Here is a 123,558-nt window from a genome sequence, read left to right as displayed (position 1 = left end):
GCCGAGTCCAGTGAATCCTTTGAGCCCAGAAGTTTGAGACCAGCCTGGGCAACATGACACAACCCCATCTCTACGCAAAATATGAAAATTAGCCCAGCATGGTGTCATGACCCTGTAGTCCCAGGTACAGGTGGGACTGAGGTGGGAAGATCACCTGAGCCTGGGAAGTTGGGGCTGCAGTTGCCACTGCACTCCAGCTGGGGCAACAGAGTGAAACCCTGTCTCACAGCAACAACAAAAAAAAGTCAATCAATGCAATTCCTGATACGAACAACCGAAAGAAAAGGAAAATCACATGAATATATCAATCAATGTAGAATAAGCCCTTGACAAAATTGAGCACCATAAAAAGGCTCAGAAAAAGAAGAATAGAAGGGAATTTCCACACTTGGTAAAGAACACCTACCAAAGTACCTACAGCTGGCCTTATACTGAGTGTGAAAGACTGGATGCTTTCCATACATACTTTGTAATTCTATTTATGCAACATCCTTCAAGTTACAAAATTATACAAATGAAGAACAGATAAGTGGTTGCCAGGTATTAAGGAGATGGTAGAGTAGGAGGGACGTAGGCTTGGCTATGAAAGAACAACATGAGGGATCTTTGTGGTGATGGAAATGTTTATTAATAGCTTGGCTGTATCCATGAGATATTGTTGAGATATTGAGATATTGTTGAGATATTGAGATATTGTAATTCTGCAGAATGTTACCACTGGGGGAAACTGGATAATGAGTACACAGGCTTTCTCTGTATTATTTCTTACAACTGGCATGTGCATCTACAATTAACTCAAAACAAAAAGTTTAATTAAAAAAACATTTCTGACTCTATCTGCCTCACCTCCTCCTGACCCCCACAATTTAGTAATGCAGTTTGGTCACTGGATGCAGCTCTCTCCAGAAAGGAATCATCTTGCTCAGCTGCTTCCTGGGTCATGTTCTAGATCAAAAGAGCAGAGGGTTAGGAAAATTTGGGATCCTGACCTGACCATTCTTGGGCATGATGTTTCATTCTTTCTCTTAATGGTAACACTAGGCCAGCTGGGTTGGTGTACCCTTCAGAGTTAGGCTGGATAAAAGGCTAGGGGATTCAAACTTAATTCTGGTTCAGCCACCTGCAATCTCTTGTTGGACTGACCTTGTCCTAGATCATAAAGGTAATGAACACTTAAGAGTTGAGTTGAGTACACTGTTCACTGAGTCCTCCTATAGTATCCTGTGTGGGCCCAAGCAGTGAACATAAGGGATCTCCATAAACTTTATCAAAATGTACTATCATTCCTGTGCCTGACCCTCTGGACAGAAGGGCTTGGTATGAGTAGAGGATGACCGGGGTGAAAGGAAAGCAACAAGCCTGGCACGTGAGGAAGATACACCTTAGACCCTGTGATATACAGAGGAGAGAGGGAAATTAATGATACTTTGTCTTTCAGAACTGCCTTACAGCCTTCCTCCCCAGAGAAAATGCCTTAATGACACTCTCCCAAACTGTTGCAAGCACCTTAAATTTATGCCACCCTCTGTCAGATAATTCTCACCACAATTTGATAACCATTCCCTTAACCTTACCAAAAAGACTGTTGGCAACATCAAAGGATGACCCCAACTCCTACACTTCCCACACCAAGCACCTGTCAACACCTCTGAATGTCTTCATCACTCCCATTCTCAGTCACTCTGGGGGGTAAACAAACGCCACTCAGCCAGTGGCATGGACAGACAGGACAGATAGGATGGGTTCCCCTCACACAGTCTTTCCAAAAACAACTAGCTTCAATATTTCTAACTTAACTAAGAACCCCAAGACTTACCAACTAGCCAGGAAGCCGCATTGAAAGAACTGCCATTTGTACTCCTTCCCCCAACCCCACTGATGTGGGTTCCCCTGAGGGTCCCAGCAATTGTTGACAGTCCTGGTCTTTCTATGGGAACCATGTGCATCCCCAATACCATCCTTCTTGAGAAGCCTGGCATTAACTTGCCTCCCTCCCGGAAACATAGTGGGCCAGGCCTGGTGGCTCATGCCTATAATCCCTGCACTCTGGGGGGCTGAGGAGGGAGAATTGCTTGAAGCTAGGAGTTCAAAACCAGCCTGGGCAACATAACAAGATCCCATCCCTACAAAAAATTAAAAATTAGCCTGGCATGGTGGCATTCACCTATAGTCCCAACTCTTCCAGAGGCTGAGGCAGAAGGGTTGCTTGAGCCCAGGAGGTTAAGGCTACAGTGAGCTATGACAGCACCACTGCACTCCAGCTTGGGCAACAGAGTGAGACCCTGTCTGTTAAAACAACAACAACAAAAACCATAGTGAGTTGCATCTTAGGAGTTGTCAGAAGAGACCTACTAGCATTTAAACAAACACTAACATCAGATTACACAACTTTCAGATCACCAAGGAGATCTCTTTAAAAAGTGAGACTACCCCGAGGCAGGAGAATCGCTTGAACCTGGGAGGCGAAGGTTGCAGTGAGCCGAGATCGCGCCACTGCACTCCAGCCTAGGCAACAGAGTAAGACACCATCTCAATAATAATAATAATAATAATAATAATAATAATAATAATAATAATAAAGTGAGACTACCTTGGTTACTTGGAGAAGCTTCCCAGAGGGCAAATAATGCATTACTTATGCACACCCTCCTGGGTGTTGTATACAATGGAAGTTGTATAATTAGAAATGATGGGCCAGGTACAGTGGCTCTGGTCTGCAATTCCAGCACTTTGGGAGGCTGCGGCAGGCAGATGGCTTGAGCTCAGGAGTTTCAGACCAGCCTGGGCAACATGGCAAAACCCCATCTCTACAAAAAAAATACAAAAAGTTATCCAAGCATGGTGGCACACACCTGTAGTCTCAGCTACTTGGGAGGCTGAAGTGAGAGCCCAGGAAGCAGAAGTTGCAGTGAGCTGAGATCACCCGACTCTGCACTCCAGCCTGGGCAACAGAATAAGACACTGTTTCAAAAAAAAAGATGTAAGACTTACTCCTTACTTTAAATGATGTCATCAATGACACCACTTTGGTCCTTAACGGCATTCAGCTCAGTCTCAACTCACTAGTCAGGATTGTTATAGATGATAGACTTTCTCTTTACACACCAAGTCAGAGTCTGTAACATCACTCATACATCCTGCTGAATCTAGATTAATGCTTTTGTGGGCCAGGTGGAAAGGTCAACACAGAAACCTAAAGAAAACGCCATTTGGCTTTCAAAGATAGATTCTGATGGTTTGTGGCATTTGGTCAGCTGGTTTAATCCAGGAGCCTGGGCAGTAAGGGAGGTAGATTTGAAGTCAATGTTCCGGGACTCCTGATATTTAGAGTCCTGTTGATGGTAGCCTTAATTAAATGCTGTATGGGATAAATTAAAGAGATTTGGTCCCAGCCCCTATTGGTCAGGTAAATCAGATTGGCTGATGGAGTGGCATATTCATAGGAAAATTTGCCCCAAGTGAAGATAGTATTATAAAAACAAGGGTCAATATGGTTAGGAGACAATTCACTGATACTTCAGGTTTCTACATATCTTATGAACAGAGACACAGAGAGCCTTTCTTTTAGACTATCAGCTCAAGAAGGTAGAGCAAACAGCCTTGGAAAATAAAGATAATGCCTCCTTCCAGAGGAGAGGGCATTTTTTTAAAAAATAAAGACAACTTCTTATTTCAGGGCAGAAGTTGGAAAGGTTTGCTTGCAAGCATTATAAAATATTGAAAGTTTCTAAGCTCAGAAATCTGCTGCATGTTTAGGCATCAACTGGCCCTCACCATGTCATCCTGTAGGATTTGGTGTTCTGGGAACCAGCGCAAATGCTGATAATCTGGCTACTGCTATGACTATGAATAATAAACCTCCTTTTGTCCCTGATGCAAGAGTCTCATGTCCTTTGTCATCATCCACAACACTGTGGTAGACTAGTCTGTTAGCTTCCATGTAGGGGAAAATCTCAGAACCTTCACAGTTCTTAACAGAAACACCATGGTCTATTAGCCATCACCACAGATCCCGGACAGCCAAGGCACTAAGGCTGGTACTCTGACCCTGCATCCCATTAAATAATTAAGTCCAGCTTATCCCCACCTGCACTCTCATATTCTGAAATCTTATCATTGCTTTTAGGGAGCCCAGCACTATGGCAGTATCTCCTGCCATACCTTGGCCTATAGTGGATGGTCCCCAGTGCTCAAAAACACCAAGTGCGTTACCCCTTTACTAATGAATTCCTTATTATTACAATGGATTCAGTTTACTCTGGGTTCTCTTGGGCAACATAATCAAGGGATGAGGTCTCTAGTCTCATATAATAAATCTACATCCCCCAAGCCCTCTGATCCTCCCTCCCTCAATAATCTGCCAAGGCAGATCTGGCATTTCCACCTTTTTTTCGTTTGTATTTTTTTAGAGACAGTGTATTGCTCTGCCACCCAGGCTACAGCACAGTGACACAATAACAGTGGCTCACAGCAGCATCGAACTCCTGGGCTCAAGTGATCCTCCCACCTCAGCCTCCCGAGTAGCTGGGACTACAAGTGCATACCACCTTGCCCAACTAAATTTTTTAAATTTTCTTGTAGATATGGAGTCTCATTATACTTTTCAGGCTGGTCTCAAACTCTTGACCTCAAGTAATCCTCCCAAAGTACTTGGATTGCAGGCATAAGCCACCACACCACCTCTTTTATTGTAAATCCTTATCATGCCCAAGCTTCAAGAAGTCATTCCAGCAGGCTTCTAGTACAGACCCCAAATGTCCTTTCCAGGTTACTTAATTCGGAGTCAGAAGAGAGTGCTACCATGTTGATAGATTCTTCCTTGTCTGGTCTTATATTTCACCACAAATACTCCAATATTCATATATGTTCTCCTGGTTCCTGCTGATTCATATTCGCTGGGTCCTCAAATTCTTTTGGAAAGCAAGATTTTTGATCTTGGTGAAGACTGTATTTCTCCTCTTAAGCTGTTGGTCTGTAGGCAGTGAGATATAGCATGAGCTAATCTCAAGAAGGAGGAACATCGCCCTGTAAAGCAGCCACCTGAGGGAGTTTTTCATGGTTACCAGGAAAATGAGACTAGTCTCCTCCAGAAGAGGGAAAGCAACTGCTTCTGCCAACCTTGAAGGGTTAGGGCACTTGCTCCCTTTTGCCATCAGAGAAGTCCCTGGGGCTGAAAGTGAAAAATACATATAGAGTGTTGGAAATGAGATGCTCTTCACCTAAGGTAAAGCTGCCCTCAGAAGGAGCTGTCTACTACAGTCGCAGCAGAAATCTGAAGTAGAATAAGAGGATATGACGCAAGGTATCAGCTACAGCCACCAAGCTAATATAAGGGGGAAATGGAGTAGGCAAAAATACTAAATTTAAAAGAAATTAATAAAGGAGAGAAAAGGGAACATATAACAAGTGAAGCAAATAGAAAGTACATAGTAATACGGTAAACTTAAACAACAATGTAGTAGTAATTACATTAAATGTAAATAAACCAAACACTTCAAATAAAAGACAGATTGTCAGAGTAGATAAAACACACACACATGCACACAAATGCATATACAGCTCTATGCTGTTTACCATAAAGGCACCTAAAATATGAAGATAAAGAAAGATTGTGTGTAAGTGGATGGAAAAATAAACACCATATGAACAGTAATCAGCAGAAGGCTAATATGGTTATATTTTAATACTAAACAAGATAGACTTTAATGCCAAAAACATTAATAGAAATAGAAATATTTCATAATGATTAAAAAGTTCAATGCACTAGGAAGATATGACAGCTCTAAGTTATATACACCTAATAAGTTATATACGCCTCAAACTATATGAAGCAAAAGTAGGCAGAAATACAAGAATAGCCAGGGGTGGTGGCTCAGGCCTGTAATCCCAGCACTTTGGGCGGCTGAGGTGGGCAGATCCCTTGAAGCCATGAATTTGAGACCAGCCTGGGCAACATGCGGGAAACCTTGTCTCTACAAAAAAAATACACAATTAGCCAGGCTGAGGTGAGCTGATCGCTTGAACCGGGGAGGTACAGGTTGCCATGAGCCAAGACCGTGCCTCTGCACTTCAGCCTCAGGAACAGAGTGAGACCCTGCCTCAAAAAAGAAAGAGAAGAAAGAAAAAGAAAGAAGAAAGAGAGAAAGAAAAAGAGAGAAAAAAGAAAGAGGAAAGAAAGAAAGAAGGAAGGAAGAAAGGAAGGAAAGAAAGAGAAAGAAAGAAAGAAAGAAAGAAAGAAAGAAAGAAAGAAAGAAAGAAAGAAAGAAAGAAAGAAAGAAAGAAAGAAAGAAAGAAAGAGAAAAGAGAGAGAGAAAGAAAATAAATTAATACAGTGACAGAAAGTAGATCAGTGGTTGTCTAGAGCAGGATGGGAGGAAGGAGCAAAAGGGAATGTTTCCAAAGGGTACATATGTCAAAATTTATCAAGTTGGTAAATTTTATGTTCTGTGTATTTAGCCACAATAAAAAAGAAAATTATCAAATTGTCACTTTAAATATGTGCAGTTTATTGTATACCAGTTATATCTTAATAAAGCAGTTCAGAATGATGTATTTAAGTAAAATAATGTAAATGACACCATTACACAAAAATCTTTGATCCCACAATTATTATTTCTTAAGAATGGATTCCTATAAGGAAATGTACTGGGTGAAATAGTAATAATATTTGTAATATTCTTGAGATACAACTTACATTCAAGAAAGATTGAACAAATCTCATCTCACTCTCCCAAGTACTGAGAATTATAGGTTAAAAACATTTACCAATTTATCATTTTTAAGGACCTCTTGTTTTCATTTACATTTTTATTAGTATGGACACCATATTTTAAAGAGAACATTTATGAGCTAGAGGGGTTAAAAGGAAGCCATTTAGGGCAATGTGGCTGTGGAACTTAGGTTTTCTAAGGAATGATGGATGATGCAGGGATGTTCACCTGAGGAGACCCCATGGGACCAGAGAGGTAGAGAAAGGCATGAGAGCTCTTAAAGGAATTGTAGTGACATTATTCAGGAGAGGATTAAGACTTTGCTTTGGGGTACCAGAGGGAAATAAAAAGACCAAGTTCCATGTGGATGGAATCCTTCAAAGAAGATTTCAGCACAGGGTGAAAAAGGATGTTTGGGGGTCAAAGAGTGGAGAGGATTATAAAAATATCCACTACTGGAGCTTTAATGCAGTTAAATAATTAATAATAGCTATATTATTATTATACTATGAAGGTTAATATGCTTTCCTAGCCCTTAAACTAATCAAGAAAAGCTGGGACAACTTGGCAGACACGTTGCAGAGGGAGTGCCTGCCTCAAGTGGGAGTTTGAGCTAGATAGTCTTGAATTATGATCTTTAAAAGACCTCTGATTTGTTGTTCTCATTACCCCTCTTTCACTTTTTTTTCTATTTGCTCCTGTACTTCTCTGGGAATAGTGACTTATCCATCTCACTATGTTTGCAAATTGAAGGGTGAGAAATATAGCCACTTGTTTGTAAGAGCATACTGAGCAGACTTTAAACACAAATTCACTAATCACAGATGATGGAATTATTTCAGATATGACAAGGGAGATTCCTGGCAGAGTACCTGGTTGGCTCCTTAATCCTATTAAAGTGGTTTATGACAAGTACAACAATATTATTACCCTGTTAATGAATGACTAGCCAGTGCCCATCCCAGCTGATGAGTCTAAACAGACACAATAGTCATTATGAAGATTTAATTCGTTTGCACCTATCACTCCACCAAAACACTTGAAGGCAGTTTACACAATAGCAATGAAAACATGTGCTATGAAGAAAGATACTGTATACAGTACACAGAACAATGAGAAGGGAGGAGAGCTGGAAGAAAGTAAGAGTTTGAAACAATGTCTTCCTTAATGGTTGAAAACCTGCTAGAAGGGGTATTTGATGCCTTGCCCAAGGCTTTTTTGTTTATTTTTGTGAACAATGAGTAGCCAGTCAAGGTCTTCAAACTAGCAAGTGACACAATCTTTTTTTTTTTTTAATGAGTTATCTTGGTGGAAATGATGTGTAGGGTGAAAGGAGGTAGGAAAAAAAAACTAATGGTGGGAAGACAAGCTAGGAGACTGTTGAAATAATTAAGATAAGAAACAATGTTAACTAATCTGGTGGTTGTAACAATTGCCGAAATGCTTTGAAACTGCAAATTTAAATCATTTCACATTTGTTAGCGCAGGTCCCCAAGGTCCCTAATCTTCCCTTAAAACCTTTCCCTCCCACATTATCCTGGCCCACACTCCTCTTTTCTTATTTAAGGTTATGTAGAAAGATGAGGAAATTGCATTTGCCAGAACTTCTCTTGGGGGATAAGATATCATATGAATTTAAAAGAAATGCTTTAATAACTCACTTGATAGAGGGAGTGAAATCCCAAAGATTGTAACAATAGAAACTCACCAATTCCTTCCATTCCCTCATTATTTCCACAACTAAAGATTGACTGACTGCTGGGGGCCAGACACTGGAAATACAAAGATGGATAAGAAACACAAAGCTCCTAATTTACATTAACTTAAATTAGAATATCTATTATGGAAAACAGTACGGAAGTGCCTCCAAAAATTAAAAATACAATACCATATGATCCAGCAATCTCATTGCTGGCTATGTAGCCAAAGGAAATGAAATTGGTATGTCAAAAAGCACACCCATGTTCACTGCAGCTTTATTCACAACAGCCGAAATTTGGAATCAATCTAAGTGTCCATCAACGAATGAATGAGGAAAATGTGGTATATACACACAAAATGGAATACTATTTATCCATAAAAAAGAAGGAAATCCTGTCATTTGGGAAGACATAGATGAACCTGGAGGACGTTGTGCTATGTGAAATAAGCCAGGAACAGAAAGACAAATACCACATGATCTCACTTATTTGTGGAACATGAAAGATTTGAATTCATAGAAGTAGAAGTTACATGGTGACTATCAGGAGCTTGGTGAGGTGGTGGGTGGGGCACAGGGTCAGAAGGTTGGGGAGATGTTGGTCCAAGGATATGAGATTTCAGTTAGATAGATGGAATAAATTAAAGGGATATATTGTATGGTGATTATGGTTAATTAGAATGTATTGTATTCAAAATTGCTAAGAGAGTAGATTTTAAGTGTTCTCACCACAGAAAATAATGATAAATATGTGAAGTAATGCATACATTAATTCACTCAATTTAACCATTCCACATGTATGTATATTTCATAAGATAATGTACACAATTATACATAATTTTAATTTATCAATTAAAAATAATGCTTTAAAAGAAGAAATACAGATTGAGAGTTGCTTCCAAGATGGCCAAATAGGAACAGCTCCAGTCTGCAGCTTCCAGCATGATCAATGCAGAAGATGGGTGATTTTTGCCTTTCCAACTGAGGTACCTGGTTCATCCCACTGGGACTGGTTGGACAGTGGCTGCAGCCCACAGAGGGTGAGCCAAAGCAGGGCAGGGCATTGCCTCACCCAGAAAGTGCAAGAGGTTGGGGTATTTCCCTTTCCTAGCCAAGGGAAGTTGTGACAGACTGTACCTGGAGGAACAGTACACTGCGCTTTTCCCATGGTCTTAGCAACCAGCAGACCAGGAGATTCCCCCCAGTGTCTGGCTCAGCGGGTCCCATATCCACAGAGCCTTGCTCACTGCAAGCGAAGCAGTCTGAGATCAATTTGTGATGCTCCAGCCTGGCGGGGGAGGGGCGTCTGCCATTGCTGAGGCTTGAGTAGGTAAACAAAGTGGCCGGTAAGTGCGAACTGGGCAGAGCCCACCACAGCTTGGCAAGACCTACTGCCTCGTCTCTAGATTCCAACTCTGTGGGCAGGGCATAGCTGAACAAAACACAGCAGATAACTCCTGCAGACTTAAACATCCCTATCTGACAGCTCTGAAGAGAGCAGTGGTTCTCCCACCATGGCGTTTGACCTCTGAGAACTGACAGACTGCCTCCTCAAGTGGGTCCCTGAACCCTGTGTAGCCTGACTGGGAGACACCTCCCAGTAGGGGCCAAGAGACACCTCATACAGGCAGGTGCCTCTCTGGGAGGAAGCTTCTAGAGGAAGGATCACGCAGTTATATTTGCTCTTCTACAATATTTGCTCTTCTGCAGTCTCTGCTGGTGATACCCAGGCAAACAGGGTCTGGAGTGGACCTCCAGCAAACTCCAACAGATCTGCAGCTGAGGGACCTGACTATTAGAAGGGAAAACTAGCAAACAGAAAGGAATAGCATCAACATCAACAAAAAGGTCATCTACACCAAAACCCCATCTGTAGGTCACCAACAGCAAAGACCAAAGGTAGATTAAAACCACAAAGATGGGGGGAAACCGAAGCAGAAAAGCTGAAAATTCTAAAAACCAGAGCATCTCTTCTTCTCCAAAGGATTGCAGCTCTTCACCAGCAATGGAACAAAGCTGGATGGAGAATGACTTTGAAGAGTTGACAGAAGTAGGCTTCAGAAGATCAGTAATAACAAACTTCTCCAAGCTAAAGGAGCATGTTCTAACCCATCACAAGGAAGTTAAAAACCTTGAAAAAAGGTTAGATGAATGACTAACTAGAATAAACACTGTAGAGAAGATCTTAAATGACCTGATGGAGCTGAAAACTATGGCATGAGAACTTCCTAATGCATGCACAAGCTTCAATAGCCAATTCGATCAAGTAGAAGAAAACATATCAGTGACTGAAGATGAAATTAATGCAATAAAGTGAGAAGACAAGATTAGAGAAAAAAGAGTAAAAAGAAATGAACAAAGCCTCCAAGAAATATGGGACTATATGAAAAGACCAAATCTATGTTTCATTGGTGTACCTGAAAGTGATGGGGAGAATGGAACCAACTTGGAAAAGACTCTTCAGCATATTATCCAGGAGAACTTCCCCAACCTAGCAAGGCAGGCCAACATTCAAATTCAGGAAATACAGAGAACACCACAAAGATACTCCTCAAGAAGAGTAACCCCAAGACACATAATTGTCAGATTCACCAAGGTTGAAATGAAGGAAAAAAATATTAAGAACAGCCAGAGAGAAAGGTCGGGCTACCCACAAAGGGAAGCCCATCGTACTAACAGCGAATCTCTTGGCAGAAACCCTACAAGCCAGAAGAGAGCAAGGGCCAATATTCAACATTCTTAAAGAAAAGAATTTTCAACCCAGAATTTCATATCCAGCCAAACTAAGCTTCATAAGTGAAGGAGAAATAAAATCCTTTACAAACAAGCAAATGCTAAGAGATATTGTCACCGCCAGGCCTGCCTTACAAGAGCTCCTGAAGGAAGCACTAAACATGGAAAGGAACAACCAATACCAGCCACTGAAAATACATGCCAAATTGTAAAGACCACTGATGCTATGAAGAAACTACATCAATTAATGGGGAAAATAACCAGCTAACATCATAATGGCAGGATCCAATTCACATATAACAATGTTAACCTTAAATGTAAATAGACTAAATGCCCCAATTAAAAGACACAGACTGGCAAATTGGATAAAGAGTGAAGACCCATCAGTGTGCTCTATTCAAGAGACCCATGTCACGTGCAGAGACACACATAGGCTCAAAATAAAGGGATGGATGAAGATCTACCAAGAAAATGGAAAGAAAAGAAAAAAAAAGCAGGGGTTGCAATCCTAGTCTCTGATAAAACAGACTTTAAACCAACGAAGATCAAAAGAAACAAAGAAGGTGATTACATAATGGTAAAGGGATCAATTCAACAAGAAGAGCTAACTATCCTAAATATATATGCACCCAATACAGGAACACCCAGATTAATAAAGCAAGCCCTTCAAGACCTACAAAGAGACTTAGACTCCCACACAATAATAATGGGAGACTTTAACACCCTACTGTCAATATTAGATCAATGAGAGAGAAGGTTAACAAGGATATTCAGGACTAGAACTCAGCTTGGCACCAAGCAGACTTAATAGACATCTACAGAACTCTCCACCCCAAATCAACAGAATATACATTCTTCTCAGCACCATATCACACTTATTCTAAAATTCACCACATAATTGGAGGTAAAGCACTCCTCGGCTAATGTAAAAGAACAGAAATCACAACAAACTGTCTCTCAGACCACAGTGCAATCAAATTAGAACTCAGGATTAAGAAACTCACTCAAAAATCACACACCTACATGCAAACTGAGCAACCTGCTCTTGAATGACTACTGGGTAAATAAGGAAATGAAGGCAGAGATAAAGATGTTCTTTGAAACCAATGAGAACAAAGACACAATGTGCCAGAATCTCTGGGACACATTTAAAGTAGTGTATAGAGGGAACTATATAGCACCAAATGCCCACAACAGAAAGCAGGAAAGACCTAAAATTGACACTCTAACATCACAATTAAGAGAACTAGAGAAGCAAGAGCAAACACATTCAAAAGCTAGCAAAAGGCAAGAAATCACTAAGACCAGAGCAGAGCTGAAGGAAACAGAGACACAAAAAAACCTTCAAAAAAATCAATGAATCCAGGAGCTGGTTTCTTTGAAAACATCAACAAAATAGATAGACCGCTAGCAAGATGAATAAAGAAGAAAAGAGAGAATAATCAAACAGACACGATAAAAAAATCATAAAGGAGATATCACCACCAATCCCACAGAAATACAAACTACCATCAAATAATACTATAAACACCTCTACGCAAATAAACTAGAAAATATAGAAGAAATGGATAAATTCCTGGACATATACACCCTCCCAAGACTAAACCAGGAAGAAGATGAATCTCTGAATAGACCAAAAACAGGTTCTGAAATTGAGGCAATAATTAATAGCCTACCCCCCCCAAAAAAGTCCAGGATCATATGGATTCACAGCCGAATTCTACTGGAGGTACAAAGAGGAGCTGGTACCATTCCTTCTGAAACTATTCCAATCAATAGAAAAAGAGAGAATCCTCCATAACTCATTTTATGAGGCCAGCATCATCCTGATACCAAAGCCTGGCACAGACACAACAGAAAAAGGGAATTCTAGACCAATATCCCTGATGAACATCAATGCAAAAATCCTCAATAAAACACTGGCAAACCGAATCCAGCACCACATCAAAAAGCTTATCCACCACGATCAAGTCGGCTTCATCCCTGGGATGCAAGGCTGGTTCAACATATGCAAATCAATAAACGTAATCCATCACATAAACAGAAGCAATGACAAAAACCACATGATTATCTCAATAGATGCAGAAACGGCCTTCAACAAAATTCAACAGTCCTTCATGCTAAAAACTGTCAATAAACTAGGTATTGATGGAACGTATCTCCAAACAATAAGAGCAATTTATGACAAACCCACAGGCAATATCATACTGAATGGGCAAAAACTGGAAGCATTCTCTTTGCAAACTGGCACAAGACAAGGATGCCCTCTCTCACCACTCCTATTCAACACTGTATTAGTTGGCCAGGGCAATCAGGCAAGAGAAAAAAATAAAGGGTATTCCAATATGAAGAGAGGAAGTCAAATTGTCCCTGTTTGCAGACAACAGGATTGTATATTTAGAAAATTCCATCGTCTCAGCCCAAAATCTCCTTTAGCTGATAAGTAACTTCAGCAAAGTCTCAGGATACAAAATCAATGTGCAAAAATCACAGGCATTCCTTATTCCAATAACAGACAAATGGAGAGCCAAATCATGAGTGAACTCCCATTCACAATTACTACAAAAAGAATAAAATACCTAGGAATACAACTTAAAAGGGATGTGAAGGACCTCTTCAAGGAAAACTACAAAGCACTGCTCAAGAAAATAAAAGAGGACACAAACAAATGGAAGAACATTCCATGCTCATGGATAGGAAGAATCAATATCGTGAAAATGGCCATACTGCCCAAAGTAACTTGTAGATTCAATGCCATCCCCATCAAGCTACCAATGAGTTTCTCCACAGAATTGGAAAAAACTACTTTAATGTTCATATGGAACCAAAAAAGAGCCTGCATAGCCAAGACAAACCTAAGCCAAAAGAACAAAGCTGGAGGCATCACGCTACCTGACTTCAAACTATACTACAAGGCTACAGTAACCAAATCACCATGGTACTGGTACAAAAACAGATATAAAGACAATGGAACAGAACAGAGGCCTCAGAAATAACACCACACATCTACAACCATCTGATCTTTGACAAACCTGACAAAAACAAGAAATAGGGAAAGGATTCCCTATTTAATAAATGGTCCTTGGAAAACTGGCTAGCCATATGTAGAAAGCTGAAACTGGATCCCTTCCTGACACTTTATACAAAAATTAATTGAAGGTGGATTAAAGACATAAATGTCAGACCTAAAACCATAAAAACCCTAGAAGAAAACCTAGGCAATACCATTCAGGACACAGGCATGGGCAAGGACTTCATGACTAAAACACCGAAAGCAATGGCAACAAAAGCCAAATTAGACAAATGGGATCTAATTAAACTAAAGAGCTTCTGCACAGCAAAAGGAACTATCATCAGAGTGAACAGGCAATGTAGAGATTGGGAGAAAATTTTTGCAACCTACCCATTTGACAAAGGGCTAATATCCAGAATCTACAAATAACTTAAACTGATTTACAAGAAAAAATCAAACAACCCCGTCAAAAAGTGGGCAAAGGATATGAACAGACATTTCTCAAAAGAAGACATTTATGCAGCCAACAGACACATGAGAAAATGCTCGTCATCACTGGTCATCAGAGAAATGCGAATCAAAACCACAATGAGATACCATCTCACTCCAGTTAAAATGGCAATCATTAAAAAGTCAGGAAACAACACATGCTGGAGAGGATGTGGAGAAATAGGAACGCTTTTACACTGTTGGTGGGAATGTAAGTTAGTTCAAACCTTGTGGAAGACAGCGTGGCGATTCCTCAAGGATCTAGAACTAGAAATACCAGTTGACCCAGCATTCCCATTACTAGGTATATACCCAAAGGATTATAAATCATGCTACTATAAAGACACATGCACATGTATGTTTATTGTAGCACTATTTACAATAGCAAAGACTTGGAACCAACCCAAATGCCCATCAATGGTAGACTGGATTAAGAAAATGTGGCACATATACAGCATGGAATACTATGCAGCCATAAAAAAGGATGAGTTCATGGCCTTTGCAGGGACATGGATGAAGCTGGAAACCATCATTCTCAGCAAACTATCGCAAGGATAGAAAACCATACAGCACATATTCTCACTCATAGGTGGGAGTTGAACAATGAGAACACATGGACACAGGGCAGGGAATATCACACACCGGGGCCTGTCAGGGGGTGGAGGCTGGGGGTAGGGATAGCATTAAGAGAAATACCTAATGTAAATGTCGAATTGATGGGTACAGCAAACCAACATGGCACATGTATACCTATGTAACAAACCTGCATGTTGTGCACATGTATGCTAGAACTGAAAGTATAAAAAAAAGAGAGAAAGAAAGAAATACAAAGTTTCTGTTGACATGGATTATGCATTACAACCTTGTTTGTTTCAGGATCTTTTATTTTGCTGAGCGCTAAGATTAATAGAGTAAGCACATATGAGGAGACAGAGAAATTGCCTTAAATAATACAAGAAAAGGAAATCAAGGTGGTAGATTGCTGTACAGAGAAAGACTAAAAAAGGTATGTACATGAGCAGAATATATATGGAAAATAAAAACAAACTAAAAATGGTTTGGAGGTGAAGTGGGAACTTAGTAACCTATATGGGAAAAAGGATTGGGAGGGAAGTCATGTCAAATGGGATTTTCTTTAAAGTATAGTTCACTTAAAGGGAAGTGATTAAAACTATCTTTTCTCTTGTCTCCATAAATTATTCAGTAATAGCTTTTCATTCACTAGTGCTTTGGTGCATGATTGAAATAGAAGAGATGCCAATTTTGCTCCTAGGTTAGCCCTGAAGAAAGCAAGATACAGACACAGAGGATGTTGGTAGAGGATGACGTGACATCTGACCTCAAGGTTTTGTCCATAATAATGGTGATCTGCAACTTTAGCCATTTGTTAACACTGTCTTTATCCATTTGTCAACAGACAATTTTGTGCTTCCATTTGAAGAATGCTGCAATTAACACAGGAATTCAAATGTCTTTCCAAGGTAGTGATTTCATTTTCTTTCAGTAGATACCCCCTGAAGAGAGATTGCTGGGTCATATGATAATTCTATTTTAAATTTCTTTAGGAACCTCCATACTGTTTTCCACCATGGCTGCATCCATCTGCATTCCCACCAACAGTGTAAAGAGTTCCCTTTTCTCCAACCACTAATGTCTTTTGACTTTTGAATAATAGCTGTCCTAACAGGTGTGAGGTAATATCTCATAATAGTTTTGGTTTGCATTTTCCTAGAGATTAATGATGTTGAGTGTCTTTTCATATAATTGTTGGTCATTTTTATGTCTTCTTTGGAGAAATGTCTATTCAGGTCCTTTGCCCATTTTTTAGTTGGCTTCTTCATTTGTTTTTCTACTGTTGAGTTGTATGAGAGCTTTATAAACTTTGAATATTAATCTCTTTTTTCAGTTTTTAAAATTATTTTATTTTCTTTTGTTTTGAGACAGAGTTTCCCTCTGTCACACAGGCTGGAGTGCAATGGCACAAGGATGGTTAACTGCAGCCTCAACCTCCGGGGTTCAAGTAATCCTCCCACCTCAGTCTCCTCAGTAGCTGGAACTACAGGTGCACACAACCACGACTGGCTGTTTTTTAAAAAAATTTTGTACAGTGGGGGGGTCTCACTATGTTGCCAGACTGGTCTCAAATTCCTCAAGTGATCCTCCCACCTCAGCCTCCCAAAGTTCTGGAATTACAAGTATGAGTCACTGAATCCAGTCTTTTCTTTCAGTTTTAAACCACACACGTGTATTAGCTCACAAGTTCTGTGGTTCACAAATCCTGGCTTGCCTTAACTGGGTCCTCTGCTTCAATGTCTCTCACAATTATGCCAGATTTTTTGCTCCTTAGCTCAACTAGGTCTGAGTTCTTGTCTCACAACCAGGAAGAAGTGGAGACACTTGAAAAGTGAACAAGGGGGAAGTTTTATTGAGTGATGAAACAGCTTTTAGTGGGGAGGGGACATGGGGATGGTCCCCCTACCCAAAGGCAGGAGAGTTCTCAATATGGCTAAGCCTGTTACTTTTTATGGGCTCAGAATAGGGACTGTCTGCTGATTGGTTTGTGAATATGCAAAAAAGGTTAAAACAAAGACACCACTCAAAGCTGGGCATGATAGTGTGGAAAAAAAATTAGGAAAGGATAGGTATACGTAAAATAGGTGATGGCTGGGATTCAATCAGAGGAAAGCACACCAAATGGAAAGGCGGGTTCTCAGTCCAATTCAAGGATTTACCCAGGAATGTTTCTGACTCGAATGTTGGATTTCACCAGGTATCACCTCTATCTGCTTAAACATTTGTCTGCCTCCTGCCTCTATCATTCCCCTCTCTGAAGAGGTGCCTCTAAATGCAGTTAGAATGGGCAGGAAGAGCAATCTTAACTGCTTCCTGTTGACAGGGTATGCTGTTTTGGGAAGATAGCAGTCAGATCTCCCTCAGAGGCCTATCTAAGGGTCCAAAGTAAAAGGGAACCATCATTCAAGACTCTGTTTCCATGACCATTTGGAGTTTGAAGGCCTAAAGGAGAGAAGAGACAAACTGGGTTGTTAGAAGATATATATCAAAATAAAACAAGGGATAAGGACAGCTAAAAAAATCTTGAGGCTGCTGACACACCCAGATAACTGGTGGCTATAGTTATGCCTACTAAGATTTGGGTGCATGGGGCTTGGCTTTGGTTAGCTTCCTTGGTCTTATTTTCTCAAACAAAGAAACTTCTGGGTTATGGGCACCCTATGCCTTTGGCAGAATTTACAGGATAATTGCCCAGAACTATAATATTGTTCCAGATTTTTATATTACCCATCCCTTCTTGTTTCTTCTGAGCTGCAGCAGCCAGAAACCAGTAGTTGGTTCACAGAAATAAACAGGGTTAGTCTAAAATATATGCCAAAAAACCTTAAAAACAACTAATAAGACTAGAATTTAATGACAAATGTATAAGTTTTGAAACATAATTTATCTCTCTCCAGTCCTCAATTTTGTTAAAAACAAATTATGATAGGACTGAGTTGTTTGCAAAATAAACTCAGTCTTATACTTGGCTTGATTATTTGCATAAAGTGCAGCAAGAATAATTATTTTTCACATAAGCTTTTAAATTGGCTTTGATGAAATACTCTTCCACAAGGAATCTCAGACAAGACTTTTCAAAGCTGAATGCAACCATGGGTTTGTACCCTCAAATACCTATGAGTTGGGTGAATTCCTCTCTTCTTGTGGTCCCAAGAATATGAGGTTTCTGGGCCTGTTAGAAAGTGGCATTCTTTACTCACCACAGGTTGGGAACCCTTAACTACACAGGGACTGACAGGGACTGTGTAGACAAGGTATGAGGCCAGTTTTCCCAAGGGGCTTCTATTGGCTCTGCAAGTCAAGCTTGATTCCTTAAAGAGAAGCATACCCTTCCAATCAAAGCCTTGGTAAAACACTCAGTTTCTCCAATTATGTCCTGTTGCAAAAGAAAATGGATTCTTACTGTGCTGATGAAAATAACTATGTTGCCATAAGTGAGGAATACTCACAAATAGTTTCCAAATTCTGGAGAAGCCAGACAGAGAAAAACAAATATGCTCCAAATTTTGTTCACAGGAGTATACCTTCCAGAATTACTAAGAATGTAAATAGCTCAAAATAAAAGTTTCCTTGACTCTGAAAAACAAAACAAAGATCGGCAAAGTTTTAAGCAAAAAGGTTAAAAAGATTAGTTCAGTTTTATCTTAGTTCAGTCCATTTTGTTAACTCTTGTTCTGCTTGATATTCATGAACGTTTTAGCTCTTTGTTTACGTTTTTCCTTTATTCCCATGTCACAGTCTCCAACGTTATCAGAAACCTGCACTTTATGCACCTGTCAAAGTCCTATAGCTGATTATAAACCATCTTTTGAAAAGGATCAAAGCAAGACAATTGTCAGTAAATGACAAAATATCCAAATATTACAGTCAGACCCAATTAATAAAGAAATTTGGTTATCACTGTGGTTTACAAAAACTTAACATAAGAATCTTAATTATGATTGATAGCATACACTCAGACATTAGAGTTTTAGAAATCCTCTACAATTTTGGAACATATGTTATTATTCACTAAAACATGACCTAAAGATTGAACATCACTTTGGCAATCCCAAGTAACTAAACATGTTAAATAATCCTGTTTCCAAATAATCCAGGGGGCCTCTGTAGCATCCAAAAGCTAGAGGTCAGGAAAGATGATTTTTGAAGCTGAAGTTTGATTTTGGGAAGCCTGTTTAATATGTTAGAGGTTCAAAGCACTTGATATGATGAAATAGAATTCCAGATTACCATAAGGTATTTATTTACCCAAAATGAGGACTCAAAAATATTTTTTAAAGGCAAACAAACTTTCATTATCCTTTGCTATTACATGAAAATCTTACTCAAGAGAGAAAGCCAAATTTTACCCTTACATCAGTCTACTGTTAATGTCAACCCCATTTTCTAATGAAACCTTATAGACAATTCTATCCAATTTTACCAGTTTGACCATGAGGTAAGATTCTTATAAACCTCTAATAATTTTTTACAAACTTTACTAGAGAGCAGATTTGTGCCTTAAGAGAACTTTGTTGTGCTTTTATTTCAATGCACAATTTATGGAAAAACCATAAAATACCCTTTTAAATTTATTTCATGCACAAAATTTATATTCATGCACAAAATTTGTTTTGCAAGATTAATTTTCTAAAATCCTTCCACAACTTGTTTAAACCTTCAGCTCTATCTCATCTAATTCCAAACAATTCTTCAACCCTAGGCAAAAACTTACTTTCCAAGCCTTCTTATAATATTTTACTAAAAACACATTTTTTACTGTTCTTACACACCTGGTTTGTAAATCCATTTTCAGTTGTCTCAATTACATGTTATAATGGTAACTCTTAGCAATTTTTAACTTTAATGTAAAAGCTGATAAGTTTCTTTAATTATGCACTAGATACCAATTAAACTCTGACTCCTTCCAGCATAATTAAGAGCACGGTTAACTTCATATGTCCCTAGGCCTTACCAAGTTGTAAAGCAGGCTAGTCAAACAGTTCTCAAAGGCCAAAGAAGCAGTTTACAACCTTAAAACATTTAGTAAACCTAGCTAAAACCTGAACTGATCTACATGATTCAGTCCACATATTTACATTTTTATGACATTTGCTTTTTACTAATTACCTTCAAATTGCCTCTATTTCTCAAAGATTAAAGTCACATGAACTAAAAGGCATTACAGCTTTTAGTTTTCCTCAAAAAAATATTTGATCTAAACATTTATTTTTCTTTAAACAAATTAATTAGAGCTCTTTTTTATATAAACATCACACATACAACACATATATGATTACACAGACAGACCGAAGAAGATCCAGTAGTTGTAACATTTTTCATCTGCCAATCTCCTAATCTGATTATTGGCTTCAGGGTGGAGCCCTTCAAGAAACAGAGTAATCAGAATAATATGGTTTGGCTCTATGTCCCCACTCAAATCTCATCTAGTAGCTCCCATAAGTCTCATGTGTTGTGGGAGGGACCTAGTGGGAGATGATTGAATCATGGGGGTGGGTCTTTCCTACACTGTTCTCAGACAGTAAATTAGTCTCACAAGATCTGACGGTTTTAAAAACAGGAGTTTCCCTGTACAAGCTCTCCTCTTGCCACCACCATGTAAGAAATGCCACTCGCCTTCTGCCATGATTGTGAGGCCTCCCCAGCGAGGTGGAACTGTAAGTTCTTAAACTTCTTTTTCTTTATAATTTACCCAGTCTCAGGTATGTTTTTATCAGCAGTGTGGAACATGACTAATACAGTAAATTGGTTCCAGTAGAGTGGGGCACTGCTGAAAAGATTCCCAAAAATGTGGAAGCAACTTCAGAACTGGGTAACAGGCAGAGATTGGAACAGTTTGGAGGGCTCAGAAGAAGACAGGAAAATATGGGAAAGTTTGAAACTCTCTAGAGACTTGTTGAACGGCTTTGGTCAAAGTGCTAATAGTGATATGGACAATGAAATCCAGGCTGAGGTGGTCTCAGATAGAGATGGGGAATTTGCTGGGAACTGGAGCAAAGGTGACTTTTGCTATATTTTAGCAAAGATACGAGGAGCATTTTGCCCCTGCACTAGAGATGTGTGGAACATTGAACTTAAGGGAGATGATTTAGGGTATCTGGCGGAAGAAATTTCTAAGCAGCAAAGCATTCAAGATGTGACTTGGGTGTTGTTAATGGATTCAGTTTTAAAAGGAAAACAGAGCATAGAAGTTCAGAAAATTTGCAGCCCAATGATGTGATACAAAATAAAAACCCATTTTCTCAGGAGAAATTCAAACCAGGTACAGAAATTTGTGTAAGTAACAAGGAGCCAAATGTTAATCACCAAAACAATGGGGAAAATGTCTCCAGGGCATGTGAGAGATGTTTGCGGCAACTCCTCCCATCATAGGCCCAGAGGTGGAGGCATATGAGGAAAATATGGTTTCATAGGCCAGGCCCAGGGTCCCCATGCTGTGTGCAGGATTGGACGTAGTCTCTGCATCCCAGCTGCTCCAATCACAGCTGAAAGGGGCTGACATAGAGCTCAGGCCATGGCTTCAGAGGATGGAAGCCTCAAGCCTTGGCAGCTTCCACATGGTGTTGAGCCTGCAAGTGCATAGAAGTCAAGAATTAAGATTTGGGAACCTCTGCCTAGATTTCAAAAGATATATGGAAATGCCTGGATGCCCAGGCAGAAGCTTGCTGCTGGAGCGGTGCTCTCATAGAGAACCTCTACTAGGGCAGTGAGGATGGGAAATGTGGGGTTGGAGTCCCTACACAGGGTCCCTATTGGGGCACCACCTAGTGGAGCTGTGAGAAGATGGCCACCAGTCCAGATCCCTGAGTAGTAGATTCACTGACAGCTTGCACTGTGTGCCTGGAAAAGCTGCAGACACTCAACACCAGCCTGTGAAAGCAGTTGGGAGGGAAGCTGTACCCTGAAAAGCCACAGGGGCAGAGCTGCCCAAAACCATGGAAACCCACCTCTTGCATCAGCATGACCTGGACATGAGACATGGAGTCAAAGGAGATCGTTTTGGAGCTTTAAGATTTGACTGCCCTGCTGGATTTTGGACTTGCATGGGCCCTGTAGCCCTTTGTATTGGCCAACTTCTCCCATTTGGAATGGCTGAATTTACCCAATGCCTGTACCCATGTTGTATCTAAAATGCAACTAACTTGCTTCTGATTTTATAGGCTCATTGTTGGAAGGGACTTGCCTTGTCTCAGAGGAGATGTTGGACTGTGGACTTTCGAGTTAATGCTGAAATGAGTTGAGATTTTGGGGGACTGTTGGGAAGGCATGATTGGTTTTGAAATGTGAAAACATGAGATTTGGAAGGGACCAGAATAACATAGTTTGGCCCTTTGTCCCTGCCCAAATCTCATCTTGTAGCTCCCATAATTCTCAAGTGTTGTGTGAGGGACCTGGTGGGAGATAACTGAATCATGGGGGTGGGTCTTTCCTGTTCTGTTCTCATGACAGTGAATTAGTCTCATGAGATCTGATGGCTTTTTAAATGGGAGTTTCTCTGTGCAAGCTCTCTCTCTTGCCACCACCATGTAAGAAATGCCTTTTGCCTTCCACCATGATTATGAGGCCTCCCCAGTCATGTGGAACTGTAAGTCCTTAAACGTCTTTTTCTTTATAATTTTCCCAGTATTAGGTATGTCTTTAGCAGCAGTGTAAAAACTGACTAATACACAGGGCTAGGAAAGCATGCAGTTTCTAGGGCCCAATAAACAGGCATAGCTGGAAGACAAAAACAGATTTTTAGAGGGATCTATCCACTTTCAATTCCTGGGGTTCCATGAGGAAAATAGAGGTTTCTTCCCAAAATGGAGTCAGTGGCACACTCTCTGTTTTTCCCAAGGAGTCTCATGTGCCCAGAAGTTATCTTAGGGCCTCTCATGTGTGCATTAAAAGTGGCAAGACAAAATGGAGAAAAGTAATTCAGTCAACTGAGAAAAAACCTTTTCCAGAAAACCAAGATCCAAGAAGAGAAAAACATAAAGGTCTCTTAAATATACCTATAGCTTCGATATCCACTTTTAATTAAGCTGAGCATTCTTTAAGAAAATCCTTTTAAATCCCTTGTTACCCAACCTTAGCCATGTGAAGCCACCAACATTTCTGGCTTTTGAACTTTACCAAAGGTAACCTCACAGGTGAAACCAACAAGCTTCAATTAAGGTTATGACTTAACTGAATGTGCAAGGTATATTTTCAAAAAGGTGGGAAGCAGTTTTTACAAAATCTAGAACCTCTAAAAGTAACTCAGAGAATGGAAGCTAGAAGTTGTTCATGGGCGGGAAGAGAATCAGCAAATGGTAGAAGTCACAGAGCTGTTTACTTGAAAGTACTCATTCCCCAAGCCAGGATTGAACCCAGGTCACCATTGTAAAATGTCAGAGACTAAAATTAAGTACTGCCACGTGATTACATTTCAAGCTCCCAAGGACATAAAACAATATGGTGGCCTGCAGTAAAGTTTGTTACTGACCAGTTTGTTGGGCTAACTTGAACAGTGCACTTATGGGGTCCTAGGCCAAATTTCTATCCTAAGGCACCCCTCTTTCTGACAGAACTGTACAGAAAAACACACAAAGTACACCAGATTGACTACAGCTTAAGACAAACTTCATAAATCATTTTTAATTAATCAAAACTTACAGAGAATATAAGCAGTAATCCTTACCATTTTTTGTTATCGGTTTGCACAGGGAGAGAGGCCAAAAGACTTGGCCTAACATGGCCAAAAGTCTGATCAGTTAAAAAAAACTTTTACCCTTTTGCTGGCAGGTCAGGCTTCTGGGTTCCCTTCTGCTGAGCTCAATTCTAAGCCAAGCAGTTTAAGGTTTGGTAAATTAGCTTTTCCTAGTTTAGAGGATGCATCTGAGAGGAGTGTCCTATGGTATGGGAATGCAATTATCCATCCATAAAGAGAGGACAGAGGAGGAAAAAGGAAAAAGAAGCCTTTTTTACCAAGGTACCCCCCTAGGACTCAGGATGCATTCAAGGGAGGTACGAACTAAAGATGAATGGTTCCCCATTCATGAATGGTTCTTTAGACAAAAGAACTGCCTCAGCAAGTGCATGGACTAAAACAGAGAGAGTGCCACTGACCCCATTTTGGGAAGATGAATGGTTACCCAACTGGGAAGAGGGGATAAGCCATCCCCAATTCCTTTTACTTCCCAGTGAATACCTAGGGTACATGAGGGAGAGAAAGAGTAGGCATCCCTTTTCTTTCTTATGTCCTTATATCCCTGAGTCCCAGCAACCTTGACAGGGTGCCACCCATGGGTGCCAATGTGGCTTTCATTCATATTAACCAAGCAGCCAAGGGGGTAGGAATATTTGCACACACCCACAGATGCCCTGCCCCTGCTTGTTGTCATAACCTTTGTGTTCCCTAGACCTCATTTATGCCATAGATACAGGCATGACCTCTATCCATGAAACAGGAGACTTGGTTTAATTGGCAAGAATTAGCCATGGTCACCAATGCTGTGCATTTTAACTTCCACTGTTGTCTGCCTCTGGACCCCTCATATTCAATTTTCTATCCTAAGTCTTCAACCCTAAGCTTGGAATTGAGTTTGAGACAAAAGAACTGCCTCAGCAGGTACATGGAATCATCAAGTCCCAGGTGTCTCTCGCCAGATTGCAGCCAGCAGCCAGGGGGACTGCTCTTCTGCGGCCTCCTTTCCATAACCCAAATGCTAAGGTAAAGCTGAGGAGCTGGGTCCTCCTCAAACAAGGGTGCAAAAAAGGGTGTCCTGTGGCCTAACAAGATGCCTTCCAAAAGGAGAAAAAAACTCTTGCATAGAAAAGCTCCCTATATCGGCCAGGCACGGTGGCTCATGCCTGTAATCCCAGCACTTCGGGAGGCCGAGGCAGGCGGATCACGAGGTCAGGAGATCGAGACCATCCTGGCTAACACGGTGAAACCCTGTCTCTACTAAAAATACACACACACACACAAAATTAACTGGGTGTGGTGACAGGCACCTGTAGTCCCAGCCACTCGGGAGGCTGAGGCGGGAGAATGGTGTGAACTCAGGAGGCAGAGCTTGCAGTGAGCCGAAATCGTGCCACTGCACTTCAGCCTGGGCAACAGAGCGAGACTCCGTCTCAAAAAAAAAAAAAAGAAAGAAAAGAAAAGAAAAGGAAAGAAAAGAAAAGCTCCCTATATCTACAGGGCTGTGCTAACTGTTGACGGGGTGGAGAAAAGGAAGAAAAAAAAAAGCTTAAGTTCAGGGCTGGGAAGATGCCAGGGGTAGAAACCTCCTATTTATTCTTATGCAAGTGGGTTTCTTCAACAGGGAAAGAAACTTTTAATTGCTATCTCCTCCCTCTTGGTTCAGCAAGGGGAGGCAAGACTCCTTGGGCACCTAGCAGGAGGGGAGGGCAAGTGAGAACCGCTGGCCAGCCAGCCATGTGGGACCCTTGTGCTCTGTGCCCCAGCCAGGAGGGGAGCAGGGCAGGGAGCTTGACCATCTGTATGCCTGTGGCCATTGGGGTAGGGGTGGAACACCCCCACTATTGTAAAAGAAAAGATAGATGCCGTTACAGTCCTGAAAAAAGAAGGAAAATGCCATAGAAAAGACTGGGTTGGACCAAGTCCAATATTCCTGATCCCTGAGAGCAACGCGGGGGTGAGGGGTGTGGGTTGCAGTATCCCCTGTCTTCAGGAAAATGTCTGAGGATGAGAAAGCTCAGAAACAAAAGTGAAAGAGATTGTTGGGTCCACATTTTACTCAATCTTCTGACAAATGCCAGACAAGCCTCCAAAATGATGCAGAATTTTTTGCTCCTTAGTTCAGCTTGGTCTGGGTTCTTGTCTCACAGCCAGGAAGAAGTAGATACGTGGACACTGGAAGAGTGAGCAAGGCAGGAAGTTTTATTGAGTGATGAAACAGCTTTTAGTAAGGAGGTTACACAGGGGTGGTTGCCCTGCCTGAGGGTAGGAGAGTTTCCAATATGGCTGAACCTAGGGCTTTTTATGGACTCAGAATAGGGAGTGTATGCTGATTGCTTGTGAGCATGCAAAAAAGCTTAAAGCAAAGACATCACTTAAAAATGGACACGATAGTGTAGGAAACCAATTAGGAAAGGGTAGGTGTATGTAAAATAGGTGAAGGCTGAGGATCAATCAGAGGAAAGCACACCAAATGGGAGGGTGGGTTCTCAATCCAGTTCAAGGATTTACTCGAGACTATTTCTGGCTTGAAGGTTGAATTTAACCAGGGACCTGGCCGTATCTGCCTAGGTATTTATCAACAAGGCTGCAATCAAGTTGTCAGTCATGTGAAGCTCGATTAAAGAAGGATCCATTTCCAAGTTCATATGGCTGTTAGCAGGATTCAGTTCTTTGCAGGTTTTTGGAATGAGGGCCTCATTTCCTTGACAACTACTGGCAAGAGGTCACCCTCAATTCCTTCCCCATGGGCCTCTTCATATGGCAGCTTAAACCCCCTTATACATACATAGTTTGCAAATATTTCTTCCCAATCTGTAGGCTGCCATTCCTTTGCTATGCAGAAGCTTTTTAGTTTGATATAGTCCCATCTATTTATTTTTGCTTTTATAGCCTGAGCTTTTGGTATGATATCCAAAAAATTATTGCCACTGCCAGTGTTGAGAAACTTTTTCCCTTTGTTCTCTTTTAGGGAATTTATAGTTTCAGGTTTACATTTAGGTCTTTTATCCATTTTGCAAAACTCCTAGTTTTGGTACATAGCATCTATTACACTCAGTCCTCTATCTGTGGGTTCCACATCCATGGATTCAACCAACCATGAAAAAAATATTTGAGAAAAGATAAAATGGTTATGTCTGTCCTGAACATTCACAAACTTTTTTTCCTTTTTATTTTCTCCTAAATGATACAGTATAACAACTAGTTATATAGCATTTACATTGTATAAGGTATTATAAGCAACCTAGAAATGATTAAAAGTACGGTTATTCCTTGTTATATGTGGGGAATGTGTTCCAGGATGCCCAAGTACACCAAACGCCACACATACTCCGGGTCTTGAAGTCAGCCCTTTGGAACCCACATATAAGAAGAGTTGGTGCTCCATATACACTGGTTTGACATTCCTCAATAATGTATTTTCCATCTGTGTTTGGTTGAAACAATCTGCTTATAAGTGGACCTGCACGTTCAAGCTCTCATTGTTCAAAAGTCAACTGTATACAGAAGGATATGCATAGGTTATATGTCAGTGCTGCACCATTTTATGTAAGAAACTTAATCATACACAGATTTTGGTATCCACAGGGGGTCCTGCAATCAATCCCCTGTGGATATTGAAGGACAACTATGTATCTTGATGCCTCAGTCAAAATCTCAACATAAGCATTCTGTTTTGTATACATGTCTATTTTTCCAACTAAAATTGAAGTTCCTTGAAGGCAAGAACTGTGTCTCACTCACCTTGGTGTGCCCCACCTATTACACTGCAGTACATGCAGCCCTTAGTAAATATCGATGAATTAGCAAAGCAGAGAGGAAACTGTTTCAAGATGTTTATAATACTTAAGAAATGGCTTTGCTGGCTGGGCACAGTGGCTCATACATGTAATCCCAGCATTTTGGGAGGACAAGGTGGGCTGATCACTTGAGGCCAGGAGTTCGAGACCAGCCTGGACAACATGGCAAAACCCCATCTCTACCAAAAATAGAAAAATTAGCCAGGCATGGTGGGGCGTGCCTGTAATCCCAGCTACGAGGGTGGCTGAGGCAGGAGAATCACTTGAACCCGGAAGCAGAAGTTGTAGTGAGGAGTTTGTACCACTGCACTTCAGCCTAGATGACAGAGTAAGACTGTCTCAAAAAAAAAAATGCCTTCACTGTTGTTTCATTCATTATTTCTTTCACTCATTCAACAAACCTATTCATGCACCGTGCTGTTTGCCAAGAGGATATTCTCAACTTAGAAGGAGAGTACCATAATTTTTTTCCCACTTCAAGAAACTCTTCCTTGTCTTCTAGCCACAGAGCTAACAATGACTAATGATGGAACTTTGGGGAAGCAGCATGGTAATGTATCTGAAGTGGCATAGCAATGTTGCCTCTGAGATGTATCCCTCCATGAAATTGTCACACCATGTGATTCACTGAAAACCTTCCAGTAGCTTCCCACGGCACTTAGAATAACAACCAGCTAGGTAACAGATTATCCACCCTTTGCATTTTCCAGCTTTGTTTTCCATTACGTACCTGTCATGCACTCCTTTCCAGGAATATCTTGCTATTTTTTTAAAAAGCTAAGCAAGCTCTTACCTTAGTGCCTTTACACTGATTTGCTGCTGCCTGAGACCCTTTTCCCTCATTTCGTTCATACCTGAGCTCAAATACCACCTCATCAGACAGGCTTTTTCGGAAATACACTTAAAAAGCATTTCCATTGTCTCTATTTCCTAACTGTTTTTGATTCTTCATGACATTATGCTATATTTTTCTTTGATTTTTGTTTACCATTTGACATGGTTTGGCTCTGAATCCCCACTCAAATCTCATCTCAAATTGTAATCCCCACGTGTTGAGGGAGGGAACTGGTGGGAGGTGATTGGATCATGGGGGCAGTTTCCCCCATGTTTTCTTGTGATAGTGAAGAAGTTCTCAAGAGATTTGATGCTTACACCTGTAATTCCAGCCCCTCAGGAGGCTGAGTGGGGGGATCCTTTGAGCCCAGGAGCTTGAGGCTGCAGTGAGCTATGATCACACCACTGTACTCCAGGCTGAGTGACAGAATCTAAAAAAAAAAAGAAAAAGTAACGATAGTGATTTTCTCATTAGCCAAACACTGAGGCTTGGGTCCAGCACTACCTGTCCAAATGCTGGTTCAAGTCTGCCCCCTAGAGTGGAGTAACCAGAATGTCTTGACAGTAATAATGAGCTGTGTTAAGGTCGTAATGACACTTGGCTTTTCCGGGAGGCTGTCATATTGTTTTCTGTGTTATTAGAAAATGTGTCAGCTATTACTTTTATAAGCAAAAAAAGTTTCCATTTTAGGAGGGAAAATATTAACTACAAATACAATTTTTCATTGTGAGAGAGTAATCTGTGACAGTGTTTTGCCTACAATAGGCAGAATTAATTCAAGTTTTAGGGTTCTGCTTGTTTAGAATCACACCCTCAAACTGCATATGGTTGTCCCTCAGGATACACAGGAGGCTGGTCCCAGGATCCTCACAGATACCAAAATCCGATGATGCTCAGGTCTCTTATATAAAATGACATAGTATTTGCATATAACCTATTCACATACTCCTACATACTTTAAATCATCTCTAGATTACTTATAATACCTAACACAATGTAAATGCTATGCAAAAAGTTGCTATACTGTATTGTTTTTATTTGGATAGTTTTTTATTGTATTATTATTATTATTATTGGTTTTATTTTTGAATATTTTTGATCTGTGACTGGTCGAATCTGTTGATGTAGAACCTGTGCATATGGAAGGCCAGCTATATATTGAGATGCTACTATGTGATAGGTGCCTACTGAGTTTTGGGAATGGAAAGATGATTAAGATACGGTTTCTCTCACTAAGAGTTCACAGGCTAGAGAGGAAGACAGACATGTAAGGAAATCAGTCCATTAAATAGTGAAACCTACATGAGGTATACTATAGCACAAGAAAGAATATGAATAGACAGGGCACTTTTATTTGGAGAGGAAAGATGGAAAGAAGGAAGAATGGAAGAAAGACAGTTTAGGTATAACGAAATTTACTTAAACTGTTGTAACTAGTATTAGGCCAATTAACCCAAAATAGCACCTTGGATTAATTAAATTTCAACACACTTTAAGCTCAGTTAAACTTAAAAATTAAAATTTTAGTAATATAAAAAGAGGCTTGAAAGTTAGCCAAGGTATAGATCAGTGTTATCTAATAGAAGTATAATATGAGACATATATGTAATTTTTAATTTTTTAGTAACCACATTTATATAAGGGAAAAAAGATAAAAATTAATGTTTGCAATATATCTGATTTAACCAAATATATCTAAAATATTATTATTTCAATTGTAAGAAACAAAGCAAGATAAAAAGGGCCTGAAATCAGGTAGTAGCAATGACAATGGAGGGAATTGGGTAGATCCAAGTGATATTCAGAGGCAAAATAGGCACAAGTTGATGATTAATTAGATGGAGAATGGGAGAAGTGGAGGAGTACAAGTGGCTTCAAACCCAGGCAAGTTCTTCTACGAGCAACTGTTAAATGATGCTAACAGTCACTGAGATAGGGAACACAGAAAGAGGGGCAGGAGAACACACAGGGCAAGAAAGAACAGTTTACTTTCAAAAGATGAGTTGAGATGTCTGTGAAACCTGTAACTAATATGTCCAAGGGATGCTTTTATGTATAAGTGTGCTGCTCAGGAGAGAGTCTGCACCACAGGGACAGATTTGGGAGCCATCAGCACATAGGTGGCAGATACCCTGGACATGTTTGAGATTGCCCAGGGAAGATAAGGTGACTGAGACAAGTGCTTAGGCAGAGCTCTGAAGAAAATCTCTCACCAAAGCACCAAAGACAACCAGGAGTGATGGGAGAGGTACAAGGAAAACCACAAGAATATAAGTCTCAACAGCCAGCCAGAGAGGGGGCTTCAAGAGGGAGGGAGTAATCAGCAATGTCTGATGCTGCTAGAAAGTCAAGCAAAGTCGAGAGACGTTTTCACGGAATTTGACAGTAAAGGGCTCAAGGGTGACTTTGAAGAGAATGGTTTCCATAAAGGGTAAGGATAGAAGTCACATTGCAGCAGACTGAAAACTGAGGGAAAATGTAGATAACTCTTCAAGAAATTTTTTGTGAAAAGGAAGATAGCTAAGTTGGTTACTATTGGCTATCAAGAATGGTATCTCTTGGTATGTTATGAGGGAAAGTTTTTATGATAGACGTGACAGCTGGGCGCGGTGGCTTACGCCTGTAATCCCAGCTCTTAGAGAGGCTGAGGTGGGCTTATGACGAGGTCAGGAGATCGAGAACATCCTGGCTAACACAGTGAAACCCCGTCTCTACTAAAAAAGTATAAAGAAATTAGCCGGGCGTGGTGGCGGCGCCTATAGTCCCAGCTACTCCAGAGGCTGAGGCAGGCGAATGGCGTGAACCCAGGAGGCGGAGCTTGCAGTGAGCTGAGATGGCACCACTGCACTCCAGCCTGGGTGACAGAATGAAACTCCGTCTCAAAAAAAAAAAAAAAAGTGACTTGACTCCACTTAAAGACTATTTAAAATTATGTAATAAACAATTTTATTGATTAAAGAGATGTTAACAATATATTCTTAACTGAAGATTATGACTGAAAAAGTGTTTAATGTGCACTTCTGTTCATGTACACATGTACATGTAAATAGCATTCTGGAAGTATATACACCAAGATATTAACCATATTTATCTCCAAGAAGGTAAACAAACATGTTTAAAATTTTTATTCTGTCAGGCATGGGGGCTCACACCTGTAATCCCAGCACTTTGGAGAGGCCAAAGCAGGAAGATCTCTTGAGCCCAGGAGTTTCAGAACAACCTGGGCAACATGGGGAAACCTCTCCGCAACTCTTACAAGTAATTTTTTTTTTTTTTTTTTGAGACGGAGTCTCGCTCTGTCGCCCAGGCTGGAGTGCAGAGGCCGGATCTCAGCTCACTGCAAGCTCTGCCTCCCGGGTTCAGGCCATTCTCCGGCCTCAGCCTCCCGAGTAGCTGGGACTACAGGCGCCCGCCAACTCACCCGGCTAGTTTTTTGTATTTTTAGTAGAGACGGGGTTTCACTGTATTAGCCAGGATGTCTCGATCTCCTGACCTCGTGATCCACCCGTCTCGGCCTCCCAAAGTGCTGGGATTACAGGCTTGAGCCACCGCGCCCGGCCACAAGTAATTTTTTTTTAATTAGCTGGCTGTGGCAGTGTGTGCCTGTGGTCCCAGCTACTAGGGCAGCTAGGGTGGGAGGATCACTTGAGCCTGGGAGGTTGAGGCTGCAGTGAGCAGTATTTGCATGCAGAAGATGATTGGATCATGGGGGAAGTTTTCCCCAGTGCTGTTCTCATGATAGTGAATGAGTTCTCACAAGATTTGATGGTTTTATAGAGCAATTTTCCCTGCTCTTGCAAGCACTCTCTTTCCTGCCGCCATGTGAAGAAGGTCCTTGCTTCCCCTTGAGCTTCTGCCATGATTGTAAGTTTCTTGAACCCTCCCCAGCCATGTGGAACTGTGAGTTGATTAAACCTCTTTTCTAAGTAAATTACCAAGTCTTAGGCAGTTCTTTTTTTTTTTTTTTTTTCCAGTAGAATCTTGCTCTGTCTCCCAGGCTGGAGTGCAGTGGTGCAATCTCAGCCCACTGCAACCTCCACCTCCCAGGTATAAGCAATTATCCTGACTCAGCCTCTCGAATAGCTGGGACTACAGCACCCACCACCATGCCTGGCTAATTTTTTGTATTTTTATTAGAGATGGAGTTTCACCTTGTTGGCCAGGTTGGTCTCAAACTCCTGGCTTCAGGTGATCCACCTGCCTTGGCCTCCCAAAGTGCTGGGATTACAGGCATGAGCCACTGCATCTGGCCTCAGGCAGCTCTTTATAACAGTGTGAGAATGAATGAATACAAGAAACTGGTACTGCAGAGTGGGGTACTGCGATACAGGTACCAGAAAATGTGGAAGTGACTTTGAAACTGGGTAACTGGCAGAGGTTGGAACAGTTTGGAGGGCTCAGAAGAAGACAGGAAAATGTGGGAAAGTTTGGAACTTAATAGAAACTTGTCAGATGGTTTTGACCAAAATGCTGTTAGTAATGTAGACAATGAAGTCCAGGCTGAGACGGTCTCTGATGGAGATGCAGAACTTCTTGAAAATTGGAGCAAAGGTCACTTTTGCTATGCTTTAGCAGAGCAACTGGTGGCATTTTGCCCCTGCCCTAGAGATCTGTGAAACTTTGAACTTGAGAGAGAGTATCTGAAATTGGAACTTATGTTTAAAAGGGAAGTAGAGCATAAACGTTTGGAAAATATGTAGCCTGACGATATGATAGAAAAGAAAAATCCATTTCCTAGGGAGAAATTCAAGTTGGCTAGAGAAATTTGCAAAAGTAACAAGGAACAGAATGTTAATTACCAAGACGATGGGGAAAACGTCTCCAAGGCATGTCAGAGACTTTCACAGCAAACCCTCCCATCACAGACCCAGAGGCCTAGGAGGGAAAAATGGTTTCCTGGGCCAGGTCCAGGGCTCCCCTGATGTGTGCAGCCTTGGATTTGGTGCCCTGTGTCCCGGCCGCTCCAGTCGTGGCTAAAAGGGACCAAGGTACAGCTCAGGCTGTTGCTTCAGAAGGTGCAAGCCCCAACTCTGGGCAGCTTCCATGTGGGATTGGTACTGCGGGTGCACAGAAGACAAGAATTGAGGTTTGGGAACCTCTGCCTAGATTTCAGAAGATGTATGGAAACACCTGGATGTGCAGGCAGAGGTGTGCTGTAGGGGTGAAGCCCTCATAGAGAACCTCTGCTAGGGCAGTGCAGAAGGGAAATGTGGGGTTGGAGCTGTTCTTATGATAATGAGTTCTCATGCAATCTGATGGTTTTATAAGGCAGTTTTTCCTGTTCCTGCTAGCTCTCTCTTTCCTAATACCATGTGAAGAAAGGTCTTTGCTTCCCCTTCACCTTCTGTCATGATTGTAAGTTTTCTGAGGCCTTCCCAGCCATGCAGAACTGTGAGTCAAACCTCTTTTCTTTATAAGTTACCCAGTCTTGGGCAGTTCTTCATAGCAGTGTGAGAACGAACTAACACACCCCTTTTCCTTTTTATTTCTACTAAGTCAAAGTCAGTGCTTGCACAAGCAATCAATTACAGTATTAGTTATGAGTAGTACTTTTGGGGGATTTTCCTCTTCACAAAACGGAGTATGTAGCTGCCCTTGGGCATTTGAAGGTCTAAGACAGATGAGGAATAAACAAAGAGAGCATTAGAGAACTCCAGTATCTTTGCTTTCAGGGGAAAACAATTACTCATAGAGTATGGTTCCACAAAGTTAAAACCCAGTGCATAAATCTGACCTCAGAGAATCAGACTTCCCCCAAGTAATCAAAACTGCAACCTACCCCGCTCCTGCTGTTCTTGCTCACATCCACTCATTCACATGCACATCACACACAGACTGTCTCAGAATCTGCTACTAGAGGAAAATGAACATCCTGCCTCACGTGAGGACCATAAGCTCTGGCATCAGAATGAACTCGTCTCTGGCCCTAACTCTGCCACCTAACTCTGCCAGCAAGCTACAGAACTCTCTAAAATTTGTCTCCTCATCTAGAAAGTGAAGAAAAAAATAGGTCTGTGATGGTTAATGTTAGGTGCCAGCTTGACTTGATTAAGGGGCACCCAGACAGCTGGTAAAGCACTATTTCTTTCTGCACAGATATGTCTGTTAAAGTGATTCTGGAAAAGATCGGCATTTGAATCAGTGGACTGAATAAGGAAGATCCTCCTCACCCAATGTGGGCAGGCACTATCCAATTGGTTGAAGACCTGGATAGACAAAAAAGGCAGAGGAAAGGAGAATTGTCTCTCTCTCTCTTTCTCCCCTCTCTCCCTCAAAGCTAGGATGCCCTTTTTCCTGCCTTGGATATTAGAACTACAGGTTCTGTGTGGCCTTTGGAGTCAGGGACTTGCACCAGTGACTCTCCCCTACCCTACCTTCAACCTAGGACTGAAAGTGATATCATCAGCTTCCCTGGTTCTGAGGCTTTCAAACTTGGACTAAGCCACCCTACTGGCTTCCCCGGTTCTGAGGCTTTTGAACTTGAACTGAGCCACACTACTGGCTTCCTTGGTTCTCCAGCTTGGGGACAGTTTATGTTGGGATTTCTCTGCCTCCATAATCATGTAAGCCAATTCCCCTAATAAATCCCCTCTCATATATCTCTATCCCTATTTATCTCTACCTCTATCTCTATCATCTATCTATCTATCTATCTATATATCTATCTATCCATCTATCTATCTATCTTTATCTCTATCCTATTGGTTCTTTCTCTCTGGAGAATCCTGACTAATACAAGGTCCCACCTCAGAGTAGTGAAGCTTATTTTAGATAATGCATTAAAGTATCCAGCATAGTACTTGGCAGGTTAATTACCAGTTCTCCTTAAATGATGGCCATTAGACATACTTACATAATTACTTCTGACAAGAAAGTAAACTCAAGAGTCATACCAATGACTTTTATTTAAGATGATTTGTGAGTTGATGTGTAAGAAGGGTTGGTGAAGCTACGTGGGTGGCTCTTTAAATACCTTGTATTACGTTTTCAAATTTTTCTTTATTCTATTAAAATACCTTTTATTCTCTTTATTCCCATAAAAAGGCAACCAAGCAGAATATACTCTCAACTAAGATGCCAGCAGTAATTGGGGTATGATGCAAGTCATCTTGGAGCAGCTACATACCCTGCCCACTGCAGTCACTCAGCATCTGCAGTTGCTTTTTATAGCTGTTTTTACCCCCAACCCCGCCCCCATCCACACCCTGAAATGGTGAATTAGGGCTCAAAGAAAAAAACCAAAACTAGCATCTGATGTCATGAGGCGGAAGCAGAGTATTATTCAGGCCCTTTTTCAAACAGGGGAGCCATGTGTGCTTCTCCATGTTCTTCTTTCCTAGAGCTCCTTTCTTCCTCTACTTTCTTTCGGGATTTTATCTCCATCCTCAGGCATTCTCTTTCATTTCTCTCCTTTCTGCTTTCAGGTCCCTGAAAGGCAAAGAGCAGAAACAGGTAAAAATGCACAAACAGCTGACAACACTCCACATTTCTCTTAATAATCAGACACAGAGAAAGCCCTGATGGTTTAGCAGACTTCCACCTCTTGGTTTCCAGAAATACATTAGCATAAACCTAAGGATGTTGCTAAAGGTTTTGGTCACAAAGAAAAGAATAGAGGGGATTGGGCATCAGCAGATGGTCTGGGAAGGAAGTACAACCCGCACACACCTGTGATTCTTTGTCTCTGAACATACTGAGGGGCATGATTTCATGGCACGATGAAATTAACAGTCCCCTGGTGCTTTTTGAAAAGGAAAGTGTCAAGTGAGATCACACATGGAATGATTCTTAGCACTCTGTGTTCAGTCCCTTAAATTACATTAATAGTAGAGTTTTCACTAAATTTTAATGTGAGGACTGTGGGAAGAATGAAGTGTTAAGGAATGACACCCAACCAGATTAACAACCCCCAACATGTGTCCCCAGGATTCCACATTATTCACTGATTAATTGAACATATACTGTTGTTGTCGGATCAGGAGATATAACACTAAATAGACCTACTTCCTAGATATTACACCTAGGTGGAGGGATACAGACAGTCATCAATAAGCCTAAAAGGAAGTGAAAAAATAATCCACAGTGATAAGTGCAATGATAACTGTAAACAGAGTGATAGGGACCTACTGGAGGGTGGGGGGTTGCTTCTTTAGTTTGTATGGCCAGAGGGTGCCTTTCAAAGGAATTATCAAAACGATGGCATTAATAAATGTGGCCACGGTATCTATTTATGCTTCTATTTTAAAAAATAAACAAGCAAAACCATTACCCCTCTCCTATTCAAACTAGAAATGTTGGGAAACCCCTTAGTGTTTATCAGGTGAAGTTAAGCAGTGGTGAGTGGCGGTCACATGAGCAAGGTCATGCGTGCTCAGCTGTGCTGGCTGAGAGTTACTGAGGCATCTATCTGTTTAACACAGTGGTGTCAGCCACTCTACAATGTTAATGCAGTCATTAAGGTCTCTTATCAAAATGGTATAAGAAAGAGAAAATAGAGTGATGATTAAAGACCATCCGAGAAATGCTTGTAAATAATGCTTGGAAATACATTTTATCACATCACTTAGATGCTAAATGTGAAAATTATCAAAATAAGCCGACTGAATTTTTAAATATCAAAATGAAAGAATTTAACATTGTTGGTCATGATCAGGACACAGAAACAGTTTCTGGTTCTTTTTGATGTCAAACTATGTAAAATTTAAATCTAGGTATTAGTATATATTTGGTCCCCAAACAAAAGACGATATAAATCATTTTTAAATTTGCTGAAAAATAACACTTTTTAATGTAGTTAGCCTTAGGAAAGCATGTAGATTATCAAATAGGGAAAAGTTGAAGTGTATCTGTATATGTTCTGAATTTCTAATTTTGCATTAAGATTTTATAAAGTACTCTTTAAAAACTGATATAAAATAAAATATTTAAATTAAAATTAGTTATATAATGTGAAAATTTTAAAAATTTTATAAATTCCTAACAGGTTTCTAGTTATTATATATAACCATGAAAAAGAGTTTCGAGTTTAAAAAGTAGAAAATGCTTCCCTAAGTATCTTGGAACTCAAAAGGAAGAACGTGGAAAATGAATGCAACAAGCATATTTTATATTTTAGAGATAATACGATGAAGATCTTTTTAAGCAAAATGACTTTATACACTTCTAGGGCTTATAATAATAATATTAGCTAATGTCATGAAAGACAAGGAAAGATTGAGAAAGTGCTCCAGGGTAAAATAGACCACAGGAACATGAACATCAGTAGCAACACATGATTTCAAATTTCACTATAAAGAATATTATTGGGACAACTGGCAAAAAATATAAATAAGGTTTATGAATTAGAGATAATAGTATTATATCAGTATTAATTTCCTTAGTTTAATTATTGTATTGTGTTTATGTCAGAGAAAGTTCTTGTGCCTGTGTTTGGAGATGGGAAGAGGAGAGATAGTGCAGGCAAATATGGACGTGTTAACATTTGGAGGTAATCTAGGTGAAGGGGTATGGGAATTCTTTGTCCTATTCTTGCAACATTTCTCTAAGCCTGAGACAATATGAAAACAAACAGTATTTTTTTAAAAAAGCAAAACAGCAATTCTTTTTTTTTTTTTTTTTCCTTGAGAGTCTTGCTCTGTTGCCCAGGCTGGAGTACAATGGCTCCAATCACAGCTGACTGCAGTCTCAAACTTGGGCGCAAGGGATCCTCCCATCTCAGCCTCCCAAGCAGTCAGGAATACAGGTACAGGCCACCATGGCTGGCAGTTTTGTTTTTTTTTTTTAATTTTCATAGAGACAGGATTTCACTATGTTGCCCAGGCTGGTCTCAAATTCCTGGCCTCCACCTTCCAAAGTGCTGGGATTATAATAATTCTTAATAATAAGGTTTAGATACAGTAAAACGACAGCTGTCCACTATTCTCCCTTCCTTGTTCCTCTTCTGATCAGGTGGAGAAAGCAGCCTACAGAAGGGAAACCATATGGATACAGGGTCACTCTGAGCAAAAGTAAGGTGTCACCTGTAAGGCAAAGATGCACAGTGAGTCTCAACAGTTAATCTGCTAGATAGACAGCACCGTGCTCAGATGGACAATGAAACACAAAGCACTCAAGTATCTTCACCAGTGGACTCAGAGTCTAGCTCCAGAACCAGGAGTCATTACGCTTAGGTTCAGTTATTTGTTTTGTCTACTACACGGCAGCAACCCATTATTATTCCGGTTTTGCAAAATGAAACAAAAAACCAAAGACCTACAAAAAAGAAGCATTTTGCTCAAGGCCAGTCAGTGAGCATGCTGCAGAGTTGAAACATTAATTGATCTTTAGTTTATTACTTTATTTGATCTTTAGTTTATTACTTTATTTATCAAGTTTAGCATCATGAGTGGAGTTTCTATATTTCTATACTTCCCCCCATTTCATGTCTGTCTCTTCCTTTTACTTTACTGAGACTCCCATGACGTCACCGTGAGCACCTAGCCCACTCCTATTCCTGGATACTTACTAGACAGTGTTTGGTCATTCTTGTGTTTTTTAACTATAGGAGAACAAAACACCATCATGGACTATTTGCTAGAGGATTAAATATGAAAGGAGAGAAGCCACGGGGGCAGTTTTTTTCCCCCAAATTGTAAAAGGAGAATGAGTTACAATTATTTATAATAAGGTTGATGAAAGTAGGCTCAAGAAACTAGGGGGCTGAGTGTGGTGACTCATACCTGGAATCCTAGCACTTTGGGAGGCTGAGGCAGGAGCACTGCTTGAGCCCAAAAGTTTGAAACCAGCCTGGGCAACATAACAAGACCCTGTCTCTAGAAAAAAAAAGTTTAAAATTTAGTCAGTCATGGTGGCACATGCCTGTAGTCCCAGCTACTCAAGAGGCTGAGGTGGGAGGAACACTTGAGACCAGGAATTCGAGGCTGCAGTGAGCCATGATCAGGCCACTGCACTCCAGCCTGGGCAACAGAGTGAGACCCTATCTCGAAAAAAAAAAAAAAAGAAAAACTAGAAGACTTTGGTAAGAAAAATGTTTCGGGAACTCTTCCTATACCAGATGTCTTCAATTATAAATAATAATTTTCAAAAATTCAATCTGGGTTGTGTTAAACTGAATGTCATTTTTCAAAGATCTTATTACTAAGCTGTAAATGAAGAAGTTACATTTGTTCCCCTCAATGTTAAAGAGGACAAAACCTTTGGGTTTCCTTTTCTAAAGTGGCTTAAATATTCAGTAGCTCTGCTACATACCAAAGAGGCAGAACGTTTGTTTCTAAAGCACAGCTGTCGTTCAAAGGACTCCGAAAATTTCTCAATTTTGGAATGGGATCTGCCTTTTGATTCCAGTGGCTCCTTGAATGACCCATCCTCTGAGTATTTTCCGTAATCCCGCACGTGGCTACGGCATCGAAATTCTTGGTCCTCATGAGAATGCCTTCTAGGAAGACGATCAGATGATCGGCATCGGAATTCCTGGTCCTCATGAGAATGCCTTCTAGGATGGCGGTCAGATGATGGAATTCTGGGAAGCACAGGAAGCTGAGAATACAGAATGAAAAAATTTACAATATAAAAGGACTGTGCAATATTAGCACAGAGGCAGAATGTTTATAAACTACTAACTAAATGAATCTCACGTTGAATTGATATGTTTTCTTTGTGAAAGGAAAATAAAACTTGGGGCCCCCAAATCACTAAGCTAAAGGGAAAAGTCAAGCTGGGAACTGCTTAGGGCCAACCTGTCTCCTATTCTTTCAAAGTCACCCCTCTGCTCACTGAGATAAACGCATATCTGATTGCCTCCTTTGGAGAGGCTAATCCGAAACTCAAAAGAATGCAACCATTTGTCTCTTAACTACCCATGATGACCTGGAAGCCCCCTGCCCACTTTGGGTTTTCCCGAAACCCTTTGCTTTGAGTTGTCCTGCCTTTTCAAATCGAACCAATGTTCATCTTGCATATGTTGATTGATGTCTCATGTCTCCTTGAATGTATAAAACCAAACTGTGCTCTTACCACCTTCGGCACACGTCGTCAGGACCTCCTGAGGCTGTGTCATGGGCATGAATCCTCAGCCTTAGCAAAATAAACTTTCTAGATTAACTGAGACCTGCCTCAGATTTTGGGGGTTCACATTTTGGCAACCATGAAGGGATTCTGAGCGGAGATGCCCTTGACCTTTGACAAATCTCCTATTGGTGCTTGGTACCAGCATGAGCTAACTTTATGGCTCAAACCAATAGGACAATTTGCTGAGGTCTGAGAGCACCCCCTCCAGAGAGTCCCTGATCTCCCAAAATTTGGTCTCGATCTAAAGTTTATTTTGCTGTACAACTCCTCTCTCTCTCTCTCCTTTTTTTTTTTTTTTTTTTTTTTTTGGAGTTTAGTTTTACTTGCTTCCAACAAGGAAGGCAAGATTTCCTGTTTCCATGATGATGGAAGGCAGGTAACTTTTATGGAGTTTGAGCTTGCTTCCAACACGGAAGATGAGGTGTTTGCTTTTTTCTTTTCCTGCTTGTTAGGATGGTAGAGAGCAGTCCACAGCCTGAGACCCATCCCTAGGTAAGGAACTGAATTAGCATTTGTCTTGGCTAAAGTTAAGATTGACATCCAGGCCAGGTGTAGTGGCTCATGCCTGTAATCCCAGCACTTTGGGAGGCCAAGGCAGAGGGATCATCTGAAGTCAGGGGTTCGAGACCAGCCTGGACAACATGGTGAAACCCTGTCTCTACTAAAAAATAGCAAAAGATTAGCTGGGCGTGGTGGTGTGTGCCTGTAGTCCCAGCCGGAAGGCTGAGGCAGGAGAATAGCTTGAACCCGGGAGGCAGAGGTTGCAGTGAGCTGAGATCGCGCTATTGCACTCCAGCCTGGGCAAGAAGTGCGAAATTACATCTTAAAAAAAAAAAAAAAAAGATTAATACACAGTTCCAGCTGGCATTAATTTCTCTTTGCCATTAGAGCACTCAGTGACCATATAAGTTGTGCCATCATTTGTTTTGTTTAACTGTTTTTTTATTGTTGTTTCTGTTTTTGTTATTGTTTCAGTCTTTTTCCCATTGGGTTTGATCAACTCTATCTGACTTGATCAAATCAAAAGGAAATTTCCAAAACTATGGGGAATAAGGCCTCTGAAGTGGCTATGTTCCCACCAAAAAAGTGGTATGGTAGGGGAAGAAAAACAGCCAGCAAAAGGAAAAATAAAAAAAGGAAAGATTTTTTTACTTTGACTACTTAAGAGTCTTTATTTACATAACAAGGCCATCTTTTTGCTATCCAGGCCAAACTGAAAGCAATGGCTGTCACCCCACACTGCAGTTTGATAGCTAAGGTCCTGCCTTCTTTTTTCCACCATGACAGCCTGGGTTTTGTTTCTTAAATAGAGCCCTTTCTGGTTTGATACTTGATACTTCTGAAATAATTGTAATTTGTCCTAGCTAAAATATGGTAATAAGATTTAAAAAGTTTTTTTTAAGGAGCTCAATGATTAAAGTAAGCTTAATTAAAAGCTAACATTGAAGATGTATGTGTATATGTGTATGTGTGTGTGTTTGTATTTAAAAGGCCTTCCTGTTTTTGGTTGTTTTTTTGTTTTTCTTTTTGTATGTTTGTTTGTTTGTTTTGTCTCCTAGGACCTTGTCCTTTTTTAAGCAAAAGTTTTTTTCTTCACGGTTGACTGAATCCTGTTTTCTTCATTTACTTCTGCTGTCTCTCCTTTCTCTTGCACCCTCTGCTGCATGAGAGACCTCAAATAGTATATAATAGCCCAGGGTTCTTTAACGAAAACAGAGAAGGTGCCAGACTCCCTTTGGGGGAGAAACCTGTTTTTCCTTATGGAACCACAAGAGTGTAAACAGACAAGTTTGTCTCAGCTTTTAAACTGCTTGCTTTTGTATTCTGTCACCTGATTTATTGTCTAAAATAATTACTGCAACAGAGAATGCTCTTGGGTTTGTAAAGAAGAATGTATTTAGACACTTAGAAATGTCTTTATTGAAAAAGAAAAAATTAAGTGCACTGTAAAAACATCACATGGGCTAGCCTCAGGATAATTCTCCATTTTTGGAAAGCCAGGATTCAGTGTGGGCTCTGCCCAAAGCTCAGACATCCAGTTGAAAGATAGGTAGTCCCTATGTAAATAAAATTAGTCTCCTTATACAATCTTATAATAGATTTTTATAATTTTATGTTTTATTTGACATCCATTGTTAATCTTCCCCTAGCATACCAGACTTTTATTCTCCATACCTTACAATGTAAGTTTTGCTACTAGATTTTTCACCTGAGTTGCTTCCTTTAATATGTAAACTTAAAGCTATTTAGCTGATAACTGCCTAGGGTTGTGAAACAGGTTATCAAGAATCTGAATGTCTAAGATAGGAAAAAAAAAACAACGGTTTTTATGAATCTATAAGATGTACTTCTTTCAGCATCCCTAATACCTCTATGTATTTATGTGTTGTGGACACAGTGTTTCACTACTGAAAATATATAAAAGAGCTCTAATTAATTGGTTTAAAGAAAAATAAAAGCACTTGAATCAATACTTTATCAGGACAAAAGAAAAGACTAGTCAAATGTGTTTTCAACTTTATGTAACTTAAGTAAAACCTTTAATAAGTAAGCTAACTTTAAAATTATTGGTAAAATAATACTAGAAATGTTTTAAGAATTGCCAGCATACATATTTGTTTGCATTTATTAATCAAGTAATTTTATGCTTATCCCTACCAAATACTATAAGGTGACAAAATTTGACATAGGGGTTACAGAACTATAAACCCAGCCAAAAACAGAATGATCTTTACTTGTGTAATATTTAATAATTTGACAATGATATTGGTTTAATAAAAATAGCTACATTTTGAATTTAGTAAGATTACCATAACTTCTTATCTTGTGACTTTAGGCAGTCTAGTCCACAGGCAGTGAGGTTTGTTTTGGCAAAGGACTGTTATTGTCTTTGTTTCAAAGCTAAATTATAAACTAAGTTCCTCCCAAAGTTAGTTCAGCCTATGCCCAGGAATAAACAAGGACAAACTTAAAAGGAGGTTAAAAGCAAGATGGAGTCAGTGAAGTTCAATCTTTTTCACTGTCTCAGTTATAATCTTACAATGGTGGTTCCATAACTTTAAATGATGATTATTACAGTTTTCATAAATAATCCAGGTAAACAATTAAAATAAAATGATTAGGTAAATGTAATGGGATAAATACTTGTAGACAAACCTGTCATAATTCAGAATCTAAAGTTAAATTAAACAATAGATATTTCATTATTTGAGTATTTTCCAAATAAAATATATTTGTAGGAAAACATTCTTTCTTAAAGAAAAGGTGTGTTATTTTAAAAGAGAAGAACAATTTTTGTCTAATTCAAAGCTTATTTAAAGGTCATATATAAAACAAGGTAACAGGAAACAAGAGAGATGTAAAAAAAAAGTTATAAAAATAAAGAGGGAGTTTCTTTGTAAGAAAGCTTGAAGAGAAATAATTTCATAGGAGAAAGACTCTTCTATGGTAAATTTAGTCCTAGAGTAAAATGACTGGTTGTTTAACAAAGAAGGATGCTCAGATCAAACTAGAAAATCCAAGCATGTTATGAATGGTCTGTGTAAGACATAACAAAAGGATTTTATTTTATTTTATTTTATTTTATTTTATTTTAATTATACTTTAAGTTCTAGGGTACATGTGCACAATGTGTAGGTTTGATACATAGGTATACATGTGTCATGTTGGTTTGTTGCACCCATCAACTTATCATTTACATTAGGTATTTCTCCTAATGCTATCCCTCCCCCAGGCCCCCATGCTCCATCAGGCCTCTGTGTGTGATGTTCCCCACCCTCTGTCCAAGTGATCTCATTGTTCAATTCCCACCTATGAGTGAGAGCATGCGGTGTTTGGTTTTCTGTCCTTGTGATATTTTGCTGAGAATGACGGTTTCCAGCTTCATCTATGTCCCTGCAAAGGACACAAACTCATCCTTTTTTATGGCTGCATAGCATTCTATAGTGTATATGTGTTGCATTTTCTTAATCCAGTCTATCATTGATGGACATTTGAGTTGGTTCCAAGTCTTTTGTGAATACTGCCACGATAAATGTATGTGTCCATGTGTCTTTATAGTAGCATGATTTATAATCCTTCAAGTATATATACAATAAATATATGTGTGCATGTGTCTTATAGTAGCATGATTTCTAATCCTTCGGGTATATGCCCAGTAATGGGATTGCTGGGTCAAATGGTATTTCTAGTTCTAGATCCTTGAGGAATCACCACAGTGTCTTCCACAATGGCTGAACTAATTTACACTCCCACCAACTGTGTAAAAGTGTTCCTATTTCCCCACATCCTCTCCAGCACCTGTTGTTTCCTGACTTTTTAATGATCACCATTCCAACTGACGCAAGATGGTATCTTATTGTGGTTTTGATTTGTATTTCTCTGATGACCAGTGATGATGAGCATTTTTTCATGTGTCTGTTGGCTGCATAGATGTCTTCTTTAGCAAAGTGTCTGTTCATATCCTTTGCCCACTTTTTGATGGGGTTGTTTGTTTTTTTCTTGTAAATTTGTTTGAGTTATTTGTAGATTCTGGGTAATAGCCCTTTGTCAGATGACTAGATTGCAAAAATTTTCTCCCATTCTGTAGGTTGCCTGTTCACTCTGATGGTAGTTTCTTTTGCTGTGCGGAAGCTCTTTAGTTTAATTAGATCCCATTTGTCTACTTTGGCTTTTGTTGCCATTGCTTTTGCTGTTTTAGTCATGAAATCCTTTCCCATTCCTATGTCCTGAATGGTATTGCCTAAGTTTTCTTCTAGAGTTTTTATGGTTTTAGGTCTAACATTTATGTCTTTAATCCATCTTGAATTAATTTTTGTATAAGGTGTAAGGAAGGGATCCAGTTTCAGCTTTCTACATGCAGCTAGCCAGTTTTTCCAGCACCATTTATTAAATAGGGAATCCTTTCCCTGTTGCTTGTTTTTGTCAGGTTTGCCAAAGATCAGATGGTTGCAGATGTGTGGTGTTGTTTCTGAGGCCTCTGTTCTGTTCCATTGGTCTATATATCTGTTTTGGTACCCGTACCATGCTGATTTGGTTACTGTAGCCTTGTAGTATAGTTTGAAGTCAGGTAGCGTGATGCCTCCAGCTTTGTTCTTTTGGTTTTGGATTGTCTTGGCAATGCGGACTCTTTTTTGGTTCCATATGAGCTTTAAAGTAGTTTTTTCCAATTCTGTGAAGAAAGTTATTGGTAGCTTGATGGGGATGGCATTGAATCTATAAATCACTTTGAGCAGTATGGCCATTTTCACGATATTGATTCTTCCTAGTCATGAGCATGGAATATTCTTCCATTTGTTTGTGTCCTCTTTTATTTAATTGAGCAGTGGTTTGTAGTTCTCCTTGAAGAGGTCCTTCACATCCCTTGTAAGTTGGATTCCTAGGTATTTTATTCTCTTTGTAGCAATTGTGAATGGGAGTTCACCCATGATTTGGCTCTCTGTCTGTTAATGGCGTATAGCAATGCTCGTGATTTTTGCACACAGATTTTGTATCCTGAGACTTTGCTGAAGTTGCTTATCAGCTTAAGGAGATTTTGGGGTGAGATGATGGGGTTTTCTAAATATATTTTTTAAAATACCAAAAACTTTTATACGATCAAGTTGTCATAATATTATTAGGTTTTGGTTTGCTAAAAAAGAACTGAGATTAAAAATGTTTTTTATTTAAGGTTCTTAACATCGTGTATCTCTCTTTATGCACTTTTAAAGTACTTGTGTCACTGAGTTACAGGCTTTGACTCCTGGGTCTAAAAAGGAAACCAAGTCCTGTTAAATGTTAAACGCTGACAGCAACTAAAGCCCTATCTTCAGGCCCTGTAGAAAATGCCAATCAAAATAAACTGCATTCCTGAGACCCAGGGCCAGAAATTAAAGCTATTCAACTCCTCAAGGCCTGGGGACTATCAAGGAAGAGGTGGGTGTGTGAGATTGTAAGGGCCAATTTTGAGAGAGAAAATAAGTTCAGTTTCTCTATAATTTTTTTTAAGAGAAAGTCTCGCTCTGTCTACCAGGCTGGAGTGCAGTGGTGCAAGCTCAGCCCACTGCAACCTCCGCTGCCTGGGCTCAAGCAATTCTCCTGCCTCAGCCTCTCAAGTAGCTGAGATTACAAGTGTCCACCACCATGCCTGGCTCATTTTTGTGTTTTAGTAGAGATGGGGTTTCACCATGTTGGTGAGGCTGGTCTCAAACTCCTGACCTCAAATGATCTGCCCACCTCGGCCTCCCAAAGTGCTGGGATTACAGGCATGAGCCACTGCACCTGGCCAGTTTCTCTATAAATCAATAATCAGTGTCAAAGGCACACTGATGCAAGGCCAGCTTATGGGCCCCTATGTCAAATTAACAAGGATTTCTTGAAGCATTAGCCAACTCCTTAATGAAGGTTATAAAGGTTTTAAAAGGCTTATGGAAGTTATATCTTACAGTCAGGATTAAAATTTTATAGATTGTTTATAACATTTTGAAAAACAAATGTAATTGGCTTGATGCAGTTTTTATTAGGGCTTATTGTTTGGAAAATTAAGTCTCCTATTTCAAAGAATGAAGATTTCACTTTTTAAAAAAAATCCTTTATCACTTTAGTTAAATGAAATGACTTATTTTATAATGACCTGCGATCCTATTTTGTGATATCAAGTGTTTTAAACCTTTGATATTTGACGAACTTTCCAAATCAAATAATAAATTATGTCTTTTTCTGACCCAATCAGTCCTTTAAGATAATAGGTTCCCTAAAGTCCAAAAATGACATAATTGGCTCAGCTGGCATAACAATTATACAGGAAGCACTGTCAAATATAAAATGGTGTTTGGTTTTCTTAGGGCTGTATTTCTATAAATATGTTATTGGTATGTGTTCCAAAATTATGGGAAACTCCTATAATTCCAATATGACTTAATGGACATTATCAGTAATAATTATAATTGTTAGGTTAAATTATTGTGTGCCACAGAAGTAACAAATTTCCTTGTCAATTGTGTCTTTAACTATGGCTGCCCTAAAAGTTTTTTGTCATCCATGGACAATTGTTGTCTTGTTTTGGTCCTCTTTAGAAGGTGGTTTTATAATCAGCTATAAAACTCTAACAGGTGCTCTTGAATGCAGGTTTCTGATAACTTTGGAGATTGTGACATCAGAATAGAAGAAAGACGTCAGGACTCATGGAGAGCTGAAATGTGTATGACTATCAAGCAGACCAGGAATTAACTGCATCAACTAAACTAATAATAGAAGTCTGAAGTAATCTTTTTAACTTTTTGCTTAAAACTTTGCTGAGCCTTTGTTTTGTTTTTCAGAGTCAAGAAAACTCTTAAGCTATTTACAATAGGTTTTAATAATTGAGTTAAGTATACTCCCATGAACAAAATGTGGGGCATATTTGTTTTCTCTCTACCTGATTTCTCCAGAGTTTGGAAACTGTGAGTATTCTTAACTTACAGCAATACAATTATTTGCCTAAGTGCAATAAGAATCTGTTTTCATTTATAGCAGGACACAGTTGGAGAAACTTGTTATTTTACCAAGGCTTTGACTGGAATGGTGTGCTTTCCTTTAAGGAATCAAACTTGACTTACAAAGTCAGTAAAAGTCCCTGGGGAAAACTGCCCTCAAACTTGTCTACACAATTCCTGTACAGGGTTCCTGACCTGTGGTAAGTAAAGAATGTAACCTTCTTACAGGCCTAAGAGCCCCAGGTTTTATCTTAGAACCTCAAGAGGAGAGGATCAACCAACTCAGCTCACCTTTAAAAAAAGTCTTATCTGAGATTCCTTCTATATAACAAAGTTCCATCAAAGCCAACTTAAAAGCCTATGTAAAAAATAATTACTCTTGTTGAACTGTACACAAATGATTAGGCCAAGTATAATAAAGCAAAGCAGTCCTACCATGATTTGTCTTTGGTAAAAATGGGAAACTGGAGAGAGAAAAATTGTTTCAAAAACTATAGCATACCTGTTGTTAGATTTTAGACTTGCCTAATGTTTTCCAATTTTTGTTCTTTTCTACATCTTGGACCAAATTCTAAATTTTCTTGGCTACAAGTCTTCAAAACAATGTTTTCCATTTTTTCCTTCTTTTTTTCCCATGTTTTTCTCATTTGGAGTCACCAAAATCCAGGCCATGCTTTCATAAAGCCCTGCAAACCGAAGCTAGGCAACTTAAACTTCAGAAGAAAATAACAGCAACCTATTTACATATATAAGCCACTTTCATACCTTCCTACTGATGTATGGACTTCAGAGTAATGTGACCAATATTGATATTCCAGAATTGTTCTTTTGTTTGTTGTTTTTCTTCCTTCCTCCTCCTATTTTCTCTTCACAGGACATGAGACTTCACAACTTGCTAAGAATGAGCCTGCCTAACAACTTGGAACCTACCTGTCTAGGAATAAACCATTCTATCCATGAGACAGCAGTGGAACCTACCTGTCTAGGAATAAACAACCATTCTATCCATGAGAGAGCAGATGAAACCTGAGACCAGAGACTCATTTCCTTCTAAAATACTTATTCCAAAAAATTGTATTTAAAAAAAAGGAGGGAAATGTGAAAGAAAAATAATCTTGGGGCCCCAAATCACTAAGCTAAAGCAAAAAGTCAGGCTGGGAACTGCTGAGGGCCAATCTGCCTCCCATTCTTTCAAAGTCACCCCTCTGCTCACTGAGATAAATGTATATCTGATTGCCTCCTTTGGAAAGGCTAATCAGAAACTCAAAAGAATGCAACCATTTGTCTCTTATCTACCCATAACCTGGAAGCCCCCACAAGCTTTGAGTCTTCCTGCCTTGCTTTGAGTTGTCCTGCCTTTCCAGATAGAACCAATATTCATACTGCATATGTTGATTGATGTCTCATGCCTCCCTAGAATGTTTAAAACCAAAGTGTGCTCTGATCACCTTGGGCACTTGTTGGGACCTCCTGAGGCTGTGTCACAGGTGTGCATCCTCGAGCTTGGCAAAATAAACTTTCTAAATTAACTGAGACCTGTCTCAGATTTTCAGGGTTCACATTTTCTTGATCAGTAAGACTTTTCTCCTACAGTGAGGCAGCAGAGTCAATTGGTTAAAACGTTAAGTAGAACATCCTGAGACTAGCTTTGTTGCTTACTACTCCATCATTAGAACACTAAAACAAAAGATGCCAATCCTTAAGTTGATATGTAAAAATATATCCCCAAATTATTTTTTAAATGTTTTAATGGAGCCATAAATGTTTAGGGAATATAAAAGTAAATATTCATGTAATTTTTACATGGAGAAACAATTTCTAAGTAAAAGAGTAATGGAAGAAGTCATAAGGAAAAAAATCAACTTTACTATATAAAAATATAAAGCTAGGCCAGGCACTGTGGCTCATGCCTGTAATCCCAGCACTTTGGGAGGCCGAGGTGAGTGGATCACCTGATGTCAGGAGTTTGAGACCAGCCTGGCTAGCATAGTGAAACCCTGTCTTTACTAAAAATACAAAAAAATTAGCTGGGTGTGGTGGTAGGCACCTGTAATCCTAGCTACTTGGGAGGCTGAGGCACAAGAATCACTTGAACCCGCGAGGCGGAGGTTGCAGTGAGCTGAGATTGCACCACTGCACTCCAGCCTGGGCAACAGAGCAAGACTCTGTCTCCAAAAAGTAAAAATAAAATAAAAAAATATATATAAAACTAATATGTATTAAAAGCAACATAAACAAATTTAAACTACAGGTGAAAAAATGAACTTTAAAAAATGTGCTATATATTGCTAATGTTTAATAAATATCCTAGAGATACATCAGTACATCTCACACACATAAAAAGAGATCATATAATATAATGACATCAATCATTAACATCACAATTGGAAAATGGGCAAAGGACAGACAGTTTAGACAAGCCAAACTTTTTGAAATAATTATGACACTTGCTCTCTCAATTTCTCAGACTCACTCAACTCACTCCAGTCCAGCTTCCTCACCCACAGCTAATTTTGATCAGGATGTTGGTCTTCATGTTGCCAAATTCTGTGCACTTTTTGCTCTTCATCTTAGTCATTCAGTAGCATTCAACTCTGTTATCCACAGGAGCCTTTTGAAAACACTGTTTCCTTGCTTGCTACCACCGCACCCTCCTGCTTTCCCTTTGATCTGGCTGCCACTGTGATTTAGACACGTGCTCACTTCTTCCTTCTATCAGCTCATAGCTGTTGGGGCTCCCCAAGGTTCTAGACTAGTCTTCCTTTTCTACCTTTCCTTTCTCACTGGTCTTTGATCTTTTTCTTGAGCTCGCCTGCTCCTGTGTAGTGCAGGCACTGGCACAGGCTCCTCCCTGCCAGTGACCTCATCCACGACCCTACTCCCTCATCTTTCTAATGGCTAATCATCCTTCAGTCACAGCAAAAACTGCATTTCCTCAGAAAGTCTTTTCTACGTCTCTGATTGGTTCAGGTTCCTGCCAGATGCTCTCTTGGGTTCCAGTACTTCTCCTCTGGGAAACTTATCACAACTGTGATTAATAATTTGGGTAGTTTTGTTCAGTGCCTCTCTTCTCCACTAGATTGTGTGCTGTATCATATCAAGGGCTATGCTTTACTCTCTGCTAGTACCCAGCACCTTGCCTTGTTCATGGCATGGGTTCATTAAATATATATTGAATGTACAGTATAAAGAATAAAAGAAAAGGAAATACCAAATGGTTATGAATGTTAATATTTAATTAGCAGTCAAAGATTCTGTAAAATAAAATAACAATATTTTACCTTTCAGGTTAGCAAAAAAAAAAAAAATGTGTTTTAACAATGCCAACACTGGCAAGACTACAGGGAGACAGGAACTATCATCCCTTACTAATGGGATTATAAATGTGTGCAGCCTTCTTAGAAAGCCTTGAGAAATATGTGCTAAGAAGCTTAAACTATTGGTGTTCAAGAAGATGTAAAAAAGAAAAAATAATAAGCTTAAAATATTCCCCTCCTTAGATCCAGCCATTGTATGTTGTTGTGGGTTGAATTATATCTCTCCAAAAATCATAGGTTGAAACCCTAACCCCCAACAGCTCTGAATGTTACTGCATTTAGCTATAGGGCTTTAAAGAGGTGATTAAGTAAAATGAGGCCATTAGGGTGAGCCCTAATCCAATCTGACGGGTGTCTTACAAGAAGAGGAAATTTGAGCACATAGAGAGACAACAGAGTTGCTCACTCACAGAAGAAAGACCATGGAAAATCACAGTGAGAAGGCAGCCATCAGCAATCAAACAAGCGAGGCCCCAAAAGAAGCCTTAATCTTGGACTACCTAGCCTCCAGAACTGTAAGAAAATAAATTTCTCCCGTTTAAGCCACCCGGTATGTGGTATTTTGTTATGGCAGCACTGGCAAACATATGCATATCTTTCTAGATATGCATACCTAGAAACTTATTCTCAAATAATCAGAAATATGGTTAAAGATGTGTAAAGCTGCTAAGATACCTAAGATAAATCTGTATATATTAGTCCATTTACTAAATAGGTCAGTCATGGTAGTAGGTGCTGTGGATAGGATGGGGAGCAAAACAGTCTCTTAGAGATTGCATCTGCATAGGAGATAGATGTTTAACAAATAGGGCATGTGTCTGTGTCCTTGGACAAATGCTATAAAGGGGAGTTCAAGGTGCAATGAGAAGGTAGAATGGGGTAAACCTATATATATTGGGGTGGGTCTTAGGGGGTTAAGGAAGAAGGATCCAGAGAGAATTCTGTGAATGTGTGATGATTGAGCTACAAGCTGAAGGATGAGCAAGGGTTAGAGGACAAGGACTGCTTTCTGCCTGGAGATGAGCACCACATGGGCAGATCCACTGCCATGGAAGAAGCTTGCTGGCATAGTGGTGCTGGGGAGCACAGTGGACCAAGAGGAGCCAAGAGAGCTGGAATAAGGAGACATTGAGGGATTTCAAGTAGGGCAATATCCCTAGATTGGTAATGTGAAAACATATCAAACTCTTACCAAACGTTTTCTCTGTGATGTGCTATTGTTTTCTTCCTTTTCCTTTTTTTTTTTTTTTTTAAGTATTTTTCATAGTTATATCTGGGTAGCATGTATTATATTGTCAGGAAAAAAAAATAATACATTAAAGTTTTGCAACTGGGAGTGAAATGGAAGTTTGTACAAATGTCCTTTTCCGTTAAGGAGCCTAAAAAGAATGGCAAGAGTTTGATCACAACATAAAGTGTGTACTTAAAACTCCCTACAGCAGATAGGTTTTCCAGTTTGTCTCTTTGCTTTGGCATATGACTTTGTGGAACATGAGCCTAAAAGAGAACTGTAATTAGGACATGGAGAAGCTCTTCCTCTTTAAAAATGTTTACTTGCTATGCGAGTTCTATTTTTGGAATTTTATATGACCTCCTAAGGTAATTTTCCTCAATAAGACCTAAAACAATGTCCCAAATGGCTTAAAATAGCCTCACCTATCTATCCCCTACTTTGTGAATCATGCTGTAGAACCTGGGTTGCTATCTTCTCACACTCTGAGCTCACCCTGGGCTCCTGGGCTACCGCGTTGCAGCAGGCACTGACTGAGGGACATGACTGCCCTGTACACCGACTCTCCTAATTAGAGTGCTCCAAACAGCATGACTCTTTCCCCTGTGGTCCCAGAACAACGATCTCCATCAAAGAAAATCCCATGCACTCTCTATCCCCAAGTCATTAGTTCTCATTTAAAAAGAAATTGGTTTTTAGGACAGTGAAACTATTCCGTGTGCCACTATAATGGTAGGTGCATGCCATGATACATTTGTACAAACCCATAAAATGTACAACAGCAAGAGTGAATCCTAACGTGTAAACTATGGACTCTGGGTGACAATGATGTGTCAGTGTGGGTTCATCAGCTGGAACAAATGTATCGCTCTAGTCAGGAAGGTTAATCATGGGAGAGGTATGCATATCTGGGAGTGTGAGGGCTATGGAAAATCTCTGTACCTTCTGCTCAATATTGCTTTGAGCCTAAAACAGATCTAAAAAAAGAAAGTGTGTGTGTGTGTGTGTTTTTAAGTGCCAATAAACCTAAAAGGAAAGGTGGGGAGAGGGAGATTGGTTATGTAACATATTCACCTCAAAGCTTAACTACTTGATGTTCTTTATTTTGGCTTTAATTGCAATCACCCTTCAATTGTATCCCTCCAACCCTGTAGTCAATGGTTAATAGCATGATGAGACATAATGAGAAAGATCCAGGTGCTGGGATAATAAGATCCATATTGAGTCCCAGTGCACAGTATGTGCCTGGCACTCTGGGGCCATGTCCTTGATAGCTAACTTCAGAATAAAGTCTGCAAGGAGTGATTCTTCCCCTTTTACAGATGAGGAAAATGCATCTTAGTGAGGCTAAGTCTTGCCTAAGGCTTATGTGACTAGTGACTTTATTAGAGAGGTAAAGTGACATGCCTAAGCATGTGACATCTGGTTCCTGGCTTAGCAGTACTAAATCCTTTATCTTTAACAACAGCAACAACTTTATTCTATTTCCATGTGAAACTGCCTGTAAATGTGACTTTTAACCATGTGCCAATTTAAACAGAATTCTATTATAAAGTTAGTAATAATAATCTATAGGTCTTTAGGAATTCATCTAAAAGAATTTTATATGAGGAGTATTTTATAACGTAGTCTAATGCTATCATCAGAGCCAGAGGACTACAAATGAGTAGACTAGCTATACATGGAAACACTATCAGGGCAAACATTCAAATGTTCAACTGGTAAAATGATAGTTCTTTTAGAAATAATAAAGATAAGCTTAGTAGCCATATACTATACATCCTTCAGGGAAGTCAAACAATGTTTTAAACTAATCAGTAAAATAACTTTGTTTAATTGGGGAAATGAACAGACCCTGCTTGGTCACACTATTACACATTAAATCAATGCAAAACTGTCATCAACACCCTATCACAAGTTATACAGTGGCTAGAGGAGAGCTATAAGAAGAAACTCCTGTGAGCTTATAACACTTCACACCTCAGGCACTTGGAATCTTTTCCTAAAGCAAAATTCAAGGACTTGTCTTACTCATCCCAAAGCTGCAGTAGCCAAACTAAGCCCATCTAAACCATACGCCTCTGAGATCATAACCCCAAATGACATTAAATTAGGTCATGTATAATAATGTTTTCCCTACTAGCTCTCCACTCTCTAGTGATGATGCTTGTTATGAAAATGTATTAGTCACCTTGGGCTGCCATAACAAAATACCATAACCTGAGTAGCTTATGCAACAGAAATTTGTTTCTCACAGTTCTGGAGGGTAGGAAGTCCCAGATCTAGGCTCTGGCTAATTCAGTTCCTAGTGAGGGCTCTCTTCCTGGCTTGCAGATGGCTGCCTTCTCACTGCACCCTCACATGTCTGCTTTTTTTTTTATGCACACATTGGGAGACAGACAGGAAGAATAAGCTCTCTGATGTCTCTTCTTATAAGGGTATTAATCCCATTAGGCCAGGACCCCACCCTCATGAACTCATCTAACCCTAATTATCTCTCAAAGGATCCATTTCCAAATACCATCACATTGGAGATTAGGGCTTCAACATATGAATGGGGCAAGGGGAAGCACAAACATTCAGTCCATAACAGAACATATGCTACCTGCCAGTGTTCAATATAAAATTACCAATGATCTTCCCATTGTAATATAAAAGAGAAACATGAAAGACAATGAAGTAAACGGAAAATGAAAAACTCTAGAATTTTGTGCAGTAATTAACTGAAGGCATCTGGAAAAAAATTTCCAAGTGTCAACATCTCTGACAGAGGAGGAGGAGGAGGTGCAGAGGGAGGAGATGGAGAGAGAGAAAGCATCTTATTAGGTATGTAAACTAAAAATAAAATCCTAAGCCCCCCATCAACTGAACAGACCCCCTCTTGGCCAAGGGGATTCCATAAAAACCTTAAAAACTTAGTTCCGAGCCATGACAGGACAGGAGCTCAGATGCGCCTCGTTGTACTCCGTCATGTATGGTTTAGACACAACAATTGAACAGCATTAATGTTAAAATAGAGATCACAACACTGACAGAACAAAGTCTTTGTGGCAATAAGATACCTAATTATAAACAGAACCTAAGGCCATGCTAGGCAAGGGTTAAGTCGTGCACCCCTACACTTAAAGAATAAACCATGTTCTGACTGCCACAAGGTTTTTACTTTCCTCTAGCAGCTAAACAAGCACCGGCCCTGACATATGTAGCATTAAAACAATTTGTAGCTCCATCACATGCTGACTAGCTGATTCTCTTGTTCCACCAGCCATTACTACAGTTTTGATTGGACAAGAGACTGATTTCAATAACTTTCTCCTGACAAGACTACCAACCATGGACTGGTCCTAGCCGGTTTATGGGGGCTGCACACTCACTCACCTTCCTGCCCTGAGAAGATCTTTTCAGGAATAGGGCCTAATTGTAATATATTTAAATGTTAAGTCTTCATCCCAAAGTGAGCATGGGTCATACATGCTACATGCATGTTTGTTCAAAATTCCTGTGTCCACAGAACTGTGTCAGGATCACCTTCAAGAATATTCATAGCTCCTCCTATCAGCTGTTGCATATGGATGTTTAGCCAACCTGTTCAGCATAAAGCTCCTACCCCTTACCCCTCCTCCTCTGAAGTGTCTGTCTCCAGTCTTTCTGGAGGCTATGCTTCCCAGGCTGTGGGATGGCCACCTTGCAGGCTATAAGCTTTACAGGAAATAAAGTCCCCTCTCCTTTTCTAAATGTATACACTGTATACATTTAGCGTTAAAAAAAAAAAAACTTACTTTTTTAATAAATAAGTTAATAGGTACTAGGCACTGTCCAAAGCACTATATATATACATTACTTATTGAATATTCATAGCACCTTTATGAGGTCTGTACTATGATCACCAATCCCATTTACATGTAGGGAACTGGAGGCAAAGAGAGTTCAAGCAGCTTGCTCAGAGTTATGCTGCTAGTAAATGAAGGACACAGGAGGCCAGCTCCAGAGCACTTGCTCCTGACCACTCCTCTCCGCTGCCTTTCTAGCAAATCCTCCACCTTAGCACCTAGAAGAAGACAGAAAAGTCCACGGAACATTATGCTAAAAGCTCCCTATAGAGTTGTCACTGGTACCTGAAATTCTATCATTAGTTTCATTTCCTTGGATTAAGGAATTGCCTCCTATGAAAATTAAATTCAAATATAAGCTGAAATACAAGAAGCCACTGCCAATCATGACACTTGATAGTATGTGTCCAGGTTGGTGAGAACTCCCCTAAGAGGGCCATGCCCCACCTGCCCTGTAGAGAGATACTATAAGAATGAGAGTGTAGCCAACTGAAAGTAGATCAACGATAAAAACTAAAATTACAAATACCTTTCATCATTTTAAAGTGAGAGCATGGAGAGAGAATATACAATGGAAAAAGGTAATTTTATTTAAAAAAAAAAAAAAAGACAGCCGAGTGCAGTGGCTCACACCTGTAATCTCAGCACTTTGGGAGGCCCAGGCGGGCAGATCACCTGAGGTCAGGGGTTCAAGACCAGCCAGGCTAACATGGTGAAATTTCATCTCTACTAAAAATGCAAAAATTAGCCAGGTGTGGTGGTGCATGCCTGTAGTCTTGGCTACTCAGGAGGCTGAGGCGGGACAATTGCTTGAACCCCAGAGGCAGAGGTTGTAGTGAGCCAAGATCTCACCACTGCACTCCAGCCTGGGCAATAGAATGAGACTTCATCTCAAAAAAAAAAAAAAAAAAAAAAAAAAAGAAGAAAGAAAGAAAAAATAAAAAGAAAAAAGAAGAAAAAAAAGGAGGCATCATGCTACCTGACTTCAAACTATACTATAAGGCTGCAGTAACCAAAATAGCATGGTAACAGGTAACAGGTACCAAAACAGACACATAGAGCAGTGGAACAGAATAAAGAAGTCAGAAATAAGACCACAGTTATATAACCATCTGATCTTTGGCAAATCTGACAGAAACAAGCAATGGGGAAAGGATTCCCTATTTAATAAATGGTGCTGGGAAAATTGGCCAGCCATATGGAGAAAACTGAAACTGGACTCCTTCCTTATACCTTTTACAAAAATTAACTCAAGATGGATTAAAGACTTAAATGTAAATCCCAAAACCATAACAACCCTAGAAGAAAACCTAGGCAGTACCATTCAGGACATAGGCATGGGCAAATACTTCATGATGAAAACACCAACAGCAATTGCAATAAAAGCCAAAATTGACAAATGGGATCTAATTAAACTAAAGAGCTTCTGCACAGCAAAAGAAACTATCATCAGAGTGAACAGACAACCTACAGAATGGGGGAAAATGTTTGCAATCTACTCATCTAACAAAAGTCTAATATCCAGAATCTACAATGAACTTAAACAAATTTACAAGAAACAAACAAACAAACCCATCGAAAAGTGGGCAAAGGGCCAGGCGCGGTGGCTCAAGCCTGTAATCCCAGCACTTTGGGAGGCCGAGACGGGCGGATCACGAGGTCAGGAGATCGAGACCATCCTGGCTAACACAGTGAAACCCCGTCTCTACTAAAAATACAAAAACTTAGCCGGGCGAGGTGGCGGGCGCCTGTAGTCCCAGCTACTCGGGAGGCTGAGGCAGGAGAATGGCGTAAACCCGGGAGGCGGAGCTTGCAGTGAGCTGAGATCCGGCCACTGCACTCCAGCCTGGGTGACAGAGCGAGACTCCGTCTCAAAAAAAAAAAAAAAAAAAAAGAAAAGTGGGCAAAGGATATGAACAGACACTTCTCAAAAGAAGACACTAATGCGGCCAAACAAACATATGAAAAAAGTTCAACATCACTGATCATTAGAGAAATGCAAAATCAAAACCACAATGAGACACCATCTCACACCAGTCAGAATAGCGATTATTAAAAAGTCAAGAAACAATAGATGCTGGCAAGGCTGTGGAGAAATAGGAATGCTTTTACACCGTTGGGGGGAATGTAAATTAGTTCAATCATTGTGGAAGACAGTGTGGTGATTCCTCAAGGATCTAGAACAAGAAATACCATTTGATCCAGCAATCCCATTACTGGGCATATACTCAAAGGAATATAAATCATTCTACTATAAAGACACATGCACACGTATGTTTACTGCAGCACTATTTACAATAGCAAAGACATGGGAGCAACACAAATGCCCATCACTGATAGAGTGGATAAAGAAAATGTGGTGCATATATACCATGAAATACTATGCAACCATAAAAAGAATAAGATCATGTCCTTCGCAGGGACATAGATGAAGCTGGAAGCCATCATTCTCAGCAAACTCACACAGGAACAGAAAACCAAATACCACATGTTCTCACTCACAAGTGGGAGTCGAACAATGAGAAGACATGGATCCAGGGAGGAGAACAACTCACACACTGGGGCCTATGAGAGGGTTGAGGGCCAGGGGAGGGAGAGCATTAGGATAAATACCTAACGCATGCAGGGCTTAAAACCTAGATGACAGGTTGATAGGTGCAGCAAACCACCATGGCACATGTATACCTACGTGACAAACCTGCACGTTCTGCATATGTATTCCAGAACTTTAAAGAAAAAAAGAAAAAGTCTTGGGTGTACATCGGTAGAGACTTATTCTATATCCTTCAAACTATATCATGTGGGCAAGTACATATGGTGCCTTCCCTGGAGCATAGAAGAAGCACTGTGAAGGCCCATCTGGAGTTACAAAAGCCCTGGGCCAATAAACGCAGTTTCTTCTCCCAGAGATCTTTCATTTAGCACAATCTTCCCTTCCACGAGGCCCAGACTACATAGAACAATGTTAAGAGAACCATGTTAAGCTGAAGGAGATGATGACTAGAAAGCTAAACAGACTAAACATATTAAAAATGCACTTCCACAGAATAAATACATGACAGAGAAACTGTTTTACTTCAGTTTTGTATTCATGTGATGTTGGAGAGAGAAGGCAAGTCAGTTTAATAACAAGAGAAACTTCATATTACGTTTCTTTCACTAAGGACAACAGAACAATAACGCTGGATTTCTTTATTCACTTTAATTCAGCAAACACAGGTTCTAATGAGTCTGGAGAAAAAGTAGCATTCTATAAAAAGGCCTAAGCTTTACCCTTTGTTGTACCTCATTCTTTCTGCCAAATTTGTATTTTCTACTAGACTGACAGTTCCACAAGTGTGGGGTCTGGGCCTGTCTTGTTTCACCCTGTGATACTAGGACAATGTTCAGCTCACAGTAGGTGTTCAATAAATATGTTAAATAAATTAACGTTGATCATTGTGGTTTTGTGTGAATCATGAGACTGATGAAGATGTATTAGAAACTACATTCAAGGAGAAGTGGGGAAAAAAAGAAACCACATTCAAAGTAGGCAAGGGCGAAAGTTCTTCTCCTCCTATGCATATAATACTGAATGTAATATTGATGGTTATAGAGTATTAAAAGGTTGAGAGAGGGAAGGGCCTTAGAGCAGTCGGGAGAGAAGAAAAAAAGTAAGGATAAGAGTAAGCTTTTCTCTTTAAGGTATTTTCATTAGCTCAAAGCAGACGAAAAATTGAAAACCAAACTGTTCCTTAAAATAAGAATACATATATATAGATATTTTTTTAGACAAGGTCTCATTCTGTTACCCATGTTGGAAAGCAGTGGCACGACCACCATTCACTGCAGCCTCGACCTCTTGGGCTCAAGTGATCTTCCCACCTCAGCCTTCCAAGTAGCTGGGACTATGGGAGCACCACCACACCCTGCTATATATATATATATATATTTTTTTTTTTTTTTTTTTTGAGAGACGGAGTCTCACTATGTTGCCCAGGCTGGTCTCAAACTCCTTAGTTCAAGTGATCCTCCCGCCTTGGCACCCCAGAGTGCTGGGATTCTAGGTGTGAACCACGGCACCGCGCCAAAAGTAAGAATACTTGATTACATTTTAGAGATAGAAAGAGTTAAGTATTCAAGTATAGATTCACTTATACATATACAGCATTACGTACATAAAGAATGAAGTATTAGACTCCCCAACTACTTTCCAGGACTCTGCCCACTGACCTCTGGTTCCTCTGATTTGTGCTCTGTGCTTACTGTTTCTCCATTCTATTCAGTCATATTTTTAACTTTTTTAATCCAGCAATTTTTATTCTGCATGTTAGTCTAATAATTATGGAATTCATTGCTGACTCAGAGAATCTAAACAGATTAATTCAGGCAAATGCCCGAAGCAGGGATGAGCAGATAAAGATGTCATAAGGACACAGTTTACAAATGTTATACATAATAGATGCCGTGATTCCATAGACTAAGGCAAACAACATTGCAACCTAAAAGTGAATTATGTAAATGGGGTAACTATCTCCATTTTAAAAGCCCTATAGACGCTAAAGTTTATTAAAGGAATTAGTAAATCATATTTCTTTCTTTGTTTTCATATTTCCTGTGGCTCCAAGGGGCCATTGTAATAAATATTAAATTATGGTTTTTGTTTTTGTTTATCCCTGTTCTCACATCTGGAAACTGGAAACTAATCATACTCCTGGTTCACACAGCCTGGATGCTTCGCTTATTGTGGAACATAGATTAAAATGAGAGGCAATAAGTAGGTGTTTATTTTATAACAGAACATGGAAGGTCAGAGGTAGAAGGGTTCTTAGCAATCATTCAGTCCAACACCCCCGTCTTTTTCACTTTAGCAACCTGAAGCTGAAAGAAGGGTTGAAGATTGCCCTTTGTCCCTGAGTATGCATTTGGCAAGGGATCTATTTTGAAATATTTGTGTCTCAAAGAATTCTCATTCCTCAAACTTGCTGATCACCAGGAGTAACAGAGGTTGCCTTATACACTTTCATATGTCTTATAGACATTATGTGTCTGGGAAGCCTGAAGTTAAAAATAAAATAATATTACCCCAAACAAAACTTACTTGGTTCTGGGGTTGGCAACAGCAGGGGATTGGGAAACTATCCTCTGGTAGCTGACATTTCATGTGACTTACAAAAAAGAAAAGCTGTATTATTGCTGTGTAACTGTGAAGCGGAGGACACACATGTCTACTGTGGAGCCTTCTAGCATCACAGGAGAGCAGAGAGAATAGCCACCCGTACCTGCCACTGAGTCCACAGCTGACCAAGCCCAACCATTCCCCTCTTGGGAGCTTTTCTGCATCTTGTTCCCCAGATACCAGGTGCTCTGCCTAGCCATAACAAAACAGTGCTGAGGGCAGGAGAATTTTAGCTCCCTCTCCCATCTAGAGACCAAATGGCCTCCCAGAAAGAAAAACAAGTATGTCAAATGTCTCAAAGGTAGTGACTTGTTATGTGGGATCCCCAGTTCCTTAGAAGGTCTACCAAAGAGTGGAACAATTTTCAGTATTTCAGATGGAAATCACACATTGAGCCACAAGGCTACACAGACTAAGTATAGCATCAAGTTTCTTTCCTTTGGCTTAAGTTCTGTCACTCGGTGGGATTATCTCAGGCTTATCAGGAGCTCTGGAGAGTGGTTAAAGATCTCTCAGAAAACTGAAAATGAAGAAATCATTACCTATTAGATGAAAATCAGGTCCCTTGAAAGACAAGATGGAATAATAAGAGAGATTTCTGTGGGTATGAGAAAGATTTGGAAGTACTGGTTTTAAACCAAAGAAAACTTTAAATCCAAAGACTCCTCAAAAAATTATTTAAGAGAAACCCCCTCCCCTATTCCAGCTCTCCCCTCCGGTTCCATGACAATCACTCACTGGGCAGGGCAGGGAGGTCTTCCTGTGACTGGTGGCTTGTGGTCGGTGGCGTTCCCGGAGTCCTCTCTGATCCTCCTCTCTCCAGCTGTGGCCCCAGAAGCTGCTCATCCATTTGGCAAAAGACACATCATCATCATCATCATCTTTGTGCTCCATGTAAAGGTGATGCCAAATATTGAAGGCCTGCCCCTAAATCCGACAGAGGGAAATATCACCCAACAGGGCTGACAATGAAACCCAGATCTCCCCCAAAAGACAAAATGAAACTGGTCTTTTTAAAATGGTCTCCGATACTGGCATCCTTAAAGGAGAAAGATTTACTAAACAACCACTTCATCATCAGGCAGCCTTGGGCAATGTCTATTTATAAATTGTGCAGCCCACATTCCCCTCCCCTTGTCTTTTTAAATTGAGAGGCTTTCTAATCCTTCCATTGCTGGGGCTTGTGCCTCACAGCCTAAGGGTGGGAAGCAGAGTCCACTGCCTGGTTTTCCCTGTGCTTTGCTGCCAATGACATGTGATGGCATCTCCAGCTGTCAATGATGATGGAGCATGACCCTCACAATATGCCCGTCAGCTCCAGGCAAGCTCTGAAATGGGGCCACCTACAAGGAACACACTGACCACAGCTTGCCAGGTAGCCAGCTGTTGCCATGTCATATCTAGAGCTAGATACTCTCCTAATAAAATGATATTGATATAAAATCCAGCTCCTGGATCAAAACGAGTAGTTTTTAAAATTGATGTACAGGCCGGGCGCAGTGGCTCAAGCCTGTAATCCCAGCACTTTGAGAGGCCGAGACAGGCGGATCAGGAGGTCAGGAGATCGAGACCATCCTGGCTAAAACGGTGAAACCCCGTCTCTACTAAAAAATACAAAAAACTAGCCGGGCGAGGTGGCGGGTGCCTGTAGTCCCAGCTACACGAGAGGCTGAGGCAGGAGAATGGCGTGAACCCGGGAGGCGGAGCTTGCAGTGAGCTGAGATCCGGCCACTGCACTCCAGCCTGGGCGACTGAGCAAGACTCTGTCTCAAAAAAAAAAAAATTGATGTACAAATGTAAATAATATACAAGTACATGTAAAATGTACAAATCATAAGTGCACAGCTTGATGGATTTTTATATACGTATACCCCTGTGTTACCACCACCATGCAGGTAAAGACATAGAACACTGCCAGCACCCCAACTGGCTCCATGTATCCCCCTTCTAATCCATACTCCCTTCAAAAGTTTACCATTAATGATCTGTGTCACCATAGATTAATTTGCTTGTTTTTGAACTTACTTTCAATGCATTATACAGTATGCATTATCCTATGTTATTCAACATTATGTCAGTGAGATATATCCATGTTTTTGCAGTAATAGTAGTTGATGCTGTGTGTAGTATTGCATTGCATCAACATGCCACAATTTTTAAAAATTCAGTCTACCAGTGATAGTCATTTTAGGCTGTCATTTAGATTTTTTCTAGTTGGGGCTTTTGTAAATAAAGTTTATATAAATTTTACAGTCCCTGTCTTTTAGTGGGCATTTTTTCAAGGTAAGGAGAATATTACGTTTATGGAACTCCTACTTTGCATCAAGTATGGAGCCACAAAGTATTCCATATCTGCTCATTTTCTTTTCTTCTTTTTTTGAGATGAGTCTTGTCCTGTCACCCAGGCTGGAGTGCAATAGCTGATCTTGTGCAAGCCCCAGCCTCCCGGGCTCAAGCAATTCTCCTGCACCTCAGCCTCCAGGTAGCTGAGTTTTGAGAGCCCACCCTGCGTCCAGCTAATTTTTGTATTTTAAGTAGAGACGGGGGTTTCACCATGTTGGCCAGGCTTGTCTCAAGCTCCCAACGTCGTGATCCGCCTGTCTCGGCCTCCCAAAGTGCTGGGATTACATGCATGAGCCACCACACCAGACCCCGTATATGCTAATTTTCTTATAACAACCCTGTGACTGGGAGATTTGTATGACATTTTATTGATAAGGAAGTTGAGATGCAAATAGATCACCCCTTGCCAAAGTGAAATTAATACTAAGTGGCAAAACCAAGTTTGAAGTGGTGAATAGAAAAACAAAGTCCAGGCTCTTTCCACCATCCTGCCAGTATTTCAAGAGAACTTGGAGAAGTCTTGCATTTTCAATCAGGAATTCTTGGCCATTTGCCATATGAAAATCCTTCCTTGAGCTGCAAAAAGATAAGCTTGGTAACTATGACCAATGTTTGTAGAGCATGGTATCACAACTTTTATGTTACTAAGGAAAAGTAGCCAAAGCTTAACATATCTTGTAACATTTTTATTTTTTGCAAATGGCCAAGACTTCCTGTGTTATCACAACTCATTGCTGGAGGAATTAAGCACATCCTGTGGGACTGCACTGGAACAGGACTTTTTGGAAGAGTGTGCCTAATTTCCTCCAGACTGCACCCCATATGCCTTTTCTATTTTCTTTCTCAGTTTTACTGTGTATCCTTTCAACATAATAAATCTTATCCATGAGCACGACTATATATGCTGAGTTCTAGCAAATCCCCAAACTGGGGATGACAGCTACTATCACAAGTGGGATTTGCTAAAAAAAAAAAAACAACCCAAATCACTGCAATATGGCTAAAGCAGGGTTTGGGAAAAGGGAGGATGAAGAGGACACGATGGTGAACCTTCAATGCCCAGTGGCTACCTAGCCATCTGTGGAATGAATCAGCTGTTGAGATGATGTCTGTTGTGAGAGGTAAAAGTTACCTACAGAATTCAAAATAACGGACTCAACCCCAGGACAATTGGTTCATTAGATTCCCTGGATACTTTTGGCCATGGGTAGCTAAAATGAAGGGATTAAAAAGTGCAGCCTGGCTGATGCCTTTGGGTTTTGTTCTCTCCTCTAGACGAGAAGAGAAAGGGTCCAAACATTCCCAAAACACATTTTGCATGGGCCACAAATGTTAAAAGTTTGCATTGCTTTCTCTTCCAAGTGGGAAGGAAGAGAAAGCAATGCAAACTTCTACCATTTTTGTTAAGTCAGTTCCAAGAGCTAGAACAAGGCTTTAGATAAACCAGCAAGAAAGGGGAGTGGCGGAAATAATACCCCATCGCCTGGTACAGCAGCCCTTTACATTCCAACTAGAAATCTCTCAGCAGGTATAATATAAGTCATATACACTGAATTTACCACTTTACTACTAGGAGTTTGAGAAAACCTGCAATGAAAAAAAAAAAAGAGATTTTAAAAAATGGCTTCTATTCTGTGGCTATTGTACCTGAATGAATATGACAAAAACTGATGTAAAATATTATATGCTTATAATTTTGTAAATGCTTGAGGGATTGCCCCAGTTAGGGAAAGCGACTCCGTAAGAAATATTAGGAGAATATGCACCTCTTGATTTTTGTTGCTAGTAGATACATTACAATGTAAACTCTGAGTATTTAAATACTGAAATCTCCATAACTGATTATTTTGCTATAATTTTTGCCTGTTGGAGCCTATGGGAAAAGGTAGACAACATAGAAGGATAGCTCATCTCCACTGGAAAAAACTCACCTTTTGAGTTTTAAAAAGCGGTTTTTAGTTTGCTAATAAGTTCTTATAAAATCGGGTGTCTGTCTGACTCTCAGAGGCTAATGATTTTCCAGCCTAATGTGCTTATTTTGGAGTGGGTCGATTGGACTCTAAACCTGACAATATAAAAAAGGCTTAGAAAACATTTCTTGTCAATTGCACTTGGAACACAGTTGTTTGGCCCTGTATCTTCTTGGCTTTGCTGCTGCTAAAGAAGAAAAGTTGCTAGCTAGTTTGGAATCCTGAATTCACAGATCCTAACTGCCTGGAGCTTATGCTAAGCTGAAACTTGATACTGTCTGTGAGGGACTGTTCCAATCTCTGAAGACAGGCATAGGCTCAAGGAACAGAACTCAGTCTCTGGAACTATTGCAGGTTTGTTTACAACACTCCTCTGTGGGGCCATAAACTATGCTATCACATGGCTCACTTGCAGATGCCTACGGGAAAGCGCTTGTTCTTTGATAGGACCATTTGAAACCGAACTAGTTGCACCAGAAATGATTGATCCCAAGAACCCTGTCAAAAGCTGCAAGCTTGGGGAGAGCACATCGCAGAGAGTGGGACCCCTCCATCCACTCCTGACAGATAGGGCTCTTGACCCCTTCTGGGGATAGCTTACTGCTATTAATTTGTGTTTAGCTTGCCAGAGTATTTTGAAATTTGCAATGATGGATTGATAGTCTGACTCTTCTTTGCTCACCTCTCTTCTTAGTTAAGCAGTTTGATTGCTAAATGCAGCTGCTCCTAGACAGAAATTGATATTTTCTAGGCTGCTTCCTGAATAAATAATCAGGACAAAAGGGATAGGTAATGTGAACACAGTCTGAAAATTTTTGAAAATTCAGGATTTTGTCCTAGCCCATTCTGAAACATGATGTTGTTTTTCTGGTTGTTACATGAAACAGTGATTTTCTATGTAAATCATTTTGTCTCTCTAACACCCAACCCTTCCTACCCTTCCTCATAAAAGGTCTAGATAAGAATAAACAATGGCTGGGGAAGTTATGATTTCTGAATGAATCACACTGTTGTGTAATAGCAAAGAAGGAAAAAACCCGGCACCTGGAGCAGGAGAAAGAGGGCATTAACGATTTGTTTTTTGGAACTGCTCCTGAACACCAGTGCTGCCTTTGCAGGATGCTGTGAGGGCTTGAATTCAGACTGCTGAGCCTATGATCACACCCAACAGTACTGACTATGAGAGAGCAGCAACTGGCCCCAGCTCCTCTAGCTTCCAAGAACACCTCCAGATATTGTCCACACTTATGAGCAAAACTGACAGAAACAAACAGCCTTCAGGCAGTCCTTCTAAAACAAAGAACTTAGCTGAATTATTTAGACTGGACAGGGAAACTGTGGGCCGAAGTCCCCACGGTGGGAAGCCATACTGGGGGCTCTGCCAACCTGTGCTACCCGACTAACGCATGTTTTCACTGGGGTACTGAACTTGAATTCTTTGTTTCTGAGAATGCTCCCTGGGATTGTACTTCCTGCGTATATATCTTGACTATCATGGCCTGCCTCAGCCCAAGAAGGCATGCAGGTCAGCTTCAATTTACTACCCAGAGATGTGCTGTGCTTGAATTGATGCCTCGGGCTAGGTTAAAAAAGGTTAATACAAAAACTTAAGGAGAAAGCCACCTGGCTTCCTAAGATTAACCTTCATAGCTAATGGGATTTGTTTTAATTGGCTAAATCCAAGACCTCCGGATTTCAAGTAAAGTCAATATTCAGGTTAGTTTCATACTGTGTCGTGGGACACTACTGATAATAATTTTGCTATAAAATGCCTTGACCAAGGAGATCAGCTACACAGAAAATGGTTAACATAGCAGGGCTGAAACTGCTGATCCTTAGAAGGACCGGCTTGCAAGATTAGCCCTTAGCTGGCTTCTGGGAACTTGGCTGGTAAACAGTTCTTGCAGTAACATAACATTTTCCTTAAATTATAAGAGTGGTCTAAACTATTTGCCCGACCAATGTGGTTTGTGCTGAACAACTGACTTTCTTCTGCAAATCTGGAGTTTGTGTATGTGGTAGGCAGTGTGCCTACCTGACCAACAGCCAGGAAATATCTGGGGTACCGAGTCTCTATTGAGCCTCCATAGTAAACACTTGCCTTGCACATGTGCCACAACTCGTTGCTGGAGGAATTAGGTGTGCACTTTGTAACTCCACCGGGAGAGGACTCTTGGAAGCTTCAGCCAGATTTCCTCCAGACTTTCCCTATGCAACTTTTCTCTTTACTTGTTTCACTTTGTATCCTTGCACTATAATAAATCTTAGCCATAAGTACAAATATATGCTGAGCCTTGTCAGTCCTTTTCAGCAAGTCAAGAACCTAAGAGTGGTCCTGGGGAACCTCCTAATACTGGAATGAAAGGGAACTCTTCAAATCTTTTACCAAAAATTATCCCAAAACAACAAGATGTAAATATACCCCAGAAAGAAAAAAAGATTTGAACTACATTATAGAAAACGAGACTTCCAACTCTATTTTTTTCCCTAGTTAAGCCTATTTCTTCTTTAAAAATATGAGGAAAAGATAGCTCCCTACTCTGCCTATGCTAAGGTTCTTAAAAACAAACATGGGGCAGCAAAAAAGCAACAGCAGAAAGTGTCAAGTCTTTCAGCACTGGGAGAGATGCTCTTCTGGGCTTTCTTGGGAGCCCTGGCCTGAGGGGAGGCTCCAGCCCACCCTTGAAGCCCAGACACCTGCTTCCCTAGCAAGGGCCCTGGGCACCTGCCTTGAGGAGATGCTGCTGGGGACACGTACCAAAGGGAGCTGCCCTTTTGACCCTGCACCTTTTTGAGCCTGCAGGATGTATGCAAAAGCTGCCGACAGTTGCAGCTTCAGAGCTGAGAGTTTGAGTAGGCATTTTCTTATCATGCTGAATGTGAAAAAAATACCTTCTCTTAGAGAATAGGAAGTTTGTGGTGTGTGTATTCTCATAAAGTGACCAGACATCGTGGGTGCCCAGGTAATCAGTGAAAATGATCCTTGGGCTGTCAAGTGGCTTCTCAGTGCCCTCTCTCTTAGGAGACTATACAATGATGAGAAAACAATTTTCCCTTTATTTATTTTATTTATTAATTTATTTATTTTTATAGAGATGAGGTTTCACTATGTTGCCCAGGCTGGTCTCGAACTCCTGGGCTCAAGCAATCCTCCAACCTTGGCCTCCCAAAGTGTTGAGATTATAGGAGTGAACCACCACACCCACCCGATTTTCCTTTTATTTATTTCATTTTCCCAGTGCCATGCCTCTGTGGCAGCAGTAACTTTTTTTTTTTATTTCTTTTTTTTTTTCCTTAACAGTTAAGGGAAAGCATCATTGTTCATACTGATTTCAAGCTTGACTGAACTGGTCTCATTCTAGAAAGGAAATGCTATGTCCAGAAGAGCTAAACTGCTACATCTTCTTTTTTTTTTTTAATGGTCAAAATACATCAATGGTTTTGAGTCAGTTTTTACTTCCCAGAAAGCAGTGCTTAAATACTTGAAACTGTGTGCTATGTTCTATTCAATGACCCGATTGCCAGAATCCTGTTTAGTGGCAATGTGTCATAGTATAATCATCCATTTCCATGTATGTTATCAAGTTACACTGTGAAGTTTGCCACTCTTTTGAGGTGGTCATCAAAGACACACCTTTTTTAACCAAGTGTCCTGAAGCATGTCTCTAAGGGTATATCACCATTATTTTTTATTCTAAAAAGCCATGAAGCATGTATTATAAGAACTGTTTTTAGACTATACCACTAGTGGTGTTTAAAAAAAAAAAAAAAGGAGACAAAGAAAAGTATGTTTTCAGAGATTTGCCTACAAAATATTGGTTATATAAATATCCAGTTACCTTGGCATTAAGCATCATTAAATTCTTCAGGATTTTGGTTAATGGTGGGCTTCATAATAGTTGTTAGACATTGGAAGAGGTTTTGAAGAGCCAATAAATCATCTCTTCCACAAGAAACCTTCAAACACCGCCCTTATTCTCATCTGCCAAAGATGAAATCTGTGCAGCTTTGCCTCCAGAAATGTTATTAGTTGGTTGACCTCTCAAGGTCTCTTCAATCCCTAGGCACCAATTATCCTAAAACAGATGAGCTACTACTGTTAAAATTTACTACTATGTAAAAAACTTTTTGGGAGGCCAAGGCGGGCGGATCATGAGGTCAGGAGATCGAGACCATCCTGGCTAACATGGTGAAACCCCGTCTCTACTAAAAATACAAAAAAATTAGCCGGGCGTGGTGGCGGGCACCTGTAGTCCCAGCTACCTGGGAGGCTGAGGCAGGAGAATGGCATGAACCCGGGAGGCAGAGCTTGCAGTGAGCTGAGATCGCGTCACCGCACTCCAGACTGGATGACAGAGCAAGACTCTGTCTCAAAAAAAAAAAAAAACCACTTTATCAATCCAGTTCATCAGTGTGCTATACTTCAGAAAAGGCTTCCTTTCAGTTATTAACTGCAATGTCACAGAATCTAAAGGTAATATCTCAGCACTTCTGTTGAGTCTACAAGCCTCTCCATAAGAAGTGATCCAAACAAGAACTGGGGGAATTCAGAGTCCTGGGTACCTCATATTTGAGAGGGACAGAATGTTGCAATTTAGAATAAAGAAGAGGATCATCATACACATAAAGAAAACTGACAAAAGACAACATTTAGGAAAATAAATTGCAAAAACTAAAGTTTGAGTCAAAAAATAATGTGAAGTTTTCAGACTATTAAAACAAAAAAAATGAAGCTCCATAACAATCTTTTCTGAGGATGAAATGTCATATGTTATTAGTAGGAATAAGGTCTTTATGGAAAGGTATATGGCAACATGCATTTAAAAGCTTTAAAAAAAATTTGCATCCTTTGACCCAGAAATTTCTCTATTTTTTACAAGTAGATACTAAACATGCAAGGATGTTTGTTCATATAACATTATTTAAAATGGCAAAAACTTGTAAGATGTGGCAACATCTTAAAAGTACAACAACTGGAGATCAGGCTAATACATTATATTTTTACAATAGAATTCTATGCAATCATCAAAAATCATAGGATTTAATGACACAAGAAACTTCTCAAAATAAAATAGGTGACAAAATAAAATACAATACAGGGTGATAATTAATTTTATGTGTCAGCTTGCTGGTCTATGGTGCCCAGATATTTGGTCAAACATTAATTCTGGATGTTTCTGTGAGGATGTTTTTGATGAGATTTATATTTAAATAGGTGGAATTTGAGTAAAGCAGATTTCCCAATTAGTTGAAGGCCTGAATAGAATATAGATTAACTGCCCCAGCAAGATAATCAAGAAATAGACCCACATGTATTTCTAGCTGAATTTTGGAAAGAGTACAAAAGCAATTTAATGGAGGAAGGATAGCCTTTTCAACAAATGGTGTTGGAGCAATTGAACATCCACAGTTTAAAAAATGCTTCAGCCTGGTGCAGTGGTTCATGCCTGTAATCTCAGCACTTTGGGAGGCCAAGGCAAGAGGATCACTAGAGCTCAGAGACTGAGGTTCCAGTGAGCCATGATTATGCCACTGCACTCCAGCCTGGGCAACAGAGCAAGATTCTATCTCAAAAAATAAAAAAAGAATATTACACACAAATGAACTCAAAATGGATCACAGACTTAAATACAAATTGTAAAGACTTTTAGAAAAAAAAAAAGCATAGGAGAAAATCTTTGGGATCAAGAGCTAGGCAAGAGCTCTTACACTTGACACCAAAAGCATAATCTATAAAAGGCAAAATTGATAAATTATACATCACCAAATTAAAAACTTTTGCTCTATGAAATCTCCTGTTAAGAGGATGAAAAAGTAAGATAAAGACTGGGAGAAAATGTTTACAAGCCATGTATCTGACATAGGACTAGTAACTAGAATATATTTTTTTTTAAATTTCAAAATTAAACATTAAAAGAACAAACAATCCAATTAGAAAACAAAGGCCAAGCATGGTGGCTCACACCTGTAATCCCAGCACTTTGGGAGGCCAAGATAAGAGGATCGCTTGAGCCCAGGAGTTTCAGACAAGCCTAGTCAACACAGGGACATGCTGTCTTTATAAATTTTTTTTTTTTTTTAAACTAGCCAGGCATGGTGGCATGCATCTGTAGTCCCAGCTACTCAGGAGGCTGAGGTAGGAGGATGGCTTGAGCTCAGGAGGTTGAGGCTACAGTGAACTGTGATCATGCCACTTTATTCCAGCCTGAGTGACAGTAAAGATCCCATCTCAATAAGAAGGAAGGAAGGGAGGGAAGAAGGGAGGAAGGAAGGAAGGAAGGAGAGAAGAAGGAAAGGAGGGAAGGAGGAAAGGAGGGAAGGAGGGAGGCAGGAAGGCAGGCAGGCAGTCAGGTAAAGAAAAGAAAACAAGAAAACAAGCCAATGACATCAAAGACATTTCACCGAGAAGGATATACAAATGGTGTCTATGGCCATAACATCTTGAATGTACCCAATGTCATCTGATCTCAGAAGATATACAAATGGCAAATAAGTCCATGAAAAGATGTTCAACATCATTAGCCATTAGATAAAGACAAACTAAAATCACAATGCAGTATTACTACATACCTATCAGAATGTGTAAAATTTAAAAAGAGTATTAACACCAAATGTTGAAGAGGAAGCAGAGAAGCTAGGTCATTCATACATTGCTGATGAGAATAAAAAATGGTACAGCCACTTTGAAAAATAGTTTGCCTATCTCTTCTAAAACTAAGAATACATCTACCATGTGACCCAGTGATTGTACTCTTGGGCAATTATCCTAGAGAAATTAAAACCTATCTTCATGCAAGAGCCTGCACATGAATGTATAGGCTTAACACACACAACCTGACATATTCAAGAGAACTATGTTGAGTAAAAAAGTTCAATCTCAAAAGGAATTTTATAATTGTATAAATAAAAATATAATCCTATATAAATACAAATAATTTTTATATAGCATTCTTCAAATAACACAATCATAGATGAAGAACAGATTAGTGGTTCCCATGGGTTAGAGATTGGGGAAGTGGCTATCAGAGTTTAGTTTGAGGAAGCTTTCTGATGATAGACCAGTTCTGTACTTTGATTGTGACAATTACACAAAGCTACGGATGTGATAAAATTGCACAGAACTACATACACACACACAAATGAGTGTGTGCATAGCTAGTGAAATTTGAGTAAGTTATATGGATTACACCAATGTCAATTTCCTGGTTTTGACATTATACTATAGTTATACAAGATGTCAACATTAGAAGAGTAGGTGGAGGATGCATGCGACTTCCGTGTATATTTATTTGCAACTTCTTGTCATTATTTCATAATAAAAAGTAAAAAAGAAAAATGACATATCAAGAAAAAGAAACTTCTCTAAATGGGTAGCTACAGGATCAAAATGCCGTGGAGTTAGAGGTACTCTGGGAAAAAAGCAACAGTGACAACATAAGTTTTTAATCTCTTTGAATCCCCACATGAAAACTAATAGAGCAACTGTAGCAGAAAAAAGAAAAAACCTATGGACAGCTCTACAACAAAACTAAGTGACAGGCTGAACCCCAAGATGTCCTCTACTCCCAAGTGCAGGTTGTGAGGTCAAACCACCAATATAGCTATAGACCTGGTATGGTTGTCCATGCAGGAGGAAGAGGAAAGAAGCAACAGGGCATCCTCCAGACCTGAGAACAGGAGAACCACAAAATAGCCAATAGTTTGGAAAGCACAGGGAACCAACTGGAGAATAGTAGCTGAAACTGGGAAGGATTTGTTCTCTCCGATACTGAGTGAGTACAAAAAGCCTGTGGTAAGAAGGATTGAAAGGGCTGAACTGTCCAGCCACCATAAACTCTCAAATCTGATCTTCTAGGACAAAGCCTCACACTGAGGAGAAACTGGGAAGAGTGGAATCAAAACTGCAGTAGACAGGCACAACAGAGATAAAGAAAAGAGTGGGTCTAAAACAAAACGGGATGGGGAACACAGCCAGCACATCTTAGAAAGCAAGCTGCCATATTTGTGAACACTATACGAACACAACAGAAGAGGAAGCTCTGTGGAATTTCAAAAACTTTCCTGCACCCTATGTCATTCTAAGAGTTCCAGAATTGTACCTAAAAATGAGGGGCAGAAAATATCAAGGTAGAATCTCACACAGCATTTCTGTTTTAAAAATCAGACTATAGACCTACAGACAATGAAAGCATGCCAAAAAAAAAAAAAAAAAACCTACAAAACAGATCAATGTTGTTAGCCACTATTTCAAAATGAACTAAATGATAGTTACAAAGTGATGTGAAGTGAGGCATGGTGGCTCATGCCTGTAATCCTAGCACTTTGGGAGGCCGAGGCAGGTGGATCACTTGGGGTCAGGAGTTCAAAACCAGCCTGGCCAACATTGTGAAACCCCATCTCTACTAAAAATACAAAAAAAAAAAAAAAAAAAAAATTAGCCGGGTGTGGTGGCAGGTGCCTGTAATCCCAGCTACTCGGGAGGCTGAGGCAGTGATTTGCTTGCACCCGGGAGGCAGAGGCTGTACTGAGCCGAGATCGCACCACTGCACTCCAGCCAGGGTGACAGAGTGAGATTTCATCTACAAAAATAAATAAATAAATAAATAGTATGAGACATGAAAGAACAAAACAGAATTAGAATAACATACAAATGATATGATAAAACTCAGGAAATACTCAGAAATAAAGAGAAAAAAATCATGTCAGAAAAGGTTAAGCTAGAAGGAATGAGTAAAAAATGCAACCAATAATGTCTCCAAATAAATAGAAGATAAAAAATATTTTTTTAATAAATGAAGAAAGAAATCAGAAGAATTCAAGACTAACCATTACAAAGATACGCAAAGGAGAGTGACATTATAGATAATGAACTCCCCGAAAAAGAAAAGAAAAGCAAAGGAACAGAGCAAATACTGTAACTCAAAAAAACACTCTCCTGAAAAGAAAAAAAGATTTAAAACTACATATTGAAAAAGTATACTGGCAGGGAGAGGTGGCTTATGCCTGTAATCCCAGCACTTTGGGAGGCTGAGGTGGGTGGATCATTTGAGGTCAGGAGTTCAAGACTGGCCAGCTAAAATGGTGAAACCTCGTCTCTACTAAAAACATAAAAAAATTAGCCGGGAATGGTGGTGTGGGCCTGTAATCCCAGTTACTCAGGAGGCTGAGGCAGGAGAAGTGCTTAGCCTAGGAGGCAGAGGTTGCAGTGAGCCAAGATCATGCCAGTGCACTACAGTCTGGGTGTCAGAGTGAGATCCTCTCTCAAAAAAAGAAAGAAAGAAAAAGAAAAAGTATACTATATATTTGAAAATATCAACCCCATACAACCAACACCAGGACATATCATAGTATGTTTGCTATATTTTAAAAGAGAAAGAAAGATTCCTTAAGATAACCTGGGCAGAGATGGGGAGAGAGAGGTAATAGAGAGCATGAGTTATAAGGAAAAGACAGTTAGATTATCCGCAGACCTTTTGCCAGCAATATTTTATGGCCAAGGAAAATATACGAACTTAAGATACCAAGGAAACATTGCTTTGGAAGTATGGTTTCCAAAAGCATACTGTCAGCACAATTAGAATAAAAAATATGCACAGACGCAAAAAGATAAAGAAAGAAAGAAGGTATGAGCTAGGAATTTTATACCTAGCAAAATCAACTGCGGCAGACATGAACTTGAATGGGACATGTCAAGATGAACTCAAGGGGAACAACATACACCTGGGCCTGTTACTGGGTTAGGGGCAAGGGGACGGAGAGCATTAGGACAAATACCTAATGCATGCAGGGCTTAAAACCTAGATGATGGGTTGATAGGTGCAATAAACCACCATGGCACATGTACACCTATGTAACAAACCTGCATATTCTGCACATGTATCCTGGAACTTAATGTAAAAAAAAAAAATCTAAACAAACAAACAAACAAAAGTACTTATATATTTAGCCAAAATTTTTTTTACAATAAGGACAGACTAAAAACACCAAAAAAAAAAAAAAAAAAAAAAGATGTACTCAAGGTATTAATATCCTGACTCTGTCCATTGAAAAGGCCTAGAAGCAAGGGCCAACCCAAATGCAGTGAAAACCCAGACTGTGGTCTTGAAATGCCAATTCTCATTAAACAACAACAGCAGCAGCAGCAACAAAAGATTTAAAAATAAATGAAGACAAAGAAAACAAAACAAAACAGGGCTTCTTGAAGAAATGGCTGACTCCTGGTCTGTTGCAGGAAATAAACAAAATGACCTTGGAACCTCTTGACATAATAGAGAACAAGGAAACTATGAATGACTGCTCGGGTTTTTTTGTTTGTTTGTTTTTCTTTTTTTTTTTTTTTGAGCCGGAGTCTCGCTGTGCTCCCAGGCTGGAGTGCAGTGGCCTGATCTCAGCTCACTGCAAGCTCCGCCTCCCGGGTTCACGCCATTCTCCCGCCTCAGCCTCCTGAGTAGCTGAGACTACAGGCGCCCGCCACCACGCCCGGCTAGTTTTTTGTATTTTTAGTAGAGACGGAGTTTCACCGTGTTAGCCAGGATAGTCTCGATCTCCTGACCTCGTGATCCACCCGCCTCGGCCTCCCAAAGTGCTGGGATTACAGGCTTGAGCCACCGCGCCCGGCCTGTTTGTTTTTCAAAAAGACTCAAAGCCTCAGATGGAACAGTCTGAATTTCAATTTCCCCTTATAAAAATATCAACTAATAAATGAAAATGAGAGAAGAGAAAGAATTAGAATATTGCCATTTTGTGATCACCATTGAATTAGTGAGCAGTAAGCATAAAGGGTTGCTAATATTACAGACAGACAATCAGACATTATCTGCCTTCTGCCTTGCAAAGGAATCAAACCTTGGTCTAGTCCAGACTCTAGGTGCATCTACCAACATAGATTACAAGAAACTTAGAAAACATCAATTTTTGCTAATGGACAAGACTAAACCACAGCATCTGGGGTTGCACACTTGAGTGACAACACAACTTTTTTCTTTTTTTTTTTAAAGCAAGTAAACTATTGTTGATAGTCAAGATAATGGTTACTTATAAGTGGTAGAAGAGGATTTGTGATTTGGATAACAGTCATAGAAGAAGCTTCTAAGGCGGTGGCACAGTTCTATTTCTTGGCTTGAATGGTGAAAGATAACATCAAGGGTGTTATCTTTACGATAATCCATCCATTCTTCTACTGGTAAGCTTTTATGTAATTTCCACCTTTTGCTATTACACGCAATGGTGCCCTAAACAGGTTTTTTGTGTGTGCAGTGTGTTTTCTATCTAGAGGTGAAATCTCTGGATTGGAGGTATCTGAATCTTCCATTTTATTAAACACTAACAGTTGAGAAAAGGAACCCACAAAAAATATTCACAACGGTTGGCTCTCTAAAGTAGTTAAATCAATTTACAATTCCATTTTTTGACATTCTTGCCTCACTGGTACTGCTGGATTTAAAAACTGTTGCCAATATTGTATATGCAAAATGAAATTTCATTGTTGTCTTAATTTGTATTCCCCTATTTATTGGTGAGATTAAGGATGTTTTCATATGTATATTTTCCATTTGCACTTCTTTTACAAGTAGCTTGTTTATATCCTTTGCTCATTTTTCTTCAGAGTTGTCTTTTTCTTATTGATCTATAGGAGTTCTACATGTATTCTGTATATTAACCTTCTATAAGTTTTATACATCACAAATACCTTTTCCCAGTATGTCTTATCTTCCGACCCTTTGTAGTATATGTTTTCTGTAAGTTAAAATCTTTTAATGTACCCAAACTGATCTTTTTCTTCATAAGCTTATCCTTTACCCTATCACAAAGTCATCAAGATATTCTCTCATATTTTCTCCTAAAAGTTTAAAGTTTTAGTTTTCTGGGATTTTAATCTATTTGCCATTTTGTGTATGGTATGGGGTAGAATTCTCCTTTAATTTTTGTTATTTAGGTATCTTTATTAGTTTTCTTTGGCTGTATTTCAAATTACCACAAACTTAACAGCTTAAAACCACACAAATGTATTATCTTACAGTCTCCAAGACTTAGAAGTCTGAACACAGGTTAGCTGAGTCCTCTATTAAGGGTCTCATTAGACTGAAATCAAGGTATTTGAGACTCATGTGTCTTCCAAGTCCACCCATTATTGGAAGAATTCAGTTTCCTGGCTGTTGGCCAGGGATCACTCTAAGCTCCTAGAGTTCCTTTCTATGTGACCCCTCGATAGGCAGTTTGCTTCTTCACAGCCAGCAGGAAAAATCTCTTTCACTTCCAATCTCTTTGACCTCTTCGAAGGGCTCTCTTGATTAGATCAGGTATACTCAGGATCATCTGCCCTTTGATTAACTTTTTTTTTGTTTTAAGACTGAGTCTAGCTGTATTGCCCAGGCTGGAGTGCAGTGGTGTGATCTCGGCTCACTGCAACCTCTGCTTCCCAGGTTCAAGCGATTCTCCTGCCTCAGTCTTCCAAGTAGCTGGGATTACAGGTGTCTGCCACCATGCCTGGCTAATTTTTGTATTTTTAGTAGAGACAGGGTTTCACGATGTTGTCCAGGCTGGTCTCAACCTCCTGACCTCAAGTGATCCGCCCACCTCGGCCTTCCAAAGTGCTTGTATTACAGGTGTGAGCCACCGCACCTGGCCCCTTTCATTAACCTTGATTAAACCATCTTGAACCTTCAGACCCACCCATTCAGCAGCTGAATAACAGGGAGTAATCTCTGTTGATATTACCAGAGGAGCCATGTCCAAATTCCTGAGTAACAAAATTATGATATGTAATAAAACAATGTTTCAAGACACTGAGTTTTGGGGTAGTTTGTGAAGCAGCAACAGATAGTCAGAACATAGTTACAGAAACAATTTTTTTTTTTTTTTGCAGTTTTTAATGTTTCTCAAAATTTGACAAAATTGGGTCTTTTCTTCATTGTTGAAGTTAAGGCTATTTTCCACTGGTCGGGAAAAAATGGCAGAGAGATGGAAAAGCATGGACTAGAGGCTCTCAGGTTCAGTGCTAGAGCAATGCTAAGATCAGCACTGCATAACCATGGCTACTAGTCTGAATGCCTTTTATGAGTGAATACTGTAGGCCCATCACTTAGTAATGGACCAGCATTTTCATGCAAATCATAAAAAGAAGCACCTTTCTCCAGGCAGACAAAGTCTGACATAAGGCTGTGCTGAGCAAAGTGCAGGCTGGACCTCAACCCCCACTTGCCCCAGCATCCTTGGGTAGGGCACCATGAGCATAATCTGTATGTAATAGCTTTATAAATTAAAGCGCAGGGCAACAATTCTGCATTTACAAATGACACAAATTCTTGTGGGTGGCAATGAACTAAATTGATGAAGATGGAAAGATCTTATAAATTCATGTGAGTGGGAAGAAAGGTGGCAAATGAGCGCATAAAATATACATATGAGCCATCAGTCACAGCTAAGGAGAGGAAACTAGTGTTACTACAGATTGTTCCCTGAAGATAAATGCAGATGCTCCTTCTGACAGCAAAAAGGGCAACCACTTGATTGAATCATAAAGTGACATTCCCTCTGAGAAGTGAAGCAGTACCACCCACTCAACTGATGCTTTACTGGAAGTTGAATAATGCAGAAACCATCAGGATTGGGAAAAAAAATAACGGCATAAGGGCTCAAAAGAAACAGGCTTCCATATATCATAAATGAGCTACAAAGCACAAACCAATCAGGTCCTCCAGGAAGCAGCTTCAGTAGTGGAGGTGGTAGCAGTGACCACAGCATGCTGGGGACTGGGATCTAGCTAGAGGCTACAGAGGTGGTAGAAGCAGACTATTAGAAGTAGACTACAGAAGTAGACTATTTCTGGTGCTGGCAGCTGCAGCAGCAGGAGCATTGGTGTCCCAGCTGACACCAGTGGTACTGGACAGCAATGGTGGCGCCAGGCTGCTAATATTGACAACAATATCAGTTAGAAACTTGTTCAACAAACACTTCATCAGCTTTTTATTTGGCATTGACCATGTTTCAGGTATTGTGTTGGGTGGATAAATAAAGTTAACAGGCACCCATCATATGCCCAACCCTCTTATAGATACAGGAGTACACAGATGACTAGAACATGGTCCCTGCCCTTCAGGGACTCAGAATTGAGCACAGGCAGCAGATATGAGAATGAATAATTATGGCAATATAGTAATTGTGAGGAAGAAATAGAAACTGAGGTATGATCTAATACAAAAAGAGAAAACATATTACTTTGCTCTGACATACAGAATTAGAGAAGGCACTGTAGATTTTGTACAGGATACAAAATAAATCAGACACAGCTTCCAATGTTGAGATACTTATAATCCAGTAGATGAGTTAGGACAAACATAATACTATAAAACAAGGCAGAAAAGTAATAAGTTTTGAGAAAGTCCCAGAAAAAGTATTTTGGGAGTTTAGGTGAAGCAAGTCTATATAGAAAGAAGTAGACATAAGAGACTCCATTTTGTTCTGTATTTGAGATGCTGTTAATCTGTGACCCTACCCCCAACCCTGTCCTTGCAAGAGACATGTGATGTGGTGACTCAAGGTTTAAAGGATTTTGGGCTGTGCAGGGTGTGCTTTGTTAAACAAGTGCCTGAAGGCAGCTTGCTGGTTAAAAGTCATCACCATTCTCTTAATCTCAAGTACCCAGGGACACATACACTGCGGAAGGTTGCAGGGACCTCTGCCTAGGAAAGCTAAGTATTGTCCAAGGTTTCTCCCCATGTGATAGTCTGAAATATGGCCTCGTGGGAAGGGAAAGACCTAATCTTCCCCACCGCCTGACACCCGTGAAGGGTCTGTGCTGAGGAGGACTAGTACAAGAGGAAAGAAGGTCTCTTGGCAGTTGAGATAGAGAAAAGCATCTGTCGCCTGCCCGCCCCTGGGCAATGGAACATCTCGGTGTAAATACCCAATTGTATGTTCTATTTACTGAGATGGGAGAAAACGTCTTAGGGCTGAAGTTTTGCTGCTCTTTATGCACTGAAAAGGTTTATGGAGATGTTTACATATGCATATCAAGGCACAGCACTTTTCCTTAAACTTATTCAAGTCACAGAGATCTTTATTCATATGTCTTACTGCTGACCTTCTCCCTACTATGATCCTACTATCCTGCCACTTCCCTTTTCTAAGATGGTAAAGATAATGATCAATAAATACTGAGGGAACTCAGAGACCAGGCCAGCGCGGGTCCTCTGTATGCTGAGCGCCGGTCCCCTGGGTCCACTTTTTCTTTCTCTATACTTTCTCTCTGTGTCTCATTGCTTTTCTCAAGTCTCTCGTTCCACCTAATGAGAAACGCCCACAGTTGTGGAGGGGCAGGCCACCCCTTTATACACTAAAATTAAAAATCAGCCAGATGCAGTGGCTCATGCCTGTAATCCCAGCACTTTGGGAGGCCGAGGCAGGCGGATCACGACGTCAGGAGTTCAAGACCAGTATGGCCAACATGACGAAACCCCATCTCCACTAAAAATACAAAAATTAGCCAGGCGTGGTGGCGGGCGCCTGTAATTCCACCTACTTGGGAGGCTGAGGCAGGAGAATCGCTTGAACCCGGGATGGGGAGGTTGCAGTGAGCTGAGATCATGCCATTGCACTCCAGCCTGGGCGACAAGAGCAAGACTCCGTCTCAAAAAATAAAAAAATAAAAATAAAAATCAAGGAATCAAAAGCACCACCACAGACACATTTATAATGTTTAAACAACTATCTGGGTATCCCATGGCCCAGTCAAATTGACACATGAAATTACCCATCACACCACCTATGTTCTGGCTCTGGCTGTACAAAATGAGAGGTTTTATTTTAGACAGAGTCTTGCTCTATTGGCAGGCTGGAGTGTAGTGGGGTGGTCTCGGCTCACTGCAACCTCCGCCTCCTGGGTTCAAGCGATTCTCCTGCCTCAGTCTCCCGAGTAGCTGGGATTACAGGTGTGCGCCACCACACCTGGCTAATTTTTGTGTTTTTAGTAGAGACGGTTTCACCATGTTGGTCAGCCTGATCTTGAACTCTTGACCTCAGGTGATCTGCCCGCCTCAGCCTCCCAAAGTGTTGGGATTACAGGCACAAGCCACTGCACTCAGCCCACATAGGTAATTTCTAATAGTGCTAGGTGCTAATATCTTAGACCAAGGAAAGTGAAGAGGTGTATGAAGGGAGGCATGGGTGGGCAGAAACATCGAACCTTATAGTGAAAGTGAAGAGGATTTAAAAGTCTTTGTGCTCAAGAGTGAAATTACAGTTATGCTATAGGAAGAGCAATTTGATATCAAGGTGCAGGGTAACACATAGAAGAGAGGCACTAGAGGCAGAGAAGTTATCTGGGAAGCAAGCAAATATAGAATTTAGGGAAGATGAACGAAATGAATAAAAGAAAAAAAAGAAGGGAATGTGATAGTATTAGGTGTTGAGGCCTTTGGGAAGTGATTAGATTATGAGGGTAGAGCCCTTAAAAACGGGATGAGTGCCTGAGTGCCCCTATAAAACAGATTCCAGAGAACTTTCTTGCCCCTTTCCACTATTTGAGGACACAAACCAAATTTGCAGTCGTCAACCCAGAAGAGGGCTCTTACAGAACTTGACCATGCTGGCACACTGATCTCTAACTCCCATCCTCAGGAATTGTGAGAAATAAATTTCTATAGTTTATTAGCTAAGTAGTTGTATGGTATTTTTGTTATAGCAGCCTGAACTGAGTAAGACGAGAAGAAACTATTTATAGAGCATCTGTTATGTGTTATACGTACTCTTAGGAGTTTTCACTTATACGAACTAAGAAGTGTCTGAAGATGTGAAAAGAAAACTGTAAGAAAGATACTACAACAAAGTTGAATTTGTTGAAGACTTAACAGCTGATTTTGTGTTTACGTGTGTATATAAATACAATAGCATAATCATTTGTGCTTGGGTAGGTAAGGTTGAAAAAGAGAGAGGTCTATAAAGGTCTATGGTTTCAAATACAAGTAACTGCTCAGGAAATAGTGGTATTATTAGAAAAAATGGATAACACAGGCTGGGAACAGTGGCTCATGCCTGTAATCCCAGCACTTTGAGAGGCCAAGGTGGGCGGATCACCGGGTCAGGAGATCAAGACCACCCTGGCTAACATGGTGAAACCCCATCTCTACTAAAAATACAAAAAATTAGCCGGGCCTGGTGGCGGGCGCCAGTAGTCCCAGCTACTCAGGAGGCTGAGACAGGAGAATCACTTGAACCCAGGAGGCAGAGGTTGCAGTGAGCCGAGATCACGCCACTGCACTCCAGCCTGGGCGACACAGCAAAACTCCGTCTTGGGAAAAAAAAAAAGAAAAAGAAAAAGAAGAAAGGATAACACAGAGAAAGAATGGGTGGGGGAAGATTATGAGTTATATCTTTGACAAAAGTCAGGAATCCAAGAAAAACTGCTGAGTAATTAGTAGGAAACATAGGGCTAGAGGTAAAAAGAGAAGCTATGCCAAAAGATATATAGACTGTGATTATCTGCACAGAAATGGTAACTGAAGCAATGAGATTTACTTTGGTTACTAATGGAGAGATTGAAAATAAAGAAGAAGACATATTCTAATAAATTCCTCACTTGAGGAATATCTAGAGCTGTGCTGTCCAATATGGTAGTCTTTACCCACATGATACTACTTAAGTCAATTAAATAATGAAAACTGTAGTCCTTGTCACACTACATTTCAAGTGCTCAATAGCCACATGTGGCTAGTGGCTACCATATTGGACATCATAAATATAAAACATTTCCAACATCATAGAAAGCTGTGACGGACAGCACTGATCTAGAGTTTGGTCAGAGTGTAGAAGAACCAGAAGAATCTATTCTCCTGAAAGCCAAGGGAAAAAACATTTCAAGGAGAGAATAATCAGTGGTATGAAGTAAAAGTGGGTGACAGCCAACCTCTCCCCCACAAAAAAAAAAAATGAATTTTATGACTTCTAAAGCACTTTCAGACTAATTATAAAGTTGTAAACTAGATTACAACAGATTTTGGATGAAATGGGTGCCAAATAAGTAACAGATGTAGACAATTCTTTTCAGTAATTTTTCAGTAAGGAAAAATTGAATGAAAACATCAGACAGCTGAAAGAGAATAGAGTTGTTCTATATGTACGTGCTTAATATAAGCAGATTTGTGCACTGGCTGGAAGGCTTGGACGCCAGTCAACCAGCTATTTACCAACTCTAGCAATCTGAAAGGCTTTTCATGTAGCAATGACAATTGAAGGGACAGGATTGCATCATTTTAAGACAATAAGGAGCCTTAAAAATAATCTAATCCACCCCTCCTCACATTATAAAGAAAGCAGAGTTGCCCAGGGTCACACACACTACCCAGTGGTATTAAAATCTAGAATAAGAACTCAGGTCAGCAGGGCATGGTGGCTTATGCCTGTAATCCCAGCACTTTGGGAGGCTGAGGTGGGTAGATCACCTGAGTTCAGGAGTTCGAGACCAGCTTGGCCAGTACACAAAAAATTAGCCCAGCATGGTAGTAGCCTGTAATCCCAGCTACTCAGAGGCTGAGGCAGGAAAACTGCTTGAAGCCTGGAGGAGGAGGCTGCAGTGAGCCGAGATGGTGCCACTCACTCCAGCCTGGGCAACAAGAGAGAAACTCCATCTCAAAAAAAAATACAAAAAACAAAAAAATAACTCAGGTCTTCCACAACTTAGTCCATTAGACTATCTCATTCAACTGCCTCCTAAGATACAGATCAAAGGTAAAGAAAGCTTCTTCAGTTGAATTCCACTAATCTACCAAGAAAATGATAATGTCTATGTTCACATATACACAACTTCAAGTTTTTAGAAATGAAATGCAGTTCATTACTTCTTGACTTTAAAATTTAGAAAAACTGAGAACTAAGCATCAAATATCTATTACTTTGTAACAAACATCAAAAGAACTTTAAATATTATCTAAGTAAATCTATGGCCTGAGAGGTAGATGTTTTCACCATTTCACAGATTAGAAAAACATGCAGCAGATCAGTAAGGTCCCAAAGCCAGTAAGCGACACTCTCAATGTGGCTCTACACTACCATCAATCAGGAAATGGAGGAGAAAAGAAGAGAATAGAGCAGCATAGGCTAGGGAATGGAAATGAGATGTTTATCAAAGTATAAAAGTAACCAGAACAGATTTGTTTACTAATGCCAACCTTAAAAATAAAGCCAAACAAAATGAGGCCTTCAGATAAACATTTTTATGTTTCGAGAAAATAACACCGATTCCCTTTGGAGAGGGGAACTGTGCAGCTGGGGACAGGGATTGAAGGAAGACTTTTCACAGTAAACTCTGTAACTTTTGGAGTTTAACCATAACAGTGTATTGCTTACTCCAATGAATAAGAAAAAGGTTTTTCAAAAAAAAAAAAAAAAAAAAAAACCTTTAAATATGTTTTAGTTCCTATCAAGTTTGTAATTGTTAGCATTCTACAATCCTCCAACAGGCCACAGAAAAACTGAAATTTCAGAAAACAAAAAATCCTAACTTCTGTTTTGAAAAAGGCAAGGCAGAGCTTATATTAAGGGGAAGAAATTTTGCCTTTGGGGATTGGGGGATCAGGAGGGGAGAGAAGCCGATTGCCTGCAACGATCAACTCAATTCCATTCCTATTTTTAGCCCATTTTTTTAGTCTGTTGCTAAGAAACCCTGTTGCCCGAAGGCAATTTACTAATAGGAACTTACATGAAGCAGGAGAAACCGGTGATCCTGAAATTCTTTCAAATCAGGCCATTCTATTTTAATCAATCCATTTTGGTGCCACTTGATAAAATATCTCCTTTCAATCTTTTTGTAGCTCTACTGTGATGTTGTTGCACTTGAAAGCAAAACGATCATTTATGAAATTTTAATGTAAGGCTTCTGCAAACCAGTATACCAGAAATGGAGCGCCATAGTTCTGGACTCTGATTTTCTATTAATAGTTGTCTTTTCTTCATGAAAATACCGTGAATTCCAAACAATGCCTTGCAAGGTAATTTTATGTTTTAAGAGATCTGGGGCAGAGCATCGGAAAAAGAGTTGATAAAGCTATTACAGAAACGAAAGTTTATGAATTGAAATTACGATCTGGGAATGAGAGGAGAAGAGGGCTGAGACAGCTATTGCAAAACAACCCGGGGGTGTGCGGACCTGAGCGAGATGTGGGCTGGTGTGTCACGTAGAAATCAGCTCAAGATACAAACACGTCAAGAAAGGCTCGAAGCCGGCGGGAACCCTGACGCTTCGCATTTCTACCAACTCAGTTTAAGAAATACCTAACAACGTAGAAGTCATCGCTTTCGTAATTGGTGGCGACGATAAGCCACAGCGACCACGCTCAAACCGTTTCGACTGCAGCCAACCTAGAAATGCCATTTCCACCTAGTCTTCTGCCATCGCTAACCTCCCCTATAACCTCAAATTCGTCCAAATTAAAATCTGGCTGTGTTAGTGGTAAGAAGTTCAGTGATGCAGCAGGCTTCTTCAGCAGTGAGCTCTTTCCTCATACATCTTTAAAAGTCCTTCCAATCCGTTGGTTTCCCGGGCACGCGGGCAGAAAACCGAGCTAACGGCCACAGAGGTTCAAGAGGTGCCAACGTGGCTATAACGGGAAAACTGGATCCGAAATCAACCAGTAAACTGGGTAGCTAGCTCTACGCCCCGCCCACCACCCTTGCCAGCCAATAGCCTTCACAACTCTTCTGCCACTCCCGCCCATTCCAGTGCTACGGCACTGCTTTTTCCTCCGCTCTGATCTCTTGAGTGCCGCTAGCCAGCTGTATACGCGCCCCTCCTCGGCTTCAGTAGGCAAGAGGGCCATCTGCCCTTCTCTCCTGAAAGTAAAGGGGACAACACCAGCTACGACGGGACTCCAGAAGTCAATCTCTCGAAAAGCAGCGGGGCGAAAAGAAAGAAAAAGGGTTTCCGAGGACTTCCACTCACACCCACGCTTTCCCTTAACCCGGAAGTGATTTCCGCCCCTCCTCTCCCTCTACGGTTGAGACTGGAGGAGAAGGACGGCCAGGTCTGGCCCGGCATGCCCTGGGCTTCCGGTGACCTCTGGCCCTTTTCTGTCGTCCGCTCTCTCTGCCTAGCGTGCTCGCTCGCTCATTGCCTTCCTTCCCTCCCTCGGTCTTCCTTCGCACGCTGCTTGGTGATTGTGGCGCTCGCGACAGGCAGGGAGGCGGTGGCGGAGGACACTCGTCATGGCCGCCTCTAAGCCTGTGGAGGCGGCGGTGGTCGCAGCAGCTGCACCAAGCTCCGGTAGTGGGGTGGGCGGCGGCGGGACTGCGGGCCCGGGCACGGGGGGGCTGCCGCGATGGCAGCTGGCTCTGGCGGTCGGGGCACCCCTGCTGCTAGGCGCGGGTGCCATATACCTGTGGAGTCGGCAGCAACGGCGCCGGGAGTCCAGAGGCCGGGGCGACGCCAGCGGCCTGAAGCGCAACAGCGAACGGAAGACCCCGGAGGGCAGGGCCAGTCCGGCCCCGGGCAGCGGACACCCTGAAGGTCCCGGTGCTCACTTGGACATGGTGAGAAGTAGCCCCAGGCCGTAGAGGTGGAAACGCGTGTACACCTTTTCCTTGGCGGGCTGTGTCAGTGAGGGGGCTTCCCATTAGACGGAAGCTGCCAAGCGGCAGCGCAACACATGGGTTTAGGGAGACTCATTTCTGCCTGCCAGTGGAGGGCACAGGAGTAGCCCGATGACAGGTTACTGGCATTCTTTGACAGTTTCCTTTTGGTTTCAGAAAAATCTTTTGCTTTTCTTCTCAGTGACACAGCATTTATTCCTAGTGTTGTAGATGGGAGTGGGGCATTTGCAAATGTGATGATTGTGTTTAATAAGTGAAGGAAGCTAAATTCCATTAACAATTGGCGTATCGTGATACGAACTGTTTCTGTGATTCCCAAAGCCTACAACTTAATCGGTAAAAGCCTTTTAATAACGAGCCACTCCCCCTTTTAGAGTGTGTTTTTGCTGGGGGTAAGTGGGCAACTACAGTGACGGTTGTTGACAAAAGCAGGAAAAAAACCCCAAAAAACCGATTAGATGGCTTTGTACATAGAAAAAGAAAGACTACACAGGTTCTAAAGAGTGAAATGGTGTTCAGTGGCATTTGTTTTACAGCCTCTGAACTGTAAGCAGAACTAGCAAGCTCCCAAGGCTCGTTCTCTCTCGGCCCGGAAGCCCCCTTGACTGCAAGCGCTCAGCGACCCGGGAACCTCCTCTGCCATGCCCCAGCCCGGAGGTGTCCTTTTACACTCCGGACCCCTTGGCCTTTCTCAGAAAACGCTCTGCACTGCACTGTCCCCTCTTGTTGCACAAGAGTAGCAGCCACAGCAATGCTCACCAGGCTTGGTTGCACACAGCCCTCTGCCCCAGGTCCAGGCCCTACACACACATACCAAAAAAATGGGAGTGACTTCTTAAACTTTTTGATTGGAAGCATCTTAAATTCAGTTTTTCCATTTCACCTGGAAATGTACATGACCAAGCCTAATATGCATGACATGGTTTCTCTGATGTTAGGTCCAAGCATTGGAGTATTTAGTGAACAGCTTTGTATGGTTTTAGGTGAACTGACTGTTAAATCCTTTTGGTATCTGACAGCTGTGCAGAGAATTAGCCTGGCTGCATTTGACACTACTGGGATTGGGTGTGGTGGATTTTATCTGGGTCTGGAGTTGTTCAGTGGTAGTACCAGAGTAAGTCGAGGTCAGAGAAACGTTTGGTCAAATATCTCCCGGTTTTATAAATATGTATATACAGTTGGTCAAGTAACTTCCAGTTGTATCCAAGTGTATACACTTAAATACGTATGCAAGTCATTTCCATCTTATACTATTCATGTTGATTTTGTTTTTTTTTTTTTTGAGGCGGAGTCTCACTTTGTTGCCCAGGCTGGAGTGCAGTGGCTTGATCTCAGCTCACCACAACCTCCGCCTCCTGGGTTCAAGCAATTCTCGTACCTCAGCCTCTGGAATAGCTGGGACTACAGGTGTGCGCCACCATGCCCAGCTAATTTTTGTATGTTTAGTAGAGAGGGGGTTTCACTATGTTGGCCAGGCTGGTCTTGAACTCCTGACCTCAGGTGATCTGCCCACCTCAGCCTCCCAAAGTGCTGGGGTTACAGGTGTGAGCCACCGTGCCCGGGCGAAGATATTTTTACTAGGATGTCAAATTAGCTTTAAAGGAAGTTTTGGTATAGGAATGAACAAACTATTATCTACAGTGTGTGAGGCATTGTGCTAGGACATGAAAAAACCATATGATCTTTCCTATGGGAGGGTGAAGCATTGCCTATTTTCTAAAAGGTTTATGACTGGGTAGTAGAAGAACCTATGGACTGTGAGAACTAGGATTTCTAAGCTTTATAGTGGTCTCTCCAGCATTGCTACTTTGGGAAAGTCATTTTATCTTCTTGACCTTAGCATCATCCCTGTAGAATAAGAAGATTAAAATACTAGATCTCTTCTGTTTCTTCTAGTACTAAAAATTGATGATTCTGGTTCTGATCATTTATAATAGCTCAGTGCTGCTGTTAAAAGTAGTTATGAAGAGGCTTCTTTGAATTAATTATCACTTGTCTTACATCATTTTTGGATGTCTGAAATTCTCCAGTCATTTTCTATTTCGTTTGTTAATTTAGTTTTAATCATGGAAGAATAGTAGGTAAAATGAAAGATCTAAAAAGTTTTCAGTTCTGTAAACATTAAAAATAAAGATAGTTTGTATACATGAAACTCGATTTTTTTTTTTTTTTGAGACGGAGTCTCACTCTGTCACCCAGCCTGGAGTGCAGTGGCGCAATCTTGGCTCACCGCAACCTCTGCCTCCTGGGTTCAAGCAATTGTCCTGCCTCAGCCTCCCGAGTAGCTGAGATTACAGGCATGTGCCACCATGCCTGGCTAATTTTTGTATTTTTAGTAGAGACGAGGTTTCGCCATGTTGGCCAGGCTGGTCTGAAACCCCTGACCTCAGGTGATCCACCCACCTTGGCCTCCCAAAGTGCTAGGAATTAGAGGCACGAGCCACCTCACTGGCCGAAACTAGATTTTAACATTTCATTGTGGTTTCAGCCAACCCACCTCATCCCAGGGGTTCTGTACCATTGATGTTTAATAAAACCTAGCAAACTCCTTTTCAGATTTTAGATTTCCTTAATTCCTCTTTTCCACGTTGTCTGGATCAACACTGATGAATTTAAATTTCATGATATTTCAGAGTTTTTTAGTTTTACTTTACAAATAACTTTTTTTTTTTTTTTTTTTGAGACGGAGTCTCACTGTCACCCAGGCTGGAGTGCAATGGGGAGGTCTCGGCTCACTGAACCTGCCTCCGCAGGTTCGAGTGGTTCTCCTGCCTCAGCCTCCCGAGTAGCTGGGATTACAGGCACCCGCCACCACGCCCGGCTAATTTTTGTATTTTTAGTAGAGATGGGGTTTCACCATGTTCACCAGGCTGGTCTTGAACTCCTGACCTTGTGATTCGCCCGCCTTGGCCTCTCAAAGTGCTGGGATTACAGGCGTGAGCCACCGCCCCCAACCACAAATACCTTTTTATTCATCTGACTGCTGTTAAAAATTAGAATTTAAGATTGGACTCTTTGTGTTACTTAAACTGCTTTAAAATAATGTATTTTTGGCCCCAAATAAAACAGGGCAAAGAATTTGCATTTACCATTGTTCATCTTGTGGAATTTGTAGGCCTACACCTGGAATCTTTGAATTACTAGATTGTTCTTTGGTAAAGCAACAATAAGAAGGTCTTTGTGGTTTTTTTTTTTTTTTTTAGACGGAGTCTCGCTCTGTCGCCCAGGCTGGAGTGCAGTGGCCGGATCTCAGCTCACTGCAAGCTCCGCCTCCCGGGTTTATGCCATTCTCCTGCCTCAGCCTCCCAAGTAACTGGGACTACAGGCGCCCGCCACCTCGCCCGGCTAGTGTTTTGTACTTTTTAGTAGAGACGGGGTTTCACCGGGTTAGCCAGGATGGTCTCGATCTCCTGACCTCGTAATCCGCCCATCTTGGCCTCCCAAAGTGCTGGGATTACAGGCTTGAGCCACCACGCCTGGCCTGTGGTTTTTTTAAACGGAAATTTTTATCTTAACTGTTGGTGACCAGTAAATGTTGAAAGACTACTTTTGTCTTCTTTTAATAGTCTCGTCCTTAGAGTTATTATTAGACTATCTAAATATAATTGATCAGTAATTGTAATTGCTTATCTGTGGTTGGAGAAATTGCTATACATTTGAATAGCACCTCTAAATTGGCATCCTCTATGGGTTTCGCAACCAGAAGCATTTGCTTTCACTGATGGAAAACTGGCAGAATCCTGATGCCCTAACTGTCCTTTCTCCACCTAAGCAATAGCTACAGTTTTTAAGGGAATGAATAAATAGACAAATATTGTCTGTTTAGGGTTTGATATCAGCAAATAGAATGGAAAATCTGCATTTTTGTCTTTTGACTTATGTGTGCCTTAATGTAAAATGATCTGATAGAATTACTGGGCTTCTGTCTATTGGGTTTGAGATTTTCCTTTACAATTAGAGTGTACAATTACTTTTTTTCTGGGATAGCAAAAACTTGTACAGGAAGTGCAAAGGATATTCATAGTTGTTTTAATTAATGGGAATATTGGGGTATCACTAAAGAAAAGCGTTTAGTCACAGTTGATAGTGTCTCAGACTGAGGTGCTTAAAGTGTTAGATCATATTCCATTTTGAACCATTATGAAATCTACCGTGATGTGCCATTTTGCTTCAGTAATTTTTTTGGACTTAAAGAATTTAAAAAAATTTTTAAATTGCAAGACTTTTTAGAGGATGATATTATCCATAGTACTTCTCAATCTGTGGGCTTGAGTCATCACAAGAGACCACCGCACATATATTCCAAGCATGGTATCCTGGCTGTACCAATGTCCTAGATACTTCTTTTTCAAACATTCTGTGATTCTTTAGAAAAATGCACTTATTTAAAAGCGTTATTGACTACATAGTAACTTTTTGTCCAATTGTTATTTAATCTGATGATAAAAAATGCAGTCATTCTTGTGTTCATATTTAACATTACACAGAGTTTAACCCACATGAAATGGTTAGGAACCAATAATCTAAGCCAGCCTACTACAGTAGGAAAGGAAAGATGTACCTACACATTTTAGTAAAGGGTCAAGGACTGCATAAACTGTTGCTATTAGTCATCTTGTTTGAAATGAAATTATTGTCTCCCCCAAATGATCTGTTTTGAGTTATTTTTTTAAAATCAGGGACACCAGTGACATTCCTCTCTTAAGTTTAGTTTACACTTTTCAATCTTTATCTTAATCCTTGGCAGTATTTCACATTGTGCGCTAAATGTCGTAACTTTTCCTGTTGCTTCTGAGGTACTAAATTTTCCTAATTTAAAAAAACAAACAAACAAACAAATACCAGCCTCACGGATTGTTACTCTCCTTATCACAACACAGAAGTCATTTCACCTTTTCTGAAACTTCTCGCTACCTAGGCACACCGCTATGTGATTTTGTAACACCCTGGACTTTTCCCTTTTATAGCACTTACCACGTGGTACTAGAATTACTCATTCCTGTTTCCTGCTATGCTTTTGAATCTGTGAAGGCTGAGACTGGCTCTGTCTTGTTCACCATTGTATTCCCAGAACCTAATACAGGTGCATAGCAAGTGTTGAATGAATGAAGTTTCATTTTTTGACTGATAATTAAGGGTTCCTTTGACAACCCTAAGCTTATATTATTTATATATATGTGTGTGTGTAAATCTCACAAGTGGTTTATTTTTTCAGATTTTCCAGCTCTTCATTTTTGTTCTACCAGTTAATGCTGGATTCCGTGTAAATCTTTTTTTCTTTTTCTTTTTTTTTTTTTTTGAGTTGGAGTTTTGCTTTGTCACCCAGGCTGGAGTGCAGTGGTGCAGTCTCCGCTCACTGCAACGTCCGCCTCCTAGGTCTAAGCGATTCTCCTGCCTCAGCCTCCCAGGTAGCTTGCCACCACACCTGGTGAATTTTTGTATTTTTAATAAGAGATGGATTTCACCATGTTGGCTAGACTGGTCTTGAACTCTTAACCTCAAGCAGTCCACCCACTTCTGCCTCCCAAAGTGCTGGGGTTACAGGCATGAGCCACCGTGCCCGGCCCCATGTAAGTCTTAAACCTCATTTGGGCATACTTTTTGTAAATGAGTTGATTATGTATGACCTGCAACCATAATCCTGCAGAAGCAGTCGTTATGCAAGTATATTCTTCCTAGGCAAAGAGTTACTATGATTTAGTAGGTGAGGTTGGTTGTAGATTTTTAAAATTTTAAGACATGAGATGGGAAAGGACTTTTTTATTGTCTTAGGTTTTATTCCTTACTAGGTTTGAATCCTTATTATCTTAGGTATTATTATCCTAGGTTTGATTCATATGAAAGTAACAATTGGTTGGCCAGCTACAGTGGCTCACACCTTTAATCCCAGCACTTTGGGAAGCTGAGGCAGGTGGGTCACCTGAGGGCAGGAGTTCAAGACTGACCTGGCCAACATGGTGAAACCCCATCTCTACAAAAATACAAAAATTAGCCGGGCATGATGGCGGGTGCCTGTAATCCCAGCTACTGAGGAGGCCGAGGGGAGAGGATCGCTTGAACCCAGGAGGTTGAGGTTGCAGTGAGCTGAGATCCTGCCATTGCACTCCAGCCTGGGCTACAGAGCAAAACTCTGTCTCAGAAAAAGAAAGAAAGTAACAGTTGGTCAATAAGTATTGAAACATTGTTTCGCATACAGTAAGTGTTCCAGAGTTATTTAGGGTGCAGTGAGGGGACATTGTGCCCCCTGGGCGACAGAGCAAAATGCTGTCTCAAAAAAAAAAAAAAAAAAAAGAAAAGAAAAGGAAAGAAAAGAAAGTAACAATTGGTCAATAAGTATTGAAACATTGTTTCTCATACAGCAAGTGTTCCAGAGTTATTTCCTACTTCTATAAAGCTGTGATTCAAGTATAATACATGCTTTTTGAGTTTGAGAAATTTAAAACAATAAAACCATTTTAAGAGAAACATCAAACCACCTCAGGTATATTTTACCTGGGTGTAAGTGTGTCATAATGACCAGTTAAATACCCATTTTATTTTCTCACATGCAGATTAATGTACTTAATTCTAGCTCATTTTCTTTTACAGTGACTATGCATGATCATCAGGTTAATATTTTATAAATGCTGAGAATTTACAATAGTTTTCTTATTGCCAGATATGTATCATTGACAGCTTTTTGCAATGTAGTCATGTAATCATGTCGCAGGACTTGTTTTTAGAGGCTGGTGCTTTTCTGATCTCCGGAGGTTCAGTACGTGGGCTAATCCTTTTAGGGTTGTTTTTCCTTCCTGGAGTACTTTCCTGTCTTTTGTTAGTCATTTTTATTTCAGAGCAGATTCTCATGAGTAGCCTTCACTGACTATCCTAAGCAAAACCTGATTTTCTCACTTTGTATTCCACTAGATTTACCTAGATTGTACCTTAATATTGTAGCTTTCATTTCAAAATGTAACCTGTTTTCTAGAGTAGATTTGGTGTCATGAAGAGCTGAGGGGCATGTTCCTAGGTTCTGCCTCATTTGACAAGTCTCAGTACACTGAAGAGAGAAAATATATATTTATTATTTTTTATTTCAATATCTTTTGGGGTACAAGTGGTTTTTGGTCACATGAATTGTATAGTAGTAAAGTCTGAGATTTTAGTGCACTCATCACCCAAGTGTACATAGTACCCAATCTGTAGTTTTTTATCACTCACATGCTCTGCCACCCTCCTCCTCTGAGTGTCCATAGTCCATTATATCACTCTGTATGCCTTTGTGTACCTGTAGTTTAGCTCCCACTTATAAGTGAGAGCATATGGTATTTTGTTCCCCATTTCTGAGTTCTTTCACTTAGAATAATGGCCTTCAGCTCCATCTAAGTTGCTGCAAAACATTACTTCATTTTTGTTTTTTAATGGCTGAGTAGTATTCCATGATGTATATATACTACACTTCTATCAGTGGGCACTTAGGTTGGTTCCCTATCTTTTTTTTTTTTTTTTGAGACGGAGTTTCACTCCCGTTGCCCATGCTGGAGGGCAATGGCGCGATCTCAGCTCACTGCAACCTCCGCTGCCCAGGTGCAAGCAATTCTCCTGCCTTAGTCTCCTGAGTAGCTGAGATTACAGGCATGTGCCTCCATGCCCAGCTAATTTTGTATTTTTAATAGAGGCGGGGTGTCTCCATGTTGGCCAGGCTAGTCTCGAACTCCTGACCTCAGGTGACCCACCCACCTCTGCCTTCCAAAGTGCTGGGATTACAGGCATGGGCTACCGCGCCTGGCCAGTTCCATATCTTTGCAATGGTGAATTGTGCTACAATAAACATACACATGCAGGTGTCTTTTTGATATAATGACTTCTTTTCCTTTGGGTAGACACCCAGTAGTAGAATTGCTGAATCGAATGGTAGATCTATTCTAGTTCTTTAAGAAATCCTCAGGCTGGGCACGGTGACTCATGCCTGTAATCCCAACACTTTGGGAGGCCGAGGTGGGTGGATCACCTGAGATCTGGAGTTTGAGACAAGCCTGGCCAACATAGCAAAACCTTGTCTCTACTAAAAATACAAAAATTAGCTTGGCATGGTGGCATGCGCCTGTAATCCCAGCTACTCGGGAACCTGAGGCAGAAGAATCGCTTGAACCCAGAAGACAGGTTGCAGTGAGCCAAGATCACACCACTGCACTCCAGCCTGCGTGACAGAGCAAGACTCTGTCTCAAAAAAAAAAAAAAAGAAAGAAAGAAAATAAGTAAATTTCCGTACTGCTAGAAAAGATATGTTTCCCAGTGTTTTCTTAGGTGTATTACCTGAAGTATTTACTTTAGATCATGTGTCTCACTTGAATAATTTTGGATTTATGTGTATGTGTATATACAGTCGCTACTCTTTGAACTAATAGTTTTCTGCTTGTTGGCTCAAAAATTTACCAACCACCTAATATATAGTCAGGCATCACTTAACAGTAGAGATGCATTCCAACAAGTGCATCATTAGTGGATTTCATCAGGTATACTGACACAAACCTAGATAGTACAGTGTACTACGCACCTGTGCTATGTGGCATAACCTATTGATCCTAGGCTGCAAACCTGTACTGCATTTTATTGTGCCGAATACTGTGGGCAACTGTAACATGATGGTAAATATTTAGGTACCTAAACATAGAAAAGGTACAGTAAAAATACAGTATAAAAGATAAAAAATGATACACCTGTTTAGGGCACTTAACATGGAGCTTGTCGACTGGAAGCTGCTCTGGGTCAGTGGGTGAGTGAATGTAAAGGCCTAGGACATTACTGAATACTACTGTAGTATACTGTTTAAACACTGTACCCTTAGGCTACACTAAATTTATAAAATACTTTTCTTCAGTAATTAACTTTAGCTTACTGTAACTTTTTAACTTTATGAACTTTTAAATTTTTTTACCTTTTTTTTTTTTTTTTTGAGATGGAGTTTCACTCTTGTTGCCCGGGCTGGAGTGCAATGGTGTGATCTTGGCTCACCGCCACCTCCATCTCCTGGGTTCAAGTGATTCTCCTGCCTCAGCCTCCCTAGTAGCTGGGATTACAGGCATGTGCCACCACACCCAACTAGTTTTGTATTTTTAGTAGAGACGAGATTTCTCCATGTTTGTCAGGCTGGTCTTGAACTCCCAACCTCAGGTCATCCGCCCGCCTCAGCCTCCCAAAGTGCTGGGATTACAGGCATGAGCCACCGCACCCGGTCTTTTTAACTTTTTAAAATAACATTTAGCTTAACGTACAACTACTTGGAAGGCTAAGGTGGGAGGATTGCTTAAGCTCAGGAATTGGATACCAGCCTGGACAAATAGGGAGACTTTGTCTCTTAAAAAAATAAATAACACTTAGCTTAAAACACAAGCACATTGTACAGCTTCACAAAAATATTTTCTTTATATCCCTACTCTATAAGCTTTTTTAAAAAAAGAAACTTTTAAAAAAAATTTTTAAATGTTTTGTTAAAAACTAAGATACGTTATTGTAGGTCTACACAAGGTCAGAATCATCAGTATCCCTGCCCTCCTTCTCTACATCTTGTCCCACTGGAAGATCTTCAAGGGCATTAACACGCATGGACGCATGGAGCTGTCATCTCTTATAAGAAGCCTTCTTCTGGAGTAGCTCTTGCCTTCAAGACCTGCCTTGAGGCTATCCTATAGTTAACTTAAAAAAAAAAGTAGGAGTATACTAACATAACAAAAAGTATCGTTTATGTATAGTAAACACATAAACCAGTAACATAGTTGTTTATTATCATTCTCAAGTATATGTACTACACATTATTGTATTTGCTATACTTTTTTTTTTTTCCCGAGATGGAGTCTCGCTCTGTTACCCAGGATGGAGTGCAGTGGCGTGATCTCAGCTCACTGCAAGCTCCGCCTCCCAGGTTCACACCATTCTCCTGCCTCAGCCTCCTGAGTAGCTGGGACTACAGGCACCCGCCACCACGCCCGGCTAATTTTTTTTGTATTTTTAGTAGAGACGGGGTTCCACCGTGTTAGCCAGGATGGTCTCAATCTCCTGACCTCGTGATCTGCCCACCTTGGCCTCCCAAAGTGCTGGAATTACAAGCATGAGCCACCGCGCCCGGCCTCTTTTTGTTTTTGGGATGCAGTCTCCCGCTGTTGCCCAGGCTGGAGTACAGTGGCACGATTTTGGCTCACTACAACCTCCACCTCCCAGGTTCAAGTGATTCTCCTGACTCAGCCCCCCAGTAGCTGGCATTACAGGTGCTCACCACCACACCTGGCTAATTGTTTTGTATTTTTAGTAGAGATGGGGTTTCACTGTTGGTCAGGCTGGTTTCTGACCTCAAATGATCCACCCACCTTGGCCTTCCAGAGTGTTGGGATTACAGGCATGAGCCACTGCACCCAGCCCCACAATATATGCTATGCTTTTATACATCTAGCAGTGTAGTAGGTTTGTTTACATCAGCAGCACCACAGACACATGAGGAGTGCATTACAATGGCTGTGACATCACTAGGCAATAGGAATTTTTCAGCTCCATTATAATCTTATGGGACCACCATTGTATATTCAGTCTGTCATTGACTAAAACATTGTTATGTTGCGTATAACGGTACATTTTCATAATGGGATTTTAGTGTTTCTGTCAGTAGTAGTTCTTTTGCGAGATTGACAGTTGTTTTTTTCCTACACTGGTCTCCAGTATGGTCCTTCAGGATAAAGACTACACTGTTGGTTATTGTATAGTAGAATTACATCAACTAAAATTCAATTGTACTTGCTTGGCAAAAAGAAAAAATGTAATTATACTGATTCTGTTTGTCTTTCACTTTAATGACCTTTTGTCTTGGAGCCAGTGGTGCGTGAGACAATGATACTTGAGTCTGTTTCCTTTGTTTCTTTTTTTTTAGATAGAGTCACATTCTGTCTCCCAGGCTGGAGTGCAGTGGTGTGATCTCGGCTCACTGCAACCTCTGCCTCCCGGGTTCAAGTGATTCTCCTGCCTCAGCCTCCTGAGTAGCTGGGACTACAGGTGCCCGCCACCATCCCAGCTGATTTTTCTATTTTTTTAGAGACGGGGTTTCACCATGTTGGCCAGGCTGGTCTTGAACTCCTGACCTGAGGTAATCCACCCGCCTCGGCCTCCCAAAGGCATGAGCCCCTGCGCCCAGCCGATTGAGTTTATTTTAAACCTTTATTAGATACCTGAAGATTCATGATTGTTGTGCCTTTTTGGCAGATTGAACCTTTTATCAGTAAAACTATCTGGACATCATCTGATGCTTTTGAATGGTATTTTGTCTATATTGCCTTTTTAAAATTTTTATTGTTTAGTATTCACCTTCCACAACTTTTTACATTCCTTTAAAAAAAAAAATTGTTTGGCCTTAGTGTCATTTGGTTTTACATCATGCCTTATAGGCAGCAGGTAGTTAGTTTTGGTTTTAAACAATTCGAAAGTCTTTTAATGCAGGGATCTAAACTACTCACATTTATTGTTACTATTTACATGTTTAGCGATTACTGCCATGTTTACTCTGCTTTTTTGTTTCTTATTTTTCCTTTCTTTCTGCTTTTTGTTGTGTTGGTCATTTCCCTATTTGGGGTTTATTTTTAGTGGTAAGGAAGCTGTATATTTCTATTTCTGTTCTTGTGTTCAACCTTAAATGTTAGTTTAGCTAGGTATAAGACTTTAGTTACAAAATAATCTTGCTTTAGAATTTTGAAATTGTTACTTAATTGGTTTTTGGTACCAAATGTTGGTGACAGTCTGGCACTGGATTGTTTTTCTTTTTAAATACTTTCAGGATTTTTGTTGTGAAATTTCACCATAATGTCTAAAAATGTGTGTCATTTTTCTTCAACTCCAAGAATTTCTCTGATTCCTTAGATTTTTTTTTTCTATGCCTTTCGTTTTATAACTCCAGGTAGGCAAATGATGGAACTTCTAGATTTATACTTCGTGTCATTTCATTTCTCCAAACTTCCCATCTCCCTATCCTCTCTTTCCATGGCATTCTGTCAGGTTTCCCCCATTCTCTACTTGTTAATTCGCTCCTCGGCTTTCTCCTTTAATATACAGCCAATCTGCTGAATTAATTGTAATAATCATTTTTCATTTTCAAAATTTCTAATCGGTGCTCTTTAAAAGCAACCTTTTTTAAATGATGGCAAGATAGCCTCTCATTTTTTTGAAACTAAATTTTTTGTTTGCTTGGCTTATCCTGTTTTCTCAGATACTGCTTTTCTATTTGAGTTGGGGGCCTCTTTTTGTATGGGTTGGTTTTCCCTTACTGTTAGCAATTCTTGATTGTGTGGTCTTTTTAAAAACAGAGGCAAGGTATGGTATGCCCTGTCACTGTCACTTGTCTCTTTGAAGAGGGTCTGGTCTCAATGTCTCAATATGTTGTTCAGGCTAATCTCAAACGCCTGGGCTCAAGCAATTCTCCTGCCTCAGCATCCCAAGTATCTGAAACTATAGGTGTGTGCCATGGTACCCAGCCACTTGTCTCTCGTGTAGAAGATCCTCACTCCTGAATAACACAGCCCTACTCTAATGTGATTTCTGCTTTCTCCAGTGGAGTGGGAGGATTGTTGAGGTTGTCTCAAATGCAAGTTTTCTAGCAATCACCCTGATGATTGCCCCCTAGAGCCTACAGCTACATAAGGGATTCCTAGTTTTGCTTTATTGTGGGTGTTTTGTGGGTGTTTCTCTGTCAGTCCTGTAGCAGTCTCTGTTAGTCCTGGCACGTATTCATAGTCCTGAAACATGATGTATCCTTGAAATTAAACTTATGTTTCAAAGCTTTTGGAAGATAATTAAGTCTACTGACAAATGGAAGATTTTAAGTTCATCTATTAATTTATATGTGCTTGTCTTGGTTCCTTTCATCCTCCCACATCAGTTTTAAAATATACATTCTGGTTGACACTAGCTAGCTTAAAGTAGCTATGTAATATTCTGAGCTTAGATACTTAGAGCTTCCTAGAAATCCTTTGCACACTTTAAATCCTTTAAAAACTTTAAAGTTCTACAGCCTTTTTGAAAAAGTCTGATTGTTTTTGAAATTAAAAACATATAAACCTCCAGCCTGGGCAACCTGGCAAAACCCCATCTCTACTGAAAAATTAAAAAATTAGCCAGGTGTGGTGGTGCGTGCTGGTAGCCATAGCTACTTGGGAGGCTGAGGCAGGAGAATCACTTGAACTTAGGAGGTGGAGGTTGCAGCGAGCCAAGATTGTGCCTCTGCACTCCAGCCTGGGCGACAGAGAGAGAGAGAAAAGTATATATGTATATATCTCTGTGTGTGTGTGTGTGTGTGTGTGTGTGTGTGTCTTTTAGCTGGGCATGGTAGTGTGCACCTATAATCCCATCTGCCTAGAACATGGAGGTAGGGCGATTGCTTGAGCCTAGCAATTTGAGACTAGCCTGGGCAATATAGCAGGGCACCTCTCATGCTTTTTTGCGGGGAGGGGTGGGTGGGCAGAGACAGAGGAGTCTCAGTCTGTCACCAAGGCTGGAGTGCAGTGGTGTGATCTCGGCTCACTGTAGCCTCCACCTCCTGGGTTCAGGCATTTCTCATGCCTCAGCCACTTGAGTAGCTGGGACTGTAGGCGTGTGCCACCATACCCAGCTAGTTTTTGTATTTTTCGTAGAGACGGGGTTCTGCCACGTTGTCCAGGCCAGTCTCAAACTCCTAGCCTGAAGTGATCTGCCCGCCTCAGCCTCCCAAAGTGTTGGGATTGTAGGCATGAGCTACCATGCCTGGCCACAATATGCTTTTTGACTCAACAATCCTACTAGTTAGAATCTATTCCATGAAGATACTTGTATGAAGCAACTTACCTTATAAACAGCCATTCTGTCTTCCTGTTTTTATCAGTTTATTGTTTAATTACTGTGGTCTGAGTCTGTGAATGTCGATTAGTGTTTGATACATTGTTTCTTCTCATTTCAGAACTCTCTTGATAGAGCCCAAGCAGCCAAGAATAAAGGCAATAAATATTTTAAAGCAGGAAAATATGAACAAGCTATTCAGTGCTATACTGAGGCTATTAGCTTGTGTCCTACAGAGAAGAATGTCGACCTTTCTACATTTTATCAAAACAGAGCTGCTGCCTTTGAACAGTTGGTATGTACTCTAGGTTGTTTCTTCTGTTCCTTTTGTTTCTCTTTATTTGCTTGAAGTTTCAGTTAATGCTACTCAAATAAACCTAATATATTTTTTGAAGTTGTTTCAAAATTATGGGATGTTGTTTTTATTTCCATTAATTGCAAAACTTTTTAAAGAACAAATTCTATAGTTTTGCTGACTACAGATATACTCCAAAGTTAAGTATATTTCAGATTTTATAAAATTACATAGTATAGAAAGTTTCTGGTGACCCTATTCTCCTCAACAGTTTAGGCTATTTCTTTAACTTTTTGATGTTTATATGTGCTTTTGTAATGCATTGCAGATGTTAACTCTTTGTTTCTATTAGGAATACTTTTTTATTCTAGGACTTTTAATACTCAGCCTATTAAGTTTGAACTGATTTCTATTGAACAGTACTTTCTTCAGTGTGACTTTTTTGGAATACTTTCAATTACAGCAAAAATGGAAAGAAGTGGCACAAGATTGTACAAAGGCTGTTGAACTTAATCCCAAATATGTGAAAGCTCTCTTTAGACGTGCAAAAGCCCATGAGAAGCTAGACAATAAGAAGGAATGTTTAGAAGGTGAGGGTCATTTTGTGTTTACATATGAAAATTACTTAAGATTTTGTAGTCATTGGTAAATGTATATGAAACTGTGCCTTGTGAGTGCAAGAATCAGTTGTTTTTAAAAGTTGGGTTCCTTTGCAATTAAGACTGTGTCTTCTAGTTTAAATTAAGATTGCTGATACTTAAGTATTGTCTCTGTTCTCAACTATGGAATTAAATGAGTATTAAGATTACGAGTTTACTACACATTTTAAACTTAGCAGCTCATCAGCGTTAGTATAATTCTCTGAATAAGGAAATCAGAAAAGAGGTTTTAGCAAGTGATAGTGTTTCTAAGGTTCTACATATTTCGTTTAATAGGTATAAATACAGCTTTGAGAGCTATGTTTATAATATGTATAAACATGAGCTATGTTTATAATATGTATAAACATAGCTTTGAGATGAATCATTAAAGAAAACATTGTTTTTTGCCTGCGGCATTTTCAAACATTATTTTATACCCAATTGGAAATTGTTTTATATCTAATTTACACCTAATTGGAAATGATGTAATTGGTACAAAGCATCAAAGTGAATTTGTCATTCTCAGTAAATGCCATAAATATTCTGTGATCTCTGATTGGTCATTTCGCTGCTTCCCAAGCTGCAATTACAGTATACCTCTGGCCTTTGAAGTACATTCTTCTAGGTGACATGAAGCAAAACCAAAGTATAATTTTCTACAGTCTAAAAGTTCTTTCCATTTCATATTTAAGTCTGCTTTAAAAGCATCAGTAAAAGGAAAAGGCCCCTTTCTGAAAAGAGAAGTATAGATTCCCAAATGAGGGTATTTTAGAGAACATTTTAGCAAAATTTGAGGTTCTGTGGTGGCACATACTTTGATAGTATGTGGAAAGAGTATTGTTTTAGAAAAGGGAATCCTGAGTTTTGAACCAGACCTTGAAGTTACTAACATAATAACTGGCAGAGAGGAGGGTGATTGAAGTGTCACGTAGAAGAAACAGGATGGGGAAAAAAAGACATTGACATTGGCTCTAGCCATGGTTATCGGGGGAATATAACAGCAGATTGACTTGTTTGGTGGAGCAAGGATGTGGAATTACAGGAAATTTAATTCAGAAAGAGAAGAGACGTCATTGTTTGAGTGCTTTGAATGAAAGACTGAGAGGTTAAGGAACGAATTATCTTTTGAATTTCAAACCTCTGCATGCATCTTGAGCTGTGACATAACCAGATGAAAAGGTATGGAGGCAGATTTATTTGAGAGCTCTGTGGCAAGATGGCTTTGGAGACAAGGAATAACTCAGGCCTATAAAAAACACCAGACATGAGAGAGCCACACTATGTTGATATGCCTGAGTTGCTAGCCAGAAGAGAATATTCCTGGATTCCTTGTTTTATTTTCTATATATAGAATGTTAGAGTGGTGAGAAACATCAGAAATCATGCAGCATAGCCCCTTTCATTTCACAGGTAAAGAAAGCAAACCCCAGAGAAGTGGAGTGACTTTCTGAGCTTTCAGTTTGGTCATAGAGAATATAAAGCTAGGTATTAAGAATCAATTAATTGGAAATGAAACAGTCCCATTTGGCCATGAATTTAGTTTGGCTTTCTGTAGTTACATTGTACCCATTTGTTGCTGCTGACCATCTTTGCAGTAATTTTATATTTACCCTTGTGTTTTTCATCATTTCTAGATGTCACTGCTGTGTGTATATTAGAAGGGTTCCAAAATCAACAAAGCATGCTTTTAGCCGATAAAGTTCTTAAACTCCTTGGAAAAGAGAAAGCCAAAGAAAAATATAAGGTAAATTTATCTGATTTGGGGAATAGAGGGAGTACTATGTACATTGTGAGGGGTATTTTCTAAGTTTATGCTGCTTAAGCTTAGGCATAGTGGTAATGGCAACAGCTGCAATTAGAACTGGGCTATATTTCTTCTTCCTATTATCTTGGGCTTTTATGGCTTGTCCTTCTTCAGTAAGAATATATGCTCTATCCAGTACTCTACCTGGAGAATATTGGAATTCATCTCTGTTAGGGATTGCCACACTGTGGCCCATAGGCCAAATCCAGTCTGCTACCTGTTTTTATAAATGTTCAGTCACATGTTGTTTTCAGCTGCCTTTGAGATACAACAGCAGAGTTGAGTGGTTGTGACAGACTGTATAGACTCCAAAGCCTAAAATACTTACTATGTGGCCCTTTACAGAAAAATATTTTTCTATATTATTAAGTTTTTAAAGGTATACTGTGTAAGTTGGCATTAGTTTTAGGCTATTATTAACAGGTAGTTTAATTCAACAATCATTTATTAAACAAAGCTACATGTTTGGCATTTTGGAGGGATGGGTTCAAAGACATGGCCTTTGCCCTTACAGAATTAAAATTTAGTGAGAGAGACTGACTGTTACTATGTATAAAAGGCATGCTATAGTTAACTGCCCAAGGTGAGATGTAAGTAAAGAGAGTACTTACATACTCTCTTTGCATCAATAAACATCACTGGAGATTCATTGTTAAATCCCAGTAATAGTGAGGTAATTGTTTCTTTTTCCTTTAATAATAACTTGCTTTTTTCTTGAATTGATTTTAGTAATCTGTATTTTTAATTTTACATCTCTGGATGTTAGCTGAGTGAAACAGTTAAAACAAGTTTCTTCACTGCAGAACTTTAATAATCTACTAAGGCGTGTCGTGAATCTCTTAAGAGGGGTATAGCTGAAGTGATTCCCAGTCTCTCTCTCTCTCTCTCTCTTTTTTTTTTTTTCTTTCTTTGTCGCCCAGGCTGGACTGCAGTTGTTATCTTGGCTCACTGCAACCTCTGCCTCCCAGGTGCAAGCAATTCTCATGCCTCAGCCTCCCGCGTAGCTGGACTACAGGCATGCACCACTACGCCTGGCTAATTTTTTGTACTTTAGTAGAGACAGGGTTTCACCATGTTACCCAGGCTGGTCTCAAACTCCTGAATTCAAGCAGTTCACCTTCCTCAGCCTCCCAAAGTGCTAGAATTACAGGCAGGAGCCACTGCGCCTGGCCCCAGTCTTTTTAAACTATGAATTTTTTTTTCTCTTGAGCATCTCATAAGACTAGTGTTTCTCGAAATCACTTTGTAAAACACCATGGTAGAGTCCATAAATTCAACCTCAAAGGAACCTAGTTTCCTTATACATAGTGTGGAGTAATTAGACTGGTTGGATTGCAGGATGGTAAGAAAATGTAAAATAATGTATTATTTACATAGGTTACAGATCAGTTTCCACATTTTCTAATCTGTTTGTCACTTTGTAAATCACAAAATACCTTCTATATTATTGTTTTGATTTTTTATAACAACCGTATAAGATAAATAAGGCAAGTATTTCTATTGCCATTTTAGAGATGAGAACACTGATACTAAAAGTTTAATGATGTACATAGTATCACATAGCTAATAAATGGCAGAACTAGATTTTGTATCGTGTTCCTTTGATACTTAAATCCCTTTCTTGTAACAGTTTATTTTCACTTTAAATTTATAACCCTATATAGAACGCAGGGAGGTGATAGCTGCTTTTCTAAGCTGAAATAGGAAACTAAAAAACATTAGTGATATATCTAGCTTCAAGTAAGTGCTGTTTAAATTTCTATTTAAGCTTTTCCCCTAAAATGGTAAATGATTGCCACTACGTATTTCTTCTCAGAGTGTCTTTAGTATAAAGTACTAAAGTTAGGCATTTTTATCACTTGATAGGTGACCATTTGACTTAAAATATTTTATTATCCTAAATAAAAACAAATTGAATCTCTCCCCAGAGAGTGCCCACAGATCAATATGGGTTTTCTCTTAGGTTTCCTTTTTAGTTCTCTTTGGATCCCACATTGATCTATCCTAGATTAGATAATTTACTTACAAAGCCAATTCCTTTTTTTCTTCCTTCGAATATGAAGACATTACCAAAATAACAGTAATGATATTTGTTACACATACAATTTAAAATTCTGTGTTTCCATTAAACTGTTTGGGCTGAATTGTGTAGATAAAGGATTCAAAATACATTATGAGAGCCCTTTGGGTGTGTTGTTCCCACTTTATTTAAAACTTTATAATGATAATTGTGTTTTGGGAGGAACAAAATTCTCCCATAATTGTGAATTAGGTTGCTATGTGTCAAATAAATAATCAAAACAGGAAATGTGATTTCAGTATGGTTTTCAGTGGCACTTACCTGTAATAAAGATCTTTAGATGAAAGCCCAAGGTAAATGGACTTAACATTTTCAGCACCTGTGTAAGATGTGATCTTACATCTTTGTAGAGGGAAAAGGCTCTCATTTAAAACCTGCTTTGACCAGCTGGGACTGGCAGCTTCACCTTTTCCACTGTCTTTTGTTCTGTGGCTTGGAGCTTAATTTTAGTTATTTGAAAAATGAAAATCCAATTTTTATGACAGTTATTCTTAGTGTTCTACAATGTACCTGCTTTTTTGGTTAGTATTTCCCATTCTGATGTCTTTGAACATGACTACATTTCAGAATCGTGAACCTCTGATGCCATCTCCACAGTTTATCAAATCTTACTTCAGTTCTTTCACGGATGATATCATTTCCCAGCCCATGCTTAAAGGAGAGAAGTCTGATGAAGATAAAGACAAGGAAGGGGAGGCTTTAGAAGTGAAAGAAAAGTAAGTATGTCAAGCATAGTGTCTGCTTAGTGGTGTTCTGGCGGCTTTGAATATTCCTTAGGGCGCAGATGGGTTCTGAGCCATGTCACAGCAGCTGTCTATCTACAGATAGAGATAGACAGAAATATAATTTAAAATTATATAATATTATTATTATAAAAAGACTTTTCTTTCTAGCATGTGTCTGTTACTTCTCTGGTGACTCAAGGTTTTACTGCCAGGAGTCTGCCCTGCTTTTACTCAAGGTCCTATGTGATCTTCTCAAGAGGACTCCCATTGAATCCAGTGACTGACTGTGTTTGAATAGAGGCAATAACTTGAAAATTACTGTATAGCTCAACATGCAGATGTTCTAGTACAGGGAAGTTTTTAATTTGTAAACTGAGATACTTTTAGGGATGTCCAAAGAGTGAATTTTTTCAAGGTTTTTTCTGCTTGTCTAGGAAGATGCCTATTTGGAGGGCTTCTTGTTGGGGTCTGTAGAGAGCTGAAAAGTACAGGATACTATGTTTCTAGCTGGACACCTAGTGATATAATGTCATATAAGTCATCTAGCCTGCTTTATTCCATTCATATTTGTCAATACTTGTATTTTTCTGTCAAGGGTAGCTCTCCTCCCTGAGAGAAGGTACGATATTATTATCAACATGATATTTTTTAATGAGTTAGGAAGAAAAGGAAATACTGTTCTAGTAGCTGAGCATAACTGGGTTTTGCATCTGCAGCATATTGCAGGGTTTGAGGAAACAAATTGCTTTTGATTTTTATCTTCCAATTTTTCTACCATTGCTGGTGACCTTTTAAGAGAAGATACTATGCATAATTATACTGCAGTGTACAAATTTTAGTTCATTGATACACAATCTTTGAGAAGATTGTAGTTGGGAAGTAAGTGTTCAAGATGTCATGTTAGCGCTTTGTGACTGTTATGCAAACAATTTCTTCTTCTGGTTAGGAAATAGTCCTTGTCCCAGAAAAACTATAATGAATTTAATACCATTATTCTAAAAGCTTTATTGAGAGATGGTAGGATGTAGCTAGCTATCATCAGCACACTAACTGGAATTGGACCTAAGTTTTAAATGCCAGTTTACTGTGAGCCTTAGCTTTATCATCCTTTAAATGGAGCTAGTAATATTTACCTTACGAGGTTATTGCGAGGTGTAGAAATCATGCTTATAAATAACTAACACTTATGTTCTTCAGTAAGTTGACATTACTTCTAATCTGATTTAAATCATTGTGTTTTCTTTCTTTTCTCTCTCTTTTTTTTTTTTTATTTGATACGGAGTCTCTTTTGCCTAGGCTGGAGTGCAGTGGTGGCACAGTCTTGGCTCACTGTAGCCTCTGCCTCCTGGGATCAAGCGATTCTCCCGCCTCAGCTTCCCTAGTATCTGGGATTACAGGCACACACCACGACGCCAACTAATTTTTGTATTTTTAGTGGAGACGGAGTTTCCCATGTTCGCCAGACTGGTCTCGAACTCCCGACCTCAGGTGATCTGCCCATCTCGGCCTCCCAAAGTGTTGGAATTACAGGTGTGAGCCACCGCGCCTGGCCTGTTTGTGTTTTCTTAGCCTGGTGAGCTGAGAAACAAAACTAGAATGTAGGCAACATTTGAATGTAATTTCAGGAGAGGTTAGGGTAGAGCTTATAAGATTTTTCACTGACATAACTTTTTTAATTTATTTTTTTAAGATACAGGGTCAGGCCAGGCATGGTGGCTCATGCCTGTAATCCCAACACTTTGAGAGGCTGAGGTGGGCAGATTGCTTGAGTCTAGGAGTTTGAGACTAGCCTGGGCAACATGGAGAAGCCCTATCTCTACAGAAAACTAACAAAAATTAGCTTGGCATGGTGGTGTCCACCTATAGTCCCAGCAACTGGGGAGGCTGAGGTGGGAGGATGGCTTGAGTCCCAGAGGCAGAGGTTGAAGTGAGCTGAGATCATGCCACTATACTCCAGTCTGGGGAACAGAGCAAGACTCTGTCTCAAAAAACAAAAAGGAGAGAGAGGGGGTCACTCAGGCTGGAATACAGTGGTGCGATCATAGCTTACTGCAGCCTCCAACTCCTGGAATCAAGCTATCCTCTCGCCTCAGCCTCTTAAGTAGCTGGGACTCTAGGTGCACACCACCGTGGCTGGCCAATTTTTTTTGTTTTTAATTATGGAGATGGGGGTCTTGCCATGTTGCCCCGCCTGGTCTTGAACTCCTGGGCTCAGGTGATCCTCCCGCGTCAGCCTTCCAGACTACTGGGATTACAGGCATGAGCCACCGCGTCTGGCCTGACGTAACTTTTAAGTCATTTGCCAGTTTTTTCTATACACATATAACAACTGAAATAAGAAAATGTACTTTAATTTACAATGCCTTATGTTTGGAAGATATCTCATGTACCTCATGACACTTAGTACAAATTTCAGATAAAAAGATTACTTCTACAAGCATCTCCATAAAAGTCATCATCTTAGAAGAATAATAAGAGATACTGTGTTTACTGCTCTTTAAAACATAGAGAAGGATGTTTTTTAAAGTATTAATTGATGGAAGAGTCGTACTTTGAATTCGCTTCTTTAATAAGTTCAGTTATTAATTCTAGGTCTGCTCACACCTCTTGCCTTAGCTTCTGTGACTCTAAACTCACTTATTTCCTAGTTCCCTGTTCCTTCTGTTAACCGTTAAACACTGTTGAGTACCATTGATGTGCTTCAGATAGGAAGGTGAATAAGACAGGATCCTTACCCATATTGCAGATCAGTCTTTCTTTCATTAGCTCATCTTTTCAGTATCTAAATGTCTGAGCTGAGGTATTACCCAGGACTCTGCTGCTTCCTTTTTAAAACTCCTTGTCCGAGGTTTCAAGAAAATCACCATCTACATCAAAAATCCTAATCTCTTTAACCGCACCGCCCTTTCCCCACCCCAGCTCCATCCCACACTGGCTGATTATCTTGTTAAGGGCAAATAGACAATTGCTTAATTTACTCAGGTGTGCTAAATGTGGCATGTTTTAACATTTAATTTTTTCTTTCTTTTCTTTTCTTTCTTTTTTTTTATGAGATGGAGTCTCGCTCTGTCACCCAGGCTGGAATGCAGTGGCTCCATCTCGGCTCACTGCAACCAACGCCTCCCAGGTTCAAGCGATTCTCCTGCCTCAGCTCCTGAGTAGCTGGGATTACAGGCACACGCCACCATGCCCAGCTCATTTTTGTATTTTTAGTAGAAACAGGTTTCACCACGTTAGCGAGGCTGGTCTTGAACGCCTGACCTCAATGATCCGCCCACCTCAGCCTCCTAAAGTGCTGGGATTACAGGCGTGAGCCACTATACCCGTGCACATTTAATTTTTTCTTAGTAAATAATTTCCTATGTTTGTTTTTATTTTCAGTTCTGGATATTTAAAGGCCAAACAGTATATGGAAGAAGAAAACTACGATAAAATCATAAGTGAATGCTCAAAAGAAATAGATGCTGAAGGCAAATACATGGCAGAAGCATTACTACTACGAGCTACCTTCTACCTGCTTATTGGCAATGCCAATGCGGCCAAACCAGATTTAGATAAAGTCATCAGTTTGAAAGAAGCTAATGTGAAGGTACATTTAAAAATGTGTGTGAAGAAATTATTAAATAGAAGGTGATGCCTTTCATTATGTTTTGCCAGATTTTTTAAAGCATTTCAACTGCCATTCTTCGAAGGGCTGTTTTTGTTTTTGAAGAAACTACTCTTAATAATAACGTAATTGGTGCAGTGAATCTGAAAATATAAATATCAATGATATTTATCTTTATTTAGGAAAGGACTTTTTTTTTCCTGTAGCATCTGGTAGTTTCATCTTCTCCCTGTAGCCACTGCCTACTGTATTGGACTGTATTTGGGCAGTGGTAAAAGTGATATAGCAATTCTGTAGATAATGCTGTAAGTAACGTATAATTTGTAGCACCAGGTATAAAACACTTAATAAAAACACATTAATATATTCAGAAAGGTTTTATGTTACATGAAAAAAAGGTTCTAAAAATAGAATGTATAAATATGCCAAAAGTTTTGCAGTTGTACAGTTGGAACAGCCTAACATTTTCTAAGTATTCTTAATGTGCTGTGTATTATGCATTTCATAATTAAGATTCAGGGGCATCTGTTGAATTGTTACATTCTATTCGGTATAACAAAACAGAATTTAACCACCAATTAACTATATTACTTATTAGTTTGTTAACATCTCTGACCTGTTTCCTCATTGCATTACATGAACTCTGTAGCCTCTCTCATCTGCTGTATTTGGGGGGATATAATAGTTGTTTTTAAGACCTAAATATTGTTAAAAGTTTCTTTCAAAATGAGATTTTCGAATTGAAGATACCCTCATAATATTATCTTTAATATTCTGCTGATTTTCCTGATGATTACAACTGTTATATATGTTTTTGTTACAATTATGGAGCATATTATTTGTTCTATATGTACTATTGCTTTGAACAAAATTTTAAAGAAACGTATTGTTTTCATGATCACATGACTTTTAATGGCAAGTAGTAATGATGCTTACCATATGCCATGTACAAAAATTAACTTAAAATGGATTAGAGCCCTTAATGTTTAAGAGCTAAAACTATAAAACTCTTAGGATAAAATAGAGGACTAAATGTTTGTTACCTTAGATAAATAGTAGTTTCTTAGATATGGCACCAAAAGCACAAGCAACCAAAAAAAAAAAAAAAAAACAATAAATTGGACGTGATCAGACTTCTGTGCTTGGCTGGGGGTGTTGGCTCATGCCTGAAAATTAGCTGGGCGTGACGGCATGTGCCTGTAGTCCCAGCTACTCAGGAGGCTGAGGTGGGAGGATCCCCTGAGCCTGGGAGGTCGAGTCTGCGGTGAGCCGTGATTGTGCCACTGTACTCCAGCCTGGGTGACAGAGATCCTGTCTCAAAACAACAAAACAAAACTTCTGTGTGAAAAGACACCATCAAGAAAGAGAAAACACATCACTCAACATGGGAAAAATATTCACAAATCATGTATCTGATTAGGAGCTTGTATCCAGAATAAAGAACTCTAAGAGCTCAACAGTAAAAAGACAACCTAAGTTAAAAATGGGCAAAGGATCTGAATAGACATTTCTCCAAAAAATATATAAATGACAAGATGGCGTCATTAGCCATTAGGGAAATGCAAATCAAAACCACAGTGAGATGCCACTTCACACCTCCTAGGATGGCTATAATCAAAAAGACAATAAGGCTCTAATAAAAAACATGGTGGATAATAATAAGTGTTTTTGAAGGTGTGGAAAATTGGAACCCTCATACATTGCTGTGGAAATGTATTAATACAATGGGAAAGCCCTTTTAGAAATTAGTTTGGCAGTTCCTCAAAAAGTTACCGTATGATCTAGTAATTCCACTCCTAGGTATATACCCAAGATAATTTAGTACATTCATTAACACAAAAACTTGTACATGAGAGCTGGGTGTGGAGGCTCACACCTATAATCCCAGCACTTTGGGAACCCAGGAGTTCTAGTCTACCCTGGGCAACACAGCAAAATCTCATCCTATGTTAAAAAACTTTTTAAAAAATCTTGTATATGAATGTTCATAGCAGCATTATTTATGGCAGCCAAAAAGTGAAAGAAGCTCAGATGTCCATCGGTTGATGAATGGATAAATAAAATGTGATACCTGTACAATGGAATATTTTTCAGGCATAACAAAAGAATGAAAAACTGATACATGCTACAATATGGATGAACCTTGAAAACATTATGCTAAATCAAAGAAGCCAGACACAGAAGGCTATATATAATGTATGATTCCACTTATATGAAACATCCAGAATATACAAATCCGTAGAAATAGAAAATAGATTGGTGGTTTCTAGGGGCTGAAGAGTGTAGGAGGTGAGCGGGGATGGAGAGTGACTGCCTATTTGTATGGGATTTCTTTTAAGGGTGATGAAAATGTTCTGGAATTAGATAGTGGTAATCAATATACAACTTAGTGAATATACTAAAAACAGCTGACATGCATACTTTAAAAGGGTGACCTTTGTGATATGTGGATGATAGAAAAAAGCTGTTATTTAAAGAAACTAGATTGGAGGAAAAAAAGTAATGATGAACCTTTCCTCATTTGGGGTATATAGCTTCGAGCAAATGCTCTCATCAAAAGAGGCAGCATGTACATGCAACAGCAGCAGCCTTTGCTGTCCACTCAGGATTTTAACATGGCTGCTGACATCGACCCTCAGAATGCAGATGTTTATCACCACCGAGGACAGGTACGTCTGTTTTCTTACCTAGAGGTCTGACTTTTAGATTGAGTTATTTGATACCATTTTTGAGAATTTCTTGTATAATTTTCTTGATTTTTTAAATATAATTTCTGATAGTTGTGAACAAAGTACCACAGTGGTTTACAGTTTGAATTGGCCTTTGTTTAATTTTGGTATTTACTTACGAAAAAAGAGTAAAGGAAGGCAAAAACTGTTGGCTTACCAGTTCAAGTTTGTTTTTCTGGTGTTTCTGGTTCATAGGTTTTCAATGAGTAAAACATTAATAACATTTAGTAAGCAATCTGAGTTAATTCTAGAATCAACAGGATGATTTTTGTGAGCTTCCTGCTATATAAGGAAATAGTCTGGACTGTCCAAATCGTAAAAATAAGTGTATTTCTCTTTTCAAGTTTTGTAACAGGCATATTAGTTTTTTAGTGGAAATATATAGAGAAGAAACAGTTTCCAATTACTGTCTCAGGTGGGGAAAACATAGCTTTATAGTGGGCTTAATATGGCTTCTTGGAATGCTTTATGGTAAAGTGTGGGCTATGCATGATAATAACAGAAGACCTGAAGTTCTTTCTAATGGAGAATTTTACCTAATAGCGTCATGTGTCCTGCCTGGGAAGTGCATTATTCGGTGATTTTGTTGTGCGGACATCATAGAGTGTACTTACACAAACCTAGATGGTATAGCCTACTACACACCTAAGCTGTATGTTGTAGCCTGTTGCTCCTAAGCTACAAACCTGTATAGCGTGTTACTGTACCAAATATTATATGCAGTTATAACACAATGGTAAGTATCTGTGTGTCTAAAACATATCTAAACATAGAAAAGGTACAGTAAAAGTGCAGTATTACAATCTTGCAGTCTGTTGATTGAAATGTAATTATGCATGACTATTTCTTTCGGAAGGATGTTAAGCGTTGAGATAACCTCTTAAAATTCTTGACATTTTGATCTTTACTGGTAATGTCTGAAGATTCATTTGAAAGGTAATTATCTGATGTCTAACCTGCTTTGATATTAGAATGTACAGGATGTTTAGTTTTCTAGAAGAAGGGGTTTCTTGCTTAATAGTGGTCAGAATTGCAGTGCAGAAATGGTTGGCTTGTAGTCCTTTCTAAAAGTTGGATACCATTTTTATGTTTTGGAATCTTGCCTTTTAAATTTCAAGATTTTTAAATTCACTGTTTCTAGAAAGTAATTATATATTGAATAATTACTGCATGCTCAGCATTATGCTGAGCTGTAATAATAGAGATGGGATACAGAACATACTTAACTGGTGGGCCTATTTGAATTACATTTATTTACGTATTTTTTTCTTAGCTGAAAATACTCCTTGATCAAGTTGAAGAAGCAGTGGCAGATTTTGATGAGTGTATTAGGTTAAGACCTGAGTCTGCTCTGGCACAAGCACAGAAATGTTTTGCATTGGTAGGTACTACTATCTCTTCTATTTTCCTAAACATCACTTTTATTTTCCAGTGTCAACAAAAATGAGTATCTCATTGTCTACAAAGTCTTCTCTTTCTTTCTTTCCCAAAGGATAACTACTGAGGAAAAAAGGTGCTGGTTAATACCTAGCTCTTGTTTTTCTCTAGACATTTGTTTGGGTTCATCTTGATAGATGTTTGTCCCTGATTTTATACTTCCCTAAACAGAACTGGTCTCCTGCTTCTCCACCATAAATCAATACAAAAAGAAAAACATTTTGAGGAAATACTCTGTAAACATGACATCATGTAACTTGCTCTCTCACCCCTGTTTCATAGAACTATTTCTTAATATTCAGAAACATAAAGCTCAAAAGGTTGCATTTTTTTTTTAAGTGCATTTCTAGTAAAATAAGGTACTTCCAGTTAGCTGTATGGCTAGAGTCCTAAAAGAATTTTCCGTTTAAAGGAAGAAATTGTGTCACAAATATATATTATAAATGAAAAAAATGACAAAAATTTTACTAGATTTAAAATTCATTTATTGCAAAGTTCACTTCTTACAAATTAGTATGCCCTCTTCTACAGTATTGAACATCTTGAAATTGTATAGTGGCCATGGAGTCGTAGTTGTACGTAACCTTTGGCTCTCTGCTGCTGAGATACCTACTTGGAACCCTTTTGGATGCTGCAGATTATGTTAGCAAATCACCTGGTTTTTGGAAATATTTATGTAATTTTGTATGTTTATGATAACATTCCATGAGTTTTTGAGTTCTTGATTTGACAGGCCTGTTTTGATTTTTTTATAGTACCGCCAGGCATATACAGGAAACAACTCTTCACAAATCCAAGCAGCTATGAAAGGTTTTGAAGAGGTCATAAAGAAATTTCCAAGGTGTGCCGAAGGCTATGCACTATATGCCCAGGTAAATGTTTTTTTCAGATTTTTAAAAAATAACTGCATACATATGCTACATCTCAGTGTGGAAATCAGAAAACAGTGCTGTCATGGTTGCAGCTTCTTTGGAAGCAGGTGGCTTTGTTCCTGATTGATTCTCATGGCTCCTGGTTGGTCCTGAATCACCTCAGAAGAGGCTCCTTTGTTACACAATTTGGAAATCATGGCCCTAAACTCAATATGGGGAAGCTTAAGGCAAAAATTTCTGTCCTTTCTTCTTTTGGATTGGTTTTGCAAAAAGTAATTGCCTTAGGAAAATTTACTGTATGCAGTTGGTGGAGAAAATATCCACAGAAAGGCATTTCTTTCTGTTTGGTCACTGCCTTTTTATATGGCTAGGTTGTTGTAATAGTTTATTTTATCTTTACTTTATCTAAAATTCTTGAAACTCTCTTGGTTTAGGATTGAAGGTACGAAAAGCAGGATTTAAATCTGAATTGTTTTAACTTTCTTATTGTAGTCTGAAATTCTTGAAAACTTCTTAGTTTTAAATCATCCATTTAAATGAAAATGATTAGCTTCTTGTAGGTCATGGTCATACATTTTCCCCTCAAATAAATGACCTCTGAATGACTCAGTTTTCTTTCTTAAAGCTGAAAATTGGTTTTGGTATCTGCATAAACTAGCCATCTCAACACTCTGTATCAGCGGTACAGCTGCTTTGAGGCCTCTTAGGAATGGGGCCGCCCAGCGGGTGAGCACTGGGCAAGCATTACTACCTGAGCTCCGCCTCCTGTCACTGTCAAATCAGCCGCAGCATTAGATTCTGGTGCCTGATGATCTGAGGTGGAACAGTTTCATCCCAAAACCATCCCTCCTCCTCCCACCCCCATCCATGCAAAAATTGTCTTCCACAAAACCGGTCTGTGGTGCCAGAAGTGCTGGGAAAGTGTTGGGGACTGATGCTCTATATACTTTATTTTTCTTTTTAATTACAAAAGACGTGTTGGGTTTTTCTCCACAGCATAGAAATAGGAAACAATAACAAATTACCCTCCCCTGGCTGGGTGTGGTGGCTCCTGCCTGCAATCCCAGCACTTTGAGAGGCTGAGGCAGGCAGATCACTTGAACCAGGAGTTTGAGACTAGCCTGGCCAGCATAGAGAAACCCCATCTCTACTAAAAATATAAAAATTAGCTGGGTGTGGTTTGGTGCACACCTGTTATCCCAGCAACTGGGGAGGCTGAGGTAGGAGAATCACTTGAACCCGGGAGGCAGAGGTTGCAGTAAGCTGAGATTGCACCACTGCACTCCAGCATGGGCAACAGAGTGAGACTGTATTTCCAAAATATATATATATATGTGTATTACCATCCCTGGTTGACCCCTTTCCTTAAACCCATCTTAAGGTTGGTTGCTTTGTTTCTAATTTCCTTCATGGTATCTCTAGGCAGGTTATAAGAACAATTTCACAAGGATTTTAAGGGTTTATTGAGGGTGGAACTATGAGAAAATTGGTTTGTGTTGGATCAGTTCTTTAGAGGTAGGTCTTATATATAACTGCATTGAAGTGTACATTTTAATCCTATGAATGGGTACACTTGAGTTTATGCCTTATAATTGGTAACAAACCGGGAAGTGACAGCAATATCCTCATCATTGTCATGGAATTCAGAAGGGCTTTTTTGGTGCAGATTTCTCTAAGCATCTAGAAGAGCAAAGGCCACCGAATAGCAACCGCTACTGGGGAACAACTCTTCTGCAGAACTTTCCCAATAGCATATTTCCCTATTACCGTTCTGCCTTCAAGATAGGTTTGGTTTGTATGAGCTGTCTTCTCATCAGCATTAGCATTATTACAGTCATTTTGCACTCAGATTTCTTTTCTTTGATCTGTTTTCTAATTTTAGCTTCACTATATGGTATATGTAACTTTATATATGCATACAGTACGTGTATGTATGTGTGTGTGTATATATACTTAGTGTAACTTTTTTGGCTCTCAAAGCTTTGGTTTAGATGCTGGCCAACTCGCAAAGTTACAGCTTGAGCATAGTCTGGTATCCACAGAACTATGCCTTACATTTCAGCCGTGGGATTTGCCTTAAGATAGCTGATTATAGCTGCTTCTTTTGTTTTCAAAATAAGTGTTTATTACATTATTGTTAACTATGACAGACAATTGGGGAAAATCGTAAATGTTCAACAGAAGATTGAATTATGTTTGCAGAATTGTACACTCACTTAATGGTATGTTATGCAGCCATTAAAAGTTAAAAATACATTAAAGTTAACAAAGCAAGATATAGCACTGCCTGTTATTAAAGGGAAAATTGTATACTAAATGAACTAAACCATGTGAAAGAAAATGAATAGGGAGGTAAATAGAGATAGATAAATATATCAGGAAGGCATATGCTCACAATGGTGGAAGCTATAAAAATATTTATACTTTCTACATCTTTCTGATTTTTATTATAAAGAAGATGTGCTGACTATATTTCTTTGATATTTTTAAGAGATTTTTAAAACATTTAAGTTAGCTTATTTTAGATATGAAAAGACTAAGAGCCATACAGCCAAAAATAATGACTCACATAGTTCTTAAAAGTCATCTTATAAATAACTGGGGTTAACCGAATATGGGCTAGGTATTAGATAATATTAGGAAATTATTTTTGGAGATGTATTAGTTGAAGCAGTTATAGCTGCTTTTTAAAAAATCAATAATTTCAAAGAAATAGCTCTGAAGACATTTAACACACACATCTTAATTTATACCTACAGATGAATATTGCCCTTAAGATAATTCCCTGGCTGGGTACGGTGGCTCACTCCTGTAATCCCAGAACTTTGGGAGGCCAAGGTGGGTGGATCACCTAAGGTCAGGAGTTCGAGTCCAACCTGGCCAACATAGTGAAACCCCATCTCTATTAAAAATACAAAAATTAGCCAAGCAAGGTGTTGCGTGCCCATAGTCCCAGTTACTCAGGAGGCTGAGGCAGGAGGATCACTTGAACCCAAGAGGCGGAAGTTGCAGTGAGCAGAGATTGTGCCATTGCACCCCAGCCTGGGTAACGAGAATGAAACTCTGGCTCCAAAAAAAAAAAATTCCCTTGAGCTGTATTATGATAAATCATGAATAAGTGATGTGACTGTACCTATGAGAATGTGATATTAGAGCTGTCACTAAGAATGGGATTATCTGTATTGAACAGTTTACCAGAGATTATCTGCTATGGCAGGTAACCACTTGCTGAAGAAAGAGGACAGTTAAGATTTTATATTTATACCAGTGCCACCTAAAAACTCCAACAATTAAGTTGTAAAATGTAAATCAGTCTGTATCCCCAAAACATGATAATTTTGTAATAATGAATAAATGAAGTAAATTTTTATAATGAATAATAAATACACTTTTAACTGCTTAGGTTGACAGTTACCTTAATATAACTGAAGTATCTCCTCACATAGGCATTAACAGATCAACAACAGTTTGGTAAAGCTGATGAAATGTATGATAAATGTATTGATTTGGAACCAGATAATGCCACAACATATGTTCATAAAGGGTATGTATTTTTGTGGTTGTTCCAATGAGATAATGAATTTCTTGCATAGTAATAAAATGTATTTATTTTGGCCACTGAGGAAGGGGACTGCGGTAGAGAAGTTAATTGACAAACTTCTTAATGCTCCTGGATGTCTTTTCATTCTTACAGAAGTTAGTTAAGGAGGCCAGGCGCAGTGGCTCACACCTGTAATCCTAGTACTTTGGGAGGCCAAGGCAGGCGGATCACCTGAGATTGGGAGTTCGAAACCTGCCTGGCCAACATGGTGAAACCCAGTGTCTACTAAAACTACAAAAAATTAGCCGGGTGTGGTGGCACATGCCCAATTCCCAGCTACTCAGGAGGCTAAGGAGTGAGAATCACTTGAACCCGGGAGGTGGAGGTTGCAGTGAGCCAAGATTGCACCACTGCATTCCAGCCTGGGCGGCAGAGTGAGGCTGTGTCTCAACAAAAAAAAAAAAAAAAAAAAAAGAAAGAAAGAAAAATTAACGTACTATTTTTGCTCTATGTTAAGGGTTTTAATTTTAAACTGAATATCCTGTCAGCTGTTGCTTATATCAAAATAGCAAGCATACACAAGTGTTCGTGGCCTTTGTGTACTTGAATTATCCTAAGAAATTTCACTTAAATTTATATAAAGTGAAAAATAAGGGATGCAAGATAAGTTAGTAATAGAGCTTAGACCTTGAACCCTTTTTGTAATAAGGAACTTAGACTAGAAAACCAATATAAGTTGAGGAAAAAAACACAATTTGATGCTGATTATATATTGCTTTAGGTTTTGTTTTTCCTTGTAAGTTAACTTATAAGTTCATGGAAGGTAGAAATTGAGTCATATTAATACATGTGTATTTCTACTGATACTGGGCCATGGTCATATCTGACTATTTTTTTGCATTTGCAGTTTACTTCAACTTCAGTGGAAGCAAGATCTGGATAGAGGTTTGGAACTTATCAGCAAGGCTATTGAAATTGACAATAAATGTGATTTTGCCTATGAAACCATGGGAACTATTGAAGTACAAAGGTAACTTCTGGAGTCTGTTATTAGGAAACATGTGGCAGCTCCATAGATATTTAGCTTTTTGTTCTTGTTACATACATGTTAAAGTCTGTTATGTTCTTTCCTTTTTATTCCTGTTGGGGGAAAAAAATGCCTGTAATGTGCTTAGGCAGTGACATAAGGATTGGTAGCCAAGTTGCCAGGAAATCTGGACCCTCTTACAAAGAAGCGTCCAGCCAAATAACTGGGCAGGTTGCAACATCAACTCAGAGCCCCTGAATTTTCTTTAAAATCAGAGTTGGATAAGAATCTTTTTTGCAGCTCTGTCCTTAACCTCTTATTTTGTGTAAATGTTTATCCAGAATTGCTCTTAAGATCCACCATTAAAAGGTGACAACTATTTTATACATGGGATTTACTGTGTACCATCTTAATATTGGCATTGCCATTAGCGTTTCCTACTCTAGGCCAAGTACTGAACTTTAGATGTTTTCTAATTACTCTTTCAATTAATCTTCACCCCCATCTTTAATAAAGGTGGAGATTATGTGATCCCTAGTTTAACTGATGCCCAGACTGCTTAGGTTTACAAGGTTGCACAGTAAGCCAACAGAGAAGACAGGGTTTGAGCTCTGATATCACTGATGCCAAAGTCACTGATCTGGACACTATCACTTGTCAGGAAGCAGCATGAGTTTTCTTAATTCCCTATCATTCAGCCCCTCCTGTAGTCCTCTCCCTGCTCTACAGTAGGCAGAATATATATAGGCTGGTAAAAAAAAAAAAAAAAAATGTGTGTTTCTTTTGAACCATTCTGTACCCACAGTGGCATGTAAATACTAAGTGGTTTTTTTTTTTTTTTTTTCCTTTTTGTGAGATAAAGAGTCTCCAGCCCGGACTGGAGTACAGTGGTGCAATCTTGACTCTGCAACCTCTGCCTCCCGGGTTCAAGCAGTTCTTGTGCCTCAGCCACCCAAGTAGCTGGGACTACAGAAACGCACCACCATGCCCAGCTAACTTTTTGTATTTTTAACAGAGATGGGGTTTTGCCATGTTGGCCAGGCTGGTCTCAAACTCTTGGCCTCAAGTGGTTTGCCCATCTCAGCCTCCTGAAGTGCTGGGATTACAGGTGTGAGCCACCACACCCAGCCTAAATAATTTCTTAATTGCTAATTTGTTAATGTGAATAAAATATTCTTGTACTAGAATAGGATAGGGTGGTAGTTCTTAATCTTTTTTGAGTAACGCTGTGGATTCTTCTTAGAATAATGCACACAAAAACACTTTGCTTTTAATTTAAGGCTTTCATAGATCCTGGGTTAATTAAAGACCTCTCATTTGGGGTTTGATGGAATTTTGTTCACATGTTAATCGAACTTTTAAAAAATCCATTCTGAACCTTACCTTTACAATTAAATAAGTGAATTTGAATAAATGAAATCGCAGATTATCCTAGGATTTTGCAGATCTGCTTGCTGTTGGCCTAATGCCAGAACATGAAATCTTGAAAAAAGTTTTTTTAAAAATAAGTCTATCACGTTGCCATATATTGTAATAGGGGATTAAATATAGTCACCCTAGTGGTACTTCTTACTGGCATATATAGAGTCTAGCTGGCACATACGCCAGTAAAATGTACCTTACTAACATGTATGCCAGTTAAACTATATATGCAGGTAGGTGTATGTGTGTGTGTGTGTGTGTGTGTATATAGTAGGGACTTAATATTCTTTGTAGGATTGCATATAGATGTAGCTAATACTAGTTACTTAAAACGGTCCTTAGATAGCTGTGGATTTGACCAGAATCAGGCAGAGGCCATAAATCTGAGTATTGTATGTAGGTATGAGTGTGCAGTACATCAAGGAACTCACATAGACTGCCTGAAGAGTAGAGGTGCATGGGGTTGGGGACGTGCTGGTAAGAGATGAAGCGGAAAGAGGGGGGCCTACATCAGTCTGTGAAGGTGAGGCCTTTGCACGTCATTAGTGTCCTGAGATTATGTTACTGCTTTCCAAAGGAGTCTCATGTTAATGGTAGAAACATGCAGAATTTAGGAACCAGACGGAATTGTGATTTTTAGATAAGCCAATTAATTTCCGTAGTCTCACTGTTCTTATCAGTAAACACAGAATACAAGAGATATAATGTAAACACATAATATTTGTAATAGTAGTTAACATTCATTGAGTGCTCTCAATGTGGTAGGTACTCTTGTTTATTATAAAAGAAGCATTTTACCAGAATCATAGTAGAAACTCAGTGGTGAGACTTCATGTATCATCACTTACAACCTTCATTGAATATTGTGAAGTGCTTGTTGAATCTGAGACTTAAAAATTTTGTTCTTTTAGAGGAAACATGGAGAAAGCCATTGACATGTTCAACAAAGCTATTAACCTGGCCAAATCGGAAATGGAGATGGCCCACCTGTATTCACTTTGTGATGTCACTTCATGCCCAGACAGAAGTTGCAAAGAAATAATGGATTAAAACCACCAACATTATAAAAATAGGGGAAAAGCAGACTGACCTCTCTCTTTTTAAAAGTTTACCCCCTTCACCGAAACTTAAAGACACTGTCATGAACTGTGTTGAATGGTGGAAATTAGTGTTTCTGTTTGTGGTGGTAAGTATTTGTTACATCTGTTTCCATGTCTAGGTGTTGTGGGTGTGGCTGTTGAAGGAAGTTTGCAGTCTTGCAGTCTTATTCCCCAGCAAATGTAAAAGATTAGAACATGTTAAAGGGATATTTGACAAAGTTGCAAAAGAGTACAAATGATAATTGGCCATGCAAAATAAAAAACATTTGTTGATTTTTTTTTAATGGGGGTTGGGAGTTGATTATGTTCTGGATGATTTCGTCTTTATATATATGTGTGAATAATGTATGTAAGTATTTTTACAGCATGTTGATTTTTAAATTAACATAGTAAATGCTGTAAAATACATTTATATTCAATTAACCGCTTTCAGTTGATTTTTTGAAAGAAACAAAGGTTCAATGGGGGATTAAAGTAGAATTGAGAGACCCTTTAAACCATTGTCAGCATGCACAATGCCTCTGATTCTGCAGAGTTTTAGAAACTTGGTGGCACTTACTAATCCTCTTGGCCCCTTTCTACTCTAATGGATAATGTACATTCTTCTTAAAGTCCACAACAGATTTTCTTACAGTAAATTATGCAGATGCAAAATATTCTAATTGATATATATGCTGGAAGACTAAGTATTGATGGGGGAGTGGACCAGACAAAGAGGTAAGATGAAACAGAAGTGTGTTTATAATTGTCTGTAACTATTTTCTATAATAATTAGTACTATTTAATGGTGTGCTTTTAAAAGCGTAGGATAGAGGATACAGTGGCATTGTATATACTATTTATAGTCTCAGCTACTTGGGAGGCTGAGGCAAGAGGCTTGAGACCAGAAGCTCAAGGCTGTAATGTGCCATGGTGATTGCACCTGCGAATAGCCACTGCACTCCACCCTGGGCAATATAGTGAGACCCCATCTCTTTAAAAAATTTTAG

At 39.8% G+C, this 123,558-nt stretch overlaps 2 protein-coding genes across 2 annotated transcripts; one reads left to right on the top strand and one right to left on the bottom strand.

Annotated features, from left to right (window-relative positions):
- Positions 1 to 35,407: 35,407 nt before the first annotated feature.
- LNP1 (leukemia NUP98 fusion partner 1) lies at positions 35,408 to 86,484 on the bottom strand. Its single transcript, XM_003893860.3, has 4 exons — positions 85,580 to 86,484; positions 62,312 to 62,500; positions 39,768 to 40,055; positions 35,408 to 35,948 (listed from the first exon to the last, which is right to left on the bottom strand). Exons 2-4 carry the CDS (start codon positions 62,465 to 62,467, stop codon positions 35,799 to 35,801), a joined length of 594 nt encoding a protein of 197 aa, XP_003893909.1. The 5' UTR covers positions 62,468 to 62,500; positions 85,580 to 86,484; the 3' UTR covers positions 35,408 to 35,798.
- A 359-nt stretch (positions 86,485 to 86,843) lies between these two features.
- Positions 86,844 to 122,702, top strand: TOMM70 (translocase of outer mitochondrial membrane 70). The gene is made up of 12 exons (XM_003893859.5): positions 86,844 to 87,405; positions 101,411 to 101,584; positions 102,048 to 102,174; positions 103,860 to 103,969; positions 106,677 to 106,825; positions 110,216 to 110,423; positions 112,976 to 113,110; positions 114,444 to 114,551; positions 115,363 to 115,479; positions 118,926 to 119,023; positions 119,928 to 120,050; positions 122,381 to 122,702. Exons 1-12 carry the CDS (start codon positions 87,082 to 87,084, stop codon positions 122,517 to 122,519), a joined length of 1,812 nt encoding a protein of 603 aa, XP_003893908.2. The 5' UTR covers positions 86,844 to 87,081; the 3' UTR covers positions 122,520 to 122,702.
- Positions 122,703 to 123,558: the final 856 nt, after the last annotated feature.

The sequence above is a fragment of the Papio anubis genome, chromosome 2 (genome assembly GCF_008728515.1).
Source record: "Papio anubis isolate 15944 chromosome 2, Panubis1.0, whole genome shotgun sequence".
Lineage (NCBI taxonomy): Eukaryota > Metazoa > Chordata > Mammalia > Primates > Cercopithecidae > Papio > Papio anubis.
The sequence above is the reverse complement of the archived record's forward strand: the minus strand, read 5'-3'. Positions and strand labels throughout refer to the sequence as shown.

Coding starts and splice junctions, on each gene's coding strand:
- LNP1 (XM_003893860.3), bottom strand. CDS start 62,467: ATGGAGCACAAAGATGATGATGATGATGATGTGTCTTTTGCCAAATGG. Junction 40,056..62,311: donor AGACCTCCCTGCCCTGCCCA/GTGAGTGATTGT, acceptor CTGTATTCTCAG/CTTCCTGTGCTTCCCAGAAT. Junction 35,949..39,767: donor ACAAACGTTCTGCCTCTTTG/GTATGTAGCAGA, acceptor TTTGCCTTTCAG/GGACCTGAAAGCAGAAAGGA.
- TOMM70 (XM_003893859.5), top strand. CDS start 87,082: ATGGCCGCCTCTAAGCCTGTGGAGGCGGCGGTGGTCGCAGCAGCTGCA. Junction 103,970..106,676: donor AAGCCAAAGAAAAATATAAG/GTAAATTTATCT, acceptor ACTACATTTCAG/AATCGTGAACCTCTGATGCC. Junction 119,024..119,927: donor ACAACATATGTTCATAAAGG/GTATGTATTTTT, acceptor TTGCATTTGCAG/TTTACTTCAACTTCAGTGGA.